Source organism: Bombina bombina, chromosome 4, assembly GCF_027579735.1.
Source record: "Bombina bombina isolate aBomBom1 chromosome 4, aBomBom1.pri, whole genome shotgun sequence".
Classification (NCBI taxonomy): domain Eukaryota; kingdom Metazoa; phylum Chordata; class Amphibia; order Anura; family Bombinatoridae; genus Bombina; species Bombina bombina.
In genome coordinates, this window is record NC_069502.1 from 653,284,463 (window position 1) to 653,428,641 (window position 144,179).

The following is a 144,179-nucleotide window of genomic DNA, read 5'->3' on the forward strand; positions in this document are numbered from 1 at the left end:
GAGATGGAGAATAGATTAATTTTAACCAGAATAGGCCAGCTATCTAGTTTCCCCCAAGACCAGGACCAGCCATATTTGCTGATAAGCGAGAAAAGATAATGCCTAGCCTGTAGGTACGCAAAGAAATCTTTATTGCTTAGTTCAAATTCCTGTTTTAAGGTCTCAAAAGTTTTAATTAGACAGGCCTCCTGATTTATAAATTGTGTGAGGTAAGTCAATCCGAGGCTATTCCATCCCTGGAAGACCTGCGATTGGGTACCTCTTTGAAATTCCGGATTGCCACATAATCCTTGAAATTTCGGAATGGATAGGTCTATGCCTAATTTGTGTCCTAATTTTCTCCAAGCTTGTAATATTGTGTATATAGAGCTAAGGCATTTCACTTCCTTAGGAATCAGGTGCAGTGGGCAGTGAATTAACGCTGTAGGCTTATACGGATATAATATGTTTATTTCAAGAATGTTATTTGTGAAGTAATTCTTATTTAATAGCCAATCTATTACAGTTCGAGCTAAAAAGACCAAGCTGTAGCTACTGAGATCTGGTAAAGCCATGCCACCATATCTCCTGGGCAGATGCAATCTAGAGATCGAAATTCAGGGCCTTTTGCACCTCCATAGGAAGTACCGAAGAGCCTTACATAGACTCTTCCAGTCTTTAGTTTTCAAGATAACTGGTACATTTTGCAAAGGGAAGAGGATCTTGGGAAGAAGGACCATCTTGAAAAGAGCAATTCGACCCGTCAATGAGAGGGGGAAATTTTGCCAGTTCTTCATATACTCCTTTACCTTAAGTAGGACTGGAGAGATATTAAGATCATACCACTCTCGTGGATTGGGGGAAACGTTAATGCCTAAATATCTGATGTGAGATCTAACCTCATTAAAAGGTAAGTCAGTCATAGATGTCTCACTTTTCCTAATCCACATTAATTCTGATTTGGTCAGATTAATTTTATATCCCGTAAAGGCTCCAAAAGAGTTTGTAATCGAGAGTAATTTGGGGATATTGGATCTGGTATTTGAGACGTAGACCAGTACATCATCGGCATACAAAGCAATTTTTTGTTCCACTGACCCTATCTGAATACCTTGGAGATCTTTTCTTATTTTAAGGGCAAGAGGCTCAATGGCTAGGTCAAAGAGCAAAGGAGATAAGGGGCAGCCTTGTCTGGTGCCCCTTTGAAGTTTAATTGGACCAGATTCTAGCTGGTTAATGGAAAGCTTGGTTGATGAGTTTTCACAGAGATTTTTAATAAAGTGTACAAAGTTATCCTTAAAACCAAAGGATAGCAAGGAAGACAGAATATGCCGATGATGTACTGAATCAAACGCCTTCTCTGCGTCTAAGGCTATTACCGCCAGGTCCATTTGATCTTGAGATGGTGTTTCCACAGAGTTATTGAAATAGTCAAGGATCAGAAAGAGTTCTCTGATTTTAGCTGTTAAATTGCGTTTGTTTAGAAACCCTGCCTGGTCCTCATTAATGAGAGGCCCAATCTCACTCTGTAATCTTTTGGCTAGGATCGAGGTCAATAGTTTGTAATCAGAGTTTAGTAATGCTATGGGCCGATAGGCCTCCTTTTTTAGAGGATTTTTACCTTGCTTTAAAATCAGTGAGGTCGTGGAGGCGGAGAAGGATATAGGAATAGGGTTCCTTTCTATGTAAAAGTAATTAAAGAGTGTCTTTAAGTGTGGGGTGACAATCGGTGCCAGCAACTTGTAAAACTCATTAGGCAATGAGTCCGGCCCAGGAGCTTTGTCTGATCGGAGTTCCTTAATGGTTTGAAGGATCTCTTGATCCGATATAGGGGTATTAATTTTATTTACTGCCTCTTCCGTAAATACTGGGTGGTCCAGGCCTTCCCAGAAATCTCTTGAGGCTACCATATCAGATTCCTTAAAGGAATAAATTCCTTTATAGTAATCTGAGAAAGTTTCTAGTATTTCTTTCGAATCATTAATCAAAGAGTCAGATTCTAGCAGTGAGTCAATTGAGGAATTCCCTTGTACATTCTTATATAGACTGGCCAAGAATTTACCGGCTTTGTCCCCATGGCGATAGAACTTTGCTTTAGATCTTAAGTCGGCTTGGACCGTGTTGTGGATCAGTAAGGTATCTCTCTCTCTCTTGGCATTAGAATATTGTCTCCAATTTAGAGGGGTGGGATGGGATAAATATCTGTTATAAGAATTGGTCAAGGCTTTAAATGCTTGATTCTGTCTAAGACTGGTTTTCTTTTTTAGTTTGACCATATATGCAATAATCTCCCCCCTCATTACGGCTTTACCCGCTTCCCATGAAGAAATTGGATTATTGACTGAGCCCAAATTTAAAGAAAAAAATTCGTTCATTTTATTCATTAGCCAGTTTTTAAACTTTAAATTGCATGATAAAAATTTTGGGAAGAAAAACCACAGTGAGGGGTGCATTTTACCACAGATAGGGGTCTCTAGTAAGATTGGGGCATGGTCTGAAATGGTTATTTGTGCAATCTTAGTAGTAGAGCCTATCTTTATAACTTTATCACTAACTAGAAATAAGTCTATTCTTGAAAGAAAGTTGGCGTTTCTGGCCTTGCACGTATAGTCTCTTTGATCTGGATGTTGTAATCTCCATAAGTCTTTAAGAGCCAAGTTGCTCTCTAAAATTCTAAACATTCTGGCCTCTAGCTTATCTCTCTTAGATTGCGAGCAGGTATTTTTTTTCCCCCTATGCCTGTCAATGGGTATTCGAGGTACCATATTGAAGTCCCCTGCTAATATGACAATCCCTTCCCCCATTTGTAGGATATTAGTTTGGACCGAGTCCCAAAATTTAGAGTCAAAGTTATTGGGGGCATAAATATTACAGAGTATATAGACAGAATTTGCCAGTTTGATCTTCAAAATTAAAATTCTACTATTTGAGTCAAGATATTTCTCTAATATTTCGTAGGATAGCCTCTTCCCCAGTAAAATAGCCACTCCCCGCTTCCTACCAATGCTAGGTACATAGAATACCTCTTTCACCCAAGAGGTTTTTAGTTTAGCCGATTCGTCTGCATTAAGATGAGTCTCTTGTATAAAAGATATATCGGTGTTATGCTTCCTCAGCTGCGAAACTATAGCCTTGCGCTTTATTGGAGAGGAGATACCCCCAACGTTCCAGGACGTTAAAATGAATTTACCTATTTTAGACATCGCTTAAAAAGAAAGTTGAGGATAGGATGTAAATAATTAATATATAAACAAATAATAACATGAAAGATTTGAAAGAGAGGGGAAAAAAAAAAAAAGGAGGAAAAAGAAAGGGGAGGAAATTTTCCCTCCTCTTTCATATCTCTCTCTCTCTCCCTCTTAAAAGAAAAAATAAATGTATTGCCCTCCCATCCCCGTCCCCAGAAGAGTAATTCTCCTTAAAGGGACAGTACACTGTAAAATTGTTTTTCCATAAATGTATTTTAAATGACTTGTTATACCAACTGCAGAGTATAAAATATTTGAGAAATTGCATTTTCGGGTTTATTTGTGTATCTGAAGTAGCTGGTTTTGTGCTTTGAAACCACAGCCTATTACAATGGGTTGAGCTTCAGGTAATATCAGATCTCATTATGTTATCACTTTTATGTACACAGACTGGCTTCCTTATCTTATATTTGTCTGGAACACCAAAGCTCAATACATAGAGAGAACAATGGAAAATTATCATTTTATTACTTAACTATCATGGCCCCCACTGAGGGTGTAATCTCTTCTGCTGGCTGTGTTTACTTAGGCTTTTCAATAGCGTATACGCCAGTATCAAAACTTTCAGTATAGGTTGGGAAACCACAAGCTAAATCAGCTATTTCAAATGCTGAAATATGTGTAAAGGACCTACTTGCAACCAATTTAATACACTCTAGCAGGTAAAAAGGATCATTGGGAATAATTTAAAGGGGAGAAAGTTTTTGGGTGAACTGTCCCTTTAAGACTTAGTGCAGAAAAAGAAAAGAAAACAGAACCAATCATTTTTGTTTATCAGAAATATGAGTGAGTATATTTAGACTACTAATAAACCTGTTATCCTATTTAGCAACTTTTTCCATAAAAAACTTTTCTGCCTCCACAGCGGTCTCATAAAAATATATGTGGCCCTGAAATTCTATTTTGAGTTTGGCCGGATATAGTACAGTGGCAAAAATGCCTTCTTTAATTAGTCTGCCGCATATTGGGGTGAGTTCTCTTCTTTTCAGAGAGGTAGCATATGCGAAGTCTTGAAAGATTGATATTTTAGTCCCATCCAAAAGCACAGGCAAATTCTTACGTGATAATTGCATGATTCTGAGCTTATCTTGATAGCTCAAATATCGTACAATTATAGGTCTGGGCCTAGCTTTGTTTCCTTCTACGTCCCTTATTCTCCCCAATCTATGGGCTCTCTCTATTACCAGAGGTAGCAACTCTTGTAGAAAGTTTAGTAGCTTAGGGAGAGATTCAGCTGCAAATTTCTGAAGATCTAAATAATCTGAAGTTTCAGGGACCCCTATTATCCTGACATTATTCCTTCTTGATCGATTTTCTAGATCTTCGATCTTGTTCTGTAATTCCCTAATAGAACTAGTATTTGCCTGTATTTTAGTGCTTTGAACTGATGTGAGATCTTCGAGGTCGGAAACTCTTTGCTCCGCTTCTTTGATTCTCATCGTAAATTGTTTAACCTCATTAGAGAGCAAGTTAAGATCTTGTTTTATTTCTATCCGAAGTAATTCAAATTTTGTATTTAGAGCTTCCGAGATACTATTTACTAGCCCTTGCGAGTCTGTGCCCACGCTGAACCTTCTGGTAGAACTAGGTTCAGGGTGCAGTTCAACCGAGGTTTCTGACGGGGCTTTGTTCTTCCTTTCCTTGGCTCTGGAAGCCATGGCCGGCGGAGTGCTTTTGTGAGTGGTTGGTGGATTTAAAAATCTATCCATAAATAAGTGCGGCTAAAGACTGAAGTGAGGAGTGAGTGGAAGGGGGAAGAGAAAAAAAAAAAAAAAAAAAGGGAGGAGGGGGAGGCAGAGTGGGGGAGAGAGAGAGCCAATTGGTCAATCCCCCCTCTCCTCCGTCTCCCTCCCTCCCTCCTGTGGGGGAGAAAAAATGTGCTGTGACTTAAGGTGATAATAACGCAGTGAGCTCAAGTGGATAAGTGCCTAAGTGAAGAGAAAAAAAAAAAAAAGAAGGGGGGTGAAGAAAAAAGTGAAGGATCCAAGAAAAATATAAAGAAGTGTTCTAGTAGTGACTGTGAAGAAAAGAAGTGATCTAGGCCGACCAGGGTTATTCTCTCCCAGAAAATAAACTATAAGATTGCTACGTTTAAACTAGAACAGAGCCCTCTAGTGATTTAATGCACCTTTTGGACTAATAAGGTTTTCCCCAATGGGAGCCTTCTAGGCTTAGATATCTCAGATAGAGTACAGTGTGCACAGGGTAATATTAGCTTTGCCGATATTAGTTTTAACCCTAAGGATGGCACTGACCTTTTAAGACATATGAGAGTATTTGTTATTTAAGGGAAAAAGTGAATTAATAATCAACCTCAATTTGAGACATATTGATCAACCTCACAATACATGTATGAGAGCAAAGAAAAAAAAAAAAAAGAAAGAAAATAGGAGAATTATATACTTATATACTTTCAGTGTAGTTTTAACTGTTCGTGCTTCAGAGCTATTAACTGAATTAATATATCAGAACACAACGCCTGTACTCCAATACTAATTACTTCAAGCAAAGAAAAAAAAAACAATAGCTTAAAAACATGCTTATCTTAGCAAAGCTGTATCATGTTATCATTGTGTCTTAGGGAGTAAAGATTTAAGAGGAATAGTCCCCCCTAGGCCGTGTCCAAAAAACTTGTCCAGTTATTTTTACACAATAATGTTCCTCATATGTATGCAGATAGTGCTACAAAGACCCAGATCACCCTTTTTAGGGCAATAGCTTTAACTTTGGGGCAGATAGAACTTTTCCAAAAGAATCCAAACCTTCGGACACTGAAACCCAGTAGATACAGGCCTTGACTCAAACAAAGTTATTTTGAAGGGGAATTTTACAAAAACACCCCCTTGAGTTCACCTACAAGTTGGAGAAATTTAAACAGGTAACTAGGGCCACAGTTTGTGCCTGTTTATAGTTCCATCCAGTTTTTGCCTTTTTAGCTTAGTGTTAACTGCTAACAGGGAAACAGAGAGAAGTCAACAATCCTTAGGTGCCTTTGCAGCCAGTCTCGCTCACAGGGTGCATGTGTGTAGAATAAGATAAGAGAGCAGGCTTATAACTGCTCTGCACTCACCCCTCTTCGAGGATACCACCTTCAATGTTAGCCGTTGACTCTTGTATGCTTTTGAACGCTGATCACAGGTGGCCGGCCTCTTCATCCAGGGGGGCAAGAGACAGTGGCGATTCAGCTCCCTTTCCTCCAAAGCTCCAGATTCTGAAAGGTGTGTAGTGATGGTAGAGGAGGGATCCTAGGCAGCAAGCCAGTAAGGAGACAGATACCTATGGACCCGCCAGTCCCGCCGGTCCTGCCGGACCCAACCGCAAGGCGAACGGGCACACTCCTGGGCTGCAAACAGACCGTGCTGTGTTTGTTTCAAGTTTCCTCTCCCCCCGCGCAGCACCGGTGGGGGGGGAGGGCTGAAGAGAGTTGCTCGATATCCTCTAAGCAGACGGGTATCTTCGGGCTATCTACCCCCTCTCACGCAGCTTCGGTGGGATAGGGGGGACTGCCGCTAAAGGTGGTGGGGCTCAGAGTAGCTCCTGCACGTGGTGTCCTGCGTGGGGCTTCTGAGTTAAGCTGTGTTAAGACAGCGCAGGTGACGGGCGCTGCGGGAATCCCTCAGGGCTCGGTACACAGTTCGAGCCAGATGCAGATGTCTTCCCCTCGGTTGCAGTGGGCCGTGGCGCGCGAGGAATCACCGCCAGTGGGTTACCTGCAGGACACAGGTGCTTGTGTTGCACAACCTGAATGCAGGCTCCTCCTCCGGAACTCAACAGCACTCCCTCTATACATTTTTATGTCATCATCAATCATCAATATATGTGTCTTTAATATTCTGATCAGGCTCTACTTTTATTACTACTTGGACTTACTGATTATAAAGCTTTACCCATTAGGTTCCACATGAGGGGATTTATTACTTTTTTGCCTTGTATGTGGGTCCTCCAATATTTATAGACAATTTAGTAATCTTGATTTGTTAATCTGATTACCCAATCAGAATTGTAGAAGGACAGACTTTCTGTCAAAATATAGCCTACTCATGGTGTTATTGACATTAGCCAATCAGAAGGGCAGTAGGACCAATTTTGACCACCTACCCAGTACTTTTGGTTTTCCATTGGTTGCTGTACAAATATGAAAGAATTCCACACAAAAAAAATCCTTTGCAGGTTTTCCTAGCAGTAGACCACATTCTCTAAAAGCCTTTTAACAGGGTACAATAGCTGTGTAGATCTTGCACCAGCTCAACAAAAGATAAACTGACATAGGTGCTAATTTATTAAAACTTGACATGTATTGTCTTGGTAAAGGAGAAAAGATCATGGTAAAGGAGAGCAACATTTCAAGCTGACTCTCTAAATCAAACTAAAACCATACTATCATAAGGGCTGCATGCATTGGCCATAGAAGCGTGCAGCTGGAAAACTACACAGGTGCTGGTCTATACTGAATAAACTAGATCTTACACCAACACTGTTATTGTTTAAATGAATAACTACATCACTACAGAACAATAGTTTTAATGGTTTACTGGGTTTCAGGACTTTAGATGACGAGTTGTCAGTAGATATTATGCCCAGTATAATAAAATATTGCTCCCCTTATACACTTTGCAGCATTGATATGGAATAAGCAAAACAACACATGCCAATCGGCTGTTGTATCTTAGACATAGTTCCCAAAGTCAGTGTTGGAGTGAACTGTTGAACTGTGCGATGATAGAGTGCATACCTGTATGCCTGCAGTTTATTCATGGTGTTGAAAGCCAGCACCACATGCAGAACAGCGATTCTTCAATGAAGAGAGCATTGTTCCTATCAGTGTCTTCTGTAGATGGAGCAGAAAGATAAAACTCACCTCCAGGCACTGGGATAACACAGATGCAGTGTGGGTCATCTTAAAACGTGTGTGTTCTGTCTGTTGCTCCTTATTTAGGCAGTATTTTGATTGGTTAGGGCTAGTAATCTTGGTTAAGTAGGATTAATGTTTTTTGTAGGACCTGACAGGTTGCATATTGTATGGGAAAAAAAATATTTCAGAAATCAGATTTTGCATAACACCCATCACTCTATAAATAGAAGCATGATTGGTGCTATGTTCATGCTAACTGCAACGTTACCCAAGAGCATCTACAGCTATACCTCTATATTCATTACAACAGTAAATGAGAAGCACAAGCTGATTGTCGCCAACGTCTTATTTGAGGAGGGTTCATATGGGAGTCTAGTTAGGGTCAGTTGAAGCTTAATGTTAGTTATGTTAACTTTTATTACGTATATAACTAAATAAATAAATAAATAATTATGATGGTATATATGTCATATCATTGTGTCTATAAGTCACTCAGCAAGGAGCCCTATCAAGACGACAGTGCACCAAAATTAATCTATGTACTTTGAGCTTTTATTCATGTACAGTATACAGACCTCTTCACTTACTGTTATTCTGCAGTACATAAATTATTATCAGTGTATTTTATTGATTAAAATATTTTTAACCTAATTTGGCTTATCGTGCTTCTCAATTCATTAGCAATGGATTCTAATGACTAGACCAAAAGAGGTTCTTTTCCAGCCTGTTGACATCCAGGGCCACATAACTGTAAATTGCATGTTTAAAGGGTTTTGTAGTAAACCTAATAAGAAACGGATTTTTAGACACTAACAAAATGTTTTGTGTTAATTTTACTCTTAGATAGGGCACCTTCTCGATACCTGACACTGACCAAGGAACACACAAACACGCTGATGGGTGAGTATACAGCAGGCACACAGTTAAATTAGATTCTATTTATATCTGGCCTGCTGTGGGGAGATACATGAAATGAAACAGAGCTATCAGATTTTAAATGGAGTTATATAAATCTATATTCATCTTCACGAGAAACACTAAAGAAAAAAATTATCATATTCTATTGTGTTTTTTTTATGATTTAATTAGATGGGAATCAGACTGCTCATTTGAAAAATAATATTTACTCTCATTTGAGCGATGAGTTACAAGCCCATCTAATTTGCAGGTGATCACCATGTTAGTGATAATAGTGTAAAGCTAAATAGGCACCAATGCAGTCTTTATTTGAGGGGGAAGGGAGAACGTTTAATGCCTCTATTATCCCTATAAAATACACAGGGGCATGAAACTCAAATTTGTGATGAGGCTAAACCCTATTTGTTATAAGGGGTTGCCAGTGGCGTAGCGTGGCTTGTCAGCGCCCAGGGCAAGGCAAAAATTGTGCCCCCCTAACCCATTAGCACTGACTGCATCTCTTCCACCAGTACAGTAGGGATTGGCAAATTTGCTTTGAATCTAGGAGCCATCTCAACAATTTAGGAGACAGGTTTTTGTTTTAAAACAAACAAAGCTTTATTTTTAACAACAAAAATATATACTATATATATAATTGTAAACTCTACATTCATCCTTAAAAATTAGGACTCAATATGGTTGCAGGCAGCCACTACTTTATTATATACATTAAGTAAGTACATTATAGAACTTAACAATTACATTTTTTTTTTGGTTCAATATTTAAACATGGGATTTCATTTTTAAAATACATCTGAGCCAGCATGTCAGAGTGTGAGAGTGATCTATGCTGCTTTAAAGTGAAAGACGGTTATTTTATTTCAAATTCATTTTTAACCTGGGTAAAACATACAAGATGTAGACAAATTAATTTTTAACCTGGGTAAAACATACAAGATGTAGATCCTACATCTTGTATGTTTTACCCAGGTTAAAAATGAATTTGAAATAAAATAACCGTCTTTCACTTATCTACATCTTGTATGTTTTATTTTATGCAGGTTAAAAATGAGTTTGAAATAAAATAACCGGCTTTCACTTTAAAGCAACATAGATCACTTGCACACTCTGGCATGCTGGCTGGCTCAGACTCTGGGTCCTTTGGAAGTTGGAACTTGGCTGGCTGGCTCAGAGTGACTCTGGGTCCTTTGGAACTTGGCTGGCTGGCCCTGGGACATCACCTGGGTAATGGTAGAGTCTAAGCTGCATATTGTGCAATTTGTTATTTCCAAACCCCATATAGCCCCAAAAACAGCAACAGGGGCTATAATAATTTAATTATAATTCTGGCTGGCAGTGGCACTGGTGGTCTGGTCCTGATACAGACCCGGTGATGAGTTTGGTAATTTCGGTTGACACTAACCTTATCGTTGCGGGCGCGGCGTGCTAGTCAGTCTAATTCCACTCTGGCTCTGCTGCTCTGACTTCTTCCTCCCTCCTGACATGCACGCTGGGAGTGGACCATGCTAAATGGTGACATAAACGCTAGTCTAGCAGCAGGTAACGGTCGGATTGGATTATACTAATAAATTATGATAATTAAATCATTACACAGCACGTCTTGACTTCAGAGTAGTAGACGGTTCACTTGAGAGACAGATCGGCTGGGCGCAGGCGCCTGTCGGATTTTTTAGCCTCCCTGTAACGCCGCTGGGAGTGGGACTGTGACTGTCTACTGTCTTGAGATGGTGAGGACTGGGGAGGCTGGGAGCTGAGCATTTTGCACCCCTCAGAATTATGCACCCGGGGCAACCGCCCCTGTGGCCCCCCTCACGCTACGCCACTGGGGGTTGCATATCCCTGTCATTACTAGCTGATGATGGTGATCGCCAATTGTATGCCTGTCACTTACGTAGTGAATTTATTGTGGGAGGTACATTTATTCTAAAGCAGCTCATCCCCTAATCATTATGCAACACAATTATATAATACGCCACATGAAAATGGAGTTTACTGTCTGCAAAGTGAGGGGTCTTAAGCCCTTCTAGAAATAGCAATCACCTACTTAATCAGTCTTTCTGAACTTCAGTCCTCAATTACCCCTAACAGGGCAGATTTTCATGATAACAACTAAAGCACAGGTAAATAATCAGCTGATCAGTAACCACGGTTACTAACCTGCCCTCATCCATTAGCTGATTATTTCACCTGTTCTCTGGTAAAGACATCATGCAAACCTGGCCTGTTTGGGGTACTTGAGGACTGAAGTTGAGAAACACTGTACTAAATGACTCTTTAAAGTGCCAGTAAACGTCAGAAATCAAATTACATAGGTGCATTATATTATTTTTTACATGATGCTTTAAAGTACAATTATTACTTAAACTACATTGGGCCAGATTACAAGTGGAGTGCTAGCATTAGCACGAGGAACATAAACGCTCAAATCCATATTACAAGTGGCGCACTGTTAAAATTACTGAAAATTTGTTTATGCGAAATCACAGTAATTTACACTCCCCATATTTTCTATGGGAAGCTTAAAACGGTAATATGCGCTCGTATTACAAGTTGTAAAGAAATATGATTGCTCAAACTCAATCGCATTTACTGCTCAAACATTTCAAGCTTTCATTTCATTCTATTGGCTGATTTGAATTTAAACATGCAAATCAGCCAATAACAATGCAAGGGTACCCCTATATAAAAGGGGTACCTCACATTCCAAATTCAGTGCACTGCTGGTGACTGCATGAAGAGGACCTCCGTGTTCAAGCTCTGAAGAAAAAGACCACCGCTTCCGCCGCCACTATCGACGCCAGGATGAAGATAAGAAGTTAGACCGCCGCTAGGATGAAGATGGAGCGCCACCATCAGGTTTTTGGGGTTTTTTAACATTATTTTTTTTTTTTTGGGCAGCAAAAGAGCCCTTTTTTTTGGGGGGGGCGGTTAATGTTAGAGGGTTGTAGTTACTTTTTAAGAAAAAAAGTAATCACTTTAGACCAATGCCCTACAAAAGGCCCTTATTGTTATTTTTTGTAATTTTTTTTAGTAATGTAAGGTTTTGGGGTTTTTTATGTATTTTTTTTAATAGTAATGTTAGTTTTGTTTTGTTTTTTAAAAAGGTAAGATTAAATTTCTTTTACTTTCACAGATACGTTTTTATTTTTTAAAGGTAGTTAGTTTTTTTGGTAAATGTAGTTTTTAGTCTATTTTGGGGTGTTAGGTTAGGTGGTTTAGATGTTATTGGGTTATCTTGCGTTGGGGGGCTGGCAGTTTAGGGGTTAATAGTTTAGAGGTTTAGTTTGCTATGTGGGGTGTTGCAGTTTAGGGGTTAATAGTGTACATAGGTAGTTTGCAATGTGGCGGCTGGTGGTTTAGGGATTAATTGTGTAGTGGAGACTTTGCCATGTGGGGGCTGGCGGTTTAGGGGTTAACAGTGTAGAAGCTTACTTTGGGGTGTGGCAGTTTAGGGGTTCATAGTGTAAAGAGGTAGTTTGCGATGTGGGGAGTGGCGATTTAGAAGTTCAAAATGAAGTTTAGTGCAACTGTTTTATCCAGACAAACTCTTTATGCAACCTTTTAGGCACACTGCTGCAGTGAATTTCACTGCTATACACAGTGTGATTTACTGTTTACTTTGTGTGTATGATTGTGTCTGTGAGGGCATAATATCTGCATGCGGGAGATATCTGTCCAGAGAGGCTGAGTAGTTAAGAGAGCGCTCCTGCATTCAAAAAAAAAAACCTACAGTAGAGGCAGACAAAGGAAGCAAGCAGAGGGGAGATTTGGAGATACATTTGGGGGTTTATATTGAAGATACTGCTGTAATTAGTACAGCATTTAATTTTATAATTAAAAAAAATCTAGGTTTACTGTCCCTTTAAGTAATCAAGAGAGTGCTCCTGCATTGAGATGAATAGCCTGATCGGTAACCTTGTTATTCTATGAAGCATCTACTGAAGGAAAGAAGAAAAAACAGAGCTACAATGGAGGCGGCCAAAGGAGGCAAGCAGAGAGGGGGATATAGAGGTCAATTTGGGGGTTTATATTGAAGACACAGCAGTATTTTTTATACTGCTGTAATTAGTACAGCATGCAATTTTATAATAATAATAAAAAAATCTGTTTACTGTCCCTTTAAGAAAATTAAAGATGGCCAACAGAATTGCCTTGCTAAGGGGCTGCTATAGATACAGGGGTCGATCCGATAAAGATCGTCGCCCGCAAAAGTCGGCGAAGCCAATATTTGCGCGGGTTTGGTATCCTATATACGGCATAACCTAGAAGTTACGCGCGTATATTTCTGCCGTCGCCCGTAGTTTTTTGGGCCATAGGCAGGTATACCAAACCCGCGCAATTTGGTATCCAATATACAGCGTAAGGACTTACGTGGCGAAAATGGAGAAATCTTACTCCATTTTCACCTCACCACAAAAAGCAGCCGTAAGAAGCCTTACGCTGACTATTGGAGCCCCGTAACTCCCTAAACTAGCTACAAAATAAACCTAACACCTAACGCATGTGCAATGTCTATCTACCTGTCAACCGCGATCTGCTAAATAAAACCTAACACCTTACGCATGCGCAATGTCTATCTCCCTGTCAACCGCGATCCCCCGCCGCAATCCCTAATAAAGTATTTAACCCCTAAACCGTCGCCATCTACATAAACTAACCCCCTACTGTGAGCCCCTAAAACCGCCACCATCTAACTGATCTATCCCCTAATGTGAACCCCTTACACCGCCGCCATCTATATTAAAATTATTAACCCCTAATTTAATCTACCTACCCCGCCGCCAGCTATATTATCTATATTAACCCTAAGTATATTATAGTTAATATAGTTATTACATTATTTATATTAACTATATTAACCCTAATTATATTCGCAGAGGAGCGAAGTAAGAAGATTGAAGATGCCGATTTGCTTGAAGACGTCGCCGATGGAAGAAGACTCTCTGCCGCTTGCTTCAAGACATCGCCCGGATGGATGAAGACTTCACTGCCGCTTGCTGGAACACATCGCCTGGATCGGTTCGGCCCGGCTGGGTGAATACAAGGTAGGGAGATCTTCAGGGGGGGTAGTGTTAGGTTTATTTAAGGGGGGTTTGGGTTAGATTAGGGGTATGGGGTGGTATTGTGTTTTTTTTTGCAGGCAAAAGAGCAGTTTTCTTTGGGGCATGCCCCCACAAAAGGCCCTTTTAAGGGCTGGTAAGGTAAAAGAGCTTTGAACTTGTTTTAATTTAGAATAGGGTAGGGAATTTTTTTATTTTGGGGGGCTTTATTATTTTATTAGGGGGCTTAGAATAGGTGTAATTAGCTTAAAAATCTTGTAGTCTTTTTTTATTTTTTGTAATTTAGTGTTTGTTTTTTTTTGTAATTTAGTTTAGTTTATTTAATTGTATTTTTAGATAGATATTTGTAGTTTATTTAATTTATTGATAGTGTAGGTGTATTTGTAACTTAGGTTAGGATTTATTTTACAGGTAATTGGGTAATTATTTTAACTAGGCAGCTCTTAAATAGTTCATAACTATTTAATAGCTATTATACCTAGTTAAAATAATTAACAATTTACCTGTAAAATAAATATAAACCCTAACATAGCTATAATGTAATTATTAATTATATTGTAGCTATCTTAGGGTTTATTTTATAGGTAAGTATTTAGATTTAAATAGGAATATTTTAATTAATAATATTAATATTAGATTTATTTTAATAAGTTAGTTAGGGATGTTAGAGTTAGATAGGGTTATTATACTTAATATATATATAATATAATAACGATATTAACTATATTAACCCTAATATAATTAGGGTTAATATAGTTAATATAGCTGGCGGAGGTGTAGGGGGATTAGATTAGGGGTTAATACATTTATTATAGGTGGCCACGGTGTAGGGGGATGTAGATTGTAGGCAAAAGAGCAGTTTACTTTGTGACAAAGCCCCGCCAAAAGCCCTTTTAAGGGCTGGCAAAAGAGCTGTTACTTTGGGGCATGCCCCGCAAAAAGCCCTTTTAAGGGCTGGCAAAAGAGCTGTTACTTTGGGGCAATGCCACGCAAAAAGCCCTTTTCAGGGCTATTTGTAGGGTTAGACTTAGGTTTAGTGGTAGGGATAGTTTAGTATTTTAGGGGTTAAATAATTTAATATAGATGGCGGCGGGGTAGGGGGATTAGATTAGGGGTTAATAATTTTAAAATAGCGGCGGGGTAGGGGCTCACTTTAGGGGGTAGGTAAGGTAGATGGCGGCGGTGTTAGGGGCTCACTTTAGGGGGTTATAGATTTAATATAGCTGGCGCCGGTTTAGGGGTTAATAACTTTATTAGGTAGCGGCGGGCTCCGGAAGCGGCGGTTTAGGGGTTAATACATATTTTATTGTTAGGCTAGTGAGGGGGGATAGCGGATAGAGGGTTAGACGTGTCGGGCTATGTTAGGGAGGCGTATTAGACTTGTCGGGCTATGTTAGGGAGGCGTGTTAGACAGTGCGGGTGATTTAGACTTTAGTCAGGTTTTGTAGGCGCCGGCAGTTTCTAACGTGCCGCAAGTCACTGGCAACGCCAGAAATTTGTACTTGCGCAGATTTCTGGACATCGCTGGTTTCTCAGACTTACGGCACGTTAGCATCTGACGGCGCAGTATATGGGAAAGCTCGAGTTGCGAGCTGAAACTGCGGGCGACGCCGGTTCCCTCGCTTGCGCCGCAAACAACGATCTATATCGGATCGCGCCCACAATCTCCCTCTGTTGGTTTATGAGGAGTAGAGAAGATGCTGCAAGAGAGGAGACAGCTGTATTTTTCCACGTATCAATTGTGGTTATAATCAGTGAAGAAGATAGAGCAGTGTGTGATACTTTGCAGTTAGTTGTTTAAGGGAAAGGGAGTTGTTGAAAGGCCAATTCCTTAAAAGAAAAATAGCATTCTTCACATGATATGAAGTTTACAAACCTGAGGATGACAGCAAACATAAGCTGAGATCAAAGAGTGATCAGCTAAAATAGCCAATCTAGTCATATGTATGAAACAATAGACTAATCTGGATTCAAATAGATGGGATAAACCATGGATGATTGGATTCATGTTCCTCAGAATCCATCAGCTAGACAATGGTTGTCATGTATAAATGTAGCATTTTTTTGGAATTTGGTCCCCAGGGCCCATGACTTCTACATAAGAGAGCTAGCTGTAGATGAAACTCTGTTAAGGGATCAGAATTCCCTGAATTCATCCACCCTATGAAATGTAAAAATCATTGTAAAACTAGGCAATGGGAGTTCCCTAAAGGTTTAAGGAGATGACTGTAAAATGGGGGAAGGAAGTATTTTGTAAGCCAGGGGCAGTGATTAGGAAAAAGGAAAATTAGATTCCATCCAACAAAAACAAAATCATATTGGAAATCATTGGAAAGGGGGAAATGCATAGGATTACTAAATTGGCCAAATCTGAAAGAAGTTGTCAGTTCCAGACAAAAGAGGATCCAGACATCTGCTCAGGAAAAATGGTTGAACCTGAAAATTCAGATGGTATAAAAAGAGACCAAAAAAAATGACCTCTCAAACTAGAAATCTTTAAAAATTGTGTTTAATTTTGCTGGAATGTTTCAATTTACATGAACCCCAGTCTGCAACATTAGTTGAGAGACCTCTAATATATTCTGATTTGATGGAAATACCCATTCTAAGTTTGATGAATGACATTTTTTGGTAATATTTCATAGATCCCTGGACTTGATACCATCTAAGCTAACCTGTTCCACAGAGATGCTGTCCATTTTCAACAAAATTATTATAGGAGATTTTTATGAATCTAAATAGCTAACCTTCCAACAAGTAGCTGTGGGAGTAGGGGATACCATTTAGAGAAAATACATTTTTAAAAGATGTAGAGGTTGGTAGTGAAGAGGAGCTTGGAAGATAGCCTGAGTCGAAGATTAAAGTATATCTATTTTCTCTGCCAATATCCTGATCAGGAAGATTTTTTTCAGTAAAGAATACATTTATTTCTTTATCTTTTTTAATTTTGTTTTTGTAGAGTCTGAAGGAAGAATATATGACTTCTATCTGAATTCCTAGAAATAGAATCATAAGAAGAATATCAATTAAATAAAGTAATCAACGAATTCCCATCTTGGAAAGACTCAAGGGGCAATAGAGAGTCCAAAAGGTAATTACCATATGTAATCTCACCAAAAGAAACAAAGGTACCCAATGTGGTCCATAGGAATAGGGAATGTAAATTATGTAACTAAAATCTAGGCCAACCAGCCAATCATTGTCTAGATGAAAAACACGCAGAAGATGAATGCATTCCATTTAGAAATGTGGATACACACACAACAAAATGAAATACATTCATTTTTTAGGTCTGCCACCCATGCTTTTAGAGAACAAAGTGGTAAGGTTTTAACTTACCATAAGGAGACATTTCACAGCCTATAACGCTGGATTGATGTAGATTCCAGGATCTTCCTCTAGTCCTCTAGCAGAGAACTTGTCTACTCGCAATTGCCCTTTGCAATGCAACATCACATAGGGACATTTTTAAGATTGCACAAGAGATCTCTTGTGCAATCCCACCACATGTTCTTGCATGATTGGTTATCAAGGGTCATTGCTTAAAGGGACAGTAAAGTCTAAATTAAAGTTTATGATTCGGATAGAGCATGCTATTTTAAACAACTTTCCAATTTACTTCGGTTATCCAATTTACTTTTTTCTCTTGGTATCTTTTATTGAAGAGTAAGACTAGGTAGGCTCATAAGATCTCAGGAGTGTGCATGTGTCTTTAGTACTCTAAGTGTTTTGCAACATTGTATAACAAAGCTACAAATAATGTTGTAATTTAACCAGTATTTACTACAATACACCTAGATTACAAGTTTTGTGCTATAGATGGTAGTTAAAGAACGCAACAAAAGTTGCGTTATTTCACCCTCCATAGCGCTGTTATTGCGTGTGATATGTTTGCGTTGAGCTCCATACCGTATAAAATACAAAACACTTGTGCACGCTTTCCCCATAGACATCAATGGGAGAGCGTGTTAGAAAAAAACCTAACACCTGCGATAGCGGAATGAAAAGTTCTGTAACGCAGCCCCATTGATGTCTACGGGGAAAAAAAGTTAAGTTTAAACCTAACACCCTAACATAAACCCCACGTCTAAACACCCCTAATCTGCTGCCCCCGAAATCGCTGACACCTACATAATGTTATTAACCCCTAATCTGCCACTCCCGATATCGCGCCACCAAAATAAATCTATTAACCCTTAATCTGCCACTCCCGATAATACCGCCACTATAATAAAGTTATTAACCCCTATTCCCTCGCACCTCAACATCGCCCACACTATAATAAAGATATTAACCCCTATTCCGCCGCTCCCCGACATCACCGCCACTAAATAAAGCTATTAACCCCTAAACCTCTGGCCTCCTACATCACTACCACTAAATAAACCTATAAACCTCTAAACCGCCAGCCGCCCACATTGCAACAAACTAAATTAAACTATTAAACCCTAAACCAAACCCTAACACCCCCTAACCTTAACATAATTAAAATAGAGCTAAATTTAAGTTACAATTATTAACTAAATAGTACCTATTTAAAACTAAATACATACTTACCTGTGAAATAAAACCTAAACTAGCTACAATATAACTAATAATTGTATTGTAGCTAGCTTAGGTTTTATTTTTATTTCACAGGTAAGTTTGTTTTTATTTTAACTAGGTAGACTAGTTAGTAAATAGTTATTAACTATTTACTAACTACCTAGTTAAAATAAATACAAACTTACCTGTGAAATAAAACCTTAGCTGCCTTACACTAAAACCTAACATTACAAAAGATAAAAAACACTAAAATTACAAAAAATAGGGGGGCGGAGCCAGCCGTCTGGGAAATGGCTGCACTTTAAGTGAGCTCCAAAGGATTGCCCCAGGGACCTGCTAAAAAGACTAGGCAAAAGACCTGCTAGCACCACCAAAACAGGGATGCATAACCCTTAAGGCTGGACAATCAATTTCGCTAATTTTTGTTTATTCATCTGGTGTCGGTATAATTAATAGACTGATAAAAACGAAAAGGATTCAGGTTTTATGCTTATTATCTTTAACAAGTTATAAGAAAGTGTGTCATTAAAAGTTACAAGCATTACTCCTACCACATAATATACTTCTATACATAAAGGTAATATTCATAACGACTTTATTTTTATTTTGTGGGTTTGGGGGGGGTGGGGGTTTGTATACTGGTAGGGAGTGTATGTTTTTCTTTTGTAGAAAATGAGCTGATTTCTTTAGGGCAATGCCCTACAAAAGGCCCTTTTAAGGGCCCTTGGTAGTTTATTATAGATTAGTTTTTTTATTTTGGGATGTTTTTTTCCCCCTTCTAAACAGGGTATTAGAATAGGAATAATTTTTATTGTTTTTGATAATTATCACCTAGATTCCGAGTTTTGCGTTAACAGGGGTGCAGTGCTAACAAGCAGTTTATGCTCAATGCTCACTTACAGACAGCGCTGGTATTACGGGTTTTTACAAACCCGGCGTTAGCCGCAAAAAAGTGAGCGAAGAGCAAAATTTAGCTCCACATCTCACCTCAATACCAGCTCTGCTTACGGTAGTGGTGAGCTGCTAAAACGTGCTCGTGCACGATTTCCTCATAGGAATCAATGGGGGAGAGCCGGCTGAAAAAAAACCTGACACCTGCAAAAAAGCAGCGTTCAGCTCCTAACGCAGCCACATCGATTCCTATGGGGAAATACTTTTAATGTCTACACCTAATACCCTAACATGAACCCCGAGTCTAAACACTCCTAATCGTACACTTATTAACCCCTAATCTGCCGCCCCCGACATCGCCGACACCTACATTATATTATTAACCCCTAATCTGCCACTCCGTACACCGCCGCCACCTACTTTATACTTATGAACCCCTAATCTGCTGCCCCCAACATCGCCTTAACCCTACATTATATTTATTAACCCCTAATCGGCCACCCACAACGTCGCCACCACTATATTAAAGTTATTAACCCCTAAATCTAAGTCTAACCCTAACCCTAACCCCCTAACTTAAATATAATTTTAATAAATCTAAATAAAATTCCTATCATTAACTAAATTATTCCTATTTAAAACTAAATACTTACCTATAAAATAAACCCTAAGCTAGCTACAATATAACTAATAGTTACATTGTATCTATCTTAGGGTTTATTTTTATTTTACAGGCAACTTTGTATTTATTTTAACTAGGTACAATAGTTATTAAATAGTTATTAACTATTTAATAACTACCTAGTTAAAATAAAGACAAATTTACCTGTCAAATAAAACCTAACCTATGTTACAATTACACCTAACACTACACTATAATTAAATAAATTCCCTAAACTAAATACAATTAATTACAATTTAAAAAAATTGTCTAAAGTATGAAAAACAAAACACTAAATTACAGAAAATAATAAAATAATTACAAGTTTTTTAAACTAATTACACCTAATCTAATCCCCCTAATAAAATAAAAAAGCCCCCCAAAATAATAAAAAGCCCTACCCTATACTAAATTACAAATAGCCCTTAAAAGGGCCTTTTGCGGGGCATTGCCCCAAAGTAATCAGCTCTTTTACCTGTAAAAAAAAGTACAATACCCCCCAACATTAAAACCCACCACCCACACACCCAACCCTACTCTAAAACCCACCCAACCCCCCCTTAATAAAACCTAACACTAACCCCTTAAAGATCACTCTACCTTGAGAAGTCTTCACCCAACCTGGCCGAAGTACTCAACGAAGCCGGGCGAAGTGGTCCTCCAGGCGGGCAGAAGTCTTCATCCAAGCCGGGAAGAAGAGGTCCTCCAGACGGGCAGAAGTCTTCATCCAGACGGCATCTTCTATCTTCATCCATCCAGCACGGAGCAGGTCCATCTTCAAGACATTTGACGCGGAGCATCCTTCCTGGCTGACTACTACCTGATGAATGAAGGTTCCTTTAAGTGACATCACCCAAGATGGCGTCCCTTCAATTCCTATTGGCTGATAGAATTCTATCAGCCAATCGGAATTAAGGTAGGAAAAATACTATTGGCTGATGCAATCAGCCAATAGGATTGAACTTCAATCCTATTGGCTGATTGGAACAGCTAATAGAATGCGAGCTCAATCCTATTGGCTGTTCTAATCAGCCAATAGGATTGAAGTTCAATCCTATTGGCTGATTGCATCAGACAATAGGATTATTTCTACCTTAATTCTGATTGGCTGATAGAATTCTATCAGCCAATCGAAATTGAAGGGACGCCATCTTGGATGACGTCACTTAAAGGAACCTTCATTCGTCGGGTAGTCTTCGGCCAGGAAGGATGCTCCGCGTCGGATGTCTTGAAGATGGACCCACTCCACGCCGGATGGATGAAGATAGAAGAAGTCGTCTGGATGAAGACTTCTGCCCATCTGGAGGACCTCTTCTGCCCGGCTTGGATGAAGACTTCTGCCCGTCTGGAGGACCACTTCGCCCGGCTTCTTTGAGGACTTCGGCCCGGTTGGGTGAAGACTTCTCAAGGTAGGGTGATCTTCAAGGGGATAGTGTTAGGTTTTATTAAGAGGGGATTGGGTGGGTTTTAGAGTAGGGTTGGGTGTGTGGGTGGTAGGTTTTAATGTTGTGGGGGGTATTGTACTTTTTTTACAGGTAAAAGAGCTGATTACTTTGGGGCAATGCCCCGCAAAAGGCCCTTTTAAGGGCTATTTGTAATTTAGTATAGGGTAGGGCTTTTTATTATTTTGGGGGGCTTTTTTTATTTTATTAGGGATTAGATTAGGTGTAATTAGTTTAAAAATCTTGTAATTATTTTATTATTTTCTGTAATTTGGTGGGGGGTTTTTCATACTTTAGATAATTGTATTTAATTGTATTTAATTGTAGTTAATTTAGGGAATTAATTTAATTATAGTGTAGTGTTAGGTGTAATTGTAACTTAGGTTAGGTTTTATTTTACAGGTAAATTTGTCTTTATTTTAACTAGGTAGCTACTAAATAGTTAATAGCTATTTAATAACTATTCTACCTAGTTAAAATAAAAAGTTGCCTGTAAAATAAAAATAAATCCTAAGCTAACTACAATGTAACTATTAGTTATATTGTAGCTATCTTAGGGTTTATTTTATAGGTATTTAGTTTTAAATAGGAATAATTTAGTTAATTGTAGTAATTTTATTTAGATTTATTTAAATTATATTTAAGTTAGGGGGTGTTAGGGTTAGGGTTAGACTTAGGTTTAGGAGTTAATACATTTAATATAGTGGTGGCGACGTTGGGGTCGGCAGATAAGGGGTTAATAAATGTAGGTAGGTGGCGGCGATGTTAGGGACGGCAGATTAGGGGTTAATAAAATTTAACTAATGTTTGCGAGGCAGGAGTGCAACGGTTTGGGGTTAATATATTTATTATAGTGGCGGCAATGTCCGGTTCGGCAGATTAGGGGTTCAAATATTTATTATAGTGTTTGTGATGTGGGGGGGCCTCGGTTTAGGGGTTAATAGATAGTTTATGGGTGTTAGTGTACTCTTTAGCACTTTAGTTAAGAGTTTTATACTACGGCGTTAGACCATAAAACTCTTAACTACTGACTTTTAAATGTGGTACCAGTCTTGACAGGAGAGGGTTTACCGCTCACTTTTTGGAACACTCGTAATACCGGCGCTATGCAAGTCCCATTGAAAATATAGGATACGTAATTGACGTAAGTGGATTTGCGGTATTTTTGAGTCTGGCCAAAAAAGTGAGCGGTACACCTGTACCTGCAAGACTCCAGCGGGCTTTAAAAAGCAGCGTTGAGACCTCTCAACGCTGCTTTTTAAGGCTAATGCAAGAATCGTAATCTAGCCGTTTGTTTGTTATTTTTTGTAATGGTAGTTTTTTTTGTTGTTGTAATTTTAGTGTTTTTTATTTTTTGTAATGGTAGGTTTTTTATTTTTGTAATGTTAGGTTTTAGTGTAAGGCAGCTTAGGTTTTTTTCAGGCCCAGCGCTTGCATAAGGCAGACTAGGTGGCCACCTTAGGATGCCCAAGCAGGGGGGCACAATCTTGGAGCAGCAGCTGGCAGGCATGCAACAGCCAACACTGCAATTTTTTTTAATGCAGCCCAACACTGACAAACTTACCTGTGAAATAAAAATAAAACCTAAGCTAGCTACAATATAACTATTATTTATATTGTAGCTAGCTTAGGTTTTATTTTACAGGTAAGTATGTATTTAGTTTTAAATAGGTATTATTTAGTTAATAATTGTAACTTTAATTTAGCTCTATTTTAATTATGTTAAAGTTAGGTGGTGTTAGGGTTATGGTTAGGTTTAGGGTTAGGTTTAGGGGTTAATAGTTTAATTTAGGTTGTTGCGATGTGGGGGGCTGGCGGTTTAGGGGTTAATAGGTTTATTTAGTGGTAGTGATGTGGGAGGCCACAGGTTTAGGGGTTAATAGCTTTATTTAGTGGCGGCGATGTCGGGGAGCGGTGGAATAGAGGTTAATATATTTATTATAGTATGGGCTATGTTGGGGTGCGGGGGAATAAGGGTTAATAACTTTAGTATAGTGGCGGCGATGTGAGGAGCAGCAGATTAGGGGTTAATATGTTTAATATAGTATTTGCGATGTGGGAGGGCCTCAGTTTAGGGGTTAATAGGTAAATTATGGGTGTTAGTGTACTTTGGTACACTTTAGTTATGAGTTTTATGTAACAGTTTTGTTGCGTAAAACTCATAACTACTGCTCTCAGATGGCGGTAAAGATCTTGTCATTATAGGGTATAATGCAAGCTTTTTAGCCTCACCACAAAACTCGTAATGAGAATCCCATGAAAAAACGTCATTTTTTCGAGTGCGGGACTGACATTAAGTTACAGGCTAAAAGGCTTGCGGTACAGCTATACCGACAAGACTCGTAATGGCTGCGTTGCTGTTTTAATGCTGAAATTACCATTTTTTCAGCATTAAAACCCGAACGCACAACTCTTACTCTACCTGTAAGTGTTCAGTATTTGCTAGTTGGTGTTCTAATTGGATCCATTCCTTGTGGAGCATGTGTTTACACCAGTCTATAATTCTAACAAGGAAAGTGGCTATTCTGTAATGTTGCAGGTTAGGGACACTTGAACCCCCCAGCTCTTTGGGGCGGTATAGTGTTGTGGTAGCTGTTTGAGGTCTTTTATGAAGCCATATATAGAAATTTAGCATTTTTTGAAGGTTATGAATTAGTTTGTCTGTAAGGAGTATTGAGAGAGTTTGTAGGAGGTATAAGAGCTTGGGTAATATAACCATTTTGACTGCGTTGGCCCTGCCTAGCCACAAATGGAATCTGCAAGATTCTTCTTTCTAGAGAGATTTCCTTCTGCATGAGGCAGCTCTCCACTTGCTTGGACTTCAGCATTCAGCTCCCCATTATAGAGAGTTGAGTGAGGTCTCCCACTCGCCCAACTCTCTATAATGGCAAGCTGAATGCAAGATGATGGAAAGGAAATCAGACCCTTAGTATCCATAAAGTAAAGAGTGTCAAAGTATTGTAACCTAGATTTAAAAGACGGTTATATTAACTTATCTCCTCTTCTCAGCAGCCAATGTCTGTGTGGAATATACTTGTGTGAAGCATGGGAAGTCTGCGATGTAAACTTCCAATTCTCACAAGAACTGGAAAGAACACAATTTTTAGTTCAATTACACAAAAAGGTAACAAATTTAATACTGAAAATATACTACAATGTTTGTTTTTTAATACACATAACTAAGCAGTTTATATTACTATCTTAAAGTATTTAATGCGTCTTCAATTAATAAAAAAAGAAAATCCTTATGAAATCTGTATATCTCAGCCATTAACATTTTTTTGTTCTGGTTAGTTCTACTATGAATAGATTCCTTAAAGAGTTAATCATGCTTGTTCATAAAAGTGACTCAATTCCATTTGTATTTTAAAATAGCTTAGCAAAGTGAACCCTTCTGTTAGAGTTTATCAAAGCTATATTGCAACAGAGCAGCTTAAATTCCTTGATCATGGGTGTCATTTCAAGGTCATTATAATAACCTGATAGCCATAAATTTGCCTGAAGGGAAACACATAAAGGGCAATTCAGCAAGGTAATTAGAAAAGCACTTCACGTTCACTAACACAAAACAAGTAATTTCTTCCCCTCTATTATAAACATGTATAAAGCATTTTTGGCATGTGGGTCCTGTAATTGAACAGACTTCACAGAAAATAAACTTTTGGTTTTGGGTGTCTTGGGGCCAAGAAAACTTAATTTATAAGGTTTAGTTGTAACCTACAGTGCTGTTGAGCTAACAGGGAAATCAAATATGTTTTCTTAAGAAACCTTGAAATTAAATCTTTCAGTAATATTCCTCTTGAGAATGGTGGGTTTCTCGGAATAGAATCATTGTGAATTCATTGGATTTAGCTCCTAGCCATATTAAAATGTATAAAAATCTTGTTGGTCGAAAATATCAGAAATCAAAGCCAAATGATTTATATTTTTCGCTGCTGAGACGGTTTGCTAAATAATTTGGGCCAAAGCAAAATACAATATTTGGTTTGATTAACACATATTAGGTGTGAAATAACCCCTTGCTTTTATGCCAGGACATTAGCTTATTACAAATCGTCTATGGTAAAGTACTCTGGCTTTACAGGTGCCAAAACAGTTGGTACAAAGTCACAAGGGACTTTTTCTTAGCGAAAATCAAGGAATTGAATCAGTTACCTATGACATCATGAACTTTATTACAGCCCATAATTAACTGCGACAAAATATATATTTAAGTACCCTTTGGACATGTTTATTGGATCCAAGGTAGATATTTCTGTGGGCATTTATCAAATTTTTTTTTTTTTTTATATATATATAAACTTTATTGAGGTCGAAAGTTACAGAAAACATCAAGGAAATGCTTATACATCCAATAAGAAATCAGTACTTACATATGACATCATTTTCCCAGAATGCAGTAAAACAATCTGTTCATTGCACAAATGCTCATACAACTTGGAAACAAGGATATAACAATCAGCCTCAGCTTTTTCTAATAAAACTGTAAATCTTGTTACAATAATGAGAATCAGATAGGTAAGAAAAAAGAGCAATTTAATGTCAGTCATGATTCATCTATACGGGTGAACTATGGAAGGGAGAGAGGAAGGTAGGAAGGGAGAAAAGGAAGGAGGAGAATTTAAAGGCACAGAAAGGGGGAGAAGGGGGGGGGGAAAGAAAAGGGGGGGGCAGGAGAGAGAGCCTAGCTCACCAACATACCGGGACTCCAAACTACCTATGTCTATATTCATTTCTCCCTGAGGTTTCACTTAATGTTTTAATGAATTGTGTCCAAGTATCCCAAATTTGAAGTCCACCTTGTTCTGTTGGGTAAAGATTGGACACTCCATATGCTCAAAATAAGTCATGATTTTAACTACGTCGCCCCAGCTTGGGATTGTCTTTTGCTTCCATAGTCTAGCAATTGTCAATAGCCACAGAAAACAAGTATATGCTTAAAAAATCTATGGGGATGGAGGTCGACTTAATGTCTAAGTGGAATAAAACATGTTGTGGGGAGATAGAGATCAAAGGGTCTAGGGATTTGCAGTTGTGAGAGACCTCATTCCAGAAAGGTCACAGTGCCAGACATTCCCACCATATGTGAGCCGGCGATCCCACCAACCCACACTCTCTCCAACAAAGGGGGGAGTTTAACTGGGAGATTTTGTAGAGTCTAAGTGGAGTGAGGTGCCATTGGGTGCACACTTTAACATATAATTCCAAGAGGGTTACACAATGAAGCGCTTGTTTCGTTTGCGTGGCGGCCTTGGACCAGGCAACTTGTTCTGCAAAAAATTGTAAGTCTCTTTTCCAAGCCAGAATATAAGCTGACTTATAGAAGGTGGGGGGGGTTCAGCAGATCTCTAATCAAGGTTGAGAGCACCCGTGGCATCTTCAGGGTGCTAGTCCATCTTTTCTCCCATTCAGTTGGTTCACGTAATGGTTTGTCAAGAAATCCCCGCGATTTTAGTAAACTGCGCAATCTCCAGAATTCAAATTGCAAGAGGAGCAGAGGGTTGTGTGTTATACAGAATTGTGAAGTAGCAATGAATCGCCCTCTAGGGAACAGTTCAGTTATGTAGTGTATATCTCGTTCCCGCCATAATTGTGGGTGCGAGTCTCTAAGGGCTGCCAACTTGCCAAGAGCCCTGATAAGGAGTGTATAGGAAAGGGATGTGGGGCAATTTGCTGTAGTGAGCGTATCCTATCCCACAGACGAAGAGCATGCAAAATGATGGTATTGGGAATCATATAAAGCAGATCTAACGTGTTTGGGTAGCCATATAAGGTCTAGTAGGAGAAGTGGATTAGGTAAAGTAGCTTTTTCTAATGCTTGCCATTTGTTAAGATCTGAGGTGACATTCCATGAAAGGATATGTGCTAGTCGTGAGGCTTCATGATAGATAGCTATGTTAGGGGCGCCTGCTACCCCTTTGCAAAGTGGCTCATTTATCACATTTTAATCAAAGATACTCCTGGTGTAAAAATTAGAAGAGTAAGCAATAGCATGAATTTCAGCCAATTATTAATATTAACAATTTCATATTTGATAGAGGAATATAAGTAGCTTCACACAGTGTGCTAGGAAAGCTGCCATTATAAAGCTGCAATCATTTATTATTATCTGCTAACCTATAGGATAATACTGGGATCTTTTTCTAAAGTAAAAACTAGGTACAGATGAAAGAACTCGAGCTGATAAGTTTATTTTTTATGTTTATGTGTTTTTATTTATTTATTTATTTAAATAAAGTTTTCCTTTATAAATTATTCAGTACTCCTGTTCCACTCTGACTTACCTGTCTCATCTTTATTTGTTGCACCTAGAAATGGGCGAATGTTTTGCAACATTTTAAAAATGAAACGAATTTTAACACATTTGTTCGTTCGTTTCGAATTTTGAATGTTTATACAACATTCTAACATTTGTTTAATGTAAAAAGTATAATTCTATTCAAATTTTTCTAATAATTTGATTCAGGTTATGCAATATTCGATTTACAAACATTCAAATCTATATATATGTAATTGTATTTCTAAAGCTCTTTAAATATAAAAATCCAATTATGCAATATTCAAAATAGAAACATACGAATTTATATATTTGTGTCTATTAAGTATCAATTTACTAAATACCTTACCATATGAACTATTGAAATTCTGAATAGTATTTGTTAAATCGAATGTTACATTCAAAATTTTGAATGTGGATATTCGATCTAATTATGAACAGTCTAAAACGAAAGTAACATTCGAAAACCGAAAAAAACATTTGATTACTGAATTTTAATGGATTTTTTATTCTTATCGACATTTGATTGTCCAACATGAATGTCCACAGAACTATTAATTCTACCAAACTAATTACACTTTCAGCCTATTTACACATCCCTAGTTGCCCCTCATGTATAATACTGCAGACTATGTTCCCATATTATAGATAATAATAGTGAATGCTTTATGATGTTTTTGTTTTTCTTATGAAATATACAGATTATAATTTAATTTGTATTATTTGATTATGGATTACATTCTTTTTACTTAGTTTTTAAAGGGACCTTAAACCCAAATGTTTTCTTTCATGATTCAGACAGAACATGCAATTTTAAGCAACTTTCTAATTTACTTCTATTATAAATATGTCTTCATTCTCTTAATATCTTTATTTAAAAAGCAGGAATGTAATGCATAGGAACCAGCCCATTTTTGGTTGAGACCGCTGCTCTATAATCCTGTCCGCCTGCTCTGATGAGGCGGACTGGATTCGCCGCAATTCAACCCGATCGGATACGATCGGGTTGATTGACACCTCCCTGCTGGAGGCCGATTGGCCACGAGTCAGCAGGGAGCGGCGTCGCACCAGCAGCTCTTCTGAGCTGCTGGTGCAATGCTGAATATGGAGAGCGTATTGCTCTCCACATTCAGCGAGGTCTTGCGGACCAGGTCCGCAAGACCTTTGATAATTCGGCCCCTAAGTGTAGATTAAACACAAGTTACATTTATTCAAAAAGCCCCTGTCCCAGAGTGCTACTCACAGGATAAACAATACAATTGTGCACACAATGTGTAAAACCAACTGACCCCCTTCAGCATCTGAAATTGGATTCGCCTCCTTCAGTGACTCTTGTTATATGGACCCACTCAGCGTGTGTGTATGTGGGAAAATAAAACAGGTAAATTCTAATCAAATGATAGGTAAATCCCAAACAGAGTCCCAAGTGCAAGAGACCTCACAAAGGAAATATAAAACAGGAGTTTAAAAACTATATAAAAAGTGTTATATAGCACTGCATTCTCTCTGAGGAAACATTTGGAAGTACTTGACTTTGTACCTGATTTTGTATTCAAATCAGCCAATAGAATTTTAGTAGCTCTCATCCTATTGGCTGATTTGAACAGCCAATAGGATTTCAGTAGCTCTCATCCTATTGGCTGATTTGAATTTCAAAAATCATATCAGCCAATAGGAATGCAAGGGACACCATTTTGAAACAGCTCCTATGCATTGAAGATTCAATAGAAAATACCCCAGAAGGCGATATGAAAGCGCGCTGAAAAAAGTGCAGATGAAAATCATAAAAATTGCCAAACAAAGTCAGTATGTAGATCTACCATAACCGGTTTGTGGATATGTCCTTTGAACAAAAAGTTTCTAAGGATCTGTGTAGATATTTCCTTTCTTGAAATGATGGCGTGAAGGCAGGCAGCTCCTCTTGATCCCGGAGAGAAGGGAAAAACTGTTAGAAAATGAGAGAAAAAAAGAGGGGGCGCCACAATAGCGTGATATTGTCTGGAAAATGCAGAAACAAAGATGGACAGGTAATGTGCTTACCGGAACAAATGGCACTGTGCTGTGACCAGTGCGTGATAGCTTGCTAGCACTTAACAGTGGCTAGTACACTGGGGAGAATGTGTTCCTTGGTGTCTTCTCCCAGGCAAACTCCTCTGGTAGTTTAATGTTGCAATGAAATAATGGACTTAAAGTGTTATTATCTTATGGTTGAAATACCACAAACACGGAGAACTTCTCAGATAAAAAAGGCTTTAATATGATGCGTTTCTCAACCCCAACTGGGTCGTTTCCTCAGATAAAAGCGAATACAAACAATTACATTTGTTAACATTATATACACATTATGTATCAAAAAGCAGGAAGTTGTCATAAACTGTTTATCCAATAGGCATACATCTTCAAATGTCAGCTGTGAAAAAAAGCCGGTTTCGGCCTCCAGCTGTTACAAATTATAAGATCATTAATGATTACTAAAACATATGTAAAAGAATGATATAAAATAAATAAAACCCTTTGTATTATTATGAATAAAATTTAACCAATAATAACAAGGTACCAGAAACATACATATGAATGTTTTTAACCTTTTGGTACATAATCCACAGCTCTACCAAAGATACTATTCCTATATGTATTTATATATTGAGAAACACGTCATATTAAAGCCTTTTTTATCTGAGAAGTTGTCCGTGTTTGTGGTATTTCAACCATAAGATAATAACACGTTAAGTCCATTATTTCATTGCAACATTAAACTACCAGAGGAGTTTGCCTGGGAGAAGACACCAAGGAACACATTCTCCCCAGTGTACTAGCCACTGTTAAGTGCTAGCAAGCTATCACGTCACAGCACAGTGCCATTTGTTCCGGTAAGCACATTACCTGTCCATCTTTGTTTCTGCATTTTCCAGACGATATCACGCTATTGTGGCGCCCTCTTTTTTTCTCTCATTGAAGATTCAATGTACGGCGGCAACCGTATGAAGAGGACGCTCCGCACCAGATGTCGTGAAGGATGGACCTGATCTGCACCACCGGGATGAAAATAGAAGATGCCGCCTGGATGAAGATAGAAGACGTCACCTGTATGGTTGAAGACCTTGTCGCCTGGATGTCCGGACTTCAAAAACTGTAAGTGGATCGTCGGGGGTTAGTGTTAGATTTTTTAAACTTCTTTTGGGTGGGTTTTTATTTTTAGATTAGGGTTTGGGCTATCTTAAAATTTTCTAAATTCCCTTTTCAAGGCATTGAAAAAGAGCTGAATGCCCTTTTAAGGGCAATGCCTATACAAATGCCCTTTTCAGGGCAATGGGTAGCTTAGGTTTTTGTTAGATTTAGTTTTTTTATTTTGAGGGGTTGGTTGGGTGGTGGGTTATACTGTTGGGGGGTCTGTATTTCTTTTTACAGGAAAAGAGCTGATTTCTTTAGGGCAAGGCCCTTTTAAGGGCTTTTTAAGGGCTATTGGTAGTTTATTGTAGACTACGTTTTTTTTATTTTGGGGGGCTATTAGATTAGGGGAAATTGTTTTTATTTTGGATAATGTTGTTTGTTATTTTTCGTAATTTAGTGTTTGTTATTTTTTGTAATTTAGTATTTTTTATTTTTCGTAATTGTAGATTTAAATTTATTTAGTAGTGTTAGGTTTTTTTAATGTGTAATTTAGTTTATTTAATTTGTAATTATTTAAATTTTAGTATAATAGTAATAGTTTAATATATAATTTAAACTTAGTTTCTCTTGTAAGGTGTATCCAGTCCACGGATCATCCATTACTTGTGGGATATTCTCATTCCCAAAAGGAAGTTGCAAGAGGACACCCACAGCAGAGCTGTTATATAGCTCCTCCCCTAACTGCCATATCCAGTCATTCTCTTGCAACTCTCAACACGCATGGAGGTAGTAAGAGAGAGTGGTGAAATATAGTTAGTTTTTTATCTTCAATCAAAAGTTTGTTATTTTAAATGGTACCGGAGTTGTACTATTTTATCCCAGGCAGTAAATAGAAGAAGAATCTGCCTGAGTTTTCTATGATCTTAGCAGGTTGTAACTAAGATCCATTGCTGTTCTCACATATGTCTGAGGAGAGAGGTAACTTCAGCGGGAGAATGGCATGCAGGTTACTCTGCTATGAGGTATGTGCAGTTACAATTTTTTCTAGAAATGGAAAATGCTAGAAAATGCTGCTGATACCGGATTAATGTAAGTTAAGCCTGAATACAGTGATTTAATAGTGACTGGTATCATGCTTACTCTCAGGGGTAATACCCTTATAAAATTGCAATATAAAACGTTTGCTGGCATGTTTAATCATTTTTATATATGCTTTGGTGATAAAACTTTATTGGGGCCTAGTTTTTTCCACATGGCTGGCTTAAATTTTGCCTAGAAACAGTTTCCTGATGCTTTCCACTGTTGCAGTATAAAAGTTACAGTTGTTGCAGTTAAAATTACAAACTGTGACATCCAGCTTCCCTCAGGAGTCCCCTGTATGCTATAGGACATCTCTAAAGGGCTCAAAGGCTTTCCAAAGTCGTTTATTGGGGAAGGTAGGGCCACAGCAGGCTGTGGCAGTTTGTTGTGTCTGTTAAAAAACGTCTATATCGTTTTTTTGATCCGTTTTTTGAATTAAGGGTTTAATCATCCATTTGCAAGTGGGTGCAATGCTCTGTTAACTTATTACATACACTGTAAAAATTTCGTTTGATTTACTGCCTTTTTTCACTATTTTTCAAATTTTGGCAAAATTTGTTTCTCTTAAAGGCACAGTACCGTTTTTTATATTTGCTTGTTAACTTGATTTAAACTGTTTTCCAAGCTTGCTAGTCTCATTGCTAGTCTGTACAAACATGTCTGACATAGAGGAAACTCCTTGTTCATTATGTTTAAAAGCCATGGTGGAACCCCCTCTTAGAATGTGTACCAAATGTACTGATTTCACTTTAAGCAATAAAGATCATATTCTGTCTTTAAAAAAAATTATCACCAGAGGAATCTGACGAGGGGGAAGTTATGCCGACCAACTCTCCCCACGTGTCAGATCCTTTGACTCCCGCTCAAGGGACTCACGCTCAAATGGCGCCAAGTACATCTAGGGCGCCCATAGCGATTACTTTACAAGACATGGCGGCAGTCATGGATAATACACTGTCAGCGGTATTAACCAGACTACCTGAATTTAGAGGTAAGCGAGATAGCTCTGGGGTTAGACGAAATGCAGAGCATACTGACGCTTTAAGAACCATGTCTGATACTGCCTCACAATATGCAGAAGCTGAGGAAGGAGAGCTTCAGTCTGTGGGTGATGTTTCTGACTCAGGAAAGATGATGCAACCTGATTCTGATATTTCTTCATTTAAATTTAAGCTTGAACACCTCCGCGTGTTTCTCAGGGAGGTTTTAGCTGCTCTGAATGACTGTGATACAATTGCAGTGCCAGAGAAATTGTGTAGACTGGATAAATATTATGCAGTGCCGGTGTGTACTGATGTTTTTCCAATACCTAAAAGGTTTACAGAAATTATTAATAAGGAATGGGATAGACCAGGTGTGACGTTCTCTTTTCCTCCTATTTTTAGAAAAATGTTTCCAATAGACGCCACCACACGGGACTTATGACAGACAGTTCCTAAGGTGGAGGGAGCAGTTTCTACTTTAGCAAAGCGTACTACTATCCCTGTCGAGGACAGTTGTGCTTTTTTAGATCCAATGGATAAAAAAATTAGAAGGTTACCTTAAGAAAATGTTTATTCAATAAGGTTTTATCCTACAGCCCCTTGCATGCATTGCTCCTGTCACTGCTGCTGCGGCGTTCTGGTTTGAGTCTCTGGAAGAGGCTTTACAGGTAGCGACTCCATTGGATGACATACTTGGCAAGCTTAGAGCACTTAAGCTAGCCAATTCCTTTGTTTTCTGATGCCATTGTTCATTTGACTAAACTAACAGCTAAGAATTCTGGTTTTGCTATACAGGCGCGCAGGGCGCTATGGCTTAAATCATGGTCAGCTGACGTGACTTCAAAATCTAAGCTGCTTAACATTCCCTTCAAGGGGCAGACCCTATTCGGGCCTGGTTTGAAGGAGATTATTGCTGATATCACTGGAGGAAAAGGTCATGCCCTTCCTCAGGACAGGTCCAAATCAAGGGCCAAACAGTCTAATTTTCGTGCCTTTCGAAACTTCAAGGCAAGTGCGGCATCAACTTCCTCTAATGCAAACAAGAGGGAACTTTTGCTCAGTCCAATATGGTCTGGAGACCAAACCAGACCTGGGACAAAGGTAAGCAGGCCAAAAAGCCTGCTGCTGCCTCTAAGACAGCATGAAGGAACGGCCCCCTATCCGGTAACGGATCTAGTAGGGGGCAGACTTTCACTCTTCGCCCAGGCGTGGGCAAGAGATGTCCAGGATCCCTGGGTGTTGGAAATTATATCCCAGGGATATCTTCTGGACTTCAAAGCTTCCCCCCAAAAGGGAGATTTCACCTTTCACAATTATCTGCAAACCAGATCAGAGAGAGGCATTCTTACACTGTGTACGAGACCTCCTAGTTATGGGAGTGATCCATCCAGTTCCAAAGGAGGAACAGGGACAGGGTTTTTACTCAAATCTGTTTGTGGTTCCCAAAAAAGAGGGAACCTTCAGACCAATTTTGGATCTAAAGATCTTAAACAAATTCCTCAGAGTTCCATCATTCAAGATGGAAAATATTCGTACCATCCTACCTATGATCCAGGAGGGTCAATATATGACTACAGTGGATTTAAAGGATGCTTATCTTCACATTCCGATAACAAAGATCATCATCGGTTTCTCAGGTTTGCCTTTCTAGACAGGCATTACCAGTTTGTAGCTCTTCCCTTTGGATTAGCTACAGCCCCAAGAATCTTTACGAAGGTTTTAGGGTCGCTTCTGGCGGTCCTAAGGCTGCGGGGCATAGCAGTGGCCCCTTATTTAGGCGACATCCTGATACAGGCGTCAAACTTCCAAATTGCCAAGTCTCATATGGACGTAGTACTGGCATTTCTGAGATTGCATGGGTGGAAAGTGAACGAGGAAAAGAGTTCTCTATCCCCACTCACAAGAGTTTCCTTCCTAGGGACTCTGATAGATTCTGTAGAAATGAAAATTTACCTGACGGAGTCCAGGTTATCAAAGCTTCTAAATTCCTGCTGTGTTCTTCATTCCATTCCGCTCCCTTCGGTGGCTCAGTGCATGGAAGTAATCGGCTTAATGGTAGCGGCAATGGACATAGTACCATTTGCACGCCTACATCTCAGACCACTGCAACTATGCATGCTCAGTCAGTGGAACGGGGATTACACAGATTTGTCCCCTCTACTAAATCTGGATCAAGAGACCAGGGATTCTCTTCTCTGGTGGCTATCTCGTGTCCATCTGTCCAAAGATATGACCTTTTGCAGGCCAGATTGGACAATTGTAACAACAGATGCCAGCCTTCTAGGTTGGGGTGCAGTCTGGAACTCCCTGAAGGCTCAGGGATCGTGGACTCAGGAGGAGACACTCCTTCCAATAAATATTCTGCAAGAGCGATATTCAATGCTCTTCAGGCTTGGCCTCAGTTAGCAACTCTGAGGTACATCAGATTTCAGTCAGACAACATCACAACTGTGGCTTACATCAACCATCAAGGGGGAACAAGAAGTTCCCTAGCGATGTTAGAAGTCTCAAAGATAATTCGCTGGGCAGAGACTCACTCTTGCCACCTATCAGCTATCCATATCCCAGGTGTAGAGAACTGGGAGGCAGATTTTTTAAGTCGTCAGACTTTTCATCCGGGAGAGTGGGAACTCCATCCGGAGGTGTTTGCACAATTGATTCATCGTTGGGGCAAACCAGAACTGGATCTCATGGCGTCTCGCTAGAATGCCAAGCTTCCTAGTTACGGATCCAGGTCCAGGGATCCCAAGGCGACGCTAATAGATGCTCTAGCAGCGCCCTGGTCTTGCAACCTGGCTTATGTGTTTCCACCGTTTCCTCTGCTCCCTCAACTGATTGCCAAGGTCAAGCAGGAGAGAGCATCTGTGATTTTGATAGCGCCTGCGTGGCCACGCAAGACCTGGTATGCAGATCTGGTGGACATGTCATCCTTTCCACCATGGACTCTGAGACAGGACCTTCTACTTTAGGGTCCTTTCAACCATCCAAATCTAATTTCTCTGAGACTGACTGCCTGGAGATTGAACGCTTGATTTTATCAAAGTGTGGCTTCTCCGAGTCAGTCATTGATACCTTAATACAGGCACGAAAGCCTGTCACCAGGAAAATTTACCATAAAATATGGCGTACATATCTTTATTGGTGTGAATCCAAGGGTTAGGATTCCCAGGATATTATCTTTTCTCCAAGATGGTTTGGAAAAAGGATTGTCAGCTAGTTCCTTAAAAGGACAGATTTCTGCTCTGTCTATTCTTTTGCACAAGCGTCTGGCAGATGTTCCAGATGTAATTTGCATACAAAGAGAGAAGCGCTCTACCAGGAACGAACAACAGCTCAGTGGCTTGTTCTATGGCGATTTACCACCCGGAAGCAGCCTCTTTTAGACCAGTGTGCTTTTCACAGAAGAAAACTTTCCTGAAGTATATCAGTCTGATCCCGCCAAGTAAGGTCAGTCCAGCCCCGAAATACCAGGCAATTCTCCTCTGAACAAGGAACATGACAACCCCAGACGATCGTTTCGGCCTTCTATGGGCCTCGTCAGTGAGGTGCAGCCACATTCCTCTAAGCACACTGGGCAAGGAGTCCACGTCTGGTTTCCCCCATCACCCATAGGGAGACTTCCCCAGGGACATAATAATTTGCATACAAAGAGATGTTCCAGATGTTCAGGCATTTTGTCAGGCTTTGGTTAGAATCAAGCCTGTGTTTAAACCTGTTGCTCCCCCATGGAGCTTAAATTTGGTTCTTAAGGTGCTTCAAGGAGTTCCGTTTGAACCTCTTCATTCCATAGATATCAAACTTTTATCTTGGAAAGTTCTGTTTTTGGTAGCTATTTCCTCAGCTCGTAGAGTCTCCGAGTTATCTGCTTTACAATGTGATTCTTCTTATCTGATCTTCCATACGGATAAGGTAGTCCTGCGTACCAAACCTGGGTTTTTACCTAAGGTGGTATCTAACAAGAATATCAATCAAGAGGTTGTTGTTCCATCCTTGTGTCCTAATCCTTCTTCAAAGAAGGAACGTCTATTACACAATCTGGGCGTGGTTCGTGCTTTAAAGTTTTACTTACAAGCTACTAAAGATTTTTGTCAAACATCTGCTTTGTTTGTTGTCTACTCTGGACAGAGGATAGGTCAAAAGGCTTCGGCAACCTCTCTTTCTTTTTGGCTAAGAAGCATAATCCGCTTAGCCTATGAGACTGCTGGCCAGCAGCCTCCTGAAAGGATTACAGCTCATTCTACTAGAGCTGTGGCTTCTACTTGGGTCTTTAAAAATGAGGCTTCTGTTGAACAGATTTGCAAGGCAGCGACTTGGTCTTCGGTTCATACTTTTTAAAAATTCTACAAATTTGATACTTTTGCTTCTTCGGAGACTATTTTTGGGAGAAAGGTTTTACAGGCAGTGGTACCTTCCGTTTAAGTACCTGCCTTGTCCCTCCCTTCATCCGTGTACTTTAGCTTTGGTATTGGTATCCCACAAGTAATGGATGATCCGTGGACTGGATACACCTTACAAGAGAAAACACAATTTATGCTTACCTGATAAATTTATTTCTATTGTGGTGTATCCAGTCCACGGCCCGCCCTGTCATTTTAAGGCAGGTAATTTTTTCATTTAAACTACAGTCACCACTGCACCCTATGGTTTCTCCTTTCTCTGCATGTTTTCGGTCGAATGACTGGATATGGCAGTTAGGGGAGGAGCTATATAACAGCTCTGCTGTGGGTGTCCTCTTGCAACTTCCTGTTGGGAATGAGAATATCCCACAAGCAATGGATGATCCGTGGACTGGATACACCACAAGAGAAATAAATTTATCAGGTAAGCATAAATTGTGTTTTTTTTAATTTCACAGGTAAGTTTTTATTTATTTTAAGATAGGGATCTTGTAATTTTAATATAAAGTTAGGGGGTTGTTAGGTTTAGGGGTTAATAGTTTCATTTATTTTTTTGCAATGTGGGGGGCTGGCGGTTTAGGGGTTAATAGGTTTATTTAGTGGCGGTGATGTGGGAGGCCAGAGGTTTATGGGTTAATACATTTATTTAGTGGCGGCGATGTCGGGGAGCGGTGGAATAGGGGTTAATATCTTTATTATAGTGTGGGCAATGTTGGGGTGTGGAGAATAGGGGTAAATAACTTTATTATAGTGGTGGCGATGTCGGGGAGTGGCGGAATAGGGGTTAATAAATTATATTAGTGTCGGCGATGTCGGGAGCGTCAGATTAGGGGTTAATAGGTTTAATATAGTGTTTGCGATGCCGGAGGGCCTTGGTTTAGGGGTGTTAGTGTACTTTGTAACATTTTAGTTACACAAAATCCATAAATACTGGTATCAGATTGCGGAAAGGATTGTGTCGGTATAAGCTGCAACGCCAGCAATACCAGCTCTATGGAAATCCCACGCAAAAACGTAATTTTTTTGAGTGCGGGACTGACGTTGCGTTATAGACTAAAATGCTTGCGGGACAGCTATACCAACAAGTCTCGTAATGGCTGTGTTCTGTTTTTTACGTTCAAATGGCAATTTTTTCAGCGTTAAAACCGGAACGCAGAACTCGTAATCTAGGTGAGAGTTTTTAATTCCTGCTTTTTAAATAAAGATACCAAGATAGGAGTAAATTAGAAAGTTGCTTAAAATGTCATGCTCTATCTGAATCATGAAAGAAAAAAATGTCGGTTTAGTGTCCCTTTAAACTATATATTACTTGTGCTATTCTTTTTGTAACATGCAGTAAAGTCATGCATATGTTGATATGATATTTCATTCCCATTTCCCAATAATCTTTTTTCTTCTAGCTTTTGTAAGTTACACACGTTTTGTAAATTTGTATATAATTCAAATGGTTTTTATACATTTCAAAAAAATATAAATAACTTATTAAATAATTGTAAAGTTAAACTGATGTTTGCTTTCTGTTTACTCAAGGGATAGGAAGGTTCAAATTTAAATGTGCATGGGTGTATTTCAGTTTTAAATAGAAGTATTTTTGCCAAATACTTTCATAAGCAAAAATGTTTCTAGTAAAAGTTATAACTTTTTTTCAGTTGCATACACACGTATACTGTGTGGGCATGTGCACTAGTATTCAAGCTCTCTGAGAAGGCCCTCACAGCATATGTGCATATGGTGCTGAAAACCAGTAATAACTTTTACTAGAAGTGTTTTTGCTAATGGAAATTAAGGGGACAGGTAGTGAGGTTAGAGGAAGATATAAGGGCAGAAATCTCTTCCTCAGTAACAGGGACAAAAGAGCTAAATTTCTGGCTTTTGGGCATTTGCAAACGGTTGAGGGGGTTGGAGACTGGTAATATAGCAATTTGTTTGCACTCCTTCTCTTTAGACAAACTCCTTCCTTTCATACTCTAACTCTTCTCTCTAATCTCTCTCTAGGACCCTCTCTGCACACTTATCCCCCTCTCAGACCTCTTATCCTGGATAATCACTGATGGAAAAAACAATACAACTTTATGTTTATTAAATTAAAATAACCAATTAGCACCTATTGGGAAAAAAAATTAAAGGGACATTAAAACTCCTGCACTGATCAAGCAATCACTGTGTAATGCTAAAAGGATTCTGCAAGAGGCATGCCAGCTTCCCAGGGGCATTTTCAATGTTTTTTTTTGTTTTGCATAGTTAAACATTTGTACTATATTAGGAGTTGAGCGATATTTTTTCGCCCCCGCTCGTGCACTAACTACGCTTGACTTCGGCTCTTTGTGCCCATCCGGTTGTGTGCTTATTACAAGATGAAAGTAAACATTTTTCACCCAGGAGCTAAAGCGACGCAAAGAGCTAAAGTTACAATATCGTGACCGTGTTAACATACTCCCCCATAGACTTCAATGTAGCAAGAAAAGCGGGAAAACAACACAATTTTTTGCACACTGACCCGAATCACCATAAGCCCTGTACTCTAATAACCCCTAAACCGCCACAACCCCCACCATAAAGTACCCCTCTACACTATTAACCCCTTAACCACCACAACCCCATCGCAAAGTACCCCTCTACACTATTAACCCCTAGACCTCCCCAAACCCTATCGTAAAGTAACCCTCTACACTATTAACTCCTTACCTGCCAAAAAAACATTGTAAAGTATCCACTAACCTTTAAACCCCCTAACCAGCTAACTCCTCTAACACCCCTAATCTAACACTGCCTAAGTTACCAAAATTAAAAAGCCTAACAATACATTAAAAAAAAACTAACATTACATTTAAAATAAAAAAAAATAACATTACATTAAAAATAAAGCTAACAGTACAGAAAATAAAAAGTATAGAATATAAAAAACCTAACATTACAGAAAAACACAAATTACCAAAAATGAAAAATCCAGTTATGCCTATTCTAAAAATAAACCCACCCCAAAATATAAAACCCTAGCATTTTATTTTAAAATCAACCAATAGAATGAAAGCTTTTTCTATTGGTTGATTGAAATTGGAAAATGAAAATCAATCAATAAGAATGCAAGGGTATCCCTATATAAAGGGGGTACCTTCTATTCAAAATTCAGTGTGCTGGAAGATGATGGATCACTGCCACCGGGATGAAAATAGAAGACCACCACCACAACAACTGGGATGAAGATAGAAGACCATTAACGCTGGGATAGAAGAGGAGCACTGCTGTTGGCAAACATGTAGAAGCCAGATTCAAGTTTGGTGAGTACCATGTTTGGGATTTAGTGGTATGCTTTTTTTGAGTGGTGTTTTTTTAAGAATAGTGTTTCTTGGGGGGTTTTTCGGGGTAGCAAAAGAGCTTTATGGCACTGCCATACCAAATGCCCTTCTAATGGCAATGCCAAACCAAATGCCCTTTTTAGGGTAATTTTTAGAGTAGGTTTTTTTAGATAGTCTATTTTTTGGGGGGTGGAGAGTTACTTGTATTGTAGAATGGGGTAGTATATTTTGGAGTGAAAAAGAGCTAAGTCACTTAAGGCCTACAAAAAGCCCTTCTAAGGGATATTGCTATAGTTTATTTTAGTGTTAGTATAGTTTTTTGCGGGGGGTTGTTTATTTTAAGTGGGGCTTTGGTTTTAGATTTTATTTTTGGTAATTTGTTCTTTTTTATATAATTTGTTTTATGTAATCTTAATTTTTTTTCTTTCAATGTTACTTTTTAATTTAAATGTAATGTTAGGTTTTTTATTTTTAGTAGGGGTTGTTAGGTTAAGAGTGTTAGGGGGGTTGGCTGGTTATTAGGATTAGAGGTTAGTGGGTACATTGCGATGTGGGGTTGTGGTGGTTTAGGGGTCCATAGTGTAGCGGGGTAGTTTGGGATGTGGAGGTGTGGCGGTTTAGAGGTTAATAGTGTAGTGGGTAGTTTGCAATGTGGGATGTGACAGTTTAGGGGTTAATAGTGTAGAGGGGTACTTTGTGGTGGGCTATGTGGCATCTTAGGGGTGTAGTGTAGTGCAACGTTTTCCTCTGGTCAAACTCTTTATGTGAACTTTCAGGTTGTGTAAAAAGTTTGAGTTTTGAATGCGATTGTGTTCAAGTGATCGCATTTACAAAATTGTAATATGAGCGTTCATTGCTGCAAAACACGCCCATATGGGGAGCGTAATTTACTGTGAGTTTGCGTAAACATATTCGTAGTAATTTAAACAGCATACCACATGTAATATAGATTTGAGAGTAAAAAAACACTGCAGTCTTGCAATTGTGTTTACGCTCCTGACACGAAAGATAGCATGCCATTTGTAATCTGGCCCTTTATGAGGATTTTTTTATGTCTTTGTAGACATAACTGACTTTCAAAATGAAATCATTATAAAATTAGAATACCTTACAATATTAATAACTATAAATATATTTTTATAAACGTGACTTTTATATATATATATACGTACGGAAAGAGAAGTGCTCTACCAGGAATGAACAGCTTAGTGAATTTTTTGTTTCTTACTGAAACTTTCTCACAAAGATTGACATTTTCAGCTTCAGATTCTAATTTGACTTCTTAAGTGTTATCATATTCTCAGTAAATTGTTGTGTTCTATACCTTCAGGTACCTACCATCAAAACGCTGTATACAGAAAGCTATAAAACTATTCTTCATTCTTATTTTTTATTTAGCCAACTTTCCTTTGGGTGAACTTACAAAATACCATCAAAATTTTAAAGTAAATTCAATAAGTTTCTGTCTGAGCTTCATTTTCTATTTTCTGCTGTCAGTATATCACTTTATCTGCTCCAATTTGCTACACCCTCTCTTTAGTAGTTTATTATTATTATATATTTTAACATATTTCTTTCAATCAATCTCTTTTGTGTGGTGTCTACATATTTGGTGGCAAGGTTTACTGACAGCCCTTTCCAGTCTATACAGCCTCAACAGTTTCCATAGGATAACTCATTCAGTAAAGAATGGAACACCAAAAGAGCTTTAAAGGGACACTGAACCCAAATTTTTTCTTTTGTAATTCAGAAAGAGCATGCAATTTTAAGCAACTTTCTAATTTACTCCTATTATCAATTTTTCTTCGTTCTCTTGCTATCATTATTTGAAAAAGAAGGCATCTAAGCTTTTTTTTGGTTTCAGTACTGTGGACAGCACTTTTTTATTGGTGAATGAATTTATCCACCAATCAGCAAGGACAACCCAGGTTGTTCACCAAAAATGGGCCGGCATCTAAACTTACATTCTTGCATTTCAAATAAAGATACCAAGAGAATGAAGAAAATTTGATAATAGGAGTAAATTAGAAAATTGCTTAAAATTTCATGCTCAATCTGAATCACGAAAGAAATTTTTTGGGTACAGTGTCCCTTTAATGAAGCATCTACATGAGCTAAGTCTTACTTAATGGAGGGACCTAAGTCCTGAAAGCTTGTTGCCTAAAACTGCTCAGCCATTCAAAGTATCTCTTCCCACAACTTGTCACTGACACTGTATATAAATAAAAAAAACAAATCTTTTATGGAAATACACTAAAAATAGATAATCCAACGATATATTTAATTTATGTATATTTTCATACAATTTTTATTTATATACAACAATTTCATACATACAAATTATGCTTCCCCAAACAAACATAACTATATTGTATGCATTATTTCTGCAATTTCCCCTCATAAAAATGTATTTTGAAAAACATGTTTAAGGATTTTGTAGCTAACTTATAGTAGGGAATCTTGAGTTAAGCTAAAATTCTATTAGTGCCCTGGGAAAACTCTGCTTTCTGGAAATCATGAAAAATATCTGAAGAGTTTACATAACATCAACTCAGATTCAGTGCATTTAGTTCATGCATTTCATGGCAAATGTATCACAAAGTGATGAAGTAAGAAAACTTCAACCAGCATTAATCTTAAAGGGACACTAAACCCAAATTTCTTCTTTCATGAGCATGCAATTTTAAGCAACTTTCTAATTTACTCCTATTATCAAATTTTCTTCATTCTCTTGCTATCTTTATATAAAAAGCAGGAATGTGATGCATAGAAGCCAGCCCATTTTTGGTTGAGAACCTGGGTTATGCTTGCTTATTGATGGGTAAATGTAAGTCTCCAATAAGCAAGCTCTATCCATGGCGCTGAACCTAAAATGGGCTGGCTGCTAAGATTTACATTCCTGCTTTTAAAATAAAGATAGCAAGATAATGAAGAAAAATTGATGATAGGAGTAAATTAGAAAGTTGCCTAAAATTTCATGCGCTACCTAAATCATGAAATAAAAAATTGGGTTCAGTGTCCCTTTAAGGGACAATTTATAAAAGTGTTTTAATAACTCATTAACACATTTTAAGGAGGAAAAAAAAACACTTCAAATTTTATTCTTGAGATGTTTAGCTTTTTTTGCAATACATTATTTTGCTATAAATAAATACGCATTTGTCATGGACAGTACTAAATGAATTGCAAGGAAAAAATTTAATTAAGTATCTTTGCAATGCGGCGCATCTTGCATTAGTAGTCCTGTGCCTGCCGTTAGTGCTGTCAGACTTACTGTCAGGGCTGATCAGCACGTGCACAAAAGACTAAAAAGTATCTGCCAGTACATGTGTAGTATGTTGGGTAAACACATTTACATACATAACACACGTATCATACATACCACATTGAAATCATTCAATGACTAATGCTTATTTCTATAGATATTTTTTATATTACATCAAAACATGTATATGTCAGTTTCGGTTGGATTCCCAGTTTCTATGCCGTTAACAGGTACAGGTAAATTAAAACATGTTTTGTGAAACATTTCTGTGGAAAATATTTGCGGCTGTGAGCTTTTATCAGATGAAGCCATTTGGGGATTGTGATCACTTGAAAAACACGCTATTTCCACTGAAAACAAAAAAATATTATCAGTAGCAGATAGCAGGTAGATTGTGAACAACCCCTAAATATTCTGAAGCTGGGATACCCAGCTTTAATTTACAGGAAGGTTGAATTGAGCACAGTGTGTTTGTAACATATTATAATGCAGTGTGTTTGTAGCAGTGTGTTTGTAACATATTATAATGCAGTGTGTTTGTAACATATTATAATACAGTATGTTTGTAACATATTATAATGCAGTGTTTGTAACATATTATAATGCAGTGTGTTTGTAACATATTATAATGCAGTGTGTTTGTAACATATTATAATACAGTATGTTTGTAACATATTATAATACAGTATGTTTGTAACATATTATAATGCAGTGTGTTTGTAACATATTATAATACAGTATGTTTGTAACATATTATAATGCAGTGTTTGTAACATATTATAATGCAGTGTGTTTGTAACATATTATAATACAGTATGTTTGTAACATATTATAATACAGTGTGTTTGTAACATATTATAATGCAGTGTGTTTGTAACATATTATAATACAGTATGTTTGTAACATATTATAATACAGTGTGTTTGTAACATATTATAATGCAGTGTGTTTGTAACATATTATAATACAGTGTGTTTGTAACATATTATAATGCAGTGTGTTTGTAACATATTATAATACAGTGTGTTTGTAACATATTATAATGCAGTGTGTTTGTAACATATTATAATACAGTGTGTTTGTAACATATTATAATACAGTGTGTTTGTAACATATTATAATGCAGTGTGTTTGTAACATATTATAATACAGTATGTTTGTAACATATTATAATGCAGTGTTTGTAACATATTATAATGCAGTGTGTTTGTAACATATTATAATGCAGTGTGTTTGTAACATATTATAATACAGTATGTTTGTAACATATTATAATACAGTATGTTTGTAACATATTATAATGCAGTGTGTTTGTAACATATTATAATACAGTATGTTTGTAACATATTATAATGCAGTGTTTGTAACATATTATAATGCAGTGTGTTTGTAACATATTATAATACAGTATGTTTGTAACATATTATAATACAGTGTGTTTGTAACATATTATAATGCAGTGTGTTTGTAACATATTATAATACAGTATGTTTGTAACATATTATAATACAGTGTGTTTGTAACATATTATAATGCAGTGTGTTTGTAACATATTATAATACAGTGTGTTTGTAACATATTATAATGCAGTGTGTTTGTAACATATTATAATACAGTGTGTTTGTAACATATTATAATGCAGTGTGTTTGTAACATATTATAATACAGTGTGTTTGTAACATATTATAATACAGTGTGTTTGTAACATATTATAATGCAGTGTGTTTGTAACATATTATAATACAGTATGTTTGTAACATATTATAATGCAGTGTGTTTGTAACATATTATAATACAGTGTGTTTGTAACATATTATAATGCAGTGTGTTTGTAACATATTATAATACAGTATGTTTGTAACATATTATAATACAGTGTGTTTGTAACATATTATAATGCAGTGTGTTTGTAACATATTATAATACAGTATGTTTGTAACATATTATAATGCAGTGTGTTTGTAACATATTATAATACAGTGTGTTTGTAACATATTATAATGCAGTGTGTTTGTAACATATAATGCAGTGTGTTTGTAACATATTATAATACAGTATGTTTGTAACATATTATAATACAGTGTGTTTGTAACATATTATAATGCAGTGTGTTTGTAACATATTATAATACAGTATGTTTGTAACATATTATAATGCAGTGTGTTTGTAACATATTATAATGCTGTTGTGTTTTCTTTTTACCTGTTTGCATAGGAGAATAGTCCATTTACACTTTACATAGGGCATCCTTTTACTAGCCAGAAAAATACTGGCACATCATATTATTTTTTCTTTCTCACATTGTTCATGTGTGACCTTGTTGTGTATAAGATCCTGTGCAACAAAATAACTGCTCCTTCAATTGTGCATCCAAATTTGTCTTACTGTCTTTTATAATTGTTGTTTTAAAAGGGCATTCCGGTCAAAACTGAAATGCACTTATATGAAATACATTTTTCAAGAGAAACATGTTTACATATATTGGCAAAAAATGCTTCTAGTAAAAGTTCTCACTGTTTTAGTGTTAGCTATTTTCTCTGCACGTGCATGTGAAGCATAGTTAGATAGTCTCAGTGCACCAGTATTCTTAGAGGCCAATGGGGATTGTATCATGTCAGCAATTATGTAAATAAGTCTATACCAGATGATTCAAGCACCTTAGGCTCTCTAAAATGCTGGTGCACAGAGCATACTTAAATATACTCAATACCGCTATTACTTTTTCTAGAAGCATTATTGTTAGTACATGAATATTACTAAAATGCTTCTATTCAAATTGGAAATGTGCCCTTTAAAGCTGTTTGTCAGGGTATCCTATCCACAGTGACAACAGTAATCTCTAATATACAAAACCAGAGCTATGGGTTTTTTTCAGTTTGCTTTGCAATAAGCATGTCACACCTATGAGGAATAGTTGCTTCCTTTTTCAAACTTCCTTTCTAAAAGCACTATATATCTGTTGTTTGATGTTAACTAGGCTCTTGGACTGCATGACATTACTCCTGAAGCCAGGGTATGCTCTGTTACTGGCCTAATGTGTATATGCTGCTAAATTGAAAATGGATGAATGGATAAGGGATTAATTTGTCACCTAATGTCTGCTTTAATCATGCTACTGATGCTACTGATCACCCTCAAAGGCTAATCTCTTTAAGTCAGGGCTCGACAATCCAAGAAATCCTGCCTCCAAACATTTTGGGTTATTCTCAATACATATATATATATATATATATATATATATATATATATATATATATATATATATATACAAATATGTATGTCTGTATCCTAAAAGTATTCTGGCTCCTAAATATTCTTACTGGCTCCTAAATTTTAAACAGATTTCTCAACCCCTGCCTTAAGTAATAACACATTTTCACATTTGTGGATAAAGACACCCTTTTTTGGTGACAAAATCATCTCATGTACAATAGTATACAGTACCATTCTTAGTACTATTCTACTCTAATGATGAATCTGGATATATTACAGCTTTTATGTCAATTATCCTACATAGGAGGCAGATTTGCAGTGTTGTCTAACACCAGATGCTAGGGAACCCTATGAGCAGCTAGGGATAAACTGGGAGATCACTTGTTCCATATCAGTGCTGCTATACCTTAATGCTTGTATTGCTGTTATCCTATTACTAATGCTGCTTTTGCTTTTCCACTTGTGAAAATCCTTAGGAAACAACACAATAATGTGTCTAATGGGAAAAAAAACACCCTTTTTTGGGTCTCACATACTCCAATATAACATTCGTTGTACTATTCCCCTCCATTTCTTTGCAAGTAAAAACATTTTCATCCCATGCCGTTTTTCCACATCCCTTAGCCTAGTAGTGATACTATCTATGACCTTAAGTGTCATATCTAAAGCTGGGGTATCCAGTTACCAGCCAGAAGCTTATTGTGAACTCACACTCTAGGCCTCACTTGCAAAATCTGTGTCAGTACTTCTATGTCTTGCTATGGTACTGTTACCTGATTAATTTGTCATTTCATTTACGCTCTTACTATGCTACTGATGATTCATTTCCTTTAGGGAGTTATCCTTAGGGAACAGCACAATGCTAAGACACTAATAACACTAATCTTGTTATGCTTGTCTCCAGCTTATTCTGTTTCCCCTCATTACCGTCTCTGTACCTTCTTATCCCTTCCTTATATCTTTCCTATCCTTCATTATGTTACCCTTCTTGCTCCTTACCATACTTCTCCCATCCTAATAAACCTACTATACTTGTCCATCTTTTGATTGTGTGAGTTGTCTGTAAGTGAAAAAGTTGAAAGATTGAATGATGTCTATGTGTGTATGGTGAGGGAGAATGGTGCATGTGTGCTCAGTGTATATATAGATATGAGTGTTGTGTGAATGTGAATATAAAAGGTTCTTGTGCATGGGGGGTTGCGTACTACATGAGCGGTTGTAAAAAATATGCAGCCATTTAACATAATATCTTATTTATTTATTTTTAAATGTATAACAATTTAGTTGATGAGAAACTATTATCAATCTAGTTAAGTAACTATTACTAACAAATTAGTAATAGTAGGCAAATAAGAATGCATGGTAATGTATATGACAGTTTGCTTGTAATAACAAGAAAAAGATTAAGTCAAAAATGCATTTTACATTAAAAAAAATATTAGTTGCATACTTTATTAACTTACGGCTAGATTACGAGTTTTACTGTATGAGTGAAAAAGCATCGTTATGGCACTTTTTCACTACCGCTGGTATTACGAGTCTTGTAGGTATATCTGTACCGCACACTTTTTTGGCTGTAACGCAGCGTAACTACCACAGCTTTTAAAAAGTCCTTTTTCAATGGGACTTCCACAGCGCCGGTATTACGAGTCTGCCTGTCCGGCCAAAAAGTGAGCGATACAGCCAATACCGTCAAGATCCATACCGTAAACTGAATACATTTATTAACCCCTAATCTGCTGTCCCTAACATCGCCGCAACCTACATTACTGTTATTAACCCCTAATCTGCTGCCCCCAAAATAGCCGCCACTATACTAAAGTTATTAACCCCTAAACCTAACCCTACGTCTAACCCTAACACCCCTAACTTTAATATAATTAAAATAAATCTAAATAAATATTACTATCATTAACTAAATAATTCCTATTTAAAACTAAATACTTACCTGTGAAATAAAACCTAAGCTAGCTACAATATAAATAATAATTATATTGTATCTAGCTTAGGTTTTATTTTTATTTCACAGGCAAGTTTGTATTTTTTTTTTTTTTTTTTTAAATCATAGATTTTTATTCAGGTATTTAGCATATCAATAAAAGAACTGTAATGACATAACATCACTGACATGTGACACCTATAGATATACAATATAAATGAAGACAATGTCATATAATACAGACATCTTTTGAAGTTGACACAACCAGGCTAAACGTTACTTTAGAGACCCAACAAATAACGCTTGATGTACATATATAAAATACTTCTGCTGGGTTATGATACCTGATTTTTAATATTATATAATAAAATGAGCAAACCTCTCAAGCTGACTAGTTCGCCTAATAGTGTGATATCCAACAACATTTTGAAAAATAGTGAATAAAAGATTATCCCATGAAATGTATGAGAGGATAAGATATCTGATAATCATAACTTGATATGAGTAGCTACTGAACTTTAAATTGATAACCAAACTCTATATTTTGAAAACATTAACTGATAATTGAGGGAGCATAAGATGTTGCAGTAGGAACTTTACTATTTAGCTTTCGACACCTAGGTATTAACTAGACCCATGACTTCAGTATAGGGGGTTTATACAATAATAATAGGATAATTCTCATGTGGGTGCTGAATGCATAAATAATTTATATTAATAACACATTTAGTATTGCATTATTATATACTACCTATAGGACAATAAGCCTGCCACCCATCACTTAAATACAGATGAGATGACCAATAGGACTCCCACTAAAAGAGAACGCAACATACTGTCGTCGAGTAACTAGGTTTCTTAAAAATGTCCCATCCCCATAATACCAATAAGGCTCCTAACATATATTCTGAGGTAATTACTGAACACTGTTGCCTCCTCTCTTCATCAATAAATTAAATAGGTCCACGGAGCTGAGCCGGTATTTCAATCTGTCAAGTGTGAACCTAAGGTCCTGTATCACTAGAGTGGAGATACAATTAGGTTTCCCAATGTATGTTTCAGTTACATAAGTAAAAGAAGTAAATAAAGCAATAAATATAAGGAAAACAATCCAATAACTCAAAAACAAGAGTTAAATATAGACTCCATATGGTGATGAAATTGGCCACCTATGTAACTAGATGTGCCTTATGTGGGGTTTAAGCAGATTCCAGGCCCAGCACCCCTTCATTTCTCTGCAGGTAAAGGGGTGCTAATACCCCTCTGAGCTGGACAAGGAAACTTGGAAAACTACTGGCATGTTATATCATATATGTTTACAGGAGCTTTGAATACAGAATATATATAAAGAGGATAAGCCTCATGTTGAGACAGCTTAATCAATTATGTACAAATAGAAGCTTCTAGAACACAAAACATTAAAACAAATAAACTGTATACTGCTGTCCACCATGAAACAGAGTGACATTTGAAATATAAGTCCATATATAAAGTCCCCCAATGGCACCAGTATATGCATCCATATTTCTGCAATAGGAGGGCAGTCTAAGATTAGGAAAAAAGTTGTTTCTGCATTTGCCCAAGTTCTGCCAGGGCACATGCCACAACTTCCACCCTAGCCCACTCCCATACGGCTCCAATTGTGTACATAGTAGTGAGAGTCCCAGTCCCATTTTATGAACCTCTTGATAACCGCAGCTACCTCCTGCCTAAACTCTCTTACTTGATGTCTTGCTAGGCTCCGGAGTGGGAACACAAGCGGATCCACCAACATACATCTCTCCAATGCGGGGATATAATAAATGACAGCCACATCCCGTCTACGGGAGTCGGCCGTACCTCCCGTGCAGGATAGCTGAGTGTCAGTGTCCGCTCCTGGTTCTTCAATCAGCAAGGAGGTCAGTAGTCTCAGGTATGCTCGGTCCGTTGTGATCAGGGTTCTCTCACCATCACTAGCCTGGAACATGCTCAAGCTCTTAGCACCCGACTCACCCAGCGCTAAATGAAGTGAGTTACCTGGTGCATACGACTCGACTCCAGGGTAAGTGGCTTCTTGTGTGATCGTGGTAAACTCTTTTATCGAGAGATCTGCTGCCTGTCTGTCATCTAGCAATACCTCTGCCAGGGTATAATTTGCTCTTCCTTGGCGCCAAGATTGCCCGTCGCCATCTTTTTTCGGGATATTCCTAATGGTGCTCAAAATGTCGTCATACCCCTCATCCATCTTCCGTGAACATTCTTCCAATAAAGCCCAAAGAGTCACTTGCTGCTCCCCCATAGTGAATAAATCGTTTGGTTACTTCGAGTTGACTGCAGATGAACACTGCTTTACTCAGTTATAGAGGAAACCGACGGGGGGAAAAAATATGCCTTTATATGCCAGCTGCCTCCATCAGGCTTGAGTTGGTGCTTACATAAAGAAAAGTAGATCGTTCTGCTCCTTAACTTCTCCGCAGCAAATGTGTTAAGATATAGAGCATTTTGACAGAATTCAGAGAAGATAATTATAATATTGTCATTTCTGTATGAGGAGCTTTCTTATTTTGCTACTGATCATGGCGCTGGTGAGACACGCCCCCCCCCCCCCCCCCCGTTTGTATTTATTTTAACTAGGTAGACTAACTATTTAATAACTACCTAGCTAAAATAAATACAAGTTTACCTGTAAAATAAAACCTAACCTGTCTTACACTAACACTAACCTTACACTACAATTAAATAAATTACATTAATTAAATACAATTAACTAAATTACAAAAAAACACTAAATTATACAAAATAAAAAAGAAATTATCAAATATTTAAACTAATTACACCTAATCTAATAGCCCTATCAAAATAAAAAAATCAGCTCTTTTATCTGTAAAAAAAAATACAAACAACCCCCCAACAGTAAAACCCACCACCCACACAGCCAACCCCCCAAATAAAATCCTATCTTAAAAAACCTAAGCTCCCCATTGCCCTGAAAAGGGAATTTAGCTCTTTTTCTGCTCAAACCCTAATCTAAAAATAAAACCCACCCAATAAACCCTTAAAAAAAAACTAACACTAACCCCCGCAGATCCACTTACAGTTTTTGAACACCGGACATCCATCCTCAACGAAGCGGCAGAAGTCTTCATCCAAGCGGGCAGAAGTCCTCAACAAAGCTGGGAGAAGTCTTCATCCAAGCGGGCCGAAGTCTTCATCCAAGCCGGCAGAAGTCTTCATCCAGACGGCATCTTCTATCTTCATCCATCCGGCGCGGAGCGGATCAATCTTCAAGACATCCGGCTCGGAGCATCCTCTTCTTTCCACGGCTAACAAGAATGAAGGTTCTTTTAAGGGACGTCATCCAAGATGGCGTCCCTTGAATTACGATTGGCTGATAGAATTCTATCAGCCAATCGGAATTAAAGGTGAAAAAATACTATTGGCTGATGCAATCAGCCAATAGGATTGAGCTTCAATCCTATTGGCTGATCCAATCCAATCCATTCTATTGGCTGATTGGAACATTATGAGTTGTGTCGGTATAGCTGTACCGCAAGCATTTTAGCCTGTAACGCAACGTCAGTCCTGCACTAAAAAAAAAAAAAGACTTTTTTTGCATGGGATTTCCATAGCGCTGCCATTACAAGTTTTGCGGTGAGGCTAACAAGCTTGCATTACAGTCTATACTGACACAATCCGTTTCGCAATCTGAGACCAGTAGTGACGCAACAAAACTGTTACACAAAACTCATAGCTAAAGTGTTACAAAGTACACTAACTCCCATAAACTACCTATTAACTCCTAAACTGAGACCCTCCTGCATCGCAAATACTACTTTATAGTTATTAAAGGGACATAATACTCATATGCTAAATCACTTAAAACTGATGCAGTATAACTGTAAAAAGCTGACAGGAAAATATCACCTGAGCATCTCTATGTAAAAAAAGGAAGATATTTTACCTCACAATCTCCTCAGCTCAGCAGAGTAAGTTCTGTGTAAAAAGTTATACTCTGCTGTTCCCAGCTGCAGGTAAAAAAATTAAAAAAAATGAAGAAATGAACAGCAGCCAATCAGCATCAGCAGTGCTGAGGTCATGAACTTTTACTGTGATCTCATGAGATTTGACTTGACTCTCATGAGATTTCATTGTAAACTTCCTTTACCTGATTGGTGAAATAATATGAGAGTGCACGATGCTCATCCCTTCAGATGTCCCAGGACAGACACACTAAAATGCTGCTTAGAAATCCTTTACAATGGGAGGTGGCTACTGAGGAACTTTTGAGGTAAAATATCTTTCTTTTTTACATAGAGATGTTCAGGTGATATTTTCTAGTCAGCTTTTTACAGCTATGCTGCATCACTTTCAAGTGTTTAAACATTTGGGTATTATGGCCCTTTAATCCCTAATCTGCCGCTCCCGACATCGCCGCCACTAATAAAACATTTTAACCCCCAAAAAACTAAACAAAAAAAACAACAACATTTTAACCCCTATTTTGCCGCTCCCCAACATCGTCACCACTATACTAAAGTTATTAACCCCTATTCCCCCACACCCCAACATCGCCCACACTATAATAAAGATATTAACCCCTATTCCGCCACTCCCCGACATCGCCACCACTAAATAAAGTTATTAACCCCTAAACCTCTGGCCTGCCACATCACTGCCACTAAATAAACATATTAACCCCTAAACCGCCATCCCCCTCACATTGCAAAAAACTAAGTTAAACTATTAACCCCTAAAGATAACAGCCCCCTAACTTTAAATTAAAATTAACAAGATCCCTATCTTAAAATAAATAAAAACTTACCTGTGAAATTAAAAAAACCTAAGCTTAAACAATAAATTAAACTAACATTACTATTATACTAAAATTAAAATAACTATCAATTAAATAAATTAAATTACTCATTAAAAAAACCTAACACTACTAAAAAAGAAATCTACAGTTACAAAAAATAAAAAATACTAAATTACAAAAAATAAAAAAATACTAAATTAAAAAAATAACAAGCGAAATTATTTAAAATAAAAACAATTATACCTAATCTAATAGCCCTATCAAAATAAAAAAAGCTCCCCAAAAATAAAAGAAACCCTAGCCTACAATAAACTACAAATAGCCCTTAAAAGGGCCTTTTGTAGGGCATTGCCCTAAAGAAATCAGCTCTTTTCCCTGAAAAATACAAAGACCCCGCCGACAGTAAAACCCACCACCCAACCAACCCCTCAAAATAAAAAACCTAACTCTAAAAAAAAACTAAACTACCCATTGCCCTGAAAAGGGAATTTGTATGGACATTGCCCTTAAAAGGGCATTCAGCTCTTTTTCTTGCCCTTAAAAGAGCATTCAGCTCATTTAAGACAAACCCAAACCCTAATCTAAAAAAAAAACACCCCAAAAAAGTTTTAAAAAAAACCTAACACTAATCCCCGATGATCCACTTACAGTTTTTGAACATCCATCCTCATCCAGGCGGTGAGAAGTCTTCATCCAGGCAACTGACACCATTTTGAAAAGGCTCCCTTGTATTGAAGATTCAGTATATTGCGGCGACCGTATGAAGAGGATGCTCCGTGGCCGGATGTCTTCAGGATGGAGGAGCTCCGCACCTGGATGAAGACCTCTGGATGATGATGAATGTCCAGACTTCAAAAACTGTAAGTGGATCGTCGGGGGTTAGTGTTAGGTTTTTTTAGACTTTTTTGGGGTGTTTTTTTTTTAGATCAGGGTTTGGGCTTGTTTTAAAAGACTGTAGATTTTTTTTTTTTAGTAGTGTTAGGAGGGTTTTTTTATTTGGGGGGCTTTTTTATTTTGATAGGGCTATTAGATTAGGTGTAATTGTTTTTATTTTGGATAATTATCACCTAGATTACGAGTCTTGCGTTAGCCTTAAAAAGCAGCGTTGAGAGGTCCCAACGCTGCTTTTTAATGTCCGCTGGTATTACGAGCCTTGCAGGTACAGGTGTACCGCTCACTTTTTTGGCCAGACTCGAAAATACCACAAATGCTCCAAAGTAATCAGCTCTTTTACCTGTAAAAAAAAGTACAATACCCCCCCCAACATTAAAACCCATCCCTCACACACCTAACCCTACTCTAAAACCCACCCAATCCCCCCTTAATAAAACCTAACACTTTAGGGAATTAATTTAATTACAGTGCAGTGTTAGGTGTAATTGTAACATAGGTTAGGTTTTATTTTACAGGTAAATTTGTCTTTATTTTAACTAGGTAGTTATTAAATAGTTAATAACTATTTAATAACGATTGTACATAGTTAAAATAAATACAAAGTTGCCTGTAAAATAAAAATAAACCCTAATATAGCTACAATGTAACTATTAGTTATATTGTAGCTAGCTTAGGGTTTATTTTAAAGGTAAGTATTTAGTTTTAAATAGGAATAATTTAGTTAATGATAGTAATATTTATTTAGATTTATTTAAATTATATTTAAGTTAGGGGGGTTAGGGTTAGACTTAGTTTTAGGGGTTAATAACTTTAATATAGTGGCGGCGACGTTGGGGCGGCAGATTAGGGGTTAATAAATGTAGTTAGGTTGCGGCGACATTGCAGGCGGCAGATTAGGGGTTAATAAATATAATGTAGGGTTCGACGATGTTAGGAGCAGCAGATTAGGGGTTCATAAGTATAATGTAGGTGGCGGAAGTGTCCGGAGCGGCAGATTAGGGATTAATAATATAATGCAGGTGTCGCGATGTTGGGGTGGCAGATTAGGGGTTAATAAGTGTAATATTAGGGGTGTTTAGACTCGGGGTTCATGTTAGGGTGTTAGGTGTAGACATAAAAAGTATTTTCCCATAGGAATCAATGGGGCTGCGTTATGAGCTTTACGCTGCTTTTTTGCACGAGCACGTTTTACCAGCTCACCGCTACCATAAGCAGCGCTTATGGTGAAAACCCGTTATACCAGCGTTGTCTGTAGGTGAGCTGTGAGCATAAACTGCTCGTTAGCACCGCACAGCCTTACCGTCAAAACTTGTAATCTAGGCGTATGTTTGTTATTTTTCGTAATTTAGTATTTTTTATTTTTTGTAATTTAGTATTTTAAATTTTTTGTAACTGTAGATTTTTTTTTAGTAGTGTTAGGTTTTTTTAAATGAGTAATTTAATTTATTTAATTGATAGTTATTTTAATTTTAGTATACAGGTAGCCCTTAGTTTACGCCGGGGTTAGGTTCCAGAAGGAATGGTTGTAAATCGAAACCGTTGTAAATTGAAACCCAGTTTATAATGTAAGTCAATGGGAAGTGAGGGGGTTAGGTTCCAGGCTCCTCTCAAAATTGTCATAAGTAACACCTAATACATTATTTTTAAAGCTTTGAAATGAAGACTTTACATGCTAAACAGCATTATAAACCTAATAAAATAATCACACAACACAGAATATATAATTAAACTAAGTTAAATGAACAAAAACATTTGCTAAACAGCATTATAAACCTAATGAAATAATCACACAACACAGACTTTACTTGCATTTTTCTGAAAACAGTTCTTTCTATGCATTCCAATCTGGACTGATTTATAGACAGGAAGATCTTGTTCCTTTGAAATCTGCTCGATAGCTCAGGTCTGGTTAACCTGAATTATTTCAGCTTGCTTGGCTTGCATATCTTTGCTGCAACAGAAGCGGTCAGCTCCACCTACTGGCTATTTTAATCAATGCACTGCTTCTCAATGCTTTTCAATAGCAGTCACATGACTAAAAAAAAAAGGTTGTTATTCTGAAACGGTGTAAATTGAACCGTTGTAAACCGAGGGCCACCTGTAATAGTAATGTTAGTTTACTTTATAGTTTAAATTTAGTTTTTTTTTATTTCACAGGTAAGTTTTTATTTATTTTAAGATAGGGATCTTGTAATTTTAATTTAAAGTTAGGGGGTTGTTAAGTTTAGGGGTGAATAGTTTAATTTATTTTTTTGCGATGTGGGGGGCTGTCAATTTAAGGGTTAAGAGGTTTATTTAGTGGCAGTGATGTGGGAGGCCAGAGGGTTAGGGGTTAATAACTTTATTTAGTGGAGGCGATGTCGGGGAGCGGTGGAATAGGGGTTAATATCTTTATTATAGTATGGGCAATGTCGGGGAGTGGCGGAATAGGGGTTAATATCTTTATTATAGTGTGGGCGATGTTGGGGTGCAGGGGAATAGGGTTTAATAACTTTAGTATAGTGGCGGCGATATCGGGAGCAACAGATTAGGGGTTATTTAAGCAGCACTAGGATTTTTAATGTAAGATGAGGCAAACCACTTTGTCCTTTGTGTTATGTAAAGTAACAACATCATCATCATTTTTATTATTATTATTTTATTATTATTATTATTATTATTATTATTATTTTATTATTATTATTATTATTTTATTATTATTATTATTATTATTATTATTATTATTATTTAAAGAGCACAAAAAGTGCTTAGCTATTTGGATCCACTGAAAAGCAATGTGCATAGCTGATGCAAACAAAGGCATTTTCTGGGTTTTAAATTGAGCTTCAAGAACCATTTAGTATTTTTGGAACTTAAATAAGTATCAGTTTTTGTGATAGGCTGTAAAATTCATTAAAACAGGGAACTAGTAGGTGTCAGGACTTCAAGTGAGAGGAGGCTAAATACCAAATATATAAACATGGCAATTACTATAACACTGAGTTTATGTAAAGTGTATTATTTAAAATGGTATGACTGCTTCTCTCACTACGTTAAATAAACTAAATCTTTGGCTTATAGGATTTTTTATAATTATTATTTTATATCATGTCTTTCTAAAAATTCAAACAATTTTCCATATGGAAAAAGCTGACATGTGGAAAATGTATAAATGAAATCAACATTTTATTTTATGTAGTTTCCATCTGGGGCATACAGAAACAAAATTATCAATAACATACAGGCTTATATTTCATTCTCTATATTTCTCTTTTCATACTCCAAAGAGCTACCAATTTTAAAACTTCAGTTCAAAATATATATAGATTTAAAAAAAAAACAAGGTTTCATAGTGTAAAATATAAATTACAGCATTAAATAAACTTTCCATATAAAAAAAGTAAAGACTAGATCATGAAATTAAAATAGCATGTCACCAGTTTTTATTCAGATACTGCTCATTTTGTATATTGTTATAGTTGTAATGAGAAAGTTTAATAAGATGCGAACAACTAACCACAAATAAATGTTTTTGGCGCATCACTTTATAGTTTTATTTTAGCCAACGCAAAAAATGAATCTGATTTATGCAAGCCCAATACAGACTTCTCACAAAAATCTCACAGACTGTTTGGTGCACATTTTTCTAACACATCGATAAGGTTAAAAGTTGGAAAGAGGGTTGGTTTCACTAAACTGGAATATGAAAAGAAGAACTAAAGGTCATTGAGAGTATAAAGGCGTAAGTGGTGTGTTTAGAACACAACATTTTAAAGGGACATAAAATCCAATTTTTTCCTTTCATGATTCAGATAGAGCATACAATTTTAAACAACTTTCCAATTTACTTCTGTTATCAATTTTTTTGTTTTCTTGTTATCCTTTGTTGAAAAGCGGGGATCTAAGCTCATGAGTGTGCACGTGTCTACAACACTATATGGCAGCAGTTTTGCAAAAATGTTATACATTAGCAGTAGCACTAGATGGCAGCACTATTTCCTGTCATGCAGTGCTTCAGGCATGTGCACACTACCTACCTAGGTATCCCTTTAACAAAGAATAACATGAGAATGAAGCAAATTTGATAACAGAAGTAAATTGGAAACTTTTTAAAAATTGTATTCTCTATCTAAATAATGACAGAATTTGTTTGGGTTTAATGTCCCTTTAATGCCATAACAATGCTTCCTAACTTGGATAAGTTGAGAGTTTGAAATCATTGGACCTCTGCAACCACAATTTGTATAATTTGCCAACCTCTAAAAAAATTGAACCTAACATTTTTGCCACATTCTGGGCTTTTTGCATATTTTGTAAATCCAATTAGCAATTCTGTTACATTAAAAATATAATATAATTATGTTTCTATGTGATTGTGTGTATTTAATGTAATATTTACATTAGTTATATATACTTTTTCATATATAAAAAAGTAACTTAGTAAGCATCTTAAGCCTTCAAACAACTGTAATCTCCAAGACTCACAAAGGATTCAAAAACTCACCCAGCAAGAACAAAATCTATTTAGTTAATTCATTTGTTAGTATTTGTTATATATTTGTTATATATATATATATATATATATATATATATATATATATATATATATATATATATATATATATATATTTGTTATATAGGAGCGGATTCATTTAAAAGAGGCAACTCTCAAAGACTTAGAGACATTAAAATGAATTGTTATATCCATAAAGGGTCAGATTACAAGTGACGTACTATTAAGCGCTTTCTCTCAAGCACAAACACTGCCAGAAGTAAACTTTTAGTGCACATGGATTAGAGTGCATATTACAGTTTGAAAGAAAATGTCTGAGCATAAGCTGAAACGCGCTAACTTGAGGGTGTTGGAAATCACGACTATGTTAACTTATTCTACTCATAGACTTCAATGGAGCACGCAAACTGGAAAAAACAACTAATACCTATCACTTGCACGCTAACCCGACACACCATTCAACCTACAGCGCTAACCCAAAGGTAGTTATAAATATTTTAAACTTCAATGTTCTTCTAAAAGAAGGAAATGTTTTATTTATTTTGAATAACATTATACTGTGTATATATAATGTATAAAATATGTATAACTAGTCCTAAAGCCCGTTCACATGGGCCATTTTTTGCAGTACAGCGGTCCCACCCCTTGCGCTCTCTCACTCTTCCTCTCTTTTGCTCTCTCCCCCCCCTCTCTTTTGCTCTCTCTCTCCACCTCTCTTTTGAGCTTTCTCTCTCCCCCCCTCTCTTTTGAGCGCTCTCTCTCCCCCCTCTCTTTTGCGCTCTCTCTCTCCCCCTCTCTTTTGCTCTCCCTCTCTCCCCCCTCTCTTTTGCGCTCTCTCTCCCCTCCCCTCTCTTTTGTTCTCTCCACCTCTCTTTTGAGCTCTCTCTCTCCCCCCTCTCTTTTGAGCTCTCTCTCTCCCCCCTCTCTTTTGAGCTCTCTCTCTCCCCCCTCTCTTTTGAGCTCTCTCTCTCCCCCCTCTCTTTTGCGCTCTCTCTCTCTCCCCCCTCTCTTTTTGTGCTCTCTCTGTCCCCACTCTCTTTTGCGCTCTCTCTCTCCCCCTCTCTTTTGGGCTCTCTCTTTTGCGCTCTCTCTCTCCCCCATATCTTTTGCGCTCTCTCCCCCCTCTCTCTCTCCCCTCTCTTTTGCGCTCTCTCTCTCCCTCTCTCTTTTGTGCTCTCTCTCTCCCCTCTCTTTTGCGCTCTCTCTCTCCCCTCTCTTTTGCGCTCTCTCCTCCCCTCTATTTTGCGCTCTCCCCCTCTCTTTTGCGCTCTCTCTCTCCCCCCTCTTTTGCACTCTCTCTTCCCCCCTCTCTTTTGCGCTCTCTCTCCCCCCTCTCTTTTGTGCTCTATCCCCCCTCTCTTTTGCGCTCTCTCTCCCCCTCTCTTTTGCGCTCTCTCCCCCCTCTCTTTTGCGTTCTCTCTCCCCCCTTCTCTTTTGCGCTCTCTCTCTCTCCACCCTTCTCTTTTGCGTTTTCTCTCCCCCCCTCTCTTTTGCGCTCTCTCTCTCCCCCCTCTTTTGCACTCTCTCTTCCCCCCTCTCTTTTGCGCTCTCTCCCCCCCTCTCTTTTGCGCTCTCTTCCCCTCTCTTTTGCGCTCTCTCCCCCTCTCTTTTGCGCTCTCTCTCCCTCCTCTCTTTTGCGCTCTCTTTTCCCCCCTCTCTTTTGCCCTCTCTCTCCCCCCTCTCTCTACCGCTCTCTCCCCCCTTTCTTCCCTCTCTCTCTCTCTCTCCCCCCTCTCTCTCTCTCTCTCTCTCTCCCCCTCTCTCTCCCCCCCCCCCCCCCTCTCTCTCTCTCTCTCCCCTCCTCTCTCTCCCCTCTCTCTCCCCCTCTCTCTCCCCTCTCTCCCCCCTCTCCCTCTCCCCTCCTCTCTCTCTCTCCCCCTCTCTCTCTCCCCTCTCTCTCTCTCCACCCTCTCTCCCCCCTCTCTCTCCCCTCTCTCCCCCCTCTCTCTCAGCCTCTCTCTCTCCCCCTCTCTCTCCACCCTCTCTATCTCTCCCCCCCTCTCTATCTCTCCCCCCTCTCTATCTCTCTCCCCTCTCTATCTCTCTCCCCTCTATCATCGCCCTCGCCAAGCCACACCCCCTTCACGACCGGCCATGCCCACTTCTGCCACAGATCAGCTAGGGACTCAAAGGCCAGATGTGTTTGTCCTCGGACAAACACACTTGGCCTTTTATTATATAGGATGTATGATTGTAATGTAGACCAACATGTCTAACTGCTGAGCCCTTTTTTACCCATGTGCTGAGCTAACTTGCAGTTTTAAGATGCTGCTAACATTTAGGTCCCACTGTTGGCAATTTTTCATCAAGACCCAGTAGATTCAAACTATGCCATTAAATATATAAATATATATTTACGTGTAAGAAACCTGAAACAAAAAGTGTGAAAATAATGCATTTATTTATCAAAAATATGAATAAACAATGTTATAAACAATAGCGTAGGGGTTTTAACCTCTATAGTAAAAGGAAGGGGTTATCCTCAAATAAATTAAGGCATTTTGGCATATTTACGTAACTTTAATCAGCACATAGAGGTTCTATGCAAATAAATAGACATTTGTTTACACCAGGTAATTGATATTACCACAGTGATCACCTAGCTGTTAACCCTTATAGAGGCTTTATTTTAAAGAGCAGCTTAGGGGCTTTAAAACAAGGAGTTTTGAAGGTCTCCATGCCTTTTGATGGTTTGTTATAAGGGTATATATGTGTTAAGTGCATTAGAACTGTGGTATTTTTTAAAAAAAAACTTGCCTTTCAAATGGTGGGTCTTGGGGGTTTCTAGGGTTTAAGGGGTTGGAATACCAACCCCCTTACAGCTCCCTTAAGCCCTGTGGTCCTGCCTGACAATTCTGGGTTTCTGGGGCTAGGTGATGCCAACATGTGCATGTCTGGTGATGACACAAACATCCCTGGATTTCCTGGGAAATGCCAGAGCCCTGGACCACCAGGGATGCAGGGTACAAGCAGGAGCAGGGTGTGATGAACTCCAAAAGCTGCTCCTTCAACAAATTATACCAAGAGAATGAAGCAAATTTGATAATAGAAGTAAACTGGAAAGTTATTTAAACGTATTTGTTGTATCTGAATCATGAGATACATTTTTGGGGTTTCATGTCCTTTTAACCCTTTCTGCCTATTGGACGTAGCTACTATATCACAGCGTACCCTGTTAACCAGTAGCGGACCTACTCCACAGTGGGTCCTGGTGCAATTTTTTTTGGGTCCCCCCAAAGGAAACTCAGTAGTAAGCCATAGCAATAATATAGATATATAAATTTACCTGCAACCTGCACTAATAAAAGGCTCCCCTACATTAGGATTCTACTAACACCTATGTATAGAGTAGCTGCTGTGGGCCCCTCCAGCACTTGGGCTCTGGTGCCACTGCACCTGCTGCAACAATGGTAGTCCCGCCCCTGTTGACATAGTGGATACATCCAATCTTCTGCCTCGAGCTTTGGTCCCGGTTGGCAGCTTTGGCAGCTTAGACTGCAGCCAGAGGCAGAGGTACCTTGCGTTCATATGGCAAGGGAGCACTGATCGTGTTTCCTTTATCATATGAAGGTAGATCACTGAAGTATCGGCTTGAGCTGCTGCCGTGGGTGGTGTGTGAAGGAAGGAGGCAGGCAGGCAATGAATCATGGGGGGGGGAGAAGGTGAGGAAAGGGGGATTTCCTACCACCCAAAAATAATTTTTTAGGGAGGGAGAGGAAGGGATGTGTTCCCTTCAATATGGAAAGGGGTGTTGAGGGGGTAGTGGATTGCTACACTACAGAAATATTTTTTTTAATAAATATTAAAACATTTTTTTTAAAAAACTACAAACTGGTTACTGGCAGCACTGATTGACAGGAAAGAGGGTTAGAAAGCTATTTGTGGGGGGGGGGGGGGATCTGAGAGGTGATTGGGTGAGGAGGGTACCCTACATATATTTAAAAATAAAAAATAAATAATACTCTTCCTAAACTGTATAGTGGCAGAATGACTGCCAGATACTAAGATGGTGGTGACAAGTGGGGGTGAGGGAGGGAAGAGAGCTGTGTGGAGGGATCAAGTAGGGATCAGGGGGTGGGAGTTGTCAGGTGGGAGGGTAATCTCTACACTACAGCTAAAATTAACCTTACAAGATACTTCATTAAACCCTTCACTACAGTGAATTTCAGAAGTTTGGTGCACAGCTGCAATTAGTGGCCTTCTAATTGCTAAAAACAAAGCCATGCATGTCTGCTGTTTCTGAACAAAGGGGACCCCAGAGAAGCTTTGTCAACCATTTTACTTATGACCGCAGTAGTTGTGTATAAATAATGTGAAACAGTTAACATGATTTTAACAGTTTTTACATGATTACATGGTGGTGAAACGGTGTCATGAAATACACCAAATGTGCCTAGATCAATACCTTTGGTTGTCCACTAAAAAAATATATATCTTTGATATTTAAATGAAGTATGAATGTATTGGGTACTTGTAAAGCGTGGCTAATCACCCTTAAGGGTCTCAAGACGCTGCTCATTTTATCAACCTCAGAAGGATGAAAGGCTGAGTGGACCTCGCCGGGGATCGAACCTGCAACCCTTCGGTTGCTACAGAGCTCAGCAACAGTGCCTTAGCATGCTGACCTATCTGATAGAAAAAAAATTCTGGAAAGTTTTTCTCTAAAAATTCCCAATCCTTATGGGGTTAAATATGGTACAAATATACTTGCAACATTCTACACAGTGAACAACACATGCTTATTTACTTCTGACCCTAACTGGACACTGCAAAGACCACAAAGCCAACAACATTTTCAAAACTTTGACTTTGCAAGAAGATCTTTTACAGAACTTAGGGGTAGAAAAAAAACTGTATCTAATGATTATCAACAGAAAAAAACTATTTGTAGAAGTTTTTTTTTTAATACAACACTGTTATAGGGACAGGAAACCCAATTTTTCCTTTTATGACTAAGATAGAACAAATAATTTAAAAAAAGTTTCCAATTTACTTCTACATTATTATATAAATTGCTTAGTTCTTTTTGTATGTTTTGTTGAAAAATCCTACTTAGGTAGGCTAAAAACCTGGGATTTAGCTGCTGATTGGTGGCTGCACATATATGCCTCTTGTCATTGTTTTACTGATGATACTGCTAACTCCCAGTAGTGCATTGCTGCCCGTTCCACACAAAACACATAGGCCTAGATTTGGAGTTTTGCGGCCAAGGGGGTGCGTTAGCTATGCGTGCTTTTTTTCCCCCGCACCTTTTAAATACCGCTGGTATTTAGAGTTCACAGAATGGCAGGGTTTTCAGTGCGTTAGGCTCCAAAAAGGGAGCGTAGAGCATAATTTAACGCCACTGCAACTCTAGATACCAGCGGTGCTTACGGACGCGGCCAGCCTCAAAAACGTGCTCGTGCACGATTCCCCCATAGGAAACAATGGGGCTGTTTGAGCTGAAAAAAAACCTAACACCTGCAAAAAAGCCGCGTTCAGCTCCTAACGCAGCCCCATTGTTTCCTATGGGGAAACACTTCCTACGTCTGCACCTAACACCCTAACATGTACCCCGAGTCTAAACACCCCTAACCTTACACTTATTAACCCCTATTCTGCTGCCCCCGCTATCGCTGACACCTGCATATTTTTTTTAACCCCTAATCTGCCGCTCCGTAAACCGCCGCTACTTACATTATCCCTATGTACCCCTAATCTGCTGCCCCTAACACCGCCGACCCCTATATTATATTTATTAACCCCTGATCTGCCGCCCCCAACGTCGCCTCCACCTAACTACACTTATTAACCCCTAATCTGCCGACCGGACCTGAGCGCTACTATAATAAATGTATTAACCCCTAATCCGCCTCACTCCCGCCTCAATAACCCTATAAGAAATAGTATTAACCCCTAATCTGCCCTCCCTAACATTGCCGACACCTAACTTCAAGTATTAACCCCTAATCTGCTGATCGGAGCTCCCCGCTACTCTAATAAATTTTTTAACCCCTAAAGCTAAGTCTAACCCTAACACTAACACCCCCCTAAGTTAAATATAATTTAAATCTAACGAAATAAATTCTCTTATTATATAAATTAATCCTATTTAAAACTAAATACTTACCTGTAAAATAAACCCTAATATAGCTACAATATAAATTATAATTATATTGTAGCTATTTTAGGATTTATATTTATTTTACAGGTAACTTTGTATTTATTTTAACCAGGTACAATAGCTATTAAATAGTTAAGAACTATTTAATAGCTAAAATAGTTAAAATAATTATAAAATCACCTGTAAAATAAATCCTAACCTAAGTTACAATTAAACCTAACACTACACTATCAATAAATTAAATAAACTACCTACAATTATCTACAATTAAACCTAACACTACACTATCAATAAATTAATTAAATACAATATCTACAAATAAATACAATGAAATAAACTAAAGTACGAAAAATAAAAAAGAACTAAGTTACAAAAAATAAAAAAATATTTACAAACATTAGAAAAATATTACAACAATTTTAAACTAATTACACCTACTCTAAGCCCCCTAATAAAATAACAAAGCCCCCCAAAATAAAAAAATGCCCTACCCTATTCTAAATTAAAAAAGTTCAAAGCTCTTTTACCTTACCAGCCCTGAACAGGGCCCTTTGCGGGGCATGCCCCAAAGAATTCAGCTCTTTTGCCTGTAAAAAAAAACATACAATACCCCCCCCCCAACATTACAACCCACCACCTACATACCCCTAATCTAACCCAAACCCCCCTTAAATAAACCTAACATTAAGCCCCTGAAGATCTTCCTACCTTGTCTTCACCATGCCAGGTTCACCGATCGGTCCAGAGTCTTGATCCAAGCCCAAGCGGGGGGCTGAAGAGTGACGTCCATCCTCGGGCTGAAGTCTGAATCCAAGCGGCGGCTGAAGAAATCCATCATCGGGCTGAAGTCGGAAGTCCATCATCGGGATGAAGTCTTCTATCAAGCCGCATCTTCAATCTTCTTTCTTCTGGAGCGGAGCGGAGCCATCTTCTTTCCAACCGACGCGGATCCAACCTCTTCAACTGACCCCTACTCGCCGAATGAAGGTTCCTTTAAGGGACGTCATCCAAGATGGCGTCCCTCGAATTCCGATTGGCTGATAGGATTCTATCAGCCAATCGGAATTAAGGTAGGGAAATTCTGATTGGCTGATGGAATCAGCCAATCAGAATCAAGTTCAATCCGATTGGCTGATCCAATCAGCCAATCAGATTGAGCTCGCATTCTATTGGCTGTTCCGATCAGCCAATAGAATGCAAGCTCAATCTGATTGGCTGATCGGATCAGCCAATCGGATTGAACTTGGTTCTGATTGACTGATTCCATCAGCCAATCAGAATTTTCCTACCTTATAAGCATATTCATATATATTTACAGTGAACACACAGTTCCCAAAGAACCGCAATATAAGGCACTTTTCAGTGCCTTTTTTTTCCAATACCCCACATTCGCTCAATTTAACCCCTTATAACTGATTTGCGCAGTTAGAGAATTTTTTTCTAAAGATTCTCATAATTTTTATTTCAATAAATAAAAAATACACTTTATTTTGGGGGCAATTGGGGGACATTTTTTAAATTAACCATAGGTCTGACCTTTGGTTAATTTTTGTATCGCAAAACAAACTTGTAATGGCTGGTTATTTAACAGGCAAATGTTAAAATAGTGTTCCACTTGTAATCTAGTCCTTATTATACAATAGTGGTTGCAGAAGAATTACAGGCGGTAAGCGTAGAGCATAATTTAACGCCACTGCAACTCTAGATACCAGCGGTGCTTACGGACGCGGCCAGCCTCAAAAACGTGCTCGTGCACGATTCCCCCATAGGAAACAATGGGGCTGTTTGAGCTGAAAAAAAACCTAACACCTGCAAAAAAGCCGCGTTCAGCTCCTAACGCAGCCCCATTGTTTCCTATGGGGAAACACTTCCTACGTCTGCACCTAACACCCTAACATGTACCCCGAGTCTAAACACCCCTAACCTTACACTTATTAACCCCTATTCTGCTGCCCCCGCTATCGCTGACACCTGCATATTTTTTTTAACCCCTAATCTGCCGCTCCGTAAACCGCCGCTACTTACATTATCCCTATGTACCCCTAATCTGCTGCCCCTAACACCGCCGACCCCTATATTATATTTATTAACCCCTAATCTGCCGCCCCCAACGTTGCCTCCACCTAACTACACTTATTAACCCCTAATCTGCCGACCGGACCTGAGCGCTACTATAATAAATGTATTAACCCCTAATCCGCCTCACTCCCGCCTCAATAACCCTATAAGAAATAGTATTAACCCCTAATCTGCCCTCCCTAACATTGCCGACACCTAACTTCAAGTATTAACCCCTAATCTGCTGATCGGAGCTCCCCGCTACTCTAATAAATTTTTTAACCCCTAAAGCTAAGTCTAACCCTAACACTAACACCCCCCTAAGTTAAATATAATTTAAATCTAACGAAATAAATTCTCTTATTATATAAATTAATCCTATTTAAAACTAAATACTTACCTGTAAAATAAACCCTAATATAGCTACAATATAAATTATAATTATATTGTAGCTATTTTAGGATTTATATTTATTTTACAGGTAACTTTGTATTTATTTTAACCAGGTACAATAGCTATTAAATAGTTAAGAACTATTTAATAGCTAAAATAGTTAAAATAATTATAAAATCACCTGTAAAATAAATCCTAACCTAAGTTACAATTAAACCTAACACTACACTATCAATAAATTAAATAAACTACCTACAATTATCTACAATTAAACCTAACACTACACTATCAATAAATTAATTAAATGCAATATCTACAAATAAATACAATGAAATAAACTAAAGTACGAAAAATAAAAAAGAACTAAGTTACAAAAAATAAAAAAATATTTACAAACATTAGAAAAATATTACAACAATTTTAAACTAATTACACCTACTCTAAGCCCCCTAATAAAATAACAAAGCCCCCCAAAATAAAAAAATGCCCTACCCTATTCTAAATTAAAAAAGTTCAAAGCTCTTTTACCTTACCAGCCCTGAACAGGGCCCTTTGCGGGGCATGCCCCAAAGAATTCAGCTCTTTTGCCTGTAAAAAAAAACATACAATACCCCCCCCCCAACATTACAACCCACCACCTACATACCCCTAATCTAACCCAAACCCCCCTTAAATAAACCTAACATTAAGCCCCTGAAGATCTTCCTACCTTGTCTTCACCATGCCAGGTTCACCGATCGGTCCAGAGTCTTGATCCAAGCCCAAGCGGGGGGCTGAAGAGTGACGTCCATCCTCGGGCTGAAGTCTGAATCCAAGCGGCGGCTGAAGAAATCCATCATCGGGCTGAAGTCGGAAGTCCATCATCGGGATGAAGTCTTCTATCAAGCCGCATCTTCAATCTTCTTTCTTCTGGAGCGGAGCGGAGCCATCTTCTTTCCAACCGACGCGGATCCAACCTCTTCAACTGACCCCTACTCGCCGAATGAAGGTTCCTTTAAGGGACGTCATCCAAGATGGCGTCCCTCGAATTCCGATTGGCTGATAGGATTCTATCAGCCAATCGGAATTAAGGTAGGGAAATTCTGATTGGCTGATGGAATCAGCCAATCAGAATCAAGTTCAATCCGATTGGCTGATCCAATCAGCCAATCAGATTGAGCTCGCATTCTATTGGCTGTTCCGATCAGCCAATAGAATGCAAGCTCAATCTGATTGGCTGATCGGATCAGCCAATCGGATTGAACTTGGTTCTGATTGACTGATTCCATCAGCCAATCAGAATTTTCCTACCTTATAAGCATATTCATATATATTTACAGTGAACACACAGTTCCCAAAGAACCGCAATATAAGGCACTTTTCAGTGCCTTTTTTTTCCAATACCCCACATTCGCTCACTTTAACCCCTTATAACTGATTTGTGCAGTTAGAGAATTTTTTTCTAAAGATTCTCATAATTTTTATTTCAATAAATAAAAAATACACTTTATTTTGGGGGCAATTGGGGGACATTTTTTAAATTAACCATAGGTCTGACCTTTGGTTAATTTTTGTATCGCAAAACAAACTTGTAATGGCTGGTTATTTAACAGGCAAATGTTAAAATAGTGTTCCACTTGTAATCTAGTCCTTATTATACAATAGTGGTTGCAGAAGAATTACAGGCGGTTCTACATGATCCGCTATCCCTAATGAAAATTTTCTGACCTTTCTTATAGAACCTTCTTTTCCAATCCGTGCTCTAGCTGACTGCCTTTAATAGCATAGAAAGAGAACAAAAACGGAGGGAAATGAGAAATAGGGTAGGAATAAAAGAAGACTTGACCTCAAACTAGTCTGTCACCTCCCGCCAATAATATTTTCTTTTCTTGGCCCTCTTTGTTAGCACTAAGGCTTTAATGACTACTGCTTACTTGTTGGCTCAATTCTTTATAATAAGAAGAAAAAAATAGAAATATATGATTTAATGAAAACACATATATATAAAAAATACTACATTTATGTTCTGAATTGTCTTGTACAAAAGGGGGAAAGATTGGTGAAGATTGTTTTCCAGTATTTTATTTATCATCTTTTGGGACTGTGCATCTTACTACATATTACTACATTTATGTTCTGAATTGTCTTGTACTATATATATTGACATTCATCTGCTACTATTATACTATTTCATTCCTTTTTACCATTAATTTTTATTTATTGATGTATTGTTGATTATATAACCTTCTATCCTGGTGGTAATTAGCTGTTGATTTCTGCGCCTTCCTATTCCTTGTATTTGTTTCTTGTTCTTTGAGGTGGTCAGGGACCCCTCTGCCTTTCAGGAATTGGCTGCAGAATCTCTTACAGCTATACTTTTGTATAGAGGTACCCACAACTTATAGGGCATTTTAAATATTACTATATAGTAGCGCTATAGGGTGGGTTAAGGGACTTGGTTCCTTATCTCATTCATTCTTTGTTGTATATATATATATATATATATATATAAAACAAAAAATGATAGTTTACTGTAACCGTCCTTATATATACTGTCTATGTATAAACTCGTGAAGAAATTAACAAAGTCTAGTAAAGGTGGAGACTCTGAGGAGAAGACGCTATCAAGCTGTATAAATGTGTAGAGCTCGAAAAACACTTCCTATGCACGCCTTTAATGACAAACTGGATTCAAGTCAGTAATGTAGTGTGCTTCAGAAAACCGGAGCTTATGGGGCAATATGAGCGGTATACAGACTGTGTGTGCGGTGTCTTCCACTCTCATGCATAAAGAGAGTAAAACAAGGGAAAAACCATGTTCCCAGAAGGCGCAATCGCCCTTATTCACCACACCTCAGGACCGCTAGACCCCAAACGGCTCTCGCTGTCTTAAGAAGAATTCACTTGTGTACGCTCTGTAATCACCATGGCGTCCTCCATAGGAGTCCTACTGTGCAGGAGGGGGTGTGGCGGTTTATTGTTTAGCATAGAAGTGAATTAAGTTAATGCTCATTTATTCAGTATTTTCAGATTCATCAGATAATGTTTTGGTAATAGGCTCTTTGTATTTAAATTTAAATTGAAATGCAACATTTAAATTGCTTAGGTACTCATAGAGTTAAAATGTATCACAACGTGTAATTTTGTTTTTACCCAATCAGGGCGATCCTGGTACTTTTTAAGGTGCTCAGGTGCATAGTCCATTAGCTATGATTACGGCCTCAGGCCGAAACATGTTAGCGGACCCATTGTTGTGATTGTACTTGTGACGCTTCCTGGAGTGTTTTTTACCCATGTTGCAATAAAGACTTTTGCTTTTAATTTAAAAAACCGCTACTTGCAACATCTTTCTATTTGCCTATATATATATACATATATTTTTTTTTATAGAAAGGTTTGCACACTGTGGAAAATTTAGGCCATTTATGTCCCATGCAATGAAGTTTATTGAACCACAGTTTTAAAAAGACTAAACTTGATATTCTGTAAACGAGTTTGCATTGAAATTATCCCAATATTATCATTTAGCTATCCATGCCATATATTTTACCACAGCATCTTAATAAGACAACATTCCAACAGAACAAGTTCCAATACACACACTTATCCACATACTGCTCTGCTTGGAAAAAATCATACTCATAAAATTAAATGGCAAATATGCTCATTTCGATTATCCTCTTGCCAAAACTTAATGAAAAAGTAAAAGCAGAAATAAGTTTTTATTGCTTGTGAAACATACAAAATCTCCAATACATGTAACTCATTTTAATTTGAAAGCAAATTATGCTACGGAAAATGCTTGAGGAACATAGGGGCCTGAATCCTTTAGTTGAAAATTGGCTGCATGATACAAAGTGAGAGTTTAGGATTTTAGATAGAAAGGGGAGCTGTGCTTATGACATGTTTCAGTGCACACAGTTATAACCTCGGGGGGGGGGGGGGGGGGGGGGGAGTATCTCTCACATTCCACCACAGAAAACTCAGCAAAGACCATCAAATGAAATATGTATTTTTCATGATAACTGAATGAGAAGCAAGTTTTGGTTACTGTAGGAAATACACTCCCACTCCTAAATAGTAATGAATATTTTTATAAATGCAAGTAAATTAAAGAATGCTGTAATTATTTAGCTGTCATTTGAAATAGATATTAAAGTAATTGTAATGCTGAAACTGCACGGTACAAAGAAGCCATTAATAATTAATATTCATGACATCTGCATGAAAACATTACTATTATCTACAAAATGTTATTATGGGCTAGATTAAGAGTGGGGCAAAATGTATCGATCCCGCGTTAACGTTGCTAGATGGAGGCTTTTTGCGCGTGTCGAGTAACGTGTATTACAAGTTGAAAGTAAAAGTTTTTACACAAGCTCTAACCTGACGTGTGCAAAAAGCCGAACGTGGAATATCGCGACCATGTTACCGTATTCCCCCATATACTTTAATGGAGCATGTGTGATGAGAGTGGGAAGTGACGTCACGTGATTGGGGGCGGGGCTTAGATCTGTTTGTCTGTGTCGCAGTTAGTGAGATCAATGCTACCAGATGTATGTTTCCATGCTCTCCAATAAAATAGAGTTGTACCATCTTTGCTGTGTCCTGCATGTGTCCTGCATCTCATGACATGGTGTCAGAAGTTCTTGCCTGCGCTTCTGTTTCCTGATCAATGATGATGTCAAAGTTTACCCCAGCCTTTTGATTTATCTCAGCCTGCAGCTTGGCCCACATGGTTTCAGCGCTTCAGGATTGCTTTCAAGCTGGACAAGGAGAGAGGTGAAGTACAAGTTAATTCTCTTTTATACTCTATGGGGAAAGATGTGGAGCCAGTGTTCAATACTTTTACTTTCCAAGAAGGGGAATAATTTGACTTTGAAATAGTTATGAATAAACTCAGTGCCCACTTTGTGCCCAAAAGAAATCTGATTAATGAGAGGGCTTGTTTTCACAAACGTGCTCAGCGTGTGGGAGAATCTGTGGAGTCATTAGTGTGCAGCCTGTATGAACTAGCTGAATTCTGTGAGTTCGATGTTGCTAAAGAAGAGCAAATCAGAGACAGAAGTTATTGGAATTGCAGATGCTGAAGTCTCACTGAAGCTACAATTAGAGTCTGATTTAACATTAGGCTATTAGGATGGCCCGCCAGAGTGAACTGGTGAAAAAGCAAAGTGCTGATCTGAGGTCTGAGAGTATTGTGGATGAAGTGCAGCAGTTCAGGAGAGGTGCTAGTGAAAGGCACAGTGTGAGCGGTAGACCAAGGGCAACAGATAGGCCCAAGTGGATGGGCGCAGCATGCCCGATGCACACAGTGCAACCGTGCCCATGATCAGAGTGTCATATGCCCTGCTAAAGACAAAAGATGTAGGAAATGTAACAGGATGGGCCATTTTGAAGTGGTGTGTAAGACTGAATATATTAAGGAGATGCAGGTGGATAGCGACCAGGAGGGTCAAGAAGTGTCCTTTTTGGGGTCTGTTGATGAACGGCCGGGTTCAGAAGATGATTGGAGGGTTACCCTTACTGTAATGGGAGCCAAAGTTGCCTTTAAGATTGACACAGGAGCAGACATCACTGTAATGCGTTCATAAAACTGCCTCAACAGCCCCAGCTGGCGAAAGTTACAACAGAAGTCCATAGTCCTGGTGGCCGCAATGATTGTGCAGGGAAATTTCTTGCCAGCTGCGAGTACAAGCAAAGGAAATTCACCATCTGGGTGCCTGTGATTAGAGGTCAGTTTGTTAACAACTTATTGAGCAGAAAAGCAGCCTGTGGTTTGGGCCTAGTGGCCAGAGTGAATTAGATCTCAGAAGATATGTTTGGTGAATTGGGCCTACTGAATTGCAACCCAGTCCGTATATCACTTAAAGGTGACGCAGTCCCATACAGCATTACCACTCCCCGTATTGAAGAGGTTGTTGAAGCAACTGACTGGTGTGCCCCCATTGTGCCTGTTGCGAAGAAAAACAGGAAGGTACGCATCTGCGTAGACTTGAAAAGGCTGAATGAGGCGGTGAAGAGAGAGAGATATGTGCTGCCGACACTTGAAGACATAGCTCTGAAATTGGCGGGGGCGAAGTTCTTCTCTACATTGGATGCTTTTAGTGGCTTCTGGCAGATACCTCTAGATCCAAAGTGCCGCAAACTGACTACCTTCATTACACCAGTAGGTCGGTTTTGTTTTTGCAGACTCTTCTTCGGGATATCCTCTGCTCTTGAAATCTTCCAAAGAGAAATGAGTTCTCTCCTAAGAGACCACATGGGCACGGCAGTCGTCATGGATGACATCTTAGTGTATGGGTCTATATTGGAGGAACATGATCAGTGATTGAGCTGTGTGCTGCAGACTATCAGAGAGTCTGGGCTGAAGCTAAACAAAGAGAAATGCCATTTTGGAAAAGCTGAGTTATGCTACTTTGGGCATATCATCAATGGGGATGGCATCAAGCCAGACCCCGAGAAAATTTGTGCTATTGAAAAGATGAAAAATCATTCAGATGTACATGAGCTGAGACAAATATTGGGCCTTGTAAATTATGTGGGCAGGTTCCTTCCAAATGTATCCACAATACTACACCCTATCACAGAGTTGCTAAGAAAAGATGTTGCCTGGGTCTGGGGACCTTCACAGGAAGAATCTTTTATGCAGGTCAAGTCCCTACTGGGGTCTGCCCCAGTGTTGGGGTTCTACTACCCTTCCAAAAAGACTGTGGTTAGTGCTGATACGAGAAGTTATGGGGTAGGGGCCGCCCTCCTGCAGCTGAATGAAAACAAACTACAGCCCATCGCCTACTGTTCCTGCACACTGACAGCTGCTGAGTCAAAATACGCCCAAATTGAGAGAGTGTCTGGCTGCAGTTTGGGCCTGTGAGCGCTTTTAGCATTACCTAGTGGGTTTAAAGAAATTTAGTCTGGAGACTGATCATAAACCGCTAGTCCCTCTAATCAATTCCTATGATATTGACATAACATCCCTAAGATGCCAGAGACTTCTAATGAGGCTGCTCAGATTCAACATTCAGGCAATGCATGTGCCGGGGAAATAACTGGTTGTGGCAGATACACTATCCAGGCTCCCGCTGGCTGCTGCTGAAGAGTCTTCAACGGAATCAGATGTGAAAGTATATGTAGATTCAGTTCTGGTCTCCAAATCCATTTCTTCAGGGAAGCTAGAACAAATAAAGAAAGAGACATATTTAGATACAGACCTTCAAGAAGTTATAAAGTACATAAAAGAAGGTTGGACCGAGAGTCGGGCAGCCTGAATGTCTTTAAATTCTTACCAGTCAGAAAGGTCACAGCTCACGGAGCTGGATGGGTTTGTGCTGTTCCAGGACCGCATTGTTATTCCTGTTAGCATGCGGCAGGAGATGTTAAACAGGATTCACGATGGCCTCTTTGGCATTACAACGTGTAGAGAAAGGGCAGCTACGGCTGTATGGTGGCCTGGAATTAGTTACGACATTACAAGCCATGTATCTAAATGTGCCTTTTGCCGGGAACGCCGGCCTTCTCAGAGAAGGGAGCCCTTGATTTCTACTCCGCTGCCTGCAGGCCCGTGGCAGAAAATAGCTGCTGATTTGTGCGAACTGCACGAGAAAATTTTCTTAGTCATGATCGACTACTATTCTAGGTATTTGGAAATTGTACCTTTGAATGAAATCACAAGTCAAGCCATTATCACTCGTCTCAGGAGCTTGTTCTCCCGGTGGGGCATACCAATGGAGCTGGTGAGTGATAACGGAATGCAGTTCGCTTCCACAGAGTTCAGTTCTTTCAGCAGAGAATATGATTTTATACATTCTGTTACGGTACCAACAGTGTACCAAGGGTTAATACCAGATGAACAATGTCCTGCATAGGGAATCAGCAATTCACAACCCAGCCAGTTTCCCTGCAAACATGAGACCAAGCTCCACATTTCAGGTTTAAAAAAGAATAACTACTTTATTTGAAGGCAGCACACAGATTTATACACCCTGGCTTCAGGTTACAAAGGGCATTGGTTTAACAGTAAAGCAAACATATGAACAATGCATCAAACCTCTACAATTGTCTATTCACAGGTAAAACAGATTAACATATTAAGTTAATTAACTAGGGAAGAACGTTTACTCAGACAATCTGATGTTGGGCAGTCTAGTTAACATAATCACACAATGACACAATCAGTTTACCCAGACAGACTCCTGAGACACAATCAGATCTGAAACATACCTAGAATACATCTTATTACTGAATATAGGAACAGTTCTTATTAGCTATAAAGTCTTTTATGCCCTCTTGGCTTATAGAGTCACAATTGCTCCCAAAAGGTGTACTCACACCCTGTACCCATCCTGTATTTATGGATACAGGGTGACATAGACATAAGACAGAGTTATGAAAGTACATGGGGTGTCCAGCATATAAAATTCCATATTTTCATGCAGTCTCTGGGTATCCTTAAGCCCATGTACCTCCAGCCCAAAGAATGTTCCATAACAGGCCCTCCAATGTACAGTGGCGAGATTGGTTTCGTCACATCTCTCCCCTTTTCCAAACAGACTAACAGGGTATCTGACCTCCTGCCGGTCAGTGCCCTGGTTAGTCCAGCAACCCACCCATAAAACACAATTAGTAGTACAGCCCACCCACAATAAATGGTTACTACACCTGAGTACGGGGAAAACTTGTCCATGTCCAGGTGCCTCACCACAGCTGTGTGGGGGACTGGTACGCTGAATTGGTGGGTTGCGAGGTGGGCAGAGACCAGCTGTACTCTGCCCGGGTGCCAGCACTACCATGGAAGTAGCCTGGTGGGAGCCTGGTTGCTGGAGGGGGAGACCGACTGTCTCCCCTTTGGATAAATAGCTGTGCTGCTGGAGGGGGAGACCAATCGTCTCCCCTTTGGCTAAACAGCCGTGTTACTGGGGGACAGGACCAACTGTCCCTACCCCTTGTAACGCAGCCTGCCGCTGGGGAATGGAGTCTGGGCTCCCAAAGTCAGGCTCTGCAAAGGACTCCCATAACAAGCCAGGACCATCAAACTCCTCTCCCTCTGGTTTGTCATGCTCGGCTGTCCAGGGTATATACTGTGCCATATACCACCAGAGCGCCTGGTAGGCATGTCAGTTTTCTGGGACAATCCATCTGTATTCCCGTTATGAGAGAGAATTCCTGTCCATACAAACAAGGGTTCAAATTCCTCAGTGCCCAGACCAGGGCCAAACAGTCCTTCAAAATCCCATCAGCTTCTTTACGAGTTTTCTGTACCTGCTCTTTATAGGTATCCACAATCCCTTCATACTGACATAGGGTGCCCTTGAGTTGCTGCACCTCACTATGAGCCAGCGTCAGCTTCTCCTCCAGTGTCACTAAGTTTGTCTTTAATGTTTCATGTTCCACTCTCAAGCTGGTGTTTTCTGCAGTCTGTCGGTGCAGCTTGTCTAGCAGAGATTCCTGTTCTAAACGTGCTTTTTCCTCTGCGCTCCTCTTCTCCTTCATCAGCGCATTGTAACGGGACCTCCACATATCAATAGCGGATAGAGATTTACTGAGCTCAGCGTCCTGGGGCTTAGCAGCAGGTGGGTCAGTCTCTGCTGCACGGATCTGGGCACGGGTAGTCACAGAGTTAACAACAGCGGGACCCATAGGAGCGTAGGCAGAAACAAGGGGGGCCAAGTCATTTCCAAGAAGAACATCAGCAGGTAAGTCCTTCTTGACCCCCACATTCACAGGTCTAGCGCCCACTCCCCAATCCAAATGTACCCTGGCAACAGGTAGGCTGAACACATCGCCCCCTGCTACCCTCACAGCCACAGTGTCTCCAGTGTACTGTTTCTCAGACACCAAGTTCTTTTGAAGCAAGGTCATGGTAGCACCAGTATCCCGTAGACCACTGACCTTCTTCCCATTCACTTTAACCAGTTGCCGGTTATTCCGGTGGGCAGCTTGCACAAGGTCTGTCTCATGTAGGATGCTCCAGCATTCTTGCGCCTCTACGTAGCGGGCCGCAGGCTGAGGATTACGTGGGATTCCGCCGGCGGGTCTTCTCCAGGACTGCGCTTGGTTCGCTGCGTTTAGGGGACACTCTGGTCTTTTGTGCCCTAGTTGCTTACATCTAAAGCACCGAATAGGTTGTGAGTAGCCCCGCGAATTGAACAGGGCTCTCTGAGGGTAGTTCGTGGCCGGAGGCCGTGTGGTATAGCGGTGCGCCGGGGTTTGGTAACTGGCAGCTGCTGGGGTGACTGGGGGTCTGTACTCCACTCTAGCAGGGGGCTTAGTGGTAGCAATGTCCAGTTTGCGGGCATCCGTATACTCATCTGCCAAGCGAGCCGCTTCCTGCAGGGTGGAGGGTTTACGGTCCCGAACCCACTCTCGAACTCCTGCGGGTAATTTGTCGAAGCAATGTTCCAACAGGAATAGCTGCAGCACCTCTTCCCCAGATATGGCTTGGCACCCCGCTATCCAGTGAGCTGCTGTGCGGTGCACCTTACATGCCCACTCAAGGTAGGAATCTCCAGCTAATTTAACAGTGTCTCTGAACCGTCTCCGGTATGCCTCCGGTGTAACCGCATACCTGGAGAGCAGAGCCTCTTTTACAGTATTATAATCCCTGACTTCCTCATCTGGAATGGCCCGAAAAGCCTCTCTGGCCCGGCCGGATAATTTTCCAGATAATATCGTGACCCAGTCCTCTGCGGGTACCTTGTGTAGTGCACATTGCCTCTCAAAATCCGCAAGGTACCCATCAATCTCTCCTTCTGTTTCCAGGAAGTTTTTAAAAGCTGCAAAATTTACTTTTCTCTTTTCCATCTTAGTCAGTATTGTAATAATCCCCCTCTTCCTGAGGTTACTGGCTTGTGTAGTTGCTCTTCTGGGCGATAAGGTTCATTCCGTCGCTGCCACCAATGTTACGGTACCAACAGTGTACCAAGGGTTAATACCAGATGAACAATGTCCTGCATAGGGAATCAGCAATTCACAACCCAGCCAGTTTCCCTGCAAACATGAGACCAAGCTCCACATTTCAGGTTTAAAAAAGAATAACTACTTTATTTGAAGGCAGCACACAGATTTATACACCCTGGCTTCAGGTTACAAAGGGCATTGGTTTAACAGTAAAGCAAACATATGAACAATGCATCAAACCTCTACAATTGTCTATTCACAGGTAAAACAGATTAACATATTAAGTTAATTAACTAGGGAAGAACGTTTACTCAGACAATCTGATGTTGGGCAGTCTAGTTAACATAATCACACAATGACACAATCAGTTTACCCAGACAGACTCCTGAGACACAATCAGATCTGAAACATACCTAGAATACATCTTATTACTGAATATAGGAACAGTTCTTATTAGCTATAAAGTCTTTTATGCCCTCTTGGCTTATAGAGTCACAATTGCTCCCAAAAGGTGTACTCACACCCTGTACCCATCCTGTATTTATGGATACAGGGTGACATAGACATAAGACAGAGTTATGAAAGTACATGGGGTGTCCAGCATATAAAATTCCATATTTTCATGCAGTCTCTGGGTATCCTTAAGCCCATGTACCTCCAGCCCAAAGAATGTTCCATAACAGGCCCTCCAATGTACAGTGGCGAGATTGGTTTCGTCACACATTCCACGTCAAGTCCACATTACCCGCAGGCCAACAGAATGGCTGAAAGGGCAGTTCAAACAACAAAATTTATTTTAAAGCAATCTGAGCCGTACCTGGCCCTCTTGTCCTATAGGGCGACTAACATTCAAGCCACGGGGTTTAGCCTGGCACAGCTGATACTAGGACGCCAGTTTCGCACCACCTTACCCTCTGTGGGTGTCTTCCAGCCAACTAGCTCTATTCCTCGGGATGAAGTCCTTCGGAGGGATGAAGAGGCAAAAAGGGGCTATCGATTGTTCTATGACAGGAGACATTCTGTGAGGCCCTTGCAGGAGCTGAATGCGGGGCAAAGTGTCAGAATTGAACTTGATGATGAGAAGAAATGGAAGACGTCTGCTACGGTAACTGGACGCTCTCCAGAACCAAGGTCTTATGTAGTCCTTACTGATGGAGGGACAGTTACACGCCGTAACCGAAACCATCTTCAGCCTGTACCTGAGAGTTTGGAACTGGATGCCTCAGTACCACCGCTGGTGGGATCCCCTGTTTTAAAAGGGGTGCCTTCCCCTCAGCAAGAACACAGCGGGGATATGTCTTTGCCTCAGTGCACTCTCAATCACCTTCTTCTGTATCAGAGGACAATTCATGTAGAGTTACATCAAGCGGAAGAGTGGTGAAACTTCCGGCCCGATATCGGGATTAACTTTAGTTGGAACAGTGACCAGAAGTATGGGCAGAATAATCCCATGGTCACTGTGGACTAGGGTAGTCTACCCCCATATTCAAGTCAGGATGTAATTCATGTTGTTTATATTTTCTGTAACTTGTTATTTGTTATATACTATACAAAATTGTTGTTGTATACTTTGTTATTTATTATATTCAAATGGAAAAAAAATGTATGCTTTGTCCTTTGAAAAGGGGGAAGATGTGATGAGAGTGGGAAGTGACATCACGAGATTGGGGGCGGGGCTTATATCCGTTTGTCTGTGTCGCAGTTAGTTAGTGAGATCAATGCTACCAGATGTATGTTTCCATGCTCTACAATAAAAGAGAGTTGTACCATCTTTGCTGTGTCCTGCATCTCATGACAGTGTGGAAAGTAGAACACCCAATAAATCGCGCAAACCCAATATAGCTTACCGAAGTGCACTAACCCAACATGAAATATTAATATTTCATATTCCAATGTTCTTCACATAGAAGAATATGTTCTATTTATTCATAAAGGAATATATATATATATATATATACATACAGTATATATGATTTTTTTTGGTAAAATATATATCTATACTGTATATATAATTATATATATATATATATATGTGAATATCTATTTAAAAATACTTAGAACATATTCCCTTATGCGAAGTACATTGGAATGTGAAATATTTTTTTTTTTTAAATATGAATAATTGCATAAATATGTTTTACATGTTTAATATATATATATATATATATATATATATATATGTATATATATATATATATATATATATATATATATATATATACTATATATATATATATATATATATATATATATTTGTGTGTCTGTAAATGCATAAATACACATATAAATATATAAACACATATGTACACAAGTATAAGTATATATACTGTATATATATATATATATATATATATATATATATATATATATTTACACACACTGATCAGCCACAACATTAAAACCACTGACAGGTGAAGAGAATAAGATTGATTATATTGTCACATAGCACCTGTCAAGGGGGGTATATTAGGCAGCAAGTGAACAGTCAGTTCTTGAATTTCATGTTTTGGAAGCAAGAAAATTGGACAAGCGAAAAGATCTGAGTTATTTTGACAATAATGATGGCTAGACGACTGGGTCAGAGAATCTCCAAAACAGCAAGTCTTGTGGGGTGTTTCCAGTATGCAGTGGGTAGTACCTACTAAAAGTGGTGCAAGGAAGGACAACCAATGAACCGGCATCAGGGTCATAAGCGCCGAAAGCTCATTGATGCATGTGGGGAGCGAAAGCTAGCCTGTCTGGTTTGATCACACAGAATAGCTACTGTCGCTCAAATTTGCTGAAAAAAAAGAATTCTGGCCATGATAGAAAGGTGTCAGAAAACACACTGCATCACAGTTTGCAGCGTATGGGGCTTCCTAACCACAGACCAGTCAGAGTGCCCATGATGGCCCCTGTCCACCACCAAAAGCACCTTCAATGGGGGACGTGAGTGTCAGAACTGGACCATGGAGCAATGGAAGAAGGTTACCTGGTCTGATGAATCACATTTTCTTTTAGATCAGGTGGATGTCCGGGTGCATGTGCATTGTTTACCTGGGGAAGAGATAGCAACAGAATGCACTATGGGAAGAAGGCAGGCCGGCAGAGGCAGTGTTATGCTCTGGGCAATGTTCTTCTGGGAAACCTTGGGTCCTGGCACTCATGTGGATGTTACTTTGACACATACCACCTACCTAGAGATTGTTGCAGACCAAGTACACCCCTTCATGGCAATGGTGTTCCCTGATGGCAGTGGCCTCTTTCAGCAGGATAATGCACCCAGCCACACTGCAAACATTGTTCAGGAATGTTTGAGGCAGTGGCGTAGCATGGGTTGTCAGCACCCAGGCCAAGGCAAGTATTGCGCCCCCTAACCCATTAGCACTGACTGAGTCTCTTCCACCAGTACAGTGATTATAACATGTTAGATTGATTTGTATAAAATTTCTATTTTTATAGACTGACTTGAGGAAGGCTAGACATGCTAGCCGAAACGTCAACTTATATATCAAATAAAAATATATTTTTTGCAAAGACCTGTGAGCGCCCTCTTTCAGTCATGAATTTCTATTTTACATTTTGAGGAGACACCCGGGCATGGAAGTTTCTACATTGGATTGAGTGCATACTTCTGATGGATTTTATATATATATATATATATATATATATATATATATATATATATATATATATATATAAATATATAAAAAAATATATACACACACATGAACATTTTAGAGATGTATATGTATGTATCTCTACAGGGAGTGCAGAATTATTAGGCAAATGAGTATTTTGACCACATCATCCTCTTTATGCATGTTGTCTTACTCCAAGCTGTATAGGCTCGAAAGCCTACTACCAATTAAGCATATTAGGTGATGTGCATCTCTGTAATAAGAAGGGGTGTGGTCTAATGACATCAACACCCTATATCAGGTGTGCATAATTATTAGGCAACTTCCTTTCCTTTGGCAAAATGGGTCAAAAGAAGGACTTGACAGGCTCAGAAAAGTCAAAAATAGTGAGATATCTTGCAGATGGATGCAGCACTCTTAAAATTGCAAAGCTTCTGAAGCGTGATCATCAAACAATCAAGCGTTTCATTCAAAATAGTCAACAGGGTCGCAAGAAGCGTGTGGAAAAACCTAGGCGCAAAATAACTGCCCGTGAACTGAGAAAAGTCAAGCGTGCAGCTGCCAAGATGCCACTTGCCACCAGTTTGGACATATTTCAGAGCTGCAACATCACTGGAGTGCCCAAAAGCACAAGGTGTGCAATACTCAGAGACATGGCCAAGGTAAGAAAGGCTGAAAGACGACCACCACTGAACAAGACACACAAGCTGAAACGTCAAGACTGGGCCAAGAAATATCTCAAGACTGATTTTTCTAAGGTTTTATGGACTGATGAGAGTGAGTCTTGATGGGCCAGATGGATGGGCCCGTGGCTGGATTGGTAAAGGGCAGAGAGCTCCAGTCCGACTCAGACGCCAGCAAGGTGGAGGTGGAGTACTGGTTTGGGCTGGTATCATCAAAGATGAGCTTGTGGGGCCTTTTCGGGTTGAGGATGGAGTCAAGCTCAACTCCCAGTCCTACTGCCAGTTTCTGGAAGACACCTTCTTCAAGCAGTGGTACAGGAAGAAGTCTGCATCCTTCAAGAAAAACATGATTTTCATGCAGGACAATGCTCCATCACACACGTCCAAGTACTCCACAGCGTGGCTGGCAAGAAAGGGTATAAAAGAAGAAAATCTAATGACATGGCCTCCTTGTTCACCTGATCTGAACCCCATTGAGAACCTGTGGTCCATCATCAAATGTGAGATTTACAAGGAGGGAAAACAGTACACCTCTATGAACAGTGTCTGGGAGGCTGTGGTTGCTGCTGCACGCAATGTTGATGGTGAACAGATCAAAACACTGACAGAATCCATGGATGGCAGGCTTTTGCGTGTCCTTGCAAAGAAAGGTGGCTATATTGGTCACTGATTTGTTTTTGTTTTGTTTTTGAATGTCAGAAATGTATATCTGTGAATGTTGAGATGTTATATTGGTTTCACTGGTAAAAATAAATAATTGAAATGGGTATATATTTGTTTTTTGTTAAGTTGCCTAATAATTATGCACAGTAATAGTCACCTGCACACACAGATATCCCCCTAAAATAGCTATAACTAAAAACAAACTAAAAACTACTTCCAAAACTATTCAGCTTTGATATTAATGAGTTTTTTGGGTTCATTGAGAACATGGTTGTTGTTCAATAATAAAATTAATCCTCAAAAATACAACTTGCCTAATAATTCTGCACTCCCTGTATGTTAAAGCCCTTTGCAGCGCTTTTTTTTTCTAACACCTAAGACCTCATATCTTTGAGCCATTATAACTTTTTCATGCAATATTTTTTTTAATAATTGTTAGATAGTGTTATTATGACTGTAACTGAACTTTTAAATATCATTTTGATGTGTTTTGTACAACTTTTTAGTCCAGCATAACAGTTAACCAGAGCTCTGAAGTCGCACTATCCCAACATGGGTTAAATTCCAAACTGAAGACCCAAGAGAGGCAGAGAGCACTCCCTTAAAAAGACTACATATGTAGCACTCAAAAGGTTAATAAATCATGTATAAATTTAATTTAAAGGCAAGTTTATTTAAGCAAAAAGAGATGTAACTGTACTTTAAAAAGTGAGCAGTTACTACTGAACGTTAAAACATAACTTTTATTTATTGAAATTCACAAATAAAACATAAGAAAAAATTCATAGATAAAAACACACCCAGGAGCCTGGTAACGGTCAGGTGACCTAAGTTGAGGTTGGTTAAATATAAAGTGTGGAATTCCGCTAAATAAATGTTCTGAGACTGATATCTGTTCTGTACGCAAAGTCTGTACAGTAATTTATTAGCCCACCGGGTATAAATAACAACTCTGGATTTACAGCTCAAATAAAGTGTATTGATTTTCTATAACTAGTGGGAGATGCCCACCCACGGTAGTTGCAATTTATACTCTGTATGTTAAATAGAGCTATTGGTATAACTTTGTCCGTGTTGCATTCACGGTTAAGATGTAATAATTGTCCCTGGTTGATGGGAGGTGCCTAACCACACCAGTTAAGTAAACATTTTGTGTGTTCAGTGATGCTGCTTATTGACCATAATAATTATTAAATGTGACCCCCTACAATAGCAATCAGACCTATTATACCATAGGAATATTGTGGCTAGAGATTATATATAAGGATGTTAAATTACTCTCCTCAGTTAGGTGAGCAAAAAAATATACAGTCCGTGTGCTCATAGCCTTTCAGTATATTGGAAAAGAAGTGTCCCATTGCAATGAAACTCTGTGTCAATTAACGTATCACATATTAAGTTTACTTACAAAACCTAGACAAAGGATATACCACAGAGCACCAAACAGTTGTATATATGTACATTTTTGCAAATATTAGATTCAATTGAAAAGCCGTTAGGGCGAAACATGTCAGGGACGTTAGGGAAATGGTGAGGAGTCTTTGAGCTCCTATATTTTAGTCAGCCTCAGGGTGCCTTAATTAGTTTGTTGGTAATGTTATATATTATTGATGCCGCTAATTGAACAATACCGATAGTTCTACTATAGACTTTGAATTACTTTTCATGTTACTTCTAAGCCGAACCGGGTAGATTAAAAATATATGCCGTAAGAGCACAGGTGTCTTTTACACCGCTATTAGCAAGAATACAAACAAGAGTTGTTATATTGGTTAGAACTGAATCTAATATTTGCAACAATTTACTTATATACAACTGTTTGGTGCTCTATGGTATATCATTTGTCTAGGTTTTGTAAGTAAACTTAATATGTTATACGTTAATTGACACATAGGCCCATATTTATCAAGCTTCGTACGGAGCTTGAAGGGCCGTGTTTCTGGTGAGATTGACACCCCCCTGCTGGCGGCCGCGAGTCAGCAGGGGACGGGGTTGCACCAGCAGCTCTTGTGAGCTACTGGTGCAATGTTAAATGCGGAGAGCCTATTGCTCTCCGCATTTAGCGAGGTCTTGCGAACCTGATCCGGATCCTGACCTGATCACTGAACACGCAAAATGTTTACTTAACTGGTGTGATTAGGCACCTCCCATCAACCAGGGACAATTATTACATCTTAACCGTGAATGCAACATGGACAAAGTTATACCAATAGCTCTATTTAACATACAGGGGCCTATCTATCAAGCTCCGAAAGGAGCTTGACGGCCCATGTTTCTGGCGAGTCTTCAGACTCACCAGAAACAGCAGTTATGAAGCAGCGGTCGCAATACCGCTGCTCCATAACCATGCCACTTATAATCTAGCCCTCAATGATTAAAAATAACGCTACAAAGACTCCTCTGGATGCCTTACCCACAGTCTCAGCAAAATTGCTATGCTACACTACTTCAGGAAGTGGCAGATAGATATAGGAGTATCATGCCACAGTATAGTAGGATATTGCTCTTAGTGACAGAAAATGTGTATAGAGCAACATGGATCATTCTAGACAGGTATCTTCATTAGGAAAGTACTCAGGTAAACTCAGTGATAAACCGATCAGAAGAGTGGGAGAGTATCAGGCCTCCAGAGAGATCCCATCAATCTTTCCAAATACCTGGCCAGGAGTCTTCTTATCCCAGCATCAGGTGAAATGATAGGTAGGAAATCCCCAACCGGGAATAACACTAGGACCCAGATTGAAGGATTAAACTAAAAGTCCCATACACACCTAAGACTGTAACAGGCAGAGAGATGATACACAGATTGACAGACTAGTATAACTCATGGTCAGAGTCAAATGCCAGGGTTCGAGACTCTATTCTCAACATCTCACTCTAGGTCCGCTGTCTTGGGGTCACATTTGACTCAGAACATTCACCCCCACATCTACAAGCACTTACCAAATCCTGCCATGCACACCTATGCAACATTTCCAGAATTCATCCCTTCCTTACTCAAAAAACTACAAAAATACTAATTAATTCCTTCATTTTGTCAGGCATTGACTATTGCAATCTACGTCTAAATGGCCTTCCAAAACACCACCTCTCCTCCCTCCAATCTATTATCAATGCTTCAGCTAGACTCATTCACTTAAGTCGTCGATCTACATCAGCTGTTCCACTCTTCCGTTTCTACACTGGCTCCCTCTACATTCCAGAGTACAATTTAAAGTATTAAACCTAACTTACAAAGCACTCAACTGCCTCGCTCCCAACTATATTTCCTCTCTCATCTCCACATATTCCCCGACCCGTCCTCTTCGATTAACCTCTGACCTACGTCTCTCCACTCCTATTACTTCAACATCCCACTCCTACCTCCAAGACTTCTCACGTCATGTGCTGCTACTGTTCTCTGGAACTCTCTACCCTGCTCCATAAGACTGTCTCCAACCTTGTATAGCTTGAGGCACTCCTTGAAAACACACCTATTCAGAGAGGCTTACCATCTCTCCTCTGTCATCCTAACCAAAATAGTTCTTGAACTGCCCGATTCACTGCTGCAACTGCAATCCATGTGACAAGCTACCCCTAATCGTATGTCTCTGAACCCTTAACCTGTAGACTGTAAGCTCTCCGGAGTAGGGCCCTCTTCCTCCTGTACGAGATTTGGTTAGAATTTTATCACAAATCCTTGTCATTGCATACCCCTATCTCTGTACCCAACGCTATACAAATAAATAATGATAATAATAACAATAATACATACATAATGGACAGAAGAAAGGTACTATCCGACATGTTTTTATTTTAGTCTATTAACGATTCCAGTGGGGCCTTAAAGTTATACAAAAAGAAACAATCAAACAGTTGATGTCTATTTAATATTTAAATTATGGGTTGCTAAAACATCGCTAACCTAAAATAAATTGAGCACCATGCATGAAACAAGTTTTAAGGAATAGATTCTGAGAAATACAGCCAGTAACATTATGTTTGAGGACATAATTCAAATGATAATATGAATTTATATAATTATTGAAATTATATTTACGTCTTCTAAATAATGTTCCAGACTCTATATTAAACCAGTCAAGCAGAGCAAGGAAGGTTGCTATTTTTGTAGTAACTTTTCATCTTCTGCTTGTGAACTGTTTTAGCTTTCTATGATACAGATAAACACAGGTTAGAAAAGCTCACTTTTTATAAGAATCTAATTTTATACGTCATTTTTGTTGAGTGTGTTTATTGTTTTTTTCTATGAGCTGATCATTTTAGCCATATTTGCTTCACTTAAAAAAAAATGTAATGCCCTCTTAAAATTAATGTTTATATTAAAGCTTAGAACTTGATGCCTTCATCAATTTTTTACAGGCTGTTATTGTTAGAACCTTCCAGTTCTCTGCAGAATTAATTAATGTTAAAATATCATGATAAACTATGTAGCTTGTTCATGGATGTTGTGTATATTACTCTAAATTTCTTGGGGTAATGAGTTTTATCTACTTAGAATTCATATTTTATACTTTAGATTATCATATGCATCCAGACAAATATATACTATTTAAATTTACATTTGTATGTGAAAATTTGTCTTGCCGTGCCATTAAGTGGTTGAAATATATGTTTCTTGGCTGCATTTACATTTTTTTGCAGATCTAAGAAAAAGGAGCCACCCTTGGCTTACATAATAAAGAATATGAGGCACATTAGTTTCTGTGGGGTTGAGCTTGCAAGGAACCGTAACTCTGAGCTTTAGTCCTTTCTCTTTTTGAAACTCTGCAATTCCCAGTGAACTTTACTCTCACATATATGCATATTATTATTGGATTTCATTAACAAAACTTTATATAATGCATATTCATGGATGAAAAACATCACTGTACAGTTTGTTTTTCCCCAATCATCCATTATTAAACCAGGACTTGTGGAATAAAAATATCCAGCAATTGAGGAATCAGTTAATAGTTGCAGCCAGTGGGGTAAGATTCTAGCTAAACTGCAAGATAGGCTAGGATGATACCTGGGGCAAGCAACACTAAAGAACATGGGAACAATCAACTAAGTAAAGGTGTGCGTTTGTGTGCTACAAATAGGGCCATCTAAAGATATTATGATGCCATGGTCCAAGAATGGAAGTATAGGGCTCCATTTAAGAATGCAGCTTTGGAGCACTTTTGGCTGCTGGCTCACATGGGTAAGTCTGCAGCCAATAGTTTAGAAGCAGCAGACCATTGTTTCTTAACCTACTAAGCATTTTTCAATGCCCCTGCATTTGTCCAACTGTGGTGATTGACAGCCCCTGTTCCTGTGTGAGCAGGTGGTGGTCTTGCACAAGCAGTGCTTGTGAAATGATAAATGTGGGCAGCGTACTGCTGCCCACTAGCTGTGATGCTGGCTAGACAGGGACAGAGATGTCCATCCTTCTCTGCCAGGCCTTTGGTAAATCTAGTGCTATGGTCTAAACCCAACCATTGTTAGTAGCTTCAAAATTTTAAAGCTTTTGAAATTTTATAGAGAATACTTATAACCAGCTGTTAAGTATATGCTCTCCCTCTGTGCCATATATATGTAATGAGTAATGAACCAGAAACATAGAAAGAGAAAAACCTTTACTGAACAGAGTATCAGAAATAGAGAATATAAGAAAACACATTCGGCTAGATTACGAGTTTTGCGTTACGGTGCGGTACAGCTTTTAACGCTGAAAAATTGGCCATTATGCTTGAATGGCCAGTAACGCATATTACGAGTCGCGGTGGTATAGCTATACCACAAGCATTTTAGCCTGTAACGCAACGTCCATTCCGCACTCAAAAAAATTACGTTTTTGTGTGGGATTTCCATAGCGCCGGTATTACAGTTTGTGCGTTCAGGCTTAAATGCTTGGGTTACAGCTTATACCGACACGATCCATACCACCATCTGATAGCAGTAGTTATGGATTTTGCAAAACAAAAAAAAAGTACACTAACACCCATAAACTACCTATTAACCCCTAAACCGGCACCCTCCCACATCGCAAACACTATATTAAAACCTATTAACCCCTAATCTGCCGCCCACCCACATCGCAGATATTAAATAAAAGTATTAACCACTAATTTGCCGCACACCCACATCACCAACACTATCTAAATATATTAACCCCTAAACCGCCGCTCCCCGATATCGCCGACACTAATAAAAGTTATTAACCCCTAATCTGCTGCTACCCGACACCTAAATAAACCTATTAACCCCTAAACCGACGCCCCCCACATCACCAACACTATAATAAACAACCAATAGGATTTCAGTAGCTCTCATCCTATTGGCTGTTTTGAACAGCCAATAGGATATCAGAAGCTCTCATCCTATTGGCTGATTTGAATTTGAAAAATCAAATCCAATAGAATACAAGGTTTGCCATTTTGAAATGGCTACCTTGCATTCAACATCAGTGTACGGCGGTGACCATATGAAGAGGACGCTCCGTGCATGATGTCTTCCAGGATAGCTTTGCTCCGCCGGGATGAAGAAAGAAGACATCCCCGATATGGATGAACATATCGCCACCTGGATGAAGATGGATGTCCAGACTTCAGGAACCGTGAGTAGATTTTATGGGGTTAGTGTAAGGTTTTTTTTTTTTATTATTTTGTTGGGTGTTTTTTTTTTTTAGATTAGGGATGGGCACTTGTAAAAGAGCTGAATGCCCGTTTAACGGCAATGGGTAGTTTAGGATTTTTTAGAGTTTGGTTTTTTATTTTAGGGGGTTGGTTGGGTGGTGGGTTTTACTGTTGGGGGGACTTTGTATTTTTTTACAGGTAAAAGAGTTGTTTAACTTAGGGCAATGCCCTTCAAAAGCCCCCATTAAGGGCTATTGGTAGTTTATTGTAGGTTGGGGGGGTTTATTTTGGGGGGCTTTTTTATTGTTATAGGGCTATTAGATTAGGTGTAATTGTTTTTATTTTTGATAATTTTGTTTATTATTTTTTGTTAGCTTAGTGTTTTTTATTTTTCATAAATTTACTGTTTATTATTTGTTGTAATTTTAGATTTCTTTCCTAAGATATGAAGAGTCCACAACGTCATTCAATTACTAGTTGGAATATCACTCCTGGCCAGCGGGAGGTGGCAAAGAGCACCACCGCAAAGCTGTTAAGTGTCACTCCCCTACCCATAATCCCCAGTCATTTTCTTTGCCTCTGTTAATGGAGAAGGTGAAGTTTGGTGTCTGAAGAAATGAATATCTTTTTCAGGTACTTTTCCCTGCAAGCAAGGATTTGGGTTTAGCTGAGTCCACGTCAATCTCTTCAGTAGAGTAGTGGCGGCTTTTAAGTAGTTAGGAAGTTGTGAGGTAGTCGTTGCTTTGTTTCCTAACACATTGCTGACCATCGTACAGAAAGACGACAGAGTTGGTTACTCTGTTCTTTCTTTTTCTACAGGTCTCTGTAAGGAGTATGTGTCTTTTCACGCCTTGTGAGCTGTCTTCCTGCTGGACATCTAGACTGCAGGTAAGTGCTTTTGTCTTCTAGGTCTTGGAGACTTGCACTTCAGAAGAATATGCAGTAGATGGGGACATTTTTAAAATACTTTATACAGGATTTTCTTTGGCAGTGGGCAGGCACATTATGTATGTTGAGACTCGCCAGAAACACATTATGTATGTCTTCAGACTCGCCAGAAACACAAGTTATGGAGCAGCGGTCTAAAGGCCGCTGCTCCATAACCCTGTCCGCCTGCTCTGATGAGGCGGACAGGAATCGCCAGAGTTCAACCCGAGTATCGGGTACGATTGGGTTGATTGACACCTCCCTGCTGGTGGCCAATTGGCCGCGAGTCTGCACGGGGCGGCATTGCACCAGCAGCTCACAAGAGCTGTTGGTGCAATGCTGAATATGGAGAGCGTAATGCTCTCTGCATTCAGCGATGTCTGTCGGACCTGATCTGCACTGTCGGATCAGGTCCGACCGACATATGATAAATAGGCCTCTATGGGTTAATCTTCCCTTTATTGGGACGTTTTTCCTCTTTGGGCTTATTTTGTTGAAATTCTTTATTAGTATGTGTGTGGCTTATGTTTTAAACAGGGATATATGTATAAACTTAAAATTTGCCAGTTGGTTTTCTTTGCTTGTTTAGCTAGAACAGGCTAACTGACAAACTGCTTGAGTTTGAAACCAGCTGCAGCTACTTGCATCTTATGTTAGAATCAATAAGGGATGGGGGAAGGCGAAGTGTACTATAAACAGGAAACCAATATATTATAACCAATTGGATAAATTAAGTGATATATATATATATATATATATATATATATATATAATATTAGAGATAAGGGTTTCCTGTCACAGATTGAGAGCCAGAAACAAAGCACAACTAACGATATAATTGTAATAGAATATACAATCGTATATAGATAGCTCTGATCTGTGTATTAGATTATGACTTAGCCCAAGAAGAAATAAAAACAAAAAATTAAATCATAAATTAATTTCATTCATACTGTAATCTTTATTAACAAAATATTTGAAAAAAAGAGAAAAAGTTCACACATACGAAAGCTTAATCATAAACCTTGTATCATAAACCTTCCATATAGATTATAGGTTAAATGAATGAGAATTATCTAAGCCAGCAGCAAATGTGTCAATATAGGCTAAGCCCTTACAATCCGAGGGCTAATTACAGTTACTATTACTGATATAAATATGCTGCTGGGCAGATTGGTATAAGAAGTACGTTTTTAAATAATTATTTACAACATAGGTAAGCGAATTAAAAGTAAGGGAGACAAGGCTTCCCCCTCAGAGGGGGAAGCGTTTTTTTCTAAACCAGGTAAAAAGAGAGGCATTTTTGAACTGTGTTCAGGACCTTTCCTCCCTGGGAGTGATTGTTCCAGTTCCAGTAAGGGAACAGGGTCTAGGATTCTATTCAAATCTGTTCGTGGTTCCCAAAAAAGACGGAACTTTTCGACCCATTTTAGACCTAAAGTGCCTCTACAAGTTTCTTAGGGTACTGTCCTTCAAAATGGAAACCATTCATTCCATTCTTCCTTTGGTCCAAGAAGGTCAGTTCATCACTACAATAGACATGAAGGACACGTATCTTCATATTCCCATCCACAGGGATCATCACAAATTCCTGAGATTCACCTTTCTAGACAAAGACTTTCAGCGTGTGGCTCTTCCTTTTGGCCTTGCCACAGCTCCCAGAATTTTCTCAAAGGTTCAGGTCTCGGGGAATTGCAGAGGTGCCATACCTAGATGACATATTGGTTCAGGCGCCATCTCTTCAACAAGCAAACTCTCATACAGAGATCTTGCTGTCTTTTCTACGTTCCCACGGTTGGAAAGTGAATCTGGAAAAGAGTTCTCTTGTTCCAGCTACAAGGGTGGTTTTCTTAGGGACCATAATAGATTCCCTATCTATGAACATTTTTCTGACGGAGGTCAGAAAATCCAAAATTCTCTCCTCTTGCCTCTCTCTTCAGTCTACTGTTCGGCGATCAGTGACTCAATGTATAGAGGTAATTGGTCTGATGGTCACTTCCATGGACATTATTCCCTTTGTTCGATTCCATTTGAGAGCTCTGCAATTATGCATGCTCAGACAATGGAACAGAGACCATTCGGATCTGTCTCAGAGGATTGCTCTAGACCAGTCAACAAGAGACTCCCTCCCATGGTGGCTTTCTCAGGACCATCTGTCTCAGGGCAAATGTTTCTGGAGACCTTCCTGGATGATTGTGAATACGGACACCGGCCTGCTAGGCTGGGGAGCAGTCTGGGACTCGTTAAGGGTGCAGGGACTATGGACTCGGGAGGAGTCTGCTCTCCCCATAAATATCTTGGAGTTGAGAGAGATTTACAATGCTCTGATGGCTTGGTCTCAATTGTCCTTAGCGGTTTATCAGGTTTCAGACGGACAACATCACCTCAGTTGCTTACATCAACCACCAGGGAGGAACTCTGAGTTCCTTAGCCATGAAGGAGGTGGCACAGATTATTCAGTGGGCGAAAGCTCATAATTGTTAACTGCCATCCACATTCCTGGAGTGGACAACTGGGAAGTGGATTTCTTGAGCAGACAGACATTTCATCCCGGGGAGTGGGCTCTCCATCCGGAGGTGTTCTTAAGGTTGACCCTCAAATGGGGGGTGCCGGAGTTGGATATGATGGCATCTCGGCAGAATGGCAAGCTTCCAAGGTACTGTTCAAGGTCAAGAGATTCCTTGCAATTTCGGTCTAGCATACATGTTTCCTCCATTTGTGCTCCTTCCACAAGTTGTTGAAACAAGAGAGAGCATTAGTAATTCTAATAGCTCCTGCATGGTCTCGCAGGATCTGGTATGCAGACCTAGTGAAGATGTCTTCTCGGCCGCCTTGGAGGTTACCTCTGAGGAAGGACCTTCTAACTCGGGGTCCATTCCTCCATACAAATCTCGTTTCTCTGAAGATGACTTCTTGGAGATTGAACGCTTAGTTTTATCTAAGTGTGGATTTTCTGAGTCGGTCATTGAGACCATGATCCAGGCTCGCAAGCCTGTTACTCTAAAAATCTACCATAAGGTATGGTGTAAATACTTTTATTGGTGTGAATCTAACGGCTAATCTAAGGTCAGGATTCCTAGAATTTTGTCTTTTCTCCAGGAAGGTCTGGAGAAAGGGTTGTCAATCAGTTCTCTAAAAGGTCAGATTTCTGCATTATCTATTTTGTTACACAAGCTTCTGGCAGATGTGCCAGATGTTCAATCTTTTTGTCAGGCTCTGGTCAGAATCAGGCCTGTGTTTAAACCTGTTGCTCCTCCTTGGAGCCTTAATCTTGTTCTTAAAGTTTTGCAGCAGGCTCAGTTTGAGCCAATGCATTCCATAGATATTAAGTTGCTATCTTGGAAGGTTTTGTTTCTTATTGCTATCTCTTCTGCTCAGAGAGTTTCGGAACTCTCAGCTTTGCAGTGTGATTCACCTTATCTTATCTTTCATGTGGATAAGGCGGTTCTTCATACTAAATTGGGTTTTTTTCCTAAAGTGGTTTCACATAGAAATATTAATCAGGAAATTGTTGTTCCTTCTATCTGTCCTAATCTTTCTCATAAAGAACGTCTGTTGCACGACTTGGATGTTGTGCATGCTCTAAAATTCTACCTACAGGTGACTAAGGATTTTCGCCAGTCTTCTGCCCTGTTTGTTTGTTTGTTTCTCTGGTTGAGAATTGTGATTCTTTTTGCTTATGAGACTGCTGGACAGCAGCCTCCTGAGAGAATTACAGCTCATTCCACTAGGGCTGTCTCCTCTTCTTGGGCTTTCAAATATGAAGCTTCTGTGGAACAGCTTTGCAAGGCTGCAACTTGGTCCTCTCTGCATACTTTTTCCAAATTTTATACTTTTGCTCGGCTGAGGCCTCTTTTGGGAGAAAGGTTCTTCAAGTTGTGGTGCCTTCTGTTTAGGTCTGCCTGTCTTGTTCTCCCTCCCTGTTCAATCTGTGTCCTCTAGCTTGGGTATTAGTTCCCACTAGTAATTGAATGACATTGTGGACTCTCCATATCTTAGGAAAGAAAACAAAAATTAATGCTTACCTGATAAATTTCTTTCTTTCTGGATATGGAGAGTCCACGACCCCACCCTTTATTAAGACAGTAATTTTTTACTAAACCTCAGGCACCTCTACACCTTTGTGTTATTATTTTTCCATTTCCCTTTGGTCGAATGATGGGATTATGGGTAGGGGAGTGACACTTATCAGCTTTGCTGTGGTGCTCTTTGCCTCCTCCTGCTGGCCAGAAGTGATATTCCCACTAGTAATTGAATGACGTTGTGGAGTCTCCATATCTTAGGAAAGAAATCTAAAATTACAAAAAATAATAAACACTAAATTACGAAAAATAAAAAACACTAAGCTAACAGAAAATAATAAACAAAATTATCAAAAATAAAAACAATTACACTTAATCTAATAGTCCTATAAAAAAGCCCCCCCAAAATAAAAACACCCCCTAACCTACAATAGGCTACCAATAGCCCTCAAAGGGCCCTTTGTAAACAGCTCTTTTACTTGTAAAAAAAATACAAAGTCCCCCCAACAGTAAAACCCACCACCCAACCAACCCCCCAAAATAAAATAATCTAACTCTAAAAAATCTTAAACTACCCATTGCCCATAGAGGGGCATTTGTATGGGCATTGCCATTAAAAAGGCATTCAGCTCTTTTACACTGCCCTTAAAAGGGCATTCAGCTCTTTTACAGTGCCCATCCCTAATTTTGCAAGTGACCATCCCTAAATTTATCAGGTAAACATAAATTTAGTTTTTTTAATTTTTCGTAGTGTTTGGTTTTTTAAATTTGTAATTTAGATTTTTGAATAGGTAGTTTATTTTTATTTTATTAGAATAGTTAATTTATAGTTTAAACTTAGGATTTTTTTATTTCACAGGTAAGCTTTTATTTATTTTAAGATAGTTATATTGTAATTTTAATTTAAAGTTAGGGGGTGTTAGATTTAGTGGTTAATAGATAGTGTTTTGTGATGTGGGGGGCTGGCGGTTTAGGGGTTAATAGGTTTATTTAGTAGTGGCGATATGGGAGGCCGGAGGTTTAGGGGTTAATAATTTTATTTAGTGGAGGGGCGATGTCGCGGAGTGGCAGTTTAGGGGTTAATCATTTTATTTAGTGGCGGTGATGTCGGGGAGCGGCGGTTTAGGGGTTAATCATTTTATTTAGTGGCAGTGATGTCGGGAAGCGACGGTTTAGGGGTTAATCATTTTATCTAATGGAGGCAATGTCGGGGGCAGCGGATTAGGGGTTTTTAGACATTGGGGTTTATGTTAGGGTGTTAGGTTTAAACGTAACTTTTTTCCCCCATAGACATCAATGGGGTTACGTTACAGAGATTTTCCATTCCGCACTTCAGGTGTTTTTTGTTTTTTTTAACACTTTCTCCACATTGATGTTTATGGTGGAAAGCATGCACAAGCACGTCAAATCAGCCCTTGGATTTTGTGCAGTATGGAGCTTAATGCATCATATCGCACGCACAAGGAGGCTTTTCAGTAACTCGTAATGACAGTGCTATGGAGAGTGAAATAACACAACTTTTTTGGCAATAGTTTCACACCCAGTTTAGCACAAAACTCGTAATCTAGGTGATTTTAGGCACATTTCATCTAAAAATACTTCAACAATATTTAATGGATGTAAGTTTCCTAGAAGCATATTGATTATGGCTTTGAAGGCCGCCTCTTATTTGAATGCATTTAATAGTTTTCACAGCTAGAGGGTGTTAGTTTATGTGTACCACATAGATAATATTGTGCTCATGCTTGTGGAATTACTTATGAGAGGGCACTGACTGGCTAAACTGCATGTCTCTCAAAAGAACTGAAATAAGGAGGCAGTCTGCAAAGGCTTAGATACAAGGTAATCACAGAGGTAAAAAGTATATTATTATAATCCTGTTGGTTATGAAAAACTGGGCAATGGGTAATAAAGGAATTATCTATCTTTTTAAACAATAAAAAATCTGAAGTAGACTGTCCCTTTAAAAGACTTTAGAATCTCTTTTAAAAATCCTGTTTTTGAGTTCTATATGAAAACAAGGACACAAATTGTTGGGATACAAGGTGAGATTATTAAATAATGATAACCAGTTCTTCTATTTCTCTAGTGGAATGATTTAAAGTGACCTTTAACCTTGAGACTGTCTTGCTAAGGAGCGTTTATTGCATTTTCGTATAGGGGAGGAGATACATACATTACAAAAATGCACTATAAAATTTGTATTTTAAAAATCTTACAAAACAAATAATTGAACCATTCACACAAAAATATGCAGGAAAAATTATATTTTTAAAGGGACAAGAATCCCCAAATTTGTATTACATATTTCGGATAAAACATATCCATACATTTTTAACAACTTTCAAATATACTCGAATCATTAAATATGCTTCATTTTCTTGTTATCCTTTTCTGAAGGAACAACATTGCACTACTGGCAGCTTGATGAATACATCTAGTCAGCCAATCACAAATATGTGCAGGCACCAATCAGCAGCTAGCCCCCACTAGTGAAGGATAGGTGCATTTTTCATTTTCAGCAATAGATACTAAGAAAACAAAGCTCATTTGAAAATGGAAGTGATTTTAAAAGTGTATAAAAATGACACTGATTCTTGGAAGTTTAATTTGGAGTTTCCTGTCCCTTTAAGGTGCATAAAAAACTGTAACCAAATTCTTCACCAAAAATCGTATTTAATCAAAAATGTACAATTTGTTTGTAAATTACACAGGAATAAATCATATTAAATATGCAGAGTGTAAATAGTAATTTAAATGCACTGGATATGCAAAAATCACTATGAAACTCGTAATTATATATGCAAAATACAAAGCGTAATTGTTGTCTTTTTTTGTAAAATGGGCTGAACAAGGGTGTGTATGAAAATGTCCAGCTTGTGGAGACTTCCTGTTGGAGGCGGGGCATGCAGGTAGCTGCAGGTAGCTGCAGGTGCTGTGGAAGCTCCACGCCTCTGTGTGAGGCCTAATCCATCACCAACAAATGCCCTTGTCACCCTTGGACACGTATAGGTCTGGGTCTTAGGATTTTGATCCGGCATAGGAAGTTAATGCTTGCAGCCTAAGAGTGCACTTTGGCTGGTGCACACCATTTCTATATGAGACTGCAAGTGCTGGAATAAGACGGCCTCAGACAAGCCTTTCAATTTTTTGCTGGACTTTACTTTGCGGGATACAAGTCTCCCCGCTTATTTCATCTGCCACACAAACCTTGGTTACGAAAGACCCAGTTAAGCTCAGACACACAAAGGCTGCCTCCTCAAATAATCTATCTAATACCGGGAGCTAGTTATACAAAGTGCGGCTGCAATACTCACCTGGCGGGGTATTTGCTACACCTGAAAAGCTGCACTCCTGTTTCCTGACCGGCATTGTAGGCGGCAGAATCCCTCTCCCTGGCTGAGAGTTGCTGAGTGTCGAGTTGGCCATGAGAAGTCCGAGCCCCCTGGACGGGCGTACTGCCAAAGTGAGTGCATCTCCCCTGACGTGAAGTGACGTGTTTGTTGCTTCACAGCGGTCCTGGTTGCCGATTGGTCGGGGATTTTTTTTCCTGCAGGCTGTTCACGGGCTGTTCACGGGTGGAGGAGGAGCAGCCTGGGTGGCTGATTGGATTACTGCCACCTTAGTGCGGGAGGGCTGTCCCGCCGCGCAGAGGCTTGTTTCTTTTGGTCGCTGCCAGAGGTCCTCCTACGCCGACAGTCTACAACCTGGGATGATCGAACGGGTATAGCACCCGTGGAGGCTCTAGTCATAGGTGGTGAGGTACTGCATCCTGGTCTGTCTGTTTGTTCCTTGCGGGGAAAGAAGGTACTCTCCATTTGCTTAATATAGATGTATAAATTCGTTTGGATGCCTGGCTTTATTATGGTGCAACGGTTCATTTTTGGCTGGATTCATTGAAGGCTTTGATACCTCTAACAGGCTGGGCAAGCTACAGTTGCGGTAGTGAAGATGGTATACTGGACTGTTACTGGGACTGATTATGCTTAAGCTGGGGTTTAAATGCCTGAGAGTCATACTTTCCTCATATGGTCATAGCTCATCTTGTTTGTTCCCCATAGGCACATAAATTCTCTACTATTACAGGTTTTAGTAGAAGGACTTTTTCTCCCCTGAGAGCAAGATTATGGGGAGGAGTATATATATGTGTATTCTGTTATGCATTGTTACCTGAGGTTAAATCATAGGGGCTGATTTCCATAGAATTTTTTCCTCTTGCATCAAGCTTTGGTAGTGGTTACTGGGGCTGATCTCCTTACGCTGCAGCTAAAGGATATAAAATGGGCACTATCACATATTGGTTTTGTTAAATTTAAAATATCAATCTCTTGGCTGAGTGCTATTCTAATTCAGTAGTATTGAATTGAAGGTCACTGAATGTTATCTTTCCCAAATCATCCCTGTAGCTATATATTACTGTATGCGTATATATCTAATGTTTAGTGGGTGACCCCGGGCAGGGCTGTTATATACTAAGAAATTATCTATCTACAATTCCACATTTAGCTATATATAGTTTTCTATTTATTTAAAAGCTCCGTGTCACGAGGCTTAATTTTACACTGTAACACATATTAGAAGTGGCCTAGAATGCTGGGAATCCTGTTCTCAGAAAGTGTATTTTTTTTAGACAAAAAATTAAATTTCAGAGAACTTTGAGAGTGTAAGTGAAGTAAAAGCACAGCACATAATGGTATATTTTGTGGGGGGGGGTGAATATCATATTAGAGAAGTTTGCACCCAAAAATCCTTTTTTTTTTTCTTTTTTTTTTTTTCTTGTTTTTCCTCTTTTTCTTTTTCTTTTTTTTTTTTGTCTTAAATTAATGGTATTGTTTGTATAACATAGAAGGGTGTGCACAAGGCCTATCTCTTAGAAACAATCCTTTAGCGCATTATAAATTTCTGTTTGAGAATGCGGATTTAGTTCTCATATCTCTAAGACATATAGATAATATCTGGTATAGTTCAGATAAATAACAATCATGTCCTGTTCATGGACAAATACATCCACCAAAGAAGCTTGCCCTCCAGCATGGCCCCCAAAGCAAGGGATAAAAAAGGCAGCAGCAGGAATTTGGACTCAAGTATAGTTTCCCCTATGGAAAAAAGCCTTTCCAATCCCTCTCCCAGTAATTTGATTGAATTTGCAGCTGAAGTGGCAAAAATACTGACACCTCAATTCGATATGATTAAACCGGAGATCAGAAGTGAGATATCAAATCTCACTTTAGAGGCTAGGCAGTTCTCCTCAAGACTAGACGAAATGGAGAATCGGATCTCGGATCTGGAGGATAGATTCAATGTAATTGATCCAATAATGGATTCTCACAGTAAAACCCTGATATAGTTCTCTTACAAGAACTACATCTTAAGGCTATAGAAATTCCCAAACTCAAATCTAAGTGGGTGGGGGAAGTCGTGGCGGCTCCATTTACCTCAAGGAAGAGGGGGTCGCAATTCAGATAAATCGGAAATTAGAATATCAAATAATTAATACAGAATCTGATCCCGATGGGAGATTTTTAATATTGGAAGTGGAAGTTAAACACACAAAATACATACTTTGTAACATATATGGACCCAATCAAATCGATCATATATTTTGGTCAGCCCTTTCCGTAAAGTTACATAAATATATAGGGTTAAATTTAATTATTGCAGGAGATCTTAACCTACTTGCAGACCCCTTTTTGGATAAATCGAATAAAAAGGCGTTAAACAGTAGAGGTAGAAAAGTACGGATTTTTCAGAAACTATGTTCTCATTTGGGTTTGGTTGATTTATGGCGGGTACAGAATCCGGATGTTCGTACCTATACTTGCGTATCCCTAGGCCACTAGAATCGAAGACATTGTCATCTCTGACCATGCTGTCATAGCACTAAATCTTGGTAGCAGCCTTAAGCGGTGCGGAATGAACCATATTTTCTTTCCTAGATATTTGTGTAATAACATCAAATTTCAGAACCATCTACGTCTGAAGTGGGAGGAATATATTAATAATAATGGTAATTACATAGATAAAATTGAGACATTTTGGGAGGCCTCTAAGGCCGTTCTATGCGGAGAGATTAAATCTTATACACTCTACAGGTATTGGTCAAAATACTGTAGCTCAGTGGCTAGACAATTAGACAACCGTGTTAAGAACACTTACAGAGCCTATATTATAAGGCATACTAGAGAAAGCTGGGAGGCTTACACTACAGCCAAAACACTTTGTGACACTCACATGAAACAGGTTAGTGCCCAGGAAGAACTCAGACTGAAAGCTCGTTATGGGGGTTTCACGGGTAGATCGGCGAAGTTTTTAGCAAGGTTAGCAAACTCTTCTCCCAGATGTACTATCGCCTCTATTAAACAAGGAGACAGGAGATATACGAGGCACGCAGATATAGAAAAGGTGTTTTTTGAATTCTTCCAGAATTTATACAGACAAGATCCTCCTAATTTAGACAAGAAAGCGGCATTTTGGGGTAAGATCAAAGTACCACGTCTATCTATAGAAGATAGAGACGCTATTAATGCACCCATCACTGAAGAGGAAATAACACGGGCAATTAAGAATGCGAAACCCAACAAAGCTGCCGGTCCAGATGCCCTCCCTATCGAATACTACAGAATTCTACAACCACAGGTGATACCTATACTAACTAAGTTATTTAATTTCTATTTCTCAGAGAACACACGATGTTCAACCTTCTTCTCCTCTGCAAATATCTCATTGATACAAATAAAGGGCAAAGAACCCAAGTTACCAAGCTCATTTAGACCTATTTCGGTCTTAAATACTGACTATAAACTGCTAGCAGCTATCATAGCCTCACGATTGAAACCCCTCATGGGCGATTTAGTCCATGAGAATCAATCTGGCTTTATGCCTGGACGCAATCCCGTAAAGAACACAAGGAAACTCTTGATCTTGATTGAATCTTTTTGGAACAAATACAAGTCTATGGAACCCCACAATAGTATAGACAAGGCTATTCTAACGGTTGGATCAATTTGGGTTCTCGGGAGCATTTAACAACTACATACACTTAATTTATAGTATTCCCTCTGCCGCGGTGATTATTAACAACACACCTACACAACGATTTGATTTATTCAGAGGGACTAGACAGGGCTGTCCTCTTTCACCCTTTCTGTTTAATTTGAGTATAGAACCGCTGGCTATTCGATTACGCCAAGAATTGGAGGGGATTTCATTGGCAGGTGAGAAGCTGGTTCTTCTTCTATACGCAGATGATCTCTTACTATTTCTATCTAACCTTAAAGTTTCTCTACCTATTCTACAGAGTATCACCCAAGAGTTTGGGGAATTCTCTGGATTTAAGATCAATACTTCTAAATCAGAATTAATGTGGATATATAAAAATTCTCCACTACATGTTAAACACCCTTTTCAAGAAGTTTCCCAGATTACATATCTGGGCTTACGATTATCCACAAACTTGGAAGAATGGTATCGATTAAATCACAGGAGGGTGCTGGACTCGTGCAAGAAAAAGCTTGAGGATTGGGCCAGATTACCGATTTCGTTAACCGCCCGGGTGACCCTGATTAAATCAGTCATTTTCCCAAAACTCCTCTATGTCCTGCAAAACATTCCGTGGTTTTTGCATAAAAAAGATATCACTATATACAATAAAGTCTGCTCCAAGTTTCTATGGCATGGCAAGAGACCGCGGATCGCTCTCCTTAGGCTCATGAATTCTAAGGTATCAGCTGGCTTGGCACTTCCTAATATTCAGATATATAACCTGGTTATTATAGCTAGATTCGCATTAGATTGGTTAACTGAGAAGGAGCAAATTACCTCCTTTACCTGGGAATCTCAGGTTGCGGCTCCCTTCCAGTTGAAGGCTCTTCTGCATTGTCCTCTCACGTCACTGCCATCCAATATATTTTATCTAGCTACCTTTAAGAATGTCATTGTGGCCTGGCAAAGAATGTGTACAGAATTGGGAAACTCTCCTTATGTCTCACAATATTTACCCATAGCGGGTAACCCTGAGTTTAGTCCCGGCCTCTTTAATCAGATATTTAGAGAATGGGAGGCAAAAGGGCTTCAAACCTTGAGTCAAATACGGGACACAGGAGGTCATCCAGTGATATTCCAAGAAATCGCAACACGGTTTGATTTAGGCGCGCAAGAGTTCTATGCTTACCTCCAGGTTAGACACTTTCTCCTGGAGCTGAACACAAAACATGGGAATAAGTGGTCCTTGGGTGAACTACAGCCTAGGATCTCTATTTATGCGGCAGGAATATACGCTATTTCCCCTATATATTCACTGTTAAATCAGAAAGCATCCAATTTACAAGTAAATGAAATGGTTGCCAGGTGGTCTTCTCTATTCCCAGATATTGATGAGCAGACTATTATTGGGAGCTTTAAAATAATCCAACAGAGCTGGGTTCCGACAATTTGGCGTGAGTCGCAGATAAAAGTTGGGTTACAGAGATATCTTACACCAGCTGTCCTCTCTAAATGGTACAAAACTAAGGTTCCCTGCCCCAGATGTTCAGCTATAGGAGCGAACTTATTCCATTGTTTATGGAGCTGCCCTAAAATATGTCAATACTGGCGAAAAATTGCATTTTGGATGACAGCGGTTTTAAAATTGGACCATAAATTTTCCCCAATTGAAATTTTCTTAAAATTCCAGGGTATAACAAAGAACTATAGCCTGATAAATGCCATTATACTAACAGCACGTAACCTTATTTTTAAATCATGGAAAGCATCTTCGGCACCTACTATGGCTCAATTTAAAAAGGCTTTGAGTAGCCAATTCATAACAGAACAGTTTAATCTATCATTCCCACAAGACAAATATTTAGATGTATTTTTTAAGAAATGGGAGTCATTTCTAAGATCCCTGCCCTTATTACAACAAAAAAAATTAATTAAACCTTTTAGAAATTCGGAGTTTGTCCAGATGAATATTCTAGCGGGCCATTTCCCTGGAGAATGGGTAACGGATGATGAGTGAGTTGGCTGGGAGAGTTGGGCCGGAGGGGGGGGACGTGGGGAGCGGTGCAGGGAGGATTTTTACTATTATTATTATCATTATTATTAATGCTAATTTATTTTTATTTATTTTTTTAATTTTTTTGTGTCTTTTTGTTGGGGTACTGGTTGGTGCGATCTGTCCTGTCATAGTGGGGGGGGGAAATGGGCAAAATGAGATGAAGAAAGATTAGTTATCTTACAAAGGCTTATCTGGTTACCTCATGCACCTTCTAGCCGACATTAATATATTCGCTCTAAATATCTTTGAATGATCTGTATTGATGCATGAGCACTTTTTTCCCTTATTCTGATTTTTATGACTTTTTACTTAATTATGTATTTATGCATCGTCTGTTTTCACTGTGACACTTGTTTTTATACTTGGTAACCGAGACTGTAACAATCTTTTTTTGTCTTTGTTATAAATAAAGCTATTAAAAAGAAAATGTCCAGCTTAAGTCTATAAAGATTTTCTCACTACAGATCTCACAGTTTTTTCTTGCAATCTAAAAGTTGGCAAGTTTTTCTCAAAAGGCTCAAAATATTTATAGCCGTAATAGAAAAACACATGCATACGAAAGTATAGGCAATTATAAAATGCTATATGCAGAAAGCAGCGTAATGTGATTTATATTGGCTGCAGGATTTCTTGACTATATGGTGCAAAGTGTCCCTTTACAGTGAGCTCCATTACTTTAAATATGAGGTTTCTCGCCACTCACAGGGACTGTCCCTTTTTTACAATAATTCCACCAGGACAGCCCCTGCGAGGGTCGGCAAGAGAAACCACATCTGATTTGGCGAAGTTTAGATCATGCGGCCCAAATATGTTGATTAATCCTAAATTCTTAATAGTGTATCATTAAAACTTATGGAAAAACAATGACCTCTTGAGTCGTCAATAACCGGCTTACCCTTAACTGACCAATTCACCCACACCTAACTTATTACACCTTGGCAAATAAGACACAAGGCAACATCCTTGGTATAAAAAACTGTCCGCAGCTCCTTTATTAAAACATATAAATAAAAACCTTTTAAATATTTAAATAACCATTTTTAATAAGTGCAAATAACATATTGCAACAACAACAACATCTGTAAACATAAGATCAAGCGGTGCTAGTTCAAATATTGTATTCAACCCATATGGCCATCAAATCCCTGGACACAACCTTATTAAGGACTGAGTCCGTTACCCTCTTTAAAGTCTGACTCCAAGAGACCCCCTTGTTCCTTGAGACGTTTATTCCAAGCATTCCACCCCGTGGGAATACAAATGTAGTTAACATCTTCCATTTCCAATTGGCCATAACCCGCTGTCTTGCAGCGAACTAGCACCCCCGCCACCCAGCTGTGACAAAAAACAAGAAAGAAACAAACGAAAGAGGGGAGGGTGGGAGGGAGATGCTTCTCCTAAAATTTTCTTAACAATTTGGCTATTTTCCCGCCCTGGCCCCTTAAGTAATGCTTTCCCTAGCTCCTCCCACTTCCTCCTTACCAGAGCAAAAATGGCCTTATTCCTCCGCAGGTCAAAGGCCCCTACCGTCTAAACTGCGTCCGCCTCTAGGGGCCCCATTTATGCTAAAATGAAGGATAACTTTGAAAATAAACTGCATCAAGTGAGGGACTGTCAACAGCCCCTTCACCAAACAAGGTAAAAAACATTTTTAAGTCTATCTTTTGCCATTTAAAGGGACAGTCAAGAAAATAATTTGTATTGCTTTAAAATATAGATAATCCCTTTATTATCCATTCCCCAGTTTTGCATAACCAACACAGTTATATTAATATACTTTTTACCTCTGTGATCACCTTGTATCTAAGCCCCCTGATCACATGACTTAATTTATTATCTTTTGACTTAGTAGTGTGTTGTGCTAAATCTTAAATAACTCCTCATGTGTGAGCACTGTGTTATCTATACCAGCCAGACAGATAGCTCAGCATGCTAAGGCACTGTTTATCTATCTTTTTAAACAATATCAATTTTAGTGTAGTCTGTCCCTTTAAGAAACTAAAATTATGTAAATAAACAAATAAACAAGTATAAAAAAAGGAAGAATATCAAGACCTAGCAAACAAAGATTAAAAAAATCATCTTTATCGGGACCGTAGAGCACTGCTTTCTCCAGACCCATATAATGAAACAAAATTAAAGGGATTTAACTGACCAAAAGAGATTATTTAGAGTAAATTTATGAAGCTGCATTTGTAGCTTTATAGGCCATATGGATAGGGTTGCCACCTCAGCCATGTTTTCTGGACACTTATGAGTTACACATGTTGCAGGGTGTGCAGAGGGGAACATGTATTGCGGCTCTGGACAGCACTATTCATGTTCTTTCCTGCACACCCTGCAGCATGTGTAACTCATAGCTGTCCAGGCTGTGGTGGCAACCCAATATATGGAGCAGTCACAAATTTAAGGAGCAGAAACTGCTTCTTTTGCCTCTGTCACCTTTTTATTATTTCTGAAGCACAAATGGATGGGCCTTAGAAATTAAATTACACCTTAAGGTGTGTACTAGGGATGTTATGTGTATCAGGGTCCTTTGGTTGTGGCAGGTAATGGAATACAGCCAGAGTCATGTAGTTTGGGACCCATTTGATTAGGATTTATTGTAGTTTGGGGGTCACTGTTAGGGTTCAGTGCATCAGAGGGTTGCAATTCAGTTTTATTGCAGTGTGTTGTTAGGATGTGAGGGTGCTTTTTACATTTAATGGGCAAGGTCATTGCAGCTGGAATCAGAAGCCCTGTATTAACTACTAATAGTCATTGTGATAAGGTGCCACTGCAATGTAGTGATGCACACACAGCACCTTCCACTAAATAATGGAGACCTCATTGTGATCTTGATCCTGTAGCAGAAATGAAGACTCACATAAAAAAAGTGCAGTTGCACATTTTTTCCTATACTGCTACGTGATTAAGATCTAGCTGAACGTGTTAAAGAGATCTATGTGACCCTCCTCTATATTCTGCTATGAACCAACTGCTAAATATGCTAAACTCTCCTGAGTGGTCAAAAACATTAGCAAAGTTCATAGAGATTAAACACCCACATAGACCTGTAAACTGCATTACTCAAACTCTTTAGGGTTTAGTAAATCTATTTAGCAGACTTAATTATCTCTTAATGAAATCTTAACCACCTATGTAGGCCAATGTTGTCAGCTCTCAGTTAAAGCCACTTTTGACTTTAGAAGTAAAATCTGTATTGCTGATCTAAGTAGTAATACAGACTGAATTAATATGAATATCAGATTTACTTGTACCATAAAGTTCTGCAATGTTTTTTTCATATAAAAGGTCAAAACAAAATTCAAGATGTTCCTAGCAATTGCCACAAACTATCTTGCCAATTAGAACACAATTTGGAGCTTTAAATCTCCAGATTAAGAAAAAAAATAGTAACGGAATAAATCTAAGATTACACATCAGCATATCATTTATCTCTATGTTATATTTTGTCGAGATTTGGGCTGTAACATTGCCTAAAAATTCTCAAAATGTGAATTTTTATTTTATTTTCACATTTTAGTAACCCAAAAATACTAAACCAATAAACTTCAATGTTTGCTGACACTTAAAAGTATATTATTATAGTTTTGTGGTCAAATATTCTTTAGACCGCTGCTTCATAATGGTGTTTCTGGCGAGCCTGAAGGCTCGCCAGAAACACGGGGCTTCAAGCTCCATACGGAGCTTGATAGATAGGCCCCTAAGTACAGTATACGTTAACGATTGATAAATACATGATACAAAGACAATGCAATAGCACTTACTTTGAATTTGAAATGAGTAGTAGAATATTTTCTGTCAAATTTCAAAGATATTCTAATTTTCCCTCCTCCCTCATCATGTGGCAGCCTTCAGCCAATCACAAAATGCATATTGGTATCTACTGTGCACTTTTGCACTTGCTCATTAGGAGCTGGAACCTCATAAAGTGTGTTTATAGAAAGAATGTACAAAAAGAAAATTATTAACCTGTTAAAACACAAACAATAATAAATCAAACAAAAAACTATCGCCTAAATTTAGAGTTTGGCATTAGCCGTCAAAAGCAGCGTTAAGGGGTCATAACGCTGCTTTTTACCGCCTGCTGGTATTTAGAGTCAGCCAGGAAAGGGTCTAACGCTCACTTCCTTACCGCGACTCCAGGCTACCGCAGATCCCGTTACGCCAATTGGGTATCCTATCTTTTCTATGGGATCTGCCTAACTCTGGTATTTGGAGTCTTGGAAGAAGTGAGCTGTAGACCCTCTACCGACAAGACTCCTACCACCAAAAAAAATCAGTAGTTAAGAGCTTTATGGGCTAACGCGTGAATATAAAGCTCCTAACTACTGTGCTACAAAGTACACTAACACCCATAAACTACCTATGTACCCCTAAACCGAGGCCCCCCACATTGCCGCCACTATAATAAACATTTTTAACCCCTAATCTGCCGACCGGACACCGCCGCCACCTACATTATCCCTATGAACCCCTAATCTGCTGCCCCTAACATCGCCGGCCCCTATATTATATTTATTAACCCCTTATCTGCCCCCCCAACGTCGCCACTACCTAACTACCCTTATTAACCCCTAATCTGCCGACCGGACCTCGTCGCCACTATAATAAATGTATTAACCCCTAAACCGCCGCACTCCCGCCTTGCAAACACTATAATAAATAGTATTAACCCCTAATCTGCCCTCCCTAACATCACCGCCACCTACCTAAAATTATTAACCCCTAATCTCCCGCCCCCCAACATCGCCACTGCTATAATAAAGTTATTAACCCCTAAACGTAACCCTAACACCCCCTAACATAAATATAAATTAAAATAAACGAAATAACATTCCTAAAATTAAATAAATGAATCCTATTTAAAACTAAATACTTACCTATAAAATAAACCCTAATATAGCTACAATATAACTAATAATTACATTGTAGCTATTTTAGGATTTATATTTATTTTACAGGCAACTTTGTATTTATTCTAACAAGGTAGAATAGCTATTAAATAGATAATAACTATTTAACAGCTACCTAGTTAAAATAAGTACAAAATTACCTGTAAAATAAATCCTAACCTAAGTTACAAATACAGCTAACACTACACTATCATTAAATTAATTAAATAAATTACCTACAATTAGCTAAACTAAAATACAATAAACTATTCTATAATACAAAAAAAACCCACTAAATTACAAAAAATAAAAAATAATTACAAGAAGTTTAAACTAATTACACCTAATCTAAGCCCCCTAATAAATTAAAAAATCCCCCCAAAATAAAAAAATGCCCTACCCTATCATAAACTACAAAACTAATCAGCTCTTTTACCAGCCCTTAAAAGGGCTTTTTGCGGGGCATTGCCCCAAAGTAATCAGCTCTTTTACCTGTAAATAAAAATACAATAGCCCCCCCAACATTACAACCCACCACCCACATACCCCTACTCTAACCCACCCAAACCCCCTTAAAAAACCTATTGCTAACCCCCTGAAGATCTCTCTACCTTGAGTCGTCTTCACCCAGTCGAGCCGAATTCTTCATCCAAGGTGCACAGAGGAGGTCCTTCATCCGGTAGAAGTCTTCATCCAAGCAGGGCAAGAAGAGGTCCTCCATCCGGTAGAAGTCTTCATCCAGGCAGCGTCCAGAGCTGATTACTTTTGTAGTTTAGAATAGGGTAAGGCATTTTTTTATTTTGGGGGGATTTTTTAATTTATTAGGGGGCTTAGATTAGGTGTAATAAGTTTAAACGTCTTGTAATTATTTTTTATTTTTTGTAATTTAGTGTTTGTTTTTTGTATTATAGAATAGTTTTTTTTAATGTATTTTAGTTTAGCTAATTGTAGGTAATTTATTTAATTAATTTAATGATAGTGTAGTGTTAGGTGTATTTGTAACTTAGGTTAGTATTTATTTTACAGGTAATTTTTTACTTATTTTAACTAGGTAGCTATTAAATAGTTATTATCTATTTAATAGCGATTCTACCTAGTTAAAATAAATACAAAGTTGCCTGTAAAATAAATATAAATCCTAAAATAGCTACAATGTAATGATTAGTTATATTGTAGCTATATTAGGGTTTATTTGATAGGTAAGTATTTAGTTTTAAATAGGAATAATTTATTTTATTTTAGGAATATTATTTTGTTTAATTAAAATGATATTTAACTTAGGGGGGTGTTAGGGTTAGGGTTAGAGTTAGGTTTAGGGGTTAATAATTTTATTATAGTAGCAGTGATGTTGTGGGCGGGAGATTAGGGGTTAATAATTGTAGGTAGGTGGCGGCGATGTTAGGGAGGGCAAATTAGGGGTTAATACTATTTATTATAGTGTTTGTGAGGCGGGAGTGCAACAGTTTAGGGGTTAATACATTTATTATAGTGGCAGCAAGGTCCGGTCGGCAGATTAGGGGTTAATAAGTGTAGGTAAGGTAGCGGCAACGTTGGGGGGGGCAGATTAGGGGGTAATAGGTGGAGGCGATTTTGGGGGCAGCAGATTAGGGTTTCATAGAGATAATGTAGGTTGCGGTGGTGTACGGAGCGGCAGATTAGGGGTTAATAATAAAATGCAGGTGTCAGCAATAGCGGGGGCAGCAGATTAGGGGTTAATAAGTGTAAGATTAGGGGTGTTTAGACTCGGGGTACATGTTAGGGTGTTAGCTGCAGAATGAGAGAGTGTTTCCCCATAGGAAACAATGGGGCTACGTTAGGAGCTGAACGCTGCTTTTTTGCAGGTGTTAGGCTTTTTTTCAGCCCAAACTGCCCCATTGTTTCCTATGGGGATATCGTGCATGAGCACGTTTTTCAAGCTTACCGCTACCGTAAGCAACGCTGGTATTGAGGGTTGAAGTGGAGCTAAATTAGGCTCAACGCACCCTTTTCTGAGCCTAATGCAGCCCCTCAGACAACTCTAAATACCAGCGTTGTTTGAAGGGTGCACTGGGAAAAAAGCAGCGTTAGCTACGCGGGTTTTTACCAACAAAACTCTAAATCTAGGAGAATGTGTTAGTGCAAAAAAGGATATGTCCAAAACAGTCAATTGGAGACTAAATCTCAACTCCAAATGTGCATAAGTGATCCCAGGGATTACTTCTCAGTGGAAACTAATGCTGCAGTCGAACGCCAAGGGTTAACCTCAAATAAAACAGATCAATGCTGAAGTCCTGTGAGACTACAGGGTTAATTCACATGTAAGTTGTATACTCAAATACTGCAGAGCTTCACATCAAGCTCTAGATATAAAAGCAATGGGAAACTCCAGCAGGAGCAGATAGAAGTGAACTCAGATGAATGCTAAAACAATGTATTAAAAAGCGTTAAAATCACAGAGGTTTACAGAGAACAACCACAGCTAGAACATCCGTATATTACACAGACTGTTTATTGTAAACAATGTCTATGATTACGGGTTTGCAGTTCAGAGGTTTGGTCTCCGCCCACAACGTGACATCACACGCTCAAATCCAACGATCGTTTCACCAAATGGTCGCTTGGCTTTTTCAAGGATGTCCTTGTGCTGTTAATTGGGTCTTATTATACTCATTTGTTCACTTCCTATTGGTTATTCTTAATAGTTAAAGGGACAGTAAACACCAGAATATTTGTTGTTTAAAAAGATAGACAATTCCTTTATTACCCATTCCCCAATTTTGCATAACCAACACAGTTATAATAATATACTTTTTACCTCTGTGATTACCTTGTATCTAAGCCTTTGCAAACTGCCACCTTATTTCAGTTCTTTTGACAGACTTGCATTTTTAGCCAATCAGTGCTGACTCCTAAGAGCTTCACGTGCCTTAGCTCAATGTTATCTATATGAAACACATGAACTAACGCCCTCTAGTGGTGAAAAACTGTCAAAATGCTTTCAGATTAGAGGCAATATTTAAGGTCTAAGAAATTAGCATATGAACCTCCTAGATTTATCTTTCAACTAAGAATACCAGGAGAACAAAGCAAAATTGGTAATAAAAGTAAATTGGAAAGTTGTTTAAAATTACATGCCCTATTTAAATCATGAAAGTTTTTTTTTTATTTACTGTCCCTTTAACATCTGGTGGGTTTTCTATTGTTCATTAAGTCCATTTGGTAATGTCTTATGAAAACAATGTTGTAAGGAAACTTTCCTTTATAGTTCATTAAAATACCACAATATATACAATATCAATATTATCTTTCATCTGAAATATTTACATTTGAATATTCACAAGTTGTTATAGTTACATATCGTATACCATAAAATATTTTTTTACCATAAAAAATGGGTTTGAGGGGGATTGAACTCATGACCAGAATGATAACTCAGAATGCTAAGGCACTGTAGCTGAGCTCTGTAACAACCCAAGTGGTTGAAGGTTCGATCCCTGGTGAGGTCCACTCAGCCTTTCATCCTTATGAGGTTGATAAAATGAGCAGCGCCTTATGGGTGATCAGCCGTGCTTTACAAGTACCCAATACATATATACTGGTAGTAAAATATTAATCATGTTAGTCCACTGGACTATTCTTATACTAAATGTTTTATGTATTTAGATAAGATACTTTTTATAACCGAAATTCCTTTAATTTTTTTAATGTTCGTGTATAAAGATGTTACATAGGCTGATACTAACAACCACCCTTCTTGCCAATTTATACTATTTACAATTTGTAACACGTTTAATGTGTCTTTTAAATAGGCATTTGTAGTGAAAACATACGGTTGCAAAAATTGGGCTATATATGCTGATAAATTACTTGTAAGCGATCCTACCCCGGAGACAATTTGAAAATTTGGATCCCCAACAACAAAAATATATCTTGGAAGGAATTAGTATCATTCTAGAATCCAATTTTTTCTGGTTTGAAGATACGTTTTACCTTCAACTTGATGGTACAGCAATGGGCACCAGGTTTTCCCCCAGCTATGGTAATCTTTACATGTTGACATGGGAAGATGCCTATGTGTACGGAGCTGCCAGATGGGATGCAAACCTGGTGTCCTACCACAGGTACATAGACGACCTGTTGATAGTTTGGAAGGGTTCTGAAGAGGATCTTAATTTTTATATGTCATCCTTGAATGAAAATTATTGGCAAATCAAGTTAAATTGGGAATTAAGTAAGGAACAAATTACATTTTTGGATTTAGATATTTTCATAGAAAATAATCAAATTAAAACAAAGGATTATTTCAAATAGAGTAGATGTGAATAATTGCATCCAACTGGATAGCTGTCACTACTACAATTGGCTAAGATATATTCCAAAAAAGTCAATTTTATAGATTAAAGCAAAATTGTACCAATAAAAAAACTTTCTATGAACAAGCAAAGATATTTAAAAAATGATTAGTAGTAAAGAAATATCCAGAAACACAAATAGACACAATAATAGTAGAAGTGGGGAGAGAAAATAGAGATAGGTTTTTAAAATATAAGAATCATACAAAGAAACCTCTAAACACACAAGATCAAAAAGTTGGACCAATAATATTGGATTTTTGCACCCAAAACAAAGAAGTTAGAAATATAATTTTTACATTGGGATATATTAAAAAAAAGTTTATGGCTTGAGAAATATAATATATAAATATAAAACAGCTATAGTTTTCAAGAAAGTACCCATTATTAAAGATAAAGTAACTAAGAGCCATCTAAGGAAAGAAACCAAAAATAATACTTGGCTAGACCAAAATCTAAAGGACTTTATAAATGTGGGAAATGTATGGCTTATAAATGTGGGAAATGTATGGCTTATAAATGTGGGAAATGTATGGGGTGCAAAGAATTTTCCAAACAGGATAGAAACATCAAAGAGTTTGAATTGACAAATACTAATACCACTGAAAACAAATGTAAGCATAGAATGTATGAAATTAGGCAAGTAATAACTTGCAATTCCAACAATGTAATATACTTATTTAAATGATCATGTAATTTAATATATATAGGAAGGACATCAAGAAATCTGTCAGGGAGACTTATGAAAACTTGTCTATAATATCAAAAGAGGCTTTCAGAACATTTCAAAAGAAAACATCAAAGTGATCCAAAAATGATTTATTTGTTTTATATCTAGGTATACAAAAATGTACACCTCATTGGAGAGGAGGTGATTTAAATGAGGCTTTAGGTAAAAATGTGGATATTTTACAGGAATTCCATAATATCTAATGAAATAAACAACGATTTTGAATTCCACCATTTTTTATTATTTTCTTTTTTATGAATTTTACACACTTACACCTAGATTTAGAGTTTTGCGTTAGAAGGGGTGTGTTAGCTACGCGTGTTTTTTTTTCCCCCGCACCTTTTAAATAACGCTGGTATTTAGAGTTAGAGTTCTAACGCTCACTTCAGCCAAGACTCTAAATACCAGCGTTAGGCAGATCCCATTGATAGGATAGGATACGTAATTGGCGTAAGGGGATCTGCGGTATGGAAAAGTCGCGGCTCGAAAGTGAGTGTTAGACCCTTTCCTGACTGACTCTAAATACCAGCGGGCGGCCAAAACCAGCGTTAGGACCCCTAACTGGTTTTGGACGGATAACACAGAACTCTAAATCTAGCCGTTAGGTTTTTTTTAAATATAATTAGATATCCCATTTAATAGATGTCTTAATTTTAGATACTAATATATATTCTCCCTTTTGTCTCCTATTTATATGGAATTTTTAAAGAAGTCGATTAACATTTTTAAAATGTAGTACTAAAATTCCTTCTTTACATTCTATCTTAGAATTAGATTAGTGGACTAAAACATCACACTAATATGTTAGTTATATGTGCTGTTGGGTCACAAGTTTCATTTCTGATATAGACCCTTTATGAAAAGTAATAATTCCTGCTTTTCACATTAATAGCTATGATTTCTTCTTCATTTTCTAATTTACAATTAGATCAGTGGACTGAAACATCAAATTTAATATTTTAGTTGAATGTGATTTTTTGAGTCATCAGTTTTATCTCGGATATAAACTTTTTTAAATGTAATAATTTTAAAATGTTTAATACAGCTTCTCTTAAAGTTTATATAGATTAATTTTAAAATAAATAATAATAATTCTTATAAACAAATTAATTCAAAATAAGTTCTACATAGCATTTTAACTTAAAGGGACATAAAAACCCAATTTTTTTCTTTCAAGATTCAGATAGAAGATGTAATTTTAAACAACTTTCAAATGTACTTCAATTATCAGATTTTCTTAGTTTTCTTGTTATCTTTTGTTGAAAAGCAGTAAAGTAAGCTTATGAGTGTGCTTGTGTCTGCAGCTCTATATGGCAGCAGCTTTGCAACAATGTTATACATTAGCAGGAGCACTAGATGGCAGCACTATTTCCTGTCATGTAGTGCTTCAGGCATGTGCACGCTACCTACCTAGGTATACCTTCAACAAAGAATAACATAAGAACAAAGCAAATTTGATAATAGAAGTAAATTGGAAACTTTTTAAAAATTGTGTTCTCTTTCTGAATAATGAAATAATTTTTTTGGGTTTAATGTCCCTTTAAAGCTTCTAATAGAATCATAAATATTTAGTATAAGAGTAGTCTAGTGAACTAACATGATGATTATTTTACTACCAGTAAAGACTTGAGGTCATGAGTTCGATTCCCCTCAAACCCGTTTTTTTATGGTAGAAAAATCTTTTATGGTACAAGATATGTAACTATAACAATTTGTGAATATTCAAATGTAAATATTTCAGATGAAAGATAATATTGAAATTGTTTATATGGTGGTATTTTAAGGAACTATAAAGGAAAGTTTCCTTACAACATTTTTTCATAAGACATTTCCAAATGGACTTAATGAACAATAGAAAACCCACCAGACATTAACTATTAAGAATGACCAATAGGAAGTGAACAAATGAGAATAATAAGACCCAATTAACAGCACAAGGACATGCTTGAAAAAGCGAAGCGACTATTTGGTGAAACGATCATTGGATTTAAACGTGTGATGTCACGTTGTGGGCGGAGACCAACCTTCTGAACTGCAAACCTTAATCATAGACATTGTTTACAATATACAGTCTGTACTATATACGGATGTTTTAGCTGTGGTTGTTCTCTGTAAACCCCTGTGATTTGAACACGTTTTAATACATTGTTTTAACATTCATCTGAGTTCACTTCTATCTGCTCCTGCTGGAGTCTCCCATTGCTTTTATATCTAGAGCTTGATGTGAAGCTCTGCAGTATTTGAGTATACAACTTACATGTGAATTAACCCTGTAGTCTCACAGGACTTCAGCATTGATCTGTTTTATTTGATGTTAACCCTTGGAGTTTGCAGCATTCATTTCCACTGAGAAGTAATCCCTGGGATCACTTGTGCACATTTGGAGTTGGGATTTAGTCTCCATTTGACTTTTTTGGACGTATCCTTTTTGCACATTGTTTTTTGTTTTATAGAAAGAATGTGCATGTATTGATAATGGAAGTATATTGGAAAGTTCTTTTCAATTGCATTCTTTATCAGAATCATGAAAAATTTATTTTGACTTCAGCGGCCCTTCAAGTACTTCAGGGTATTGTTAAAAAAATGTATAATTTATGTGTTATTTCATTTGTCAAAGGCTTAAAGGGTAAGGGGCTTGGTCATTAGATTTGGTTAATATTGGATGCCATGATCAACCAGTCTTGTTAGTGTATCTATAATACTAACAGTAGCCATAGATAGGTGCTTGTTTTGTTCTTTATTTTGGAATATTTATTTATTGCACCCTATTCATTTATGGAGTTAATACTATTTAATAAAAGTCTATAAAGCTTTGGCAAATCACAGTACTATTGGCCTTATATATTATTTGATTAATAAGACACAATGGTTGATTTAAATGTATCAAACTATAAAAGGCTACAATATAAATAAATGTAGAGAACCTGTAATGTTATTTAGGAACAGCTGGATAGGTTTGTAGCAAATATCATAAACATTTGATAATTGTTATGGCTATGACTTTAAATGCTGTGAGTAACCAGACATACATACATCTATTTGCTTTTTTAGTTCTGTCTGGTACTATGGGAGGCCTATTAATAATAAGCACAAGCTAATTATTTCTTAGTTTTTGCATTTTTAATTCAGAGGCCATAAGAAGCTAAAATGTATGTTTTGTAGGGTTATATTCCCACAGTTTGGGATTGATATGAACTGTAATAAAACATACTGTGCAACCATCAGAATTCTGACTATCTTGGCAGTCTTTGTTCAAGCTAAAGGCCTCAGCAAGTGCCATTGCTGGTCATGGCTGAATGACCTCTTATAATAAGGTGGTTTGTTCAGAGGAACATAATAAAGCATTTATTGCTACCACAAGAGGAAACGCCTTGCTTGCAACCTGTAGCTTATTGGCAATCATGTTTTATAAAGAAAAATATTAGTTGGATGCTACTTGCACTATTGGATGAGGTTTCCATAATCTATCTCTCTCTTTTTTCTCAGTGTCCTTTTTTATCCTCACTGTCTTAACCATATGTATACACACATACACACACACACACACATACATACATACATACATACATAGACAGACAGACACACAGACACATATATACACATAGATACATACATACCCACAAACACACATACACATACATACACACACATACACACACACACATACATACATACATACATACATACATAGACAGACACACAGACACATATATACACATAGATACATACATACCCACAAACACACATACACATACATACACACACATACACACACACACACACATACATACATACATACATACATACATAGACAGACAGACACACAGACACATATATACACATAGATACATACATACCCACAAACACACATACACATACATACACACACATACACACACACACACACATACATACATACATACATACATAGACAGACACACAGACACATATATACACATAGATACATACATACCCACAAACACACATACACATACATACACACACATACACACACACACATACATACATACATACATACATACATACACAGACACATATATACACATAGATACATACATACACACAAACACACATACACATACATACACACACATACACACACACACATACATACATACATACATACATACATACATAGACAGACACACAGACACATATATACACATAGATACATACATACACACACACACACATACACACACATACATACTCACAAACACACATACACATACATACAGACACATACACACACATACACACACACACACATACACACACTTAAACACACACATACACACGCACACATACATACACACACACAAACACACATAAACGCACACAAAAACATACATACACACACACATACATACACACACATATACACACACACACACATACATACACACACATATACATACACACACATACACACACATACATACACACACATAATGTACTTTGATTTACAAATACATTTAAAGTTTGTTTTACCCTTCTGTCTCTTTAGTTTGCTATCATTTAACTGTAAAAAAAAGTAAAGGGAAATGCAATAAAAAAAAGTTAAAATAAAACATAAACCATCGGCCTGAGTAGTCACAGTCACTAAAAATAACAGGCACCTAAGCAATTCTAACCTACATTATTAGAGAGTAATAACACACACACAGACATTTACAGGCACTCAAATGTACACACAAACACCCTCCTCAATCACACAAAACAAACATTCACAGACACCATTAAGAGGAGCTGTTTCTCTATGACTGTTGTCTTCTCCCTTGGTTAGTATACACCACAGAATATGCACTTGTGCAGCCTTACCTGTATAAATATGATGGCACGTTTCTCTGTACAACACTGTGGCAGCCATCTTGCAAACCCTACCACCATAAAAGCATGATTATACATTTTCTGTATACTGTGAGCCCTCTTTTGTATGGGAGGAACCACACAGAGGGGTCACACATGATGCCAGAGGAGCCCAGGCACCACCAGGCCCTCCCTGTAAAAATAATACTAGGGCCCCTAGATATCTGGGTCCATTCTCAATTGAGACCTCCGAGAGCCATTCCAGTTGTGCCCCTGCCCAAAAGTAAGGACACTGGTAAACCAAAAATTACAGTTTACAGATAGACACAAGGTGATACACAAAGATGTCAGTATGCAAGTTTACATTAGAGGACAGACAACAGGCATATTTTACATTTGAGGACATTTGGGGACAAGGCATATGCAGACCCTAAAAACAGTGCTATTTCAATATGAGCAACAACAATCTATGCATATTCCAAACCTACCTGAAGCTATCACAAACCAATCCTACCCTGAATGCAAATCAATCAGAGGAGACAGTTCTGCAGGGAGACATTTAGCAACCTACAGAGCCAGCCACTGAATGGGGGATCATTTTGACGTAATGCTGGGGTCGGGACCTAGCCCTTAGCTGGTCCACAGAAACAGGGCGGGGGTGGCACCAGCCATGACCTTGCTCACAGGCACAGCAAATCACTGAGAGGTAGAGCAGGGCTGGTCTTGCATCATGCACAAATAATAATGCTGCCATCTGGACAGGCAGCAAAGATAAACCAGCCCACAAGTGGCATCAGCCCACAGTTCAAATGCCCTGTATGTCCTATCATATGCTCTGTCCGGGGCTGCACACGCATGAACTTGCACACGCATGAACATGTACACATGTATAATGTAAAAGATTCCGTCTGCTTTGCCTTTTTTTTCTGAACGTGCTTTATTTAACCAATGAAAACATAACAAGGGTAGCAGAAACTTCCTGACAAAACTAAAAACTGATTTGTTTTTTGTGGTGCTGTGCTGTCTGTCATTTTTACATGCTCTTTCACTCTCTTTTTCTCTTACTGATTTACAATAAACAATAATATCGTGACCGCACTATAAAAAATGTGTTCTATATTAATGTGAATGTCAAATTAACGTAATAAGGTACAGCCAAACGATAGAAGTTACAAAATGAATGAGAGTTTCATTCATGAAATCTTTACTAAATACTTATCTTCAGAGATACTTCAATAGAAACGCTCTACAGATAAGAGCCAATCCTCCACCCGGCATAATCAGCAATTGATTGACAGATGACGAATCTGCAATCAACTAATCGTAGTTTCCCCAGGGGCATTCAGGCACTTTACACAAACGTCACTGCCCGGGGGGAAACAATGATTAGTTGATTGCAGATCAGTCATCTGTCAATCAATTGTTGAATATGACGACCGGAGCTTCAGTTCTTATCCGTAGAGAGTTTCTATTGAAATATCTCTGAAGATAAGTATTTAGTAAAGATTTCATGAATGAAACTCTCATTCATTTTGTAACTTCTATCGTATGGCTTTACCTTATTACGTTAACTTGACATTCAATTTAATAATGTGTTTGTTACAGTATGAGCGCAATATTTTAAGTAAGACATGTTCAGAAGAGTGAGAACTTACATTAAATCGTCAATAAAAATAGTATATTTAAAAAAACGTCAGTTCCAAAAAAACAGGTTTTACACAGTATAAAGTAAAAAAAAGTATTTGGTAAAACTAGAAAGCCGCGGATACTGTCTTCTATTAAATATTAGTATCCAGAATATGAAGAAATCTTCTTCATAAAAAAAGAAAAGAAATCCCAAAAGCTAAAAACATGATTTTTGATATCACGACAATACATATTATAACATTATTAAACAGAAAACCTTTCAAAACACATAAGGATTAGGACAGCATTAAAAGATATATAAAATAAACCAAATAAAGTTTTAATAATTTAGATATTTGATATAAAATAATTAAAATCCCAATAAAAAATGTAATTTTAACAATGTAAAACAGCAGTTGATACTTGTACTTTAAAAAGCTTTAGCATGCAAACAGCAAACTGGCCGGTGTATCCTCCACAAACTACTACGCGTTTCAAGGAGAAAACCTCTTCATCAGGTGATATCATATCATATATATATGTGTTTTGAAGGGTTTTCTGTTTAGTAACCATTATCTTTAAGAATAGTTGCAACCCTATAATATAAATTTAGGTAACTATCAATAGAGGTTATTTTTATAAAATTTTCATTTTGGACTGAAACTATAATACATTTTATTTGTTGTCCAAACAATTTTTCAATATATATTTGTCATATAATAGGCGCTGTCATATAGGTACTCCTATTGTATTATAGCATTATACAATAAAAAACATATAAATAAAACATGTGTGCTATTTTTCAGATCAGCATAATGTGATACCACTTCTTATTAAAAACAAAAATCTTATTAATACTCATAAATGTTCTCTAACAACCCCATATGTTATGCAAACTGTTATCTGTCATGTCAAGCTGATGGGGAAGTTTAAAGGGCCACTAAACCCAAAATCTTTCTTTCATGATTCAGATAGAACATACAAATTTAAACAACATTACAATTTACTTCTATTATTTATTTTGCTTCATTTTTTAAATATCCTTATTTGAAGAAAAAGCAATGCACATGGGTAAGCCAATCACATGAGGCTTCTATGTGCAGCAACCAATCAGCAGCTACTGAGCATATCTAGATATGCTTTTCAGCAAAGAATATCAAGAGAATAAAACACATTAGATAATAGAAGTAAATTAGAAAGATGTTTAAAAATGCATTATCTTTCTAAATCGTGAAAAAAAAATGTGGGTATCATGGCCCTTTAACAATATAATCTAGTTCTATTTGCTAAAGGTAGTTTTATATAATGTTAAATACTTTTGTATTAATAGTACCCTCTGAACGATCGTACAGTACTGTAATCAGAAAGGTAATATTTGTTGTTTCAAAAAAAATATAGACTATTGTTTGCATAAAACCAAAGATACAGGCAGAAAAGATTGTGACTTACAGGTGAGAAGAAATAGTACTTTTAATCATTTTATTTTTAAAAAATATTAATGAAAAAGTTTGGATTTCAAAATAAGTTTGGATTTTGGAATTCCGGATTTGGGGATTACGAAGACAGATACCTTCTGCACCCTGGTTGCAGCTTCCATTGTCAGAAATGACGTGGTACCACAATCTGCGCCTCTGTGCTGACGTAAGTACTACGTCAACACAGTATGTATTGTATAACAGTACCTACCTCAAAAAGGCGCGAAGGAATAGTGCAATAACCTGTTCACTAGATAATTTGCGTGGTTATGTAAGCCCTAATGAGTTGCTTCATACACCTCTCGTTGGCAGAAGATTGAAATATTTATGTAAATCTCCTACCTTTTGTGTTTACTGTATGGCACAATGGGTACATAAACCATACACCACATATCCTTCTGAGAATCAGGTGATTGCTTAAAAAATAGCAATCACCTGTACACAAGATGATTTTGGGATGCTCTCGGCTAGATTTAGAGTTTTGTCGGTAACGACCCGCGTAGCTAACGCTGGCTTTTTTCTGGCTGCACCTTTTAAATAACTCTGGTATTGAGAGTTCACAGAATGGCTGCGTTAGGCTCCAAAAAAGGAGCGTAGAGCATATTTAACACAACTTCAACTCTCGATACCAGAGTCGCTTACGGACGCGGCCAGCTTCAAAAACGTGCTCGTGCACGATTCCCCCATAGAAAACAATGGGGCTGTTTGAGCTGAAAAAAAACCTAACACCTGCAAAAAAGCCGCGTTCAGCTCCTAACGCAGCCCCATTGTTTGCTATGGGGAAACACTTCCTACGTCTGCACGTAACATGTACCCCGAGTCTAAACACCCCTAACCTTACACTTATTAACCCCTAATCTGCCGCCCCCGCTATCGCTGACCCCTGCATATTATTATTAACCCCTAATCTGCCGCTCCGTACACCGCCACTACTTACATTATCCCTATGTACCCCTAATCTGCTGCCCCTAACACCGCCGACCCCTATATTATATTTATTAACCCCTAATCTGCCCCCCACAACGTCGCCTCCACCTGCCTACACTTATTAACCCCTAATCTGCCGAGCGGACCGCACCGCTATTATAATAAAGTTATTAACCCCTAATCCGCCTCACTAACCCTATAATAAATGGTATTAACCCCTAATCTGCCCTCCCTAACATCGCCGACACCTAACTTCAAACATTAACCCCTAATCTGCCGACTGGAGCTAACCGCTATTCTAATAAATGTATTAACCCCTAAAGCTAAGTCTAACCCTAACACTAACACCCCCCTAAGTTAAATATAATTTAAATCTAACGAAATTAATTAACTCTTATTAAATAAATTATTCCTATTTAAAGCTAAATACTTACCTGTAAAATAAATCCTAATATAGCTACAATATAAATTATAATTATATTATAGCTATTTTAGGATTTATATTTATTTTACAGGTAACTTTGTATTTATTTTAACCAGGTACAATAGCTATTAAATAGTTAAGAACTATTTAATAGCTAAAATAGTTAAAATAATTACAAAATTACCTGTAAAATAAATCCTAACCTAAGTTACAATTAAACCTAACACTACACTATCAATAAATAAATTAAATAAAATACCTACAATTACCTACAATTAAACCTAACACTACACTATCAATAAATTAATTAAATACAATATCTACAAATAAATACAATTAAATAAACTAACTAAAGTACAAAAAATAAAAAAGAACTAAGTTACAAAAAATAAAAAAATATTTACAAACATTAGAAAAATATTACAACAATTTTAAACTAATTACACCTACTCTAAGCCCCCTAATAAAATAACAAAGCCCCCCAAAATAAAAAAATGCCCTACCCTATTCTAAATTACAAAAGTTAAAAGCATGCCCCAAGAAATTCAGCTCTTTTGCCTGTAAAAAACACATACAATACCCCCCCCAACATTACAACCCACCACCCACATACCCCTAATCTAACCCAAACCCCCCTTAAATAAACCTAACACTAAGCCCCTGAAGATCTTCCTACCTTGTCTTCACCTCACCGGGTATCACACCGATACCTCCTGGCTCCGATATCTTCATCCAACCCAAGCGGGGGCTAGACATCCATCATCCAACGGCTGAAGAAGTCCAGAAGAGGGTCCAAAGTCTTCATCCTATCCGGGAAGAAGAGTAGATCCGGACCGGCAACCATCTTCTTCCAAGCGGCATCTTCTATCTTCATCCGATGAGGACCGGCTACATTGTGAAGACCTCCAGCGCGGACCCATCTTCTTCCGACGACGTCCAACTGAAGAATGACGGTTCCTTTAAGGGACGTCATCCAAGATGGTGTCCCTCGAATTCCGATGGCTGATAGGATTCTATCAGCCAATAGGAATTAAGGTAGGAAAATTCTGATTGGCTGATGGAATCAGCCAATCAGAATCAAGTTCAATCCGATTGGCTGATCCGATCAGCCAATCAGATTGAGCTCGCATTCTATTGGCTGTTCCCAGAAAGCTCTTAACTACTAACTTTTTTCTGCCGCTCGAGTTTTGTCGTTAGATTTCTAACGCTCACTTCAGACACTACTCTAAATACCGGAGTTAGAAAGATCCCATTGAAAAGATAGGATACGCAATTGACGTAAGGGGATCTGCGGTATGGAAAAGTCGCGGCTGAAAAGTGAGCGTTAGACCCTTTCCTGACTGACTCCAAATACCGGCGGTAGCCTAAAACCAGCGTTAGGAGCCTCTAACGCTGGTTTTCACGGCTATCGCCAAACTCTAAATCTAGGCCTAAGAGTGCTGAAAAAAACAGCTTAGCTCAGGAACCTGATGATAGCATGAAAATGTGGAAAAAGTAATCCCTATTTATTAACATACCTTCATTTATAGAGGTGTACCCCAGTATTCATATGAGGGGTTTGTAGTCCTTATATTAGTCATGCAATCACTACTATAAAACAATACCAGCTACATATAGCAAAGCAAAAAAAAAAGAGAAATAAAGTTTGCACACAAATCCTAATCTTAATGGCCTGTTAACCACATTATGTTTTGTTGCTTAAGGTAACGATGATAGGTCCAATATTTTTAAGTAAATATATTTGTGTATATCCTAAAAAAAAACATATTTTATACAATTTTTGGATTATTTCAACAGACTTGACATCTTCAAACCCTATTTAGGCCTCTTTTGCATAGTTTATCTTGGCTGCTTACACAGCTTTTTTTCATATATGCTTACTTAACACAATAATAAACACAATTGTTTCCAGGTTTAATAAAAATCTATAAATATAGCTCAATCTCACTTTCAAACTGTTAAACTTTATTCCTACTCGTTTATTGCATAAAGTGCAAGAAGTTCCAAAAGTTCTAACTTCCCATTTTAAAATTAAATCAGTGCCCATTGTTCATCACTATGCGATTAAGATTAATTGATATTAGATGGTTCTCTCTATCCAATTTAAAATGGTTGCTGTCAAAATTCCAGACTATCAGAGATTATGTTATATATATCTTGTGACCAAGTCTCAATTTGGGCGATTTTCATTTGATTAATTTTTAACAGACCTTGGATATTCAAAGAGGTTATGTCCTAGAATTAAATTTATTATAAACATTTTATTATTATTAATATAAATGGATGGAATTTGTTTTAATTATTTATTATACATTTGTAAAGCTATATGAGAATTAGTTGTAATATAACATATGTCATTACTGGATAAAACATTGTTTTAATAAATTAAAGGGACATTAAACACATTTGAGATCGTAATATAATATATAAATATATATATATACTGTATATACTGTATATACAGTATATAAAGTATCTCACAAAAGTGAGTAAACCCCTCACATTTTTGTAAATATTTTATTATATATTTTCATGTGACAACACTGAAGAAATTACACTTTGCTACAATGTAAAGTAGTGAGTGTACAGCCTGTATAACAGTGTAAATTTGCTGTCCCCTCAAAATAACTCAACACAAAGCCGTTAATGTCTAAAACGTTGGCAACAAAAGTGAGTACACCCCTAAATGGAAATGTCCAAATTGGGCTTAAAATGTCAATATTTTGTGTGGCCACCATTAATTTCTAGCACTGCCTTAAAGGTAAGGTAAAGTTAAACAAAGTACTTTACGCCATCTTAAAATATATAAAAATTTAGGCCAACTTTAATTCATCATTTTGCTTTAATTTTAGTACATAGCGATAAATTTTATGATTCAGTTATCCGCCGTTCCTATTGTTTCCTCCACCCGACATGTTGTGCCATTCGATTGACATTCTCTCTCTATATCGGCATCCAATCATTGTTTTCTCCCCGTGGTGTTCAGCTCGAACATTGCGACGTCACAAGATCGCTATGCGCATGCGTTCAACGTCAGGAATGCAATTTCATGAGGGTGCTCGTTCATGAGACGCGCATGCTCTCTTTCAATTGCATCTGATATAGCTGGCAGTATAGTATAGAATGAAGAATAAACTTAATTGAATACTATGTATCGGCTCAAAGTAACGCATGCGCAGAAGAAAATTGAATGTGAATGCGCATTTAGCCGACGCAGAGAGCAGGTGGGACTGCTCTCAGTCACTGAACAGTAAAAGACGGAAGTAGCCACTGGGAGGAGTCTGGTAAGAAACGGCACGAACAATTAGAACTAAAAATTATATGTAAATATCATAGAAACAAACAAAAAAAAAGTTAGCGACTGTCAGGGTGCCAGGAATCAGACTGAGATGATAAGTGCAAAAATAATCACACCTTTATTAATAGCAAAAAATAATAAAAAGTCCACAAGTCAAATAACAAGAACCAGAGCTGGTAGTCAGATAAGCCGAGTCAGGAGCCAAAGCGAATAGTCAGACGAGCTGAGTCAGGAGCCAAAGCGAGTAGTCAGACGAGCCGGAATCAGGAACAAGGAAAACAGCAGAGTCAGGAACAAGCCAGGGATCAGGAACCAGGAGGGACGTCAGAAAGCCAGGTAATATACAGGAGCTCTCACAAACAGGTCTGAGACAACGCAAAGGCAAAGCATACTGAACAGAGGCCCTGTAAATAGTAAGTGATGACATCACAATTCTGAGACTGCATCCTGTCTCACACGGATGATGCACATCAGTCTGGCCATAAAAGGAAGTGCAGGAAATGAGCAGCATCCGCCACAATGCACCATAGTCTGCAAGAGAGGTGAGTAAAATGGCTGCCAGCAACGCATGGCAAACAAAACAGGTAAAAACCCTGACAGCGACTAGTTTATTATAAGAATGAAGAATGTTTATGTGTAATCTCAATCCGTAAAATTTACCTTCACTTTAACCCTCTTTGTACTCCTCACCTGGTTGCCGCCACACACACTTGACAACATCTGAACTAAATAAGTTTATCTTGGTCTCATCGGACCACAGGACATGGTTCCAGTAATCCATGTCCTTAGTCTGCTTGTCTTCAGCAAACTGTTTTCGGGCATTCTTATGCATCATCTTTATAAAAGGTTTCCTTCTGGGACGACAGCCATGCAGACCAATTTGATGCAGTGAGCGGTGTATGGTCTGAGCACTGACAGGCTGACCCCACACCCCTTCAACCTCTGCAGCAATGCTGGCAGCACTCATACATCTATTTCCCAAAGACAACCTCTGAATATGACGCTGAGCACATGCACTCAACTTCTTTGGTTGACCATGGCAAGGCCTGTTCTAAGTGGAACCTGTCCTGTGAAACTGCTGTATGGTCTTGCCCACCTTGCTGCAGCTCCATTTCAGGGTCTTGGAAATCTTCTTATAGCCTAGGCCATCTTTACGTAGAACAACAATTCCTTTTTTCCAATCCTCAGAGAGTTCTTTGCCATGAGGTGCCATGTTAAACTTCCAGTGACCAGTATGAGAGAGTGTGAGAGCGATAACACCAAATTTAACACACCTGCTCCCCATTCACACCTGAGACCTTGTAACAGGTCACATTATACTGGGGAGGAAAAATGGGTAATTGGGCCCAATTTGGACATTTTCACTTAGGGGTGTACAAACTTTTGTTGCCAATGGTTTAGATATTAATGGCTGTGTATTGAGTTATTTTGAAGGGACAGCAAATTTACACTGTTATACAGGCTGTACACTCACTACTTTACATTGTAGCAAAGTGTCATTTCTTCAGTGTTGTCACATAAAAAGATATAATAAAATATTTACAAAAATGTGAGGGGTGTACTCACTTTTGTGAGATACTGTATATATATATATATATATATATATATATATATATATATATATATACACACAGGTATATAAACTCTGCAATATACTTGTATTATTTATTTTGTCCCCTTTTCCTGTAATTCCAATCTAAAATTGTGAGCATTTCAGTTACTGTTAGCAATGGAAGTGCAGAAAACTATTCCACACAGTCATTGGCTGCACACTCTAGTGACCTATTATAAATGGCCCTAATTGGCCACAGCAGAGAGGGTAACCTAAGTTACAATATGGTATTGTTTTATAGACACTAAAACTTTACACTTATTTTGTCAATATTTAAACAACTAATGAAACTTTAATAAATACATCCACATGTTATTCTCAGACTAAGTTTTAGTTTGAATGCTTAATTCTATCTTGTATTTATTTAGTGTTTAATGTCCCTATAGTTGCTTAGGTTCTCCATTATGTTAAATTTATTTTTAAATTTTAAGAAAAAAAAAATTCATATTTAATTTTGTCTGGTCAGTCATGCAACGATCTGACCAGCTGATGTTGGCAAGTATCAAAATTGCTTATAGAAAATAGATATGATTCCATTTTACATAACATAATTATATTGAAGGTTGAAATTTATATAAGAAACGATAATTTTCACTATTAAAAATAAAAATAATAGGTGACACTTAAAAAAAAAAAAAAAAAAGGTTTATAGTTACTATCAATAAAAATTAGAACATTCTTTTTTTTTTTCTGGGTTAATTTTTATTCTAAACATCACTATTGATTACTGCAGCTTCATGTCATTTTTAATAAGGCTTCATATGGTCTTCCAAACTTTAATATACATATGCAGCAATTTCCATGGCTTTACTAAACAAAATAAATACATTTGATAACTTATTAAATAATCAAAAATCTCTAAATTAATTTTTGAAACAAAATACATATTTACAAAATGTAATTATTCTGATTTTAACCAGATAACATAAAGCGTTATCGTGCCACCTGGTGGTAAAATATAAGTATACAGCAGACTGTGGTATGACAGTGAGGAAAATAGCAACACAAGCCGTAAAACACTGGTCAATGTGACCTATCTTTGATAAAAACAAGTAACTTGGCTCATGTTTGTGCAATAATTTATAGTTGAATACCTTGGTCAATCTATCCTAGAACTAAAGAACTGTACAGATGTACACAGTGGATGAACTCAGCTGATTTAGTATCTGTTGCGCATATTCTAATCATCTCACTGCAGTATATGAAACTGCAGCAATATCCACATAATGGCACAATGATCATAAGTTTATTAGGACATAAGTTTCTTAACTTCAAATTGCAAAATAGTTGTAACCTGCCTTGCACTGTAGTTGCTTGCATTAAAATCCACTTACTTTTTACCAACTTAAAATAAATTGCAGGAAACAATTCAAATAGATTAAATACATCTTCTCTCACTCAGTTCTGGTATAGCAAAAATACCTTACACATGTTTCCTAGATATATAGGAAACATGTGTAAGGTATTTTTATCTATCACAATGATATTTTATTTGCTTTTTTATTTTACCACATTATAATTTAAATTAATTATCCTTAGTGTAAAGCAAACAAGAAAAATTGTGTCTATATGTACAGAATAAATCATGAAGTCAAATAAAAAATAATGAGACATTTTGTGCAAAAATAATTTCTCTCCTTAATCTTTGACTCTTTATGGGGGTATTTAAGATACATTAGGGTTTCTTAGCAACAAAATTGTATTGGGGCCATTTTTCTTGTCACTCACTGCAAAGAATCTCCTATAGCTGCTTAATGTTTTTAGACTTTTTGCACATCCTTTTCAAGTTCACCAGAACAGCTCAACTGAATTGAGCTCCCGATCTAATGTTTTATGATGTATCTATCTTTTGTATATTTTTCCTTATGAAATACCAGCGCACGCTAATGTATGCTGAAATTACAAGTCAAGCACAATGTGAATGCGACCTCCGTTTGCATTTCAGAGAAGCATTGCGCTCATGAAAGCGCACTTCCATAGGCTCCAATGGTGCTTCATTCTCATGCTGTCAGCCACAGCTGAGAAACTAGCACATCTAAGGGAGTAAGTCGTGCAGCTATGGGCAGCAGATTTTAAATATATATGTATAAGAATATATACATATATATTTATGTGTTAATATGTGTATATACACATATTAACACATAAATATATATGTATATAGGCCGGACAGATAGCTCAGCATGCTAAGGCAACCCAAGGGTTGCAGGTTCAATCCCCGGCGAGGTCCACTCAGCCTTTCATCCTTCCAAGGTCAATAAAATGAGCCGTGCCTTGAGACCTTTATGGGTGATTAGCTGTGCTTTACAAGTACCCAATACATACATACATACAGGTACAGGCAGAAGTATTGCCCCTTTTCATGAGCTTGTAGAAGTCATTTCTTTTTTTCATTGTTTCAGTTTCATCGACAAACAACAGAACGAGTGTGGGCAGTGAATTGTAAAAGGGGCATTACTTCTGATTTTATATAGATTACAAGCTCATGAAAAAGTGGAGTTACTTTTGCCTGACCATGTATATTTTTACAGTGATAACAGTTCCCCATAGACCACAATGTAAAGGCACTTTTCCGTGCCATTTTTTTTCTAACACCTCACACCCACTTGTAAAAGACTAGTTATTTATTGCGCCCACATAAACGGGCGAATTTGCCCATTTATGAGCGTGCAATAAATTAGTGCTCCACTTCTAATCTAGCCCAAAATGTAATAATGTTAATTACATCATACTTGTATCTCACTCTCTTCCTATTCTGATTCTATTCAATATTTTATTTAAAATAAAGAGTTGTGATGCTCATATCAGCTATCCAGTAACTACCTCTTTCTTATAAAAAATAATGTACACAGGCTCATGATATATATTGTGGTTATGTTTAATAGTTGACTTTTATGTTTAAGGACAATATTATTTTTAGAAATGTTATTAAAAATACACAAAAAATGAATGCATCACAGTTTCATCAAGTTCTGACATGGTCAAAATATTTATATTTTCATGATTTTCATTCAGTAATAATGTTATTTTGATGAACCTTGGGTCATTTAGATATGTGTGAATAAATGTTTCAACCTCTAATAAATAAAGTTATGAATTTGTTTGTATGATCCAAACATTTATTCTGCCTTATATTATAAATTATATGTAACTTGGAAGAACTGAAAAATTGCTTGATCAAAAACTTAATTGCAACTCAGTGCCACTTGTCACCTGTATATTCAGGCTCGTCCTCATGATCAGGTTTAAGTGCAGGTTCCACCACAAGGACATTTCTCAGGTTATTGTTTTTTATTATTATTATACTTTATTTATGAAGCGCCAACATATTCTGCAGCGCTGTCCATGGGTACAATTCATATAAATAAAACAATGATATAAAACTTGTAAGAGACAAGACAAAATTTGACAAACACATACAAGAGAAATTGGGGGCCCTATTCCCATGGGAGTTTACAATCTAGAAGAGTATGAGGTTGAAAAACAGGAGATGAGGACTGCAAGAGTGAGAATGATGTTAATCCAGAGTTAGATGAGGGTAAGTATTAGGTAAGTGGAATTAATGTATTACTGGGTTGGGTGGTCGGCTTATCTGAACAGAAATGTCTTCAGGAAGCATTTAAAAGAAGGCAGATTAAAGAAAAACTGACAGAACAAGGGAGAGTGTTCCAGAGGGTAGGTGCTGCAAAACCGAAGTCCTGCAGTCTAGCATGGGAAGAGGTTATAGTCAAAGATGCTGTGAATTGGGAGCCAATGAAGGGACTTGCAGAGAGGTGCAGCAGATACAGAGTGATGGGAAAGTATTGGATTAGCCTGGCAGAGGCATTTAGGATGGATTGAAGGGGAGAGAGGCAGGAAAGAGGAAGGCCAGTAAGTAGGTTATTGCAGTAGTCAAATCAGGAAAGTACAAGGGAGTGGATTATTTGCTTTGTAGTGTCAGAAAAGAGTGAATTTTGGAAATATTGTGTAGGTGGTTGAGGCAGGATGAAGAAAGTGATTGGATGTGGGGATGAAGGACAGATATGCATCAACTATAACTCAGAGGAAGTGGACTTGGGGTGATGGGTAGAAAGTGATGCTGTGGACAGGGATAGAAAAGTCAGAAATCAGAGTAGAGCTAGAGGAAAGATTAGAGGGAGCTCAGTCTTAGACATGTTAATCTTTAGGTGGTGAGAGGCCATCCAGGAAGAAATGCCAGATAAGCAGTTTCTGACGTAAGAAAGGATAGAGTTAGAGAGAGCAGGGGTGGAGAGGTAGATCTGGGTGTCATCAGCATACAGGTAATATTTGAATCCATAGCTGTTGATAAGTTTACCCAATGAAGAAGTATAAATGGAGAAGAGTAGAGGATCCAGAACAGATCTTTGAGGTACCCCAACAGACAGAGGCTTTGGAGAGGAGGAGTCACCAGCAAATGACACAGAAAAGGACCTGTGAGAAAGACAATAGTGGATCCAAGAGAGAGCTGTGTCACAAAGGCCAAAAGAGCTAATGGTATGTAGGAGGAGGGGGTAGTCAACTGTCGAAGGCAGCTGAGAGGTCAAGTAAGAAAAGTATAGAGTAGTGGCCATTAATTTTAGCAGAAAGAAGATTGTTAGTAACCTTGGTGAGGGCAGTCTCATTTGAGATTGTGTTAACAAAATGCCAAAATGATATTTGTGAGTTCTATAAAGCTCCACCTGAATATTACAGACACCAGGGGGGCCATTTATCAAGCTCCAGATGGAGCTTGAGGGCCCGTGTTTCTGGCGAGCCTGCAGGATCGCCAGAAACACCAGTTATAAAGCAGCGGTCTAAAGAGACAATTCAACCTGATCGAGTATGATCGGGTTAATTGACTCCCCCTGCTGCGCAAATCTGAATATTGCTCTCCGCATTCAGCAAGGTCTGTCAGACCTGATCTGCACTGTCGTATCAGGTCTGACAGACCTTTGTTAAATAGGCCCCTAGAAATCATATAGGACCAAAGGTGCATTACTATTTGATACAAGTGTAGGAGATGCCTTCTTTACTTCACCTGGATTATAAATGACATCCATAAGCAACCAGACTCTGGACACATAGTCTGCATTACCTTAGGAAAAACAACATTAAAGTATTACCACTTATAACACTTGCATAATAAAAAAAGTCACAAAAATACATTCAGCCCAGTCCTTAAATAACAATGATAAAAATTGTAATGATCTTCATCTGTGATAATTACCAGCTAAAAGGATAATACTAATTAGATATATATAATCAATATTGCTTTAAAACATTGAGAATTCTAGGTTTGTAAAATTAAATATGTTATAGCACACTTAACATGTATTAACAATTGTTGATTTACAAAGGATTGTCTATGTACCCATGAAAGGTAGAGTAAGAAAAAGTAACACATATGATAAACACTGGCAACGTCAAACTTCCAACAACAGTAGAGTGACACACTATATATGAGTCATACATATTTCTAGAGATCTTCCAGGATCAGCCATGTTTTGGTTGTGGCGTATGCTTCTTGTATTGGATTGCAGTTCATTGCCTTACTTCAAGAGAATGCTGCATAAAAAAAGTAATTGTACACAAAAAATAATGCAATTCTGCTTCATATTACTGAAAACTGCAAGAGGTCTGAACATGATTGACTCTGACTCATCCTTAAAGAGACATAAAACAGTACAAACTAACATAAGTTTCTAAATATATAATGCAGCCAAAGCTTACCTGCATAATGGTTTCTGTTTTAACCCCCATTAACCCCTTTAATTCAGGCATGGGGCCGATTTATCAAGTTTCTGGCGGACATGATCCGCTGTAGTGAATCATGTCTGCCAGACATCAATAAATGCAGACAGCTGTCTGCATTTATCATTACACAAGCAGTTCTGGTGAACTGCTTGTGCAATGCCACCCCCTGCAGGGGGTGTCAATCAATGCCCCCAGCTAGCAGGGTGTGTCAATCAACCCGATCGTATGAGTTTGTGCGGATTGATGTCCACTGCCTCAGAGGAGGCGTACGAGTTAAGGAGTAGAGGTCTTAAGACTGCTGCTTCTAAACTCCTGTTTCCGGCGAGCCTGAATGCTCACGCGAAAACAGGGGTATACGGCCCCATTCGGGCCATGATAAATCGGCCCCATAGTTTTGCATGCAGCAAGCTCCCCCTGGGCATTTCCAAATATGGAAAGCGCTATCCAGGCCATAGCTTCTGCACAATGCACTCGTGCAAGTGCATGGTAGGGGGCAGAGTCACATGACACCTGGCTAAAGTAGTGCAAAGTATAATTCTGAAGCTTTCACAAAGCCTGTGACATTATCCCCATGGATACGAGCAAACCTCTTGGCAACAAACAATAGCAGTACCTGCTTTACCTCCTCAACCCCCCCCCCCTTGATTGCATAAGTAATTATCCTCCTGTGCACACTTTGTTATATGATACCAAAAGGTTTGGAGTAGGACACTGAGCAGGCTACACTTGTCAACACTAAAGTGTAATTTTCTAGATTTTTTTAAATTTTATTAAAGTATTTAGAAGCACTTTAAGTGGGTCTTACAAAGCAATTAAACTTGTAAGGGCCAGGATATATATTTTTACCCTTCTGTGTCTCTTTAGGTTCCTCCACTCTCACACCTCTGATTCTCTCACACAGATTTTCTATAAGGCTGTGCCTCTTCCAATTAGCTCCTCGTAGGCAATGCCGCATTTTCCAGCAGTACCCCCCTCACTCCACTTATTTCACCACACGCTGAGTCCTAATTCACCACACTCTGACATAATACTTAAGCTATCTGTCTTGATATTGACTGATTTGACCATGTAACTACTGCATTTTATATGGTCCTAAGTATAGGACTGGTGGCAGCGGCAACTGTAAAACTAAATAATTCTATATAAAGGAGCCGATTTATCAATGTCTGTCCGACATGATACGCTGTATCGTATCATGTCCAACAGACATCGGTGAATGCCGACAGCATCGTTAGCAGGGGGTATCAATCAACCCGATTGTGCGGGATGTCCGCAGCCTCTTAAGACCGCTGCTTCATAACTGCTTTTTCCTACAAACCTGAAGGCTCGCACAGAAAAATGGGCATCAGGGGCCATTCATCCCTTGATAAATCGGCCCCATAAAATTGTTTGATATAATGGCTTACATTGTTTAAAGCAGCGCATTTTTAGGTTGTATCAAGGGTTGATCTAATGCACTTCCCATTTGAAATGTTGTGTTTTAAATGTTCTTTTGTTTGTTTATTTATCTACCGGGAAGTGCTAGAATGCATTTTTATTTGTACAATGCATGCACGAACATGTCATCCTGAGCAAATGAAAAGTGTGCACTAAACACAGTAGACTAAACACATAAACAAAAAACATCATTGTTAATTATTAGGAAAATAGTGGGACTGGTGTTTGCAGAATAAATGCATTTGAAATGTACTAGATAAATGGGGTTTTGAACAATCTGGAATGGGTTTGAATTTGACAGCCATACAAAGAAAAAGAAAAAAAAAACACACGCATTGCACTTCCCAAGGGAATTCTGATTGATAGAAATGAACCCCTACGTCCCTTAACACTATAATACATATTCACTTTTATCATGTGCTAAACAAATTTTATGTGAAAGTTGTTCTCTGATCAGATGCATTTTGTTTGCTATGTTTAGAAATAGTTTTACTATGACAAAAAAGCATTCAATTGGTATAAAAAAGGTAGATAAAATGAATTCATGAGGTGATTGACAGGCCCTTCTTGTACGATTGGACAGTGTGATAAAAGATTTGTGCAGTTTCCTTCCGTACCAGGTAGTTTGAATATGCAGTGGAACAGCTTTGAAAAAAATCTTTGACTGATAGTTAATAAAAACAGATTTTATTAGAAAATAATTTATTATGTGACATTACAAAACAAGGCATCCTTATCTTCAGACAGGGAACGTGCGGTTAATGATGCAGTTGGAATAATTTTCTTATTATGTTTTAACATATATAGTGATGAAGGATTTCTCTGAAATTATTCCCTCTAGATCATTTTATGTTGAAACAGCTCCAACAAACAGTCCAGTCAAATATGCAAAGTCAGTGAAATGTGTTTTTCTCTCAAACACTTATTAAGTGGAGGTCCTCACTGCAAGGGTGTTCTATAACTATGTGAAAGATTAATGGCTACATTTCCAACTTTGAGAGAATACTGACATCTGGAAATCTGCTGCAGAAGCATATATTTCTGTATTAAGAAAACTGGCCTGTGTATACAATTTGTATATGTGTGCGTAGAATGTATGAAGTGTATGTGTGTTTCTGTGTGGTGCATGCATTATATTTAAAGGGACAGTCTAGTATAAATTAAACTTTCATTATTCAGATAGGACTTTAAATTTTAATCAACTTTCCAATTTACTTTTATCATGAAATTTGCTTTTTTCTCTTGGTATTCTTAGTTTAAACTAAACCTAGGTAGGCTCATGTGTTAATTTCTAAGCCTTTGAGGGCTGCCTCTTATCACAGGCTTTTTAAATCTCTTTTCAACACAAAGAGACAGAAAGTACACGTGGGCCATATAGATAACACTGTGTTCAGGCACTGGGGGTTATTTAAGATCTAGCACAAAGCAATGCTAAATTTAAAACAATAGATAGTAAACAGTCACAGTCATGTGATCAGGGGGCTGGAAGAAGGTTCCTAGATACAAGGTAATCACAGAGGTAAAAAGTATATTAATTTAACTGTGTTGGTTATGCAAAACTTGGGAATGGGTAATAAAGGGATTATCTATCTTTTAAAACAATAACAATTCTATGGTAAACTGTCCCTTTAATTATATATTTATTGTTATAGTAAGTATATTTCTTCTCTCATTTACATAGTGCATTGAATACAGAATGGAATATCAAAGAGAAAGCTTATATACTGTATGTTTTTCCCAGTAGCACCAGAAATAAGTGAATCATTTAAAGGCCAGAGTTTCAGTTTAATAAACAACAATGAAGTAGCGTATTATGTCTGCCGCACATCGATAAATGTCAGCATTTATCATTGCACCAGCAGTGCAATGCCGCCCTCTGCAGATTCACGGCCAATCAGCCGCTAGCAGGGGGTGTCAATCAACCCGATCGTATTCAATCGGGTTGATTTCTGTCCGCAGCCTCAGAGCAGCGGTCCGTAATCTGTACTTTTACTTAAAAGTATATAGCAAATAGAAGTGTAATACATCATAATATTTTCCTCATCATTTACATTAATACCTGCTCATTTAGCAAATGAACAGTAGTGGAAAAATATCACTATAGTCAAATCAAGTCAGGAGAAAACTAGCCCGGATGGAAAACGTCACTAAGCATCTGAGCAGTAACTATAGGATAAGAAATTTCATACTTGACTGCTTCAGTTTCTTACTTGTCCAGGGCTAGAGTACTAGTGTAAATTTCCAGACGTGCAAATGAATTTGCATTTTGCTCAGTGCTTCCCAAACTAATTGAAACATTGAACCATTTTTGTTTTTAAAAGTATTGGTTGAAATCCAGGACCCAAAATAACTCTCAAGCAACCTAAAACCTTGTTTTTGCCATTTTGAGTTTAATGTCTTTTTAAATTCCATTGTATGCCATAAGTAAAACATTGCAAGGGATATAGGTTTTTAATGCAATGACCAGTTAGATGTCCTAATTGCTTATAGGCTTATCACGTTTCAACATATACAGTGCTAAAGAATTAAGTAGTACACGTTCAATGTGTTATGGTACGTTGTGCAAGCTCCCAATAGTGCTTTACTGCTCTGGAGCTAACTTTAACTATGCGTTTAATATCTTTCTAGGGGACAACACATAGGTGCAGTAAACAAAAAATGATATTTACATTCCGTAACGTTGCTGCAAGGTTTTTTAACAATTGTTTGCAAGTATGTTACGTACACAGGTCTACTAATGTGCCATCATTCTTGGCACTATTTTGTGGATTTAATTATGTTGCTTGTTTGAGGATATTTGTTTTCAAAATTCAAATAGATTCACAAAATAAAATTGGATTTAGGCAACAGAATATAAGCCAGACTTAGACAGACCTTGGGGAAAAAACACATTCTAATTATAAGACTTTTATTTAGTGTTGCAATGGATTAACATATTGAGGCCCATTTATCAAGCTCTGTATGGAGCTTGAAGGGCCGTGTTTCTTGTGAGCTGCTGGTGCAATGCTGAATACGGAGAGCATATTGCTCTCCGCATCAGCGAGGTCTTGTGGACCTGATCCGCATTGTCGGATCAGGTCCGCAAGACCTTTCATAATTCGGCCTCACTGGGTGCTCTTTCAAAACAGTACAATATCTTATTTGCTGCATTTGTTTTTTGGTGGCCAAACTGCCACTACTAGCTGCCTTCTTAGAGAGAACCGTTCCACTTGTTATGGAGCATTTTACACTTCTATTGAAGCCAGTTAAGGACAAATATGTAGCAGGGCTAGGTATCTGAAATCTGCAGTTTGCACTTCAAATACCTATGATTCTGTTGGTTAAATTACATGAAATTATTCTCTTAGCTAAATTACATGAAATAGGGAGCAAAGTATATAATGAAATAATTGCTATTCACATAGATAGATAGATAGATAGATAGATAGATAGACTTTGTACATTGTTTTTTGTTGCAAATGAATAAATATATGCACCTATCAAACACAAGAGGTGCTTAATGTTGGATATGCAATTAAATGAAACATTCATCAAGAGCCCATTTTATGACGAATCATTACTACATCCCTAACTTTGCATTATAGTCACAGCAAACATTTTTAAAGAAAGAAGCTATGTGACTGTCCTTACATATTCATCTTAAGTCTATACAGTAAACTGGACCCTCTCTTCCTTGATTTCTGTTTATCCATGATCAAAGACCTTTGATGGATGTAAATAGTTGCCCTACTAGAACAGCTGGCTGAGTGAGCTGTTTGCAATTAAAACAGTCTGGAACTCATTCATCAGAGAACATTTGCTGGAAGGGGCTGGGGCACCTATCATTTTTTTTTTCCAGTCGTTAAAAATGTCCAGTTATATGAAGCACTGCTTTTTTCCAAACAACATAAGTGATGTTGTCACCCCTAACGCACGATGATATGAACATACTGTATCTATAACCAGTTGATTTATATATTCCATATGGAAAAAGGCTAAAGCTTATTAGCTATATTTTTGTAAAAGTAATGTGCATATTTTCAAAGCAAAGTATATAACCTGTTCATGTCGTTAATATTAATGTCAAGTATAATTACCATGTAACCTGCAAGACATTTAAGCAATGAAATGCTGTATAAGTAATATTCATAGGCCTGTGATTTATTGTGTCCTATAATAGAAAATACAGCCAACTAAACTCTCTTAGGACATACCAAGTGTTTTACAAAAAATACAAAGCAATTAACATTATTTCAACTAAAAACTGTGGGCTTTTTTTGAAAAGTTATTATTGCTGGGTTAAGTTCAACTACATCACTGGGGAAAGCCTTGTTAAATAAATATATTCATTGGTATTTGTGTTTCTTTGTTTTTAATTGGGAGAAAAAGCATATTCATCAGATGTTTTGAATATGCATATTTAGTCTTCATATTCTGTTTTTAATAATGAAATAGCTGTAATATAACATAAATAAATATTTTACAAAAAAAAAATGTTTTGGCACATTAGTTAAAAAAATTAATTTGGAACATTCATTCTTAAAATACTGGAATAGTAGAAGGAATGTCAAGTAGAACATTATCTCTTACTGACTTTACAAATATGCTCTGGGGAATGTATGGAACAAATAAGGGGTCGTTATTACTAACATTTTTGGAAAAAGTTTAGTTATGGTTTTTTTATTTGTTTTTTAAGCACCTGCAGCAGTATGTTCTTAATAGGAAATAGAAAAAGTTGTGTGATTGTGAAAACACATTGAACATGTTTGCTTTGTCTGTAAAAAATGATTGTAAGCCGCCAGCAAAATGTATGGTATAGGTTGCTTGGGATTAAATTTGGGCCCTAGAGTTTGTTCAGTTCTTTTAAAACCAAAAAACGGTCTCTAAATGAATAGTTTAGGGAACACTGTACTACTGCAAAGGCATTTAATATATTTGCGAATATTAACATGCAACTCAATAGAAATACTAGGCACCTTGACCATGATGATTCGCTAAAGAGAGAAGCAGCAGATGCGTGAGGTGAATACGATTTTTAAATTGTCTGAAAGCAAAATTTGTATGGTGTGACACATATGAAATTAAATGTGTGTTAAAGGGAAAGTCAACTCAAAATGTTTTATTGTTTAAAAAGATAGCTAATCCCTTTATTACTCATTCCCCAGTTTTGCACAGCCAATACAAACAAACAATATGCAACAGTTCTTAGGCTCATCATACATCGAAGTGTATAGATGTCATGAAACAACACAAACATTGCTGATTGGGATATCCTACAAGAGCTATCATAGACTAATGTAATATGTTATAGAATAGGAAAGTCTCGAAATATACAAGTCTGAGTGAAAAGAGAAGCAAATAGCGCAACATCCCATTTTTAAATTTTCAACGTATAGATATGGTCATATATCCCCTTAGAATATGGTTGAGCCACTTATAAAATGTTACCTCCTAATTGTGCAAAAGGGTCTCATGTAGACCCCTAAAACATTAGTTTTGACTAAGGGGGAGGATAAGGGGGATAGGAAAAAGATAAAATAGAATTATCGATAGATGCTTTTTCCAATGCTTATCCAGTAAGCAATATGGGGTGATTGTAGTTAGCCATTGCGGGCTGTGGGAGCTAACAGAACTATATACAGTTGAGACTGGGGAATACTAAACCAAGTTGGGGCATGTGTACTATGGGGTTGCAAGATAAATGTATTAAAAACGTACGTCAGTTCTGGGAACCCCAATAACCAACGGCCAAAATCGCATCTAATTAGAAATAGGTAGTTAATCTGTTTAGTTATCATGTTGACTGGGTCAAAGCTTATGAAATACAGGGAAAAATAATTTAAATCTACGATATCTAGTGTTCTTTAGCTATCATAATCGTCCCTATAGTGTCGAACATTATGTTTACAATACGTGAGCCTGGAACAGAAGGAGTAGCTAGGTATCTATGTCTTGTGGAGGCTGAGATTAGCTATAAAATAACATTGAGATGGAATTTGCAGGCTAATGTAGAGGTCCTAGGTATGCTTAGGATTTAAGTTGTCGGTTCCCTATAGAGGTAATAGTGGGATTATATGAGTAGTCAGCGTATAAGGGTGACCTCTAAGACATGAGTGGGTCTTAAGACAGTAGTTATTCCTTGCACAGTTGTAGAATAAGATCTAGGCTACGCCATCCCTGCCGCTGACAGCATAACTACCATGTAAAACTCTTATTGCCCCTTAGGGCAGTGGTAGCAAGGAACTAACAGCCAGATTTTGAGCACTATAGGGAAATTAATGACCGCAGCCTTTTTGGCGGTAGTTCACTCCCTATAGCGCTGGTAATAGCGAGTTTAAAAAAAGCCAGCATTTGCGGGCGATATGGCAGCGTTGAGCTCCATAATGCACCCAAATACCAGCGCTGTTTTGAGCTGCTGTTACGTGCTTGTGCACGATTTCCCCATAGACAACAATGGGGAGACCCGGCTAAAAAAAAGCCAAACACCTGCAATCACAGAGCGTAAAGCACCGTAACGCTATCCCATTGATGTCTATGGGGAATTTAACATAAACCCCGAGTCTAAACACCCCTACTCTGCCGCCCCCGACATCGCCAACACCTACATACACTTATTAACCCCTAATCTGCTGCCCCCAATGTTGCTGCCACCTACATAAATGTATTAACCCCTAATCTGCCGCCCCAACGTCGCCGCCACCTACCTACACTTATTAACCCCTAATCTGACGCCCCCAGTGTCGCCACAACCTACATTACTGTTATTAACCCCTAATCTGCTGGCTGTCCCCAAAATCGCCGCCACCTAACTGCACTTATTAACCCCTAATCTGCTGCCCCCAATGTCGCTGCCACTATACTAAAGTTATTAACCCCTAAACCTAAGTCTAACCCTAACATAACCCTAACCCTAACACCCACTAACTTTAACATAATTAAAATAATTCTAAAACAAATTTACAATTAATACCTAAATAATTCCTATTCAAAACTAAATAAATACTTACCTGTAAAATAAAACCTAAGCTAGCTACAATAGAACTAGCTTATATATATAAATAGCTTCTCCTGGCTTCATTGAGGACTTCTTGCTGCGTGGATGAGGACTTCGCCGGCTGGATGAGGATGGATGTCCGGTCTTCCAAAACTGTAAGTGGATCTTCAGGGGTTTGTGGGTTTTATTAAGGGTTTATTGGGTGGGTTTTATTTTTAGCTTAGGGTTTTGGGCAATGTAAAAGAGCTGAATGCCCTTTTAAGGGCAATGCCCATCCAAATGCCCTTTTCAGGGCAATGGGTATCTTAGGTTTTTTAGATAGAATTTTATTTGGGGTGGTTGGTTGTGTGGGTGGTGGGTTTTACTGTTGGGGGGATGTTTGTATTTTTATTTGCCAGTAAAAGAGCTGATTTCTTTGGGGCAATGCCCCGCAAAAGGCCATTTTAATGGCTATTGGCAGTTTAGTTTAGGCTAGGGATTTTATTATTTTGGGGGGCTTTTTATTTTGATAGGGCTATTAGATTAGGAGTAATTAGTTTAAATATTTGATCATTTCTTTTTTATTTTGTGTAATTTAGTGTGTGTTTTTTTGTAATTTAGTTAATTGTATTTGATTAATGTAATTTATTTAATTTTAGTGTAATGTTAGGTTTTCATTTAAGACACGTTAGGTTTTATTTTACAGGTAAATTTGTATTTATTTTAACTAGGTAGTTAGTAAATATTTAATAACTATTTAATAACTAATCTACCTAGTTAAAATAAATACAAATTTACCTGTGAAATAAAAATAAAACCTAAGCTAGCTACAATATAACTATTAGTTATATTGTAGCTAGCTTAGGTTTTATTTTGCAGGTAAGTATTTATTTAGTTTTAAATAGGAATTATTTAGGTATTAATTGTAATTTTGTTTTGGAATTATTTTAATTATGTTAAAGTTAGTGGGTGTTAGGGTTAAGGTTACGTTAGGGTTAGGGTTAGACTTAGGGTTAGGTTTAGGGGTTAATAACTTTAGTATAGTGGTGGCGACATTGGGGGCAGCAGATTAGGAGTTAATAAGTGTAGTTAGGTGGCAGCGATTTTGGGGGCAGCAGATTAGGGATTAATAACAGTAATGTAAATTGAGGCGATGTTAGGGACAGCAGATTAGGGGTTAATAAGTGTATGTAGTGGCGACGACATTGGGGGCAGCAGATAAGGGGTTAATAATATTTAACTAGTGTTTGCGATGCGGGAGTGCGGCGGTTTAGGGGTTAATATGTTTGTTATAGTAGTGGCGATGTCCGGAGCAACAGATTAGGGATTAATAATTTTATTTTAGTGTTTGCGATGCGGGAGGGCCTCGGTTTAGGGGTTAATAGGTAGTTTATGGGTGTTAGTGTACTTTTATTTGTGGAAAAACCAGCGAGACCTCCAGGCGTTAAATCAAAAATTGACTTTATTGGAGAAACAATAAAACAGCATAAAAGCTTAATGCCCTCGCATAAGGGGTATACTGAACGGGTCCTACGCGTTTCGGCAGCCCTCTGCCTTATTCATGGACTGATAAGTTCACATAAAAATGCTACTT